The 139,818-nt window shown below is 44.4% G+C and overlaps 3 protein-coding genes across 10 annotated transcripts in view; all 3 read right to left on the minus strand.

Annotated features, from left to right (window-relative positions):
- LOC121579511 (zinc finger protein ubi-d4) overlaps positions 1-3,990 on the minus strand; it is a 10,877-nt gene extending 6,887 nt beyond the window's left edge. For 2 of the 3 annotated variants that reach the window (XM_041894139.1, XM_041894138.1), the window contains exons 1-2: positions 3,936-3,990; positions 2,104-2,264 (exon numbers count right to left, since the gene is read on the minus strand). In XM_041894139.1, the coding sequence (XP_041750073.1) occupies positions 2,104-2,264; positions 3,936-3,967 (193 nt within the window). In that variant the 5' untranslated portion in view covers positions 3,968-3,990. Of the gene's footprint in view, positions 1-2,103; positions 2,265-2,731; positions 3,533-3,935 lie in introns of those variants that run through there. The other variant, XM_041894140.2, reaches the window with a different exon arrangement.
- Positions 3,991-5,270: 1,280 nt separating this feature from the next.
- Positions 5,271-13,940, minus strand: LOC121579512 (cdc42 effector protein 2-like). Its single transcript, XM_041894141.2, has 2 exons — positions 13,619-13,940; positions 5,271-9,088 (listed from the first exon to the last, which is right to left on the minus strand). Exon 2 carries the CDS (start codon positions 8,743-8,745, stop codon positions 7,975-7,977), a length of 771 nt encoding a protein of 256 aa, XP_041750075.2. The 5' UTR covers positions 8,746-9,088; positions 13,619-13,940; the 3' UTR covers positions 5,271-7,974.
- A 7,868-nt stretch (positions 13,941-21,808) lies between these two features.
- On the minus strand, positions 21,809-118,975 carry LOC121579513 (spectrin beta chain, non-erythrocytic 1). Of its 6 annotated transcripts, XM_041894148.2 has the most exons (40): positions 118,591-118,975; positions 85,362-85,552; positions 80,968-80,984; positions 79,579-79,669; positions 51,628-51,779; positions 51,195-51,368; positions 47,904-47,995; positions 47,368-47,448; positions 40,722-40,837; positions 40,038-40,150; positions 39,759-39,946; positions 39,469-39,586; positions 39,019-39,177; positions 38,274-38,576; positions 37,316-37,469; positions 36,720-37,114; positions 36,348-36,611; positions 35,859-36,070; positions 35,383-35,520; positions 34,758-34,977; positions 34,039-34,575; positions 33,649-33,942; positions 33,351-33,497; positions 32,984-33,247; positions 32,603-32,833; positions 32,418-32,507; positions 32,016-32,306; positions 31,762-31,892; positions 31,407-31,611; positions 30,859-31,233; positions 30,297-30,541; positions 30,050-30,188; positions 29,043-29,127; positions 28,701-28,897; positions 28,441-28,553; positions 28,276-28,351; positions 26,496-26,671; positions 26,015-26,188; positions 25,843-25,885; positions 21,809-25,752 (listed from the first exon to the last, which is right to left on the minus strand). In XM_041894148.2, the coding sequence occupies exons 2-40, from the start codon at positions 85,516-85,518 to the stop codon at positions 25,537-25,539; spliced, it is 7,173 nt and encodes a 2,390-aa protein (XP_041750082.2). In that variant the 5' UTR covers positions 85,519-85,552; positions 118,591-118,975; the 3' UTR covers positions 21,809-25,536. The 6 variants fall into 6 exon arrangements, with proteins under 6 accessions (XP_041750082.2, XP_041750077.2, XP_041750076.2 ...); XM_041894143.2 differs by lacking the exons at positions 79,579-79,669; positions 80,968-80,984 and adding an exon at positions 27,761-27,850; XM_041894142.2 differs by lacking the exons at positions 79,579-79,669; positions 80,968-80,984 and adding an exon at positions 27,761-27,850 and having other exon boundaries at positions 26,015-26,209.
- Between the last annotated feature and the right edge of the window lie 20,843 nt (positions 118,976-139,818).

Below are 139,818 nucleotides of genomic sequence, written 5' to 3' on the forward strand. Positions count from 1 at the left end.
GGTAGTGCATACGGCCTAGTACATCACTGGGGCCAAGCTTCCTGCCATCCAGGACCTCTATACCAGGCGGTGTCAGAGGAAGGTCCTAAAAATTGTCAAAGACACCAGCCACCCAAGTCATAGACTGTTCTTTCTGCTACCGCAATGCAGGCATTACCGGAGCCCTAATTCTGGGACCAAAAGGATCCTGAACAGCTTCTACCCACAAGCTATAAGACTGCTTAATAGTTAAAGCTGCAATATGTAACTTTTTGGGCGACCAGACCAAATTCACATAGAAATGTGTGTTATAGATCTGTCATTCTCATTGAAAGCAAGTCTAAGACGCAGTAGATCTGTTCTATGTGCGCTATTACTATGCTTCCTGTTATTAAGTTTCATTTTTGCATCTTTTACTTTCGGTTTTGTACAGCAGCTTCAAACAGCTGAAAATACAATATTTTTAGTTATGGAAAATATATTTCACAGCGATTTAGATGGTACAATGATTCTCTACACTATACTTGCTTGTTTGGTCACATAAACTGAAATTATTAGAATTGTAGCAACCAGGATTTGGCGGAGCGATTTCTGCAAGAGCATTTTTAACCAAATAGCTACCCGGACTATCTGCATTGACCCTTTTTGCACTAACTCTTTTTGACTCTATGCACACACACTGGAGTCCACCCACACACTCACACATACAGCGCATTCGGAAAGTATTCAGACCCCTTGACTTTTTCCAAATTGTTACATTACAGCCTTATTCTAAAATGGATTAAATAATTTTTTCCCCTCATCAATCGACACACAATACCCCATAATGACAAAGTGAAAAAAGTTTTTTAGAAATGTTTGCAAATGTATTAAAAATAAAACAATGAAATACCTTATTTACATAAGTATTCAGAACCTTTGCTATGAGATTCGAAATTGAGCTCAGGTGCATCCTGTTTCCATTGATCATCCTTGAGATGTTTCTACAACTTGATTGGAGTCCACCTGTGGTAAATTCAATTGATTGGACATGATTTGGAAAGGCACACACGTGTCTAAATAAGGTCAAACAGTTGACAATGCATGTCAGAGCAAAAACCAAGCCATGAGGTCGAAGGAATTGTCCGTAGAGCTCCGAGACAGGATTGTGTCGAGGCACAGATCTGGGGAAGGGTACCAAAACATGTCTGTAGCATAGAAGGTCAAAAGAACATAGTGGACTCAATCATTCTTAAATGGAAGAAGTTTGGAACTACCAAGACTCTTCCTAGAGCTGGCCGCCCGGCCAAGCTGAGTAATCGGGGGAGAAGGGCCTTGGTCAGGGACGTGACCAAGAACCCGATGGTCAATGACAGAGCTCCCGAGTTCCACTGTGGAGATGGGAGAACCTTCCAGAAGGACAACCATCTCTGCAGCACTCCAACAATCAGGCCTTTATGGTAGAGTGGCCAGACAGAAGCCACAGAAGGACTCTCAGACCATGAAAAACAAGACTCTCTGGTCTGATTAAACCAAGATTGAACTCTTTGGCCTGAATGCCAAGCGTCACGTCTGGAGGAAACCTGGCACCATCCCTACGGTGAAGCATGGTGGTGGCAGCATCATGCTGTGGGGATGTTTTTCAGCGGCAGGGACTGGGAGACTAGTCAGGATCGAGGGAAAGATGAACGGAGCAAAGTACAGAGAGATCCTTGATGAAAACCTGCTCCTGAGCTCTATTTTTTCTCTATACTTTTTAAAAATTGTATACTGCATTGTTGGGAAGGGCTCGTAAGTAAGCATTTCACTGTTAGTCTATAGCTGTTGTTTACGAAGCATGTGACAATTAAAATTTGATTTGAAGTGCACTTATAACTAAATACGTTCTAGACTTTAATGTGGACCTATCAAAAGGCATTAACTGTCACTTTACATCTAAAATACTTTGTTTAATGTTTCAGCTTACATAGGTGAACCGAAGTTCTCCTGAGGGCTTGAACTACAGGGCTCTCTTTTGTTCTCATCTCCAGAACATGAGAAGGTGATGAATGACACAGCCTACTACTCGAAGCTGTGAACTCAGTAGTTCTGAAAGCAAAATCATATGTGACTTCAGTTTGTGTGTATGTGTACTGTATCTCTAACCTGGTCCCCTGTGTCTCTTCTCCATCCAAATGTAACAGTTGCTCTGCGCCACTCCAGTCTGAGAGTCCAGGAAGGGCATTCGAACACTCCTCTCGGCACATAGCCGGGCGTTGTAGTTATGGCATTGCTCCATGGCATCTCTGTAGTACTGCTCTCCCAGCCTGCACCCACACACAGAGAGGAGCAGCCAGGGACAAGTTAGCACTAGGAAACAGACTGCCTGTGTATACTGTGATAAGAATGATACATTCATACATTAGTTCAACAACTGACAGTACCTGGTGTGTATCTCTACCATAGGGGGTAGGTGTGGTATGTGGTCCTACCATCTATTTAAGCCAAATCATGCTGTCTGAATTCTAGGCTACCTCTCTACTATGCTGTAAAAGAGGCTTAAAATAATTCACTTCAAAGCCTTTATCACAGCCTCAGCTAAAAACCTTTTTGTCACTTTTATCCTGGCACCTCGGTGCAGTAGGCAAGCAAACTATGTAATTGTGTCCCTGGACTGTGTCAGCATGTGCTCTTTTGTTGGCTTGGCAACAGTGGTCTGCCTGGTATGGAGCACAGACTCTGCTGGTTCAGATTTTCAACACGAATCATGAGTGAAACCCGTTTTTTTACTTACCTAAATGCTCTGTGGAGTGTCCTGAAAGCTTCGTAGTACTATCATCTTAAATCTATTTTAGGCAAAGTGATACAAAGGCTTCAGGAAAAGATGCCTAATAACTGTTCTCGTGTTAGAAACTACATTTGTTCCATGATAATTTTTTGAAATTGGTAGAATTTTGTCTTGAAGAAAACCACATCTAATTAATATTACCGAACTCCTTCGGCAAAAGTTATTTTTAACACTGCCCCAAGGACATTACCTTTATAGTGACTAATGCATTGTGGTGACACATGGATTTCCTGTTGGAAAGCTCAACAAAACATGCATTCCACATAAAAGCATGCCAGGAACACATCTGCAGACGGTGTCAGCAGATAAATTCAGAACGCTGATTGTACAACAAGACCTGGACTAATTTCTAACTAGTAGGCCTAACGTTACATTCTAAAACAACAACAGCCTTTGTGCACTCCAACTAAGTAGCTAAACGTAACAACCAAGTTGCCAACTGGATATCCGCAAATCCCTATCCGCGTAATCCGACTAATTCCAAGGGGAGTTTGAAAACACATCCACGGTAAGAGTAAACTGGGATAGTGACACGCTAGCTATCTAGTTTACAATCATTTGGCTAGTTAGGTAGCAACATTAGCTAGCTACCACAATGACAGCAGTTCTTCATGTACATTTGTTAACTTGTGCCCGACGTTTGATTATATAATGGTGAGATTTGGTTCCTTTCAATGTGTTCATTAACAATTTAGTTTAAAAAAAAACTGTTGACATAGCTAATTGATGAGTGTTGACACACTGACTGACACAGCTTGCTAGCTAGCTGGGGTTTATTCATTACGGATAACGTTTACCATTTAAGAACCAAACGAGAGCAAATGAAACGGGGGAGGGACCTACCTGAATTTGTCCAATATAAACTCTCGTTTGCGTTTTCCGTTTGGAGTAAACGGTTACTGTTGCAACAGAGAAAACGTTTCGCAAGAGAATCGGCGTAATGATTACACTCCAGGCTAGCCATTTCCTACAGTCAGCAAAGCTCAACTACTCAGTTTGATAACTGAGTTACTCGGTTCCTTTACAGAACATCTTCGGCAATTTACCATAACATTTAAATGTACATGTTTGTGTTATCACCGACCTTTATTATATTTAAACGTAAAACACATCCGCGTACTTTAACTAGGTGGAAAATAACAGTACTTACAGTTTCACAACATTTTCAACAACAGCCGCCATCTTGGTTTGCTTTGCCGTGGATAGTTTGCACCTGCGCAAGAGCGGGGGGTGGTAGTACAAAAGCCAGCTATGTGTTTTAGGCGCTATACAAATTCAGGCAACATGATTAAATCATGTCTTCATTACTTCCTTGGAAAATATATTATATGAGAATGTAATTGAGACTTTAGTGTTGCTATTATAACTGATTAATGTTCTACTTCTAGTGATATACAATAATGTCCAGCAGATGGAGATGTAACCAAGTGGAAGGAAGGGATCATTCTGGGCATGGATTTCAGGTAGCTCTTCTGACATGTAAACTGTCAAACTCACTGAATGCTACCCACTTTCAGCCCTGTCAGTGCCACCATATTGCAACTTTCAGGTTAAAACCTTTCCCTTACTCATGACAACCTCATCCCGCTATACCACCCCAGTGGAGGTCCAAACTCAGGCCTGGGCAGGCCTTTCCATCCTCCCTATCCCCTCAATACATCTCTGTATACCATGCTTCTAGACCTAGACAGACAGCTGGTGTTCCCAGCCAATGAGGGAGACGGTGAAAAACAACACACTTGTTTGATTGTGAAACTTACCAGGGGTCTCCTTTGAATGTCACTGGTGTTTTTGTTTAGCAGTTACATAATTTACCCAGGCCAGTGAGGTGTTGAGTATGAATAATTTAGAGAGGAATAGATTCTTGAACCGCACAATCAACACAAGTACATTCTGGAGGTCACCTTGGAAATCTCCTGGCATGTCTTTGCTGGTGCACCAAGCGCTGTTTTTCGATTTATCTCTAGAGAAACAGAAGAGCTTGTGTAGAAGATCTGGATTGGTGCATATAGGGATATCCAGGCATTCCCAGAATGGCACTAAAGTGGCCTGTTTGCTCCACTCCATCAAACCCAACTCCTCTCAGGGTTTTTTTTTTTTTTTTTTACGATTACAGTATAACGAAGGTCAAATAACATGTGACCATGTGATCCCTGCACTAGCCTATCTTTCCATCTCTGAAGTTCCTTGATGACCAGCTCAAAGGGGCAGAAAAGACATCTCAAGATGAAAACACACTTGAAACAGTGTTGTTTTTAACTTGTCTGCTTAACTATTTGCTCTGATCAGAAATATACCACTTGAGAGAAAAGGTTACAAATAAATATCTTTGGTCTCTCCCTCTCCTCACCTTCCCCAGCTGTTTCAACCCCCCCCCCGTCTCCCTTCCCTCGGAGAGCCTCCCCCTTCAGAGCCCGTCTCAGTGGTGTTCCCAGGGCTATTAAAAAAACTGGATGGGCCATGGCAAAAAAACAACAACAGAAAAGACAAAACAAGGAATTCAATTTTATTCTAACCATAACATTGCATTTATTCCTTTACAGCTTGTAATCATTTTTGTGATGCCAGTAAATAATTTGTCCCAGCACGTAAAATACGCCAATTCGTAGCAGCACGATAAGTCATCATCAAACACATAAATATTGTGCAAAAATTGAAGATTAGCAAAGGTTATGATGTAATAGACGTCTACAAAACTTGGATAAGTTTGATGCCTATAGTTCCCTGCGTGTAGCCTCATATCTGGTGATTCCGATATTAGCAAAGCCAGTGCCATAACAACTATGATAAACGTAATGAAGAAGACAAATTCAGGAGTGTGTTTGGTTCTGTATGCTGCAACCCCTTTCTAAAACAACCAACAGCTACTTGGAGGTCAGGACAAGTAGATAGATACAATGTGAAACATGCCAAAATAACTTGAGTTCAATTACCGTAGGAGGCATACCATATATCACAGCTTAAAAAAGGAAGACCAAAGTATGTTCACATAAAGTCATTATGTACAGTATACGACTAACTAGATTGTAAAAATCATGATTAATAGCAGTTGGAGGAGCCAGGGAAGGTTATTAGTGTCAACATCAGTCCGTCAACAGTCCTCCACGATGCAGGAGAGGCTGGTGTACTGTACTGAGGGGCTGGCTGCATGTCTGTCAGCAGAGCTCCAGAGTAAACAGACACAGCCTTACGTAACACCATCCTGGCCTGGCCACGGTCAGCAGGACAGCTCCAGTGTCTGGACCAGGCTCGGGCTCAGGACAGACTCCGCTGCAGTAGATCCTCTCTCTCTGAGTTGAAGCATATGTCTATTAATACAGTCCTCTTCCCAACATGTCAGCTATGGAGTCCAAGTGCTTTTCCAGCTGATTTAGAAATCACATAAACCATGCACAGGGTGGATTTTATGGAGTAATAACATTATATGTTGATAGATATGTCCTGATGAGTTGATATCCAAAAGTAAACATATAAATGATAGAGCAGTTTAAAAGGTGTAATTCATGGAACTATGCTGTTACAATGCTTGCCAACAGATTTATTGTAAATGTTAACATTTTATTGTGCAGGAATGGGTTTATAGTGCTTTAGTGAGTTTGTCAATGTAAAGTATCAAGAAATGTAATCTAATATGAGACTATAATTATATTGTTAAGCTTTATGCATAAATGTAGTCTGTTTTCCTACAATATGGTATCTCTGCTTGGTATAATGTCTTAACGGGGAATCCAACGTTTTGTGCCATTGGTCCATCCTCAAGGTAAACCTGACCATCATTGGTCCACCGTTATCAAAGAACCAATGTATGTTCTAAATTATATTATCTATTGTTTCACATCCAAAATATTTTCTACAATGTTAAAGTGAATCCATGCACCTCTGGGTGCAAATAATCATGCATTTATTATTGGGTTTATGAAGAATCATAACCCATTATTATCCAGTTGATTGCTACATTCTAATTAATATAATATTGAAATTACAAAAATTGAAGCACATGGTGATCTGGCAACTCTACCTTGTATTGTATTAGTTTGTAATTTCCACTTAGAAATTTCAGACTTGAAAAATGTATCAACCCCTACAAGAATGTCCATGAATTATGATCCACATAATAATTCACATTTCCTGTTGCAGCAAATTGGCTCAAATTAAAATCCTATATCTGTATCTTTTAACAAGAATTCCAAATAACATTGGTAAAAGTCTGATTCTGAACTTCTCTGTGTTGTTACAGAGATAGTTTGAGCAACACAAGGAAACTTGGAGGGCTACAGCGGTGAGATAATCTCCTTATGAGCGGTCTCAGGTTGAGAATGAAAACGTAACACTACTCCAAACGTGTCCAACATCTCAATTACCAGAGCATGAAGGCCAGTAAAAGCAGCTCTCTGAGATCTGCTTGAAAGTCAACAGATATGGAACTGAACTCTCCAACACTCATTGTCTCTCCTGATACAAAGTTACAGCTTTCACATTCTTGCATTAAAAATAACAAAAGCTGGAAAATGAGACAGCTGACTCAGGGAGGTGACCTCCTCTACCACTCTGGCTCTTTGTCCTTGAAGATATGACACCCTCACTGTTGTATAGTTCATCTTTCCATAAATGTGTCTTTGATCATATGTCCCCAACCAAACCAAGTAGGGACTGAATAGAATGTCAGTTCCAGAATAGCTTTGTAAGCTGGATAAATCTGTGTGACACAGACACCAAACTGTGATCTCAGGAGCACGGACAGTAGTCTACAGCTCAGGTGCAGTAAAAAAAAAAGATCAAACAGCAACCTTCAGGTTTTACAATACCATATCACTCCCACTGAGAAATATGATCCCAGTCAGATACATGCTGACCTCAGTTCCTGTCCAGCAGTATATTCTTTCACCAGTTTCTTCATTTCCTCTTTGGAGGAAGGGTAGAGGAGATTTAACAGTGTCAGCTTTTGGCTCATGTCATGTCACTTAATTTCTTACTTACTATATTAAGTAATTCACATGGAAAAGTGTAGAAAGATATTCAATATCAATTAAACAGCAACTGAAGTTAAGTTCCAGAAAAAAGCACTTCATATGAGCGTACTACTGTACAAACCCAGCCTTGTAATCCAGCAAGGCTTGGTTGAGGTCAGAACCTCCTCTTATACACTAAGAAGGTCAGTAAAGGGACAGAGGGCCGAGGGCTTCCCATGGTCAGGTGTAGAGCTCCTGCCTCGCGCCCTGCAGACAGGTTCCGTTGAAGCCACTGAGGCGCTGGCTGTCCATAATCTGCAGCACGTCGTCCAGGATGGAGGGGCCCAGGTCCAGGTGTAGGGAGAGCAGGGAGCCTGCGTGGGACAGGTAGGGGCGCTCCTGGCCCCCATCATCCAGATAGGGGTCCTGGATACACACATCCTCGTCTGATGACAACCTGGGGGAGGGCGGGCAGAACTGGGACGTCCTGCTGGGAGACTGTGCCGAGGGAGAAGAGGAGTCCAGGCCTGGGTGATGGGACATCAGGATCTTGTCATCCAGGTGCAGTCGGGGAGGTTTGGGTGGAGGGGGCGCGTTCTGAGGCGGATGGGGGCGGGCGGAAGAGGGTGCAAAGGTGACTGGTAGGGTGATGGCCTGCACTCCTTCGATGACTGGCAGAGAGAGGGCGTTCTTCAGCAGGGGGGAGCTCTCTGAGGAGGCCGTGTATCCGCTGACGCTGGCAGTACGGCTGAACTGGAAGGGCTCTGCATACATGGAGGAGCGCTGGGACAGGCTGTGGCCCTGCTGCCCAGGGAGAAGGTGGAACTTCCCCTGCAGAAAGGACAGGTCCCCAAACAGGTCGTCCTCCCCCCCGCCGCTGCCGATGTGGATGGTGTGGCGGAAGTCCCCCAGCGGAGGACTGATCATGTCCGAGGAGAGGATGTCCCGCAGCTTCTCCTTCTTCCCCTTCCTGCTCCGCCTCTTCAGATAGATGGGCGCCTTGGTGGACATGTCGGGAGCCCTCCCTGGGCAGCAGAGACTCAGCTCCTGCAACAACGTGAGGGGAGGTGGTGGGGAGAAGAGGCTGGGCAGAGCTCCTCTCTGAATCAGACACAGGGAGAAGGAACCAGGCTGGCTGGCTGGGCTAAACTATTAATAGTCAAATCAGGTCTGGTGATCAGGGAGGACTGCTACTTCTACAGTCAGCTTTACTGATGAATAGTCCCAAACAAAGTCCACATCACTCTCTTGGAATAGCGCTTCAGTGAGCAGGATGTATGGTTGACACTTTGGCTGCTGAGGAGGTTTCTTAGTGAGGTCAAATGATTATGTCCACAGTGTTAATCACCTCCAACTGCAGAAAGAAGCAGAAGAAAGCCATTAGAATAGAAAACTATTACAAAACCTTTGTTATAAAAATGCATGCTGTATAAACATGGAGGAATAATCCTCTGCCATGATATAACATCACTTCTTATGTTCTGAAACATAATTTCTAGGGAAAATAAATACTCAAGCGTTGATACAGGAGGGGAAAACTCTAGCATAAAACAACTGATATGTAAAAACCCAGGGACCCCTTCGGTCTAATTTGATTAGCATCTCTGAAAAAGTTATTTACACTGACCAAACACATAGAGTTTAATAGGTTGAGATAAAATAAACCCATATTTCCATCGTATCATTTGAGGAAAGGACATAAAATAATTACTCAGTCTATTGTTGTTGGCAATGCAGCGTGGGAAAAACGCTTTTCTAGTTTTGATGAATCCCGGAATGAATTCATCCTGATCCACTGCTGAGGAGTGATAGAGAGATATGTGAGTGTGAGGGTATGAATAAGGGAGGACACTTTTAGTAGCATGCCTAGAGGATGAGAGAGAGAGTTAACCTGGTTTAAACCTATTTAGGGAGCTTTAGTGAGGCAGGTGTGTTTGTGTGTCAGGCTGGCAGACAGCAAGTCTGATAGAGGCAGATGAAAGTGCTGCTGCTCAGTGAGGGCCTTGGCCCTGAGGGCACAGGAGATAGACAGGGCTTGGCCAAGCAGAGCAGAGCAGGAGAACCTGGGTATGTATGAGAGAGAGGGCACGACTTTCATGCCGCTGACATGAACTAGCACCACTGCATGCACAGAAGGAGCCTGAGCATCAGTCACTCACAGAGGATTTACTTTAACATTTGCTGTCAGCTACTGTGCATAGATCACTCTACAACAAAAACAAAACAACGCCTCCCTTCTGCCAGTGTACGGAACACAATAACTGACCTCAACGTGCATACAAAGTAAACAATGGTAGAGTAATACTGAATTAAAGCCACAAAAGGAACCAGGGGGAACAATATAATGTCACATGATGTCAGGGTTGCAGAGCGAGAGGCGCTGGTCCAACCAACTTGATCGGGGCTCTACTGAGCATGAAAATAGTGCATTCTGGGTGGTGACAGATGCCTCTCACAATAGCGCAGACACACATTGTTAACTAACAGATAGAAAGAGAGAGAGAGGGAAAAAGAAAGGAGGGGAGAGGGAGAGAGAGAGAGAGAGGGTAGCAGTGCCAACTGAATCACTGGTCTGTGGAGATAATGACTGACATTGAGAAAGAGGGGGAGAGAGCACCGCCTCATCTATCTGCACTCTGCTTGGTTTGGCCATAGTGAGGGAGCCTCTCTCAGGGCTGCCATTGTGAACCCAGACTGTGTACGTGAATACTTTGCAACGGTCTAAAGCACACGGTCAATCTAGCTAATTCAAATTAGAAGGGTAAAAGAAGCATCTGGATGATTATATAATGTAATAATGTAGTAGGATACTATCTAATCACTGAAAAGGTTTGGACAAAATATTGTAATGAGATGGATACATTAGCCTGCCTGACTAATGAAATACCTTTGCCTCCATAAAATCAATTTGTCAGAGTTAACAGATCACCATTATCGCAGGTCAATAGTATTTAACCCTGGTAACAGCAGGTTATAATGACTTACACATACTGCGTTTAAACTTAATGTACATTTAACATGCTCAAACACACATTCGCTCTTTCCCTTTCATTTAGGCATATTCCCTCAAACACACGCGCACACATTCACAGAGAGAGAGCTCTTGTATATTGTAAGCAGTTTCCAAGGCCTGTCCTTCTCCAAACTGGAGTGTTAAGCACATTTTAATGAATGCTTTGCCTACATAACAAAGGGGCCAAGACCTTGGCAGACCCCTGGGTTTAAAGATACTGGTCACATGATATTAAATTAGGTTATTTTGTTCCGGTTCAGACAAAGTGAGACGACTGCTCAACTGCAACCGTCTAGAGGGCAGGCTGACCATTATAAACCCCAACTACAGATACAGCAACTGGCACAGCTAAGGTCTAAGCTAAGGGACAGCTTCCCTGAGCCGTTACTTCAGACACATTGGCCATCTGAGTTGTGTGGGACGCCACTTATCAAGTTGATAGGAGCCAAGGTTGTGGAGACAATCTTGTGATATGCCTTGGTTGTCTCTGAAAAACAGCCAGAATTTGAGCAACGAGGTGCCTCATGTCCAAATCATGGGCTGGGTCATTGTCAGAAGCTGGGTCATTGTACAACAGGGGTGTCAAACTTATTCCATGGAGGGCCTAGTGTCTCCTGGTTTTTCCTTTCAATTAAGACCTAGACAACCAGGTGAGGGTACCTTAATTCAATCAAGTACAAGAGAGGAGCAAAAACCCACAGACAGTTGGCGCACCGTGGAATGAGTTTGACAGGTGTTGTACAATATGTTGACATATGAATCTTTGTTTCCTGCCATTTTATCATGTATTGTATTTTCCAAGTTCAGTTCCAGTTGAGAAACGGAATAATCACGTTCACTTTCAAGCAGGTTCAAAAATACACAGGAAACATCAACATAGGAATCAGAAGGGTCTGTTTTGACATGCCCCTTTCATATTATCCAAAAATGTAGCTTCTTGAGTCTCAACTTGTTTCCTCAACACACAAGATGTGATCTTAATCCATTAAATGACCAGGCCTTATCAGACAGTTTTTAACTGCCGTAGCTGAGATAGCATAACACTTGGTGAAGCCCTTAAAGCTTGTTCATTTGTTAGATAATGCATGGAACATACTGTCACAACATTTTTGGCCCAGGCTGCCAATGAGAGCTCACACAAAGAGCACTGTCAGAGGTCTAAGGAGGACATTGTTCACCCAGCACATACTGTTGACCGCAACCAAGCACTTTTTGGAACAATGCTCAGTGTCACCATTCAAACTGTTCTGTCACAGGAGGCCAGTGAAAGACAACAGGCCTCAACGGCTGAAGGGATGATAACGTCATTCTGCGTTTGAAAGAATTTCACTGCCGCAGGGCTGGAGAATTGTGGTCTACTTGAAAGAAGTCAGGTGTTACATCTCGATCACACCGACAGCATCATTGCACAAAGTGGTATGCAGCATCATCTGGATGTGTGTGCAACAAAAGTTAAACATTCACCTTCTGCTACCATTTCTGTCAAACCGTCTACACATATAATTTGATGCAGACGTTCGATAAATCCAACGTATGCGCCACACAGAATGCACTGCAACTGCCTCTGCAACGCAGCGTCCCATTGGAAATGAATGTACTTCTGGTGTACTCAAACGCAACCACACTGCCGGTGTGATCGAGGCGTCAGATAAAACATCTCCTTTCATGAGACTCTCAAGGAAAGTGGAGCTGAAGGATTTTTGGATGGTATTTTAGATTCCTTTCTCATGATACAAACAGAACCCTGCCAAAAAGTATTTCAAAAATCCTCACCTATTATGGAGAAATGAGGGAATACTCCGCTAGGGCTGGACAGTAGTGTGAAAGTGTGAGGTTTGGTAAACAATATTGGAGCAGCAGAATTTGTATAAACATATACAACTAATTGATTTTGGAGGATTGTAGCACATTACCAAAAATCCACCTCTGTCCCAAGATCAGAGAGAGAAGAGAAAGGGAACAGGATCGAGATTCTCAATGTTTCATCCCCCAACACATTCATGACTTCCTATATTGTTAGAAATGTTCCCTAATCACACACTCCCAAACGGGATGACTAATAGGGCTAACTGAAAGGTGGAATCCTCATAATAAGATGAGTCCTCCCATTTGGTCAGATTAAACATTGTCAGTAAAACTGATAGGCCACTTAGTTGATGAGATATTGCCTGGAAACCCGACGTTAAATTGCATAGAAGTCTACATCGGGCAGAAATGTAAATGAGCGTTTGAATCCAGAAAGTTCCCTCTCATGACCTCTACAAGCCAGAGTGTTACATAAAATTATATTTTATGGTACTTTACCGGTTGTCAGTGCAGTTGGTCCTTTTGGCGGTAGGAATGTGAGACAATATATCCACAGGAAAGTATAATTACATACACTTTTAAAAGTGGTCTTAGTGCATTTAGAATTATATCACCTGAAGCAGAACCAAGTAAACATGTACACATGCATCTGCGCATGTATTTTTTATATTGTGCACTGTACTACCAGTGCTTTGAAAAGTTGATGTAGCCTAGTTATACTTTCCTGTGGATATATTGTCTCACATTCCTACCGCCAAATGGACAAACCGCATTGACAAAGGGTAAAGTACGTTGAAATATCATTTTATTCAACATTCTGACTTGTAGAGGTCGTGAGAGGAAACTTTCCTGATTCAAACGCTCATTTTTGCCCGACGTAGAATTCTATGCAATTCAACGTCTGGTTTCCAGGCAAGATGAGATAGACTGTCGAGCGACGGTTTTCCGCAGTACTCCTATTAACCTACTTCTAGGATACCTTAGGCTACATTTTATATAATAGGTGTATTATAGGCGCTGTGCGAAACATTCAAGAAGGTAGAATAGATCCAAAGACCCGCTTACCTCCCAGCTTCCCGATATCCGTTATGACAGCCCTGACTTTCACCAAAAATATCCCTCGTCATCTGCCCAGAGCAGGACTCGGTTATTCGAGGTTGCGTAAATAGCCTATTACCAGAAGTCCCAGTGCTTGGCGACGCGTAGGTGCCTGCATCACAAAACATAACCACTTCACTTGACAGCGTGTTCCATTGGCTGCTACTGCGACAATGTGCTGATATGGTAGAATCAGAGAGATACGCTACACCCCTTCTTGTTCTCGTTTTCTTACTTTGCTTTGAGTGCATTCAATTAGTCGTGAAGAGCTAGAAACTCCGGCACAAGATTTCGCGTATTACAATTTTGAGGGATAGCTAGCCCAAATGCCGGCAGATGGAGATATTGAGCTGGTATTGTTGGTTTTATCTTACCGTCCAAACACATTGTATACAGCAGGCAATACACTCCTAACCCCCGTGGACCGGTTCGTACTTAAAACATTCTCCATTCAGGCTGCAAGGCCTCGATTTCCTCCTTAACTAGATTTAATGGCGAGAAGGCAGAAAATAACTGTGAAATATGTGTACTTTCTTTATGAAACACAATTTTCCACCACCAGTAGTAGCTAATGCTACTTCCTGATGTTGTGCCCTGCATTAAACCAGGGGTAAACAAGATTGCTGCAACCTGATTAGCTGAAGGCCATACCCAACATCTGGGACTAGAATTCCTAGGCATTAGCCACTAGCATGGTGGTGGAAAATTGTGTTTCATTAAGAAAGTATGCATATTTTCACAGGTTTTTTCCTTCTCGCCATTAAATATAGTTACGGAGGAAATTGATGCCTTTGCAGCTGAATGGATAATGTTTTAGGTATGAACCGGTCCACGGGGTATAAGAGTGTATTGTCAGATGCATACAACGCGTTTGGACGGTAAAATGGACACGACTGAATATCGCCATCTGCTGGCCTTTGGGCTAAGGGATAGCCTATGCCCCAGGGGCCCGCCGTGCGCATATCACCTTATCAAATGGCCGATTATTTAAAAAGTTAAAGTTCTCAGAGAACAATCCTCGAAAGAGCTGTACTCCAGCCAGTGTTTATACGTCTCTGCTGGATTATATGGCGACTTTGTTGCTGCAAATTCCAACACATCAAATGCGATTCCGTCGCCGTTCACATGGGCGTGCACACTGACTCACCGTTACACCCTGTGATTATCAATGGAACCACACACCCCTTTCTGGCAGAGGGGAGTTGGCTTTGGAGAGCTATTAATGATCACATATGTGCCCAGGGCCGTCTCTAGCTTTTTTGGGGCCGGGCCCTAAGCGAGATTTGGTTGGGGGGCACCTTCACCTCGCAGGCAAAACATTTTAGTGGCACCCCTATTGGCTGTGGAGAGAAATGTGCAGCTTTAAAGTTAGTGATGCTACTGAGGTTTTGTATAATTTCAGCCAGTAGTTCTGGAAGTAGTGCTGAAGGGCCAAACAGGTCCCTGAAAATTGTTCACAATTGTGTAGGCCTACTATGTCATCCATTTTGTATGATATGTTATGAATTCCAATTTGTACAATATTTTACGAATTTGTAAGTGCTTAAGATCACAGACTGTATCTTTAATGTCCTGCAATTCTACATATTTGCAATGGGGCGTAGAGAAAATGTTGCAATTTTAAAGCAAGTTTTCTGCCATTCTACAAGAATTTAGCAGTTTTAAAGCTAATTTCCTGCTATCCTACACATTTTGCCAAGGGGTTGAGAGAAAAATGTGCAGTTTTAAAGCTAATTTCCTGCCGTTCTACACATTTTGCCAAGAGATGGAGAGAACATTTAAGTTTTAAAGCTAATTTCCCGCAATTGTACACATTTTGCCATGACTTATGCCATGTTCATATGATATCTGAGTGAGAGTGACTAACTAAATCAACCGGCACTCCCTAGAGGTCAAGGTCCCTGGGCACATGCCTTGTGTGCCATGATTACTACAATGTTTAGATTGCTAGGTAAGTTAGTCTAGCCAGCTATCTATAAAATGTTAGCTAACATGGGCTAATTGAGTGACTGTCAGTGACTGACATAACAAGAGGAAAACTGCTGATGGACAACCAAATTTCGAAATTGCACGATGTGTATTCTACTATCCACACTAACAGTAAGTTGAGACCCCGACTGACTTTTATTTTTTTGGGTTGGGGGCCCCCTAGCGGCTGCAGGGCCCTAAGCGGCTGCTTATTTAGCTTATGCCTAGAAATGGCACTGCCTGTGCCAATCATACATGGCACACATGAAACCATAAAAGACTGCCATGCAACCCCAACAATGGGCATCATTCTAAAACCTTATGTGGTCAGCAGCTAAGATGTTCCTAGAAAATCCTGGCCTCGAGCCATCCCGTTCTGAATCAATGACCAATCATTTTGACATTATAACAGTCTAATAAATAGCCTACATTTCATATGTGCTTTGCAAAAATAATAATTTGGTTGTGTTTATGAAGATCATGGGTAACATTAGAATACACTTATTTTTTTTCAACGAACACAATAGCATTTTCATTAGTTTATGTTACTGTAGGCTATCTGTAAATATATATATATATATATATAAATAATAATAAAAAACGATTTAAGTGTTAAATCCATCACAAATAAATCCATTATAATTTAGTTTTGGCAGGTTTTAAGAAACATTATGGACTAAGAAAATGTATTTCAAAAGAACAGAATAGCATATTTTAAGTTGTATTATGTTTCTTTGCTTAGTAGCCAGGGCTATATACTGCTGTGTGCTCATCACTTGTGGGGCGCATGGAACAGCAGTTATTCTTGGAAAAAGTTACATTTTGAAATCATCTCTTGAATTTTGAGAGTTAGGCCTGTTTGGCAAAAGGTAAGTGTTTTGGAAACCTCAGAATCTGCTCTTTCTGATACTATATAGAAATCAAAACGTCTTACCTGCATGTGACTCTGTAGGTAGATTTGAAGAAGTCACTTTTTGGTGATTCGTTTCCCCTTCGTCTGTGTCTGTTCCAAGCTGCGCTGGCCCATCTCTTCATATACGATTTCACAATTGACTATTGTCAATTTAATCTATTATTTAGACTAACTCTATTATTATATGTGTGACATTTGTTTCAATAGTTTAGGTATAGGCCTAGCTTCGATTTGATGGGCCATCATCAGAAGTGCTGTGAATGAGGGGCAGAGGGGGGAATGAGATGTCCTCTTCAAACTGCTTATAACTCGAATTCTAACAACATATCCCACTGGGCACAGACGAAATGACATGGAAACAATGTTGATTCAACCAGTGTGTGCCCAGCGAGATGTGTGTTAAATATACTTATTTAGGAAAAGTCAAGGACAGAGGGGGGCATTACTTTAATAATTGGCAGAGATAACTCAATTCTAATGCACTCAACATTTCTGCATCGGCGCTTCTATTGTTAACATAAGGTAATATTTAGTCAAACAGGCCTTAAATTATTAAATTTCTTTGATTATAAAGCAGCTCATCTGATTATGCCAACATCTAGGCTCCCACCTGAGTAAACGAGCAACCTGCTCCCTCTGAATCTCAACCCAATGTAGGCCTATGCAACCCAACGATTGCTTATGATAAGGTAAATACATCAATAGAGCCAATTTTAAACTTCTTTAAAACGTCTCTCTCAGGGGTATGTGCTACCTGCATGTGACAGGTAAACAATACATTGTCCATGATATAAGCAGTTGGTAGAGCATGGCGCTTCCAACGCCAGGGTTGTGCGTTCGTTTCCCACGGGGGGCCAGTATGAAAATGTATGCACTAACTGTAAGTCGCTCTGGATAAGAGCGTCTGCTAAATGACTAAAATGTAATGTAAATGTAATAAGAAAAGAAAAGTGATCAATACTCTGTACTCTTTTAGAAAGGACAGCAAACGTGATGAACATAAGAGAGGCGCTTAGTACAATGACGGTAGCATTTCAAAAAATGCAATAGCCCTTTTACACTCATGAATTTGAATGAGATCTGAACGTCTACCAAAGCATGTGCAGGTCATTTTTTAAAAGATTTCATAACCTGTAAAAACAAAGCTGTCCATACAATCTGAGTGTAGCCTACACATGGTTTGGTTAAAGCAGATTCTGAGAAGAGGCTTACTAACAAGGCTGTAGAGAGGGAACAGCTCTGTGCCGGATAAGGGCCGACTAACTATTGTATTTTCCCCTTCCTCCTTTACATATAGCGCTAAATACAGCCCAGATGTTAGGAATGTTCACCAATCTGTGTTCATGAGGTAGCCTGAGCTTTAGTCCTCTTAGGATATATCCTTTTAGTCCCTTTCTCACCATGTCCTTTGATTTGTTAAGCCGAAAAAAGACAAATGCACTTTCAGCTCCCCTGTGTTCAGACTGTGCTCAGGCCCCCAACCCAGTACTTGCTTTTCTGTCAAAATTGTCTTGCAACGCATGCCCACAGCTTTTTGCTTACTAGAGATAAAGTATGAGTGATTAAGGACCCAATTTAACCAAAGCCATTCACTAGGTTTCTGGTAAATCAAAACACATTTTTTATCACTGCAAGAATGCATAAATCCATTTATACTCAAGAAAACAATGTTTTCAGTGTGAGATGATACGAAAAACGAACTGCATAAATCACATATGCTTTCTCAAAGCACTCAAGGAACATTATGTATGATTCACCTTATGAACTTGGCTACCAGTTTAATTGAATAGGATCCTGAGTGTTCAAAACCAGGTCAGAGTGGACACGTTCATATCGTCATCAACATTTCATGAAGGTATGAAAAACAAGAGTTAGACAACCTACTGAACTTACTCCTTTTTTAGCTCCATTATACAACATGTCTCCCGTTTTCTTTTCTAATCAGGTTACAGTTTTTAAATGTTGATATTAGGCTGATCAGTAGGCTACCATGCCAAAGACAATTTGCTTGGGAGAGCTGAATGCTTCAACAGCACTGTGACCTCCTTGTCTTTTCTCTAGGAGCTTTAACGGTCGCTGGGTAACAGGCTATTGATAGGTTAATAAAGTGGGGAGCTAAAAGAAGGGGGGCTGTGCGCTTTTAAATTTCCCTCAATATAATGTAGCTAGTTGCCAAGGTTTCCAAGACACTTGATTATTCGAGGTCGTTATGGCCATTGCATCATCTTTAACGGAAAGAATGAAGATGGAAAAGTGACCGTTACTATTTAGATTAGTTTATATCATGCCTACAAGCTCTTACAACACCATGTAAATGCCACTAAGCCTCCTCTTTGCATTAGAGTTATGAAGCGGAGAATGAGGGGGCTTCATTTGCTTACTCAAAATAGAAATCGTCCAATTAACGAACGCTGATTAATGTACTCCATCTATTGGTAGAGTTAAATAAGATATCAACTGAGCAAGCTGAAATATTATATAGACCCCTAATACTACACTACTGGTCAAAAGTTTTAGAACACCTACTCATTCATTGGTTTTTCTTTATTTTTACTATTTTCTACATTGTAGAATAATAGTTAAGACATCAAAACTATGAAATAACACATATGGAATCATGTAGTAACCAAAAAAGTGTTAAACAAATCAAAATATATTTGATATTTGATATTCTTCAAATAGCCACCCTTTGCCTTGATGACAGCTTTGCACACTCTTGGCATTCTCTCAACCAGCTTCACCTGGAATGCTTTTCCAACAGCCTTGAAGGAGTTACCACGTATGCTGAACACTTGTTGGCTGCTTTTCCTTCACTCTGTGGTCCGACTCATCCCAAACCATCTCAATTTGGGTTGAGGTTGGGGGATTGTGGAAGCCAGGTCATCTGATGCAGCACTCCATCACTCTCCTTCTTGGTAAAATAGCCCTTACACAGCCTGGAGGTGTGTTGGGTCATTGTCCTGTTGAAAAACAAATGATAGTCCCACTAAGCCCAAACCAGATGGGATGGCGTATCACTGCAGAATGCTGTGGTAGCCATGCTGGTTAAGTGTACCTTGAATTCTAAATCAATCACAGATAGTGTCACCAGCAAAGCACCCCCACACCATAACACCTCTTCCTCCATGCTTTACGGTGGGAAATACACATGCAGAGATCATCCGTTCACCCACACCGCAACTCAAAAAGACATGGCGGTTGGAACCAAAAATCGCCAATTTGGACTCCAGACCAAAGGACACATGTCCACCGGTCTAATGTCCATTGCTCGTGTTTCTTGGCCCAAGCAAGTCTCTTCTTCTTATTGGTGTCCTTTAGTAGTGGTTTCTTTGCAGCAATTCGACCATGAAGGCCTGATTCACACAGTCTCCTCTGAACAGTTGATGTTGAGATGTGTCTGTTACTTGAACTCTGTGAAGCATTTATTTGGGCTGCAATTTCTGAGGCTGGTAACTCTAATGAACTTATCCTCTGCAGCAGAGGTAACTCTGGGTCTTCCATTCCTGTGGCGGTCCTCATGGGAGCCAGTTTCATCATAGCTCTTGATGGTTTTTGCGACTGCACTTGAAGAAACTTTCAAAATTCTTGACATTTTCCAGATTGACTGACCTTCATGCCTTAAAGTAATGATGGACTGTCGTTTCTCTTTGCTTATTTGAGCTGTTCTTGCCATAATATGGACTTGGTCTTTTACCAAATAGGGCTATCTTCTGTATACCCCCCCCTACCTTGTCACAACACAACTGATTGGCTCAAACGCATTAAGGAGGAAATCAATTCCACAAATTAACTTTTAAGAAGGCACACCTGTTAATTGAAATGCATTCCAGGTGACTACCTCATGAAGCTGGTTGAGAGAATGCCAAGAGTGTGCAAAGCTGTCATCAAGGCAAAGGGTGTCTATTTGAAGAAACTCAAATATAAAATATATTTTGATTTGTTTAACACTTTTTTGGGTACTACATGATTCCATATGTGTTATTTCATAGTTTTGATGTCTTCACTATTATTCTACAATGTAGAAAATAGTAAACATAAAGAAAAACCCTTGAATGAGTAGGGGTTCTAAAACGTTTGACCGGTAGTGTACTGTAATGGTGATCAAACAAAGTCTGTTCCTGCTCTTCCCCACAAACACCTGCAGACTGCAGTAGGATGTTGCTTCTGGAGGTTTTTGTGGAGAAGACCGCGAAGATCAATAGTTCAGTTGATAAATAATGAAAGACCTGTAACCTGGGCCTTTGATGTAGATTTTAAAATGATCTGAGAGTGCTTCAGACACCACTACAAGAGTACACAGATCAGGGCATGTGCAGCCAAGTTAAAGAAAATGAAGAATAAGTACTTTTTTCAGAGCTGTTTGTTCCAGTCCAGCCAACGTAAAACAGGATATATCCCAAATCCCTTTCCACCCTCTGCGTCATAAGCTTGAGACTGTATTTTTCCAGGTCTGCACCTTGAACGCACACGGACAACTTTGGTTTTACTAATGTCCAATCAGAAGAAATATATGGTATTGGGAGAGTGACCCATTATTTATTTTCTTTACAGTAGTTTTGGCTTTCTACTCCAGTACTTTGGATTTGAAATTATACAATGACTAGGAAGTTGAAGTGCAGACTGTCAGCTTTAATTTGAGGGTATTTTCATCCATATCGGGTGAACTGTTTAAAAATTACCACACTTTTTGCAGTTTGTTTTGGTTGCGTTTCAGATTATTTTTTGCCCAATAGAAATAAATGGTAAATAATGTATTGTCATTTTGTAGTGACTTTTATTGTAAATAATAATATAATGTTTCTAAACACTTCTACATTAATGTGGATGCTACCATGATTATGGATAATCCTGAATGAATCGTGAATAATGATGAGTGACAAAGTTAGACGCACAAATATCATGCCCCCACCAAAAATGCTAACCTCACGTTATTGTAATGATGAGAGGTTAGCATGTCTTGGGGGTATAATGTGCTGAAATACAGAGCCACAACAATAAAACAATGTTGTTGGTCACTGGCCCAATACGTTTGGAGCTGGTATATAGCACAGAATCCACACACAATCAAAAAGTACTGTTGTTTCAGTGATGGAAGTTGTCAGCCTCACCTGGGCACCATGCATCCCCCCGGACTAGAACTCCAGGAACACAATTGTGTAAAAAACCAAATGTATTCTATACATGGATAACTTTAGAGAAATCTACTACCATCAAAACACCGTAACGATCACCGACAACAACTGACAGCGTAATAAATAACACCACAGCTGTACTTCCAGTTATTTTCTTTTAAACCATGTTTTATTATTCCTAATATGAAGATACACAAGTCAACAAACATTATTTTCGATCTGTAATGAAAATGCTCCACAGCACACTGACATCTTGTGGAAGGGTCTGGTATTAGACATACCTGAAAATGGACAGCAGTTATAGTTGTAGTAATAAGTTCCAGCAGTAACAGTAGTAGTAGTAATAACAGTAGCAATAATAATAATAATAATTAATCATAGTAGTGGTATTAACAACTCAGAATTAGTTAAGTCACAGAAGGAACTTACATTCTTCAAAAAAAATTGAAATGAGAGTGGGTGGATAGGCTTATCAAATGATGCAAAACAGATCAGACCACTGCATGAGGAAATACAAGCCCCCGTGAGACAGCACATCTCCTGTGTAAATCTAGAAAAAGGAAGCTCCAATTTGCCATCAGTCCTCTCCTTAATGTATACTGTATTTATTTTCCTCTTCTAATAAGAGACCAAGAGACCATTTTAGGTGTTCCACTAACTTTTAAAACCAAAAACGTCAAAACCCTTTTAGGCTCTCTCATCATCATCATCATCATCAATAATACAATAATTTTCCGGTCAACGCTCACCAGTAGCACACAGACTGAACATCATCAACCCAAGTCTGGAACCAAATCACAACCAGCTCCACATATTTCTGCTTGGCTGGAAGACCAGAGTCATTCTACCTTAGTATATCGGAGTGTGTGTGTGTGTGAGCGAGAGAAAGAGATGGAGAGAAGGAGAGAAAGGTAGTGTGTGTGTGTGTAAAGAATGTGAAATAGTGGCTCCAAGTAACATGTCCTTTTGCATCACATGGCCAATTTGGCCAACTCACCTTAAGAGCCATTAACATTCATAAGAAGTCATACTAGAATGTACAGTGCTAGACTCATCTTCAGAGACTTCAATGGGCCTGGGGAACCTGCTCGTGTCTTGAACTGGGTCACTGTGGGAGCAGTTCAGCCAGTAGAGGGCTACACAAGCTACTTTTAGAAGGGCTGTGGCCGATCCAGAACTGACTGCCCTGGTAGTAGTTTGTCACAGTGAATACTGACAGAGCAACGCTCACTCCGTTCTACTCTGAGCATTGCTGACTTTGTTGCCTCATTGAACAGGTCAGCGGGCTTCGAACTGTGATTAAAGCGCCAGACGGTCAGCTCAGGATACAAACCAAGGCAGACAAAAGCAGTCAACTGCCTATTCTACAACCTCAAGTATTATGTGCCACCTCCTGCTTATTTACCCCAAATCACACCAACTGTATTGGACTGAAAGGCCAATAGTTCAATAGTCTTGCCTGTTGGAAAGCTGCACATTTCTGACACTTAGCCACTTGTTCTTTCCATCTCTGGTTTAGGGTGAGCCATTGGTCATATAATAACCTAACAGGGCTTTGATACGCCACACCCTCACCCCAGACAAGCCTACCACTGAGTAACAGATACCAGTGCCCACAAGAAATGAGGCTCCAAGATTCTGCCATGATTAGAGCCGTCTTATACAGAAACCTTCCACTCGTCTCAGACAAGAAAATACATCTCTCACTGTGCCAGGACTCGCTGTCTATATATCAATGTCATCTTCACTGTAATTTAATCTCATTTAACCATTTTTCTTTTTGCCCTATGTGAATTCTTTCCAAACTGCTAATGATACACCTGAGCATTCCTGTGTAATACTCCACCCTCCACAGCATGGGCTTCATGGTGTCATGCCATGCTATATATCGCTTACGCTGAAATCTCATGTACCTAGAACATCAAAGTAGATGAGAATTGGAGACAACAAGAAGGAGGAGACACATACAAGTACAATCCTACATGAAGTCATGCCACACATGGAGGAGCTCAAAGCTCTCCAGCAAAACAACTTAAGACTATTCTCTCTATCGTTTACCATCAAGTGAGGAAAGCGATCCATGGTTATGCCTCTTCCAATCCAACAGAGTTTTGCCTGCATTTCACGTCCTTCAATTGCTGCTGCGGCTGGGCCTGTCTGTATCTGCCCTATGGTACCTGGGTACAGAATCCATATACATACACTGTGTCAATGCCAAGGGGCACATTTGAAACATTCTTCTGAGATTTGTGACGCGAGCGAAAAAGCTTCCTTTGTGATTAAGCGCTATTCAAGGAATGACTAGACTAATAAAGGGTTAAAAAGTGGGTCTGCAGTAAGGCTCATTACTCCTCCTCTCCCTCATCCAGCACATCACATCCTGGTCCTCTAAACCCATCCTCCCCTTCAGCGCCCCGACCCTAACCCACCTGTAATGATCCCTCCACCCCCCTCTACCTACTAGACCACCCCCGACCCCATGCCACATGGATGTGCTTCTGCTTACAATCCTCTCTAATGTTGGGCACTGGCAGCGTTAAATAGTGTTAACTTGCCCCAGTCATCACATACCAAAACAACAGACAGAGCAGGAGGAAGTGAGTGAAGAGTGAAACGGAAGTCTGAAAATCATCTAGGAGAAACTTTTAATTTATTAATTAGCTATCCAATATTAAACCCCCCAAAAAACAAACAAGAATCCTTATAGAAAGCCATCCCAACAACTTCTTTGAGTGTGTGTATCTGTGTGTGTGCTAAGTCAAAAAGCAGCATCCAACTGGACACGTCTGATTTAGAACAGAAACCCACAGCACCACAACTCTCACCCTCACTAGAAAACTACATCTCTCTGATTCAAAAAGAAACAGTGAAACTCACAATCAAAGCAGAAATAATCCCGCAGAAGAACAAAATCAAATACAGGTAAAATTCCAAGTTAAAATAAAACCACTTTAAATATATATCATTTTGCACTGGTGAAAATCACTTAACTGCACACTGCTAAAATTTACTGAGCTTTCTTAAAAAAACACCTCAAACTGAAAATGATACAAACAGAAACAAGACCAACATGGTCCCGTTAATTAAACCAAATTGTTGTTTTGCAACATGACTCAATACATCTACTGACATACTCTTTAAATAATTTATTTTTTTCCCCCTCAAGCTTGCAACAGCAAAAAGATAAATAATAATTATAATAACAGCAATAATATTGGTAATGTTAACGCCAATAGCCAACAAATGATGTGGTCCTTCCCAAGGGGGAGGGGGGGAGAGAGAGAGAGGAGAGAGAGTCTGGGAGAGGGGACGTGGGGATAGCACCCTCTACCATGGTCCATGGTTTCACTTTTATTGGTAAAACAGCATTAGAGCAGATATCTCATCTAAAAACTGGTTGAGGCAGAACTCATTTTAAAACAGAATCCAATGTGGGTGAATGGAAGATAATTTACTCTTAGGGTGCCTCATAGCCTCTTGGCTCTGCTAATGCTAACCACCCCTGCCTCTCATCTCCCCAAAACATCTTGGTTCCCCCAGCGATGAGGTCAGAGTTCTTATTAGTGACTGATCAACAAACCCAGCTTATTGTCTGAAAATGCCATTAAAGCTATGGACAAGGGCTTACATTGGTAGGATGAAGCCAAATGTGAGAAATGGAAAGAGAGATATGAAAGGGAAAGAGAAGACAAACTGAAAAAGAGAGGGAAAGAGCAAGCTCTGTGTGAGCCACATAGTTGTTGACAAACTCCTTAGGACCAAGGCTGAGAGCGATGTGTTTATGCGACAAGAGTGCTTCCTTTCTGCCCGTTTCAGTTTGTTGGAATTTCGACGAATATCATTTTCCTTGATGTTGTTGTTCTCCAAATGTTTTATTTCTTCTTGCCAAAGAAGCTGAACCTCTTTTCGCGGTCCTTCTCTTTGCCCTCCTTGTTGCGCATGGTGACCCCTGCAGCCTCTGCTGAGCTGGGGGAGATGGGGGGCATGGTCATGGCTCGGCTCAGGGCCCTGGGGCCTCCAGGGGAGCGGTCTCCTGACCCTGCTGGGATGGAGCTATGAATGGAGCGGATCCACAAGGCCATCTCCGGCTGGGACAGACAACACAGGGTTAGTCCTCAGTAGGGGGAAAACACCAGAGGAGCATCAGAATCTGGTTTGGTTTCAAATGTGACACTCACCTCATCTTTAGCTTGGAACAGGAACTCCTTACCGTCCCCTAGCCTGCACACACAACATTGAAGAGAAAAGTTGGGTCAGTATAGATGCACATCACAATCCCTTGATATTTAGTTTAGTTTACAAGACTATTCTCTATTCAAACCGTCATGTTTCCTCTCCCTCTCCTCTCACCGTAGCTTGAAGACGTGTTTCCTCTTCTTGTAGTCGTGTGCCACCTCACATACAGCCTCTCCCAGGCTGATGGGGACCTCTCCGTGGTAGGGGATCCCGTTGGAGGCGCTCTTCTGGTCCTTGTAGAAGCCAAGGCTGCCCTTACGCAGAACGCAGTACACATTCTGCCAGGACCTATGGGAAGAGAGAGAGAAGCTGTTGGCGGAAGGCAAGCAGGCATGCGCCTGAAAAGGTTAGAGACATCAAAGAGTTCATGGCGACACACAAAATACTATTTTCTTAATCAATAGAATACACATTCCAAAAATCCTACATCTATTTAACTTCTTATGTTGATATTGCCTTTGCTTATATTAATCCTATCCTTCAACAGATGAGTCTATATAAACTAGGGCTCACCATTTACCCTTCAGGGTACTCCCACTCTCACTCCAAGATGCCCCTCCATGCCCCCTGCCCCACTGCCGTCCCGATGTCTCACCTGCTAGCTGCCTTCTTGGCATGTGACTCCATCTCCTGCTTGCGGTAGAGCATGCCCTCCATGGCGTCTGTGCCGGTGTCATCTCCCTTGCTGTGTAGCGTGGCAGACGGGTCCAGTCGTGAAGACGCCAGCCCGCTGTCTCTCCCCGGACCATTCACAGAGTCAGACTCAGAACCCTGTCATCCAAGACACACACAACGATTCTAAAGTTTTATTTTTTTTACCTTTATTTAACTAGGCAAGTCAGTTAAGCACAAATTCTTATTTACAATGACGGCCTACACCGGCAACACGGACGACACTGGGCCAATTGTGCGCCACCCTATGGGACTCCCAATCACAGCCGGTTGTGATACAACCTGGAATCGAACCAGGGGGTCTGTAGTGACGCCTCAAGCACTGAGATGCAGTGACTTAGACCGCTGCGGTCTAATACGGCGTAATACCAGTCATTGACTGTCTGTCTGAACTTTACAAAATGATCAACGCTTTAGAGACAACTGCTAAATGGCCATATCCATATGCATTATATGGTAGCTTTGAACAGGATGTAGAAAACACATACAGGACTACACAGAGACAATCTAACAGACGACAGACACATGGAGAACAGCTCCAACCCCACAGATGGAGGGTCAACCCACATCCTTACTGGAACATGACAAATGCAGCAGAAAGCGTTCTCATAATGTTGCTATGATACATGCTTGCTTTGTGCTCAAACGTTTATAGAGGGGGTGTGGCATTGTTTTCTTTGTTTCCTGGCAAAACAACAAATTCAATTTGAAAGGAAATCAACATTTCCTCTCGTCCAAAACCCTTTTCCTACTAACACCCAAAAACAAAAACAAAACAACCCCACCAAGCTAGGCACACCCCACCCAGGGACCTGCTATCTAGGGACAACAATCATCACATCATACTAACAAACGGCTTAGAACTGAAACTACTGGTCCTCTTACAAACACTCATGTCCTGGTCATTTTGAAGATGGGTACAAATGGAACAGCACCCAGAAAGGCTTGAAAGCCTATGATGCTTCTGTAGACACCAAATTATATCATGAATCTGTGTGAGACATGAATGCCTCAACAGCAATGGGACTGTGTGTGTTCTCAAAATCAAATAAAGCAATGGCACAGCAGTGCCAGAGGACGATGGCGCCCTCTAGTAGGTCATGCGGAGGTACTGCAGTAGCGCAGGAGCTGAGCGCAGGCAGTGATGGGGGGGTGGGATGAGGAAGCTAGGCTAGGATAGGTACTCACACGCAGCGGATGCTTTGGCTTAGACACAGGTTTAGAGACAGGTTCACGTTTCTCTTTCTTTTCCACTGACACTGATGATACTGATAATGACTGCAGGTAAAGACGCAACAAGTAATTGTTAAGAAGTCCTTGTGCTAGGAGATAGCATGCTACCCTATGCTAATGTTTTTGAAACAGACCCTGACACACACACGACAAAGGGACACACATATATATCATAAACGGGAAAACTGTGACTCACGTCTAACATTGGCTTCAGTTGTGTCAAATACATTACATTCTCACACATAGAACATTTAAAATCTTTCATTCAAATCTCCTCAAACATATATGGACAGGACAACATGAAGAGGAACATGACATAAAACATGAAAAAACATTTTATACTGAGGTGAAAATCTGGAAATATTTCAGTCAGTAGTTTAATTTGAGTGTATTAAACAGGAGGTAAGAACCTTTGATTAGATACAGTATGACTCAATATAGATAAGCTCTCTCTCAATGTTCCCTCTCACCTGTGAGGTGTCTTGGTCGCTGTGGACTCCATTCACTGATACTGACTGGTTCAGTGTGGTCTGGTCTAGGCTGGTCCTGGGTTACACAGAAGGGGGAATGAGCTTGAGAACGACATTGGGGGGGCATCAAATATCTCTGGTTACTAGGATTCCCTCCAGTCTTACCTGGCATCATGTGTTTCGGCCTCAGACGGGGCCACTTCTTCTGTCAGGGGTGGTGTGGGGGTTCGTCTCGTCCTCTCCTCCTCCCTCCTCCTCTGGATCTCCTGCTCCTCCAGCTGAAATGGAAGCCCAGGTTAGTGGCTGTTTGGAGGAGACATTACCCTACCTTCCTAACAATGCCAAGTCCATGCATTCTCCCAACTCCTGCCAAGGTCCAACCCACCACCTTCCCATCTGCCCCCCCCTGTCCCTGTCCCCCTCACCGTGGTGAGTTTCTCCAGCAGGGTGAAGCGTTCCTCCCAGCCGACGGCCAGCTTCTCCAAGGCCTCGTGGCGTTTGATCAGGCTCTCCACCTCGTCCACGTTTGAGCCCAGCTCTGCCCCCCGCACCAGGGGCTCCTGGCCTGCCAGCCATGTCTCTGCCACGTACGCATCCCGGCCAAACTGCAGCACCTCCAAAACTGAGACAGAGAACAGAATGAGTAACCATGAAAAACACAAAACACAGCTGAAACACATACCAAACACCCTAACTAACACTCACTTGCTAAAACATACTAACACAAACAAATGAACAAAAAACTACACACCCTGAAGTCCACATACCTATCTGGAGGTGGTCCATCTTGTCCTGCCACTTGTTGTTGATCTCGTCCCTCTTGCCCTGCAGCTGGTCCAGTTTCTCCCGGATCTATGGGATAGTCAACAGGCACGTCAATAACATCACATGAACAAGCTGCATAAGCCACAATACACACTCGGGGACAATGCCCACCGGCGACGATGAGACAGCCTACAGGGAGGTCGTCAGTGACCTGGCAGTGTGGGGCCGGAACAACAACCTCTCCCTCAATGTCAGTAAGACTAAGAACTTAAAATGGTCCACACACACGCCCATGAAGCAGGCGCGACAACATCAGGAGGTTGAACAGGTTTGGCATGGGCCCTCAAATCCTCAAAAAGATCTACAGCTGTACCATTGAGAGCATTTTGACTGGCTGCATTACTGCTTAGTATGGCAACAGCACCGCCCTGGATCGCATGGCGCTACAGAGGGTGGTGCAGACAGCCCAGTACATCACTGGGGCCGAGCTCCCTGCCATCCAGGACCTCTATATCAGACGGTGTGAAAAGGCCCAGAAAATCGTTAAAGACTCCAACCACCCAAGCCATAGACTGTGCTCTCTGCTAACTCTTTTTACTCACCACATATGCTGCTGCTACGGTTTATTATCTATCCTGTTTCCTAGTCACTTTATCCCTACCTATATGTACATATCTACCTCCATTACCTCGTACCCCTGCACATCGACTCGGTACTGGTACCCTGTGTATATAACCATGTTATCGTTACTCATTGTGTATTTATGTTATTATTTTTCTATATTTTTCTTTCTGCATTTTTGGGAAGGGTCCGTAAGTAAGCATTTCACCGTTAGTCTACACCTGTTGTTTACGTAGCATGTGACAAAATTGGATTTGCATAAACACACCTTTTACATAAACACACCTTTTACATGAGCTTTTGTCCTAATCCCTTGACTAAATCCAATTGTGTGTGATTGATTGGAGTGTGTGTACAGTATGTGATGTAACGGTGACATGGCCCATACCTCATCAGCTGCATAGTGGTTGTTGTTGATGAGAGAGTGTCCCATCTCATTGCAGGTGGTGAAGCTGTCTGCCCGGGTCTCGATCTCGGACTTGATGTCCTGATGGTTGGCTATGACCAGCCCTGCAGAGGACACGTCCCTGACAGAGAGAGAGAGGATGGGGAGGGTGGGGGGGAAGACAGGGTTAAACCTTAATAAAACCAACATTGGAGAACAATGGCATAACAGAGATATGGTCAGGTCTCACCTCGGGCTGTCGTGGGCGTCGATCTGCAGGTTGACCCCGTCCATCCACAGCATGAGGTCACGCACCATGTTGACGAAGCGGAACTTCTCCACGGTGTCCAGCAGGAGGTGTCGGCGAGCCTGGCTGGCCCCCAGCAAACCCTCCCAGGCCTCAGTGACAGAGTGCTCGCTCCGGTGGATCTCCTCAGCCTTCTCCCCAGCGTAGGCCTTCTGCAGCCGCGCTGCGTCATCCTGCACCTGGTTCACCTGGGGGTGGAGGGGGCAGACGGGTCAGAACGGATCCTGAAAACCATTAACTTGCCACCTTATGTGCTCTGACACATTTCTGATACCCCCAGTATGAGTCTGAAAAGCAGCCTTTACAATGCATTAATTCTAATATTCTACTTTGGGATGGTGTGCAAAAGTGCGTGTAATAACATTATTTCTCCCACTGGTGTTTCTGTAAGTATCCCTGTACTCTCGTGGTATGGTGCCAAGTTAATCCAATTTAATGCAATATCTTTATTGTCCCAAAGGGGAATTCATTGTGCAGCCAGGAGTTTAAAAGAGCAGCAGCCAACCTGTCCGCTGAGGGCCTGGATGTCGTGCTCATAAGCGGTGTGCTGTCGGTGGAGGTGCTGGACGGTGTTGAGGTCACGGCCCAGGTCAGATGGCAGCGCCTCCTTCTTCTCCCGGACCCTCCCCAGAGCCTCGCGGGCGTCCTGGTGGAAGCGGTGCAGCTCGTAGGAGGCGGCCAGCATCTGGGTGCGTGTGTCGATCAGCTCCAGCAGGTCGGCCCACGCCTCGTTCAGACCGTCCTTCCACTCCGCCACGCTGGCGTTCTCAGGGTGACCCGACTCGATGAGGTCATCGGCCAGACCGTTAACGCCGTCCACGCGCTCCTGGCCGATGTTGCTGGTGTCCCGAGCAAACTCACGGAACTTGTCCCGCAGCATCTGAGAGGAGAGAGGATTCATTTATTGATAACAATCACAGGTTATTATCATACTTCCTGAAGGTAGCTGACAGAAGAAAACAATTGTTGGTGAGCAATTAGTGCCTGTGTGTGTTGTTTTACTAAGTGTGTATGTGTTTGAATGTATGAGTAAGTAAAAGGAAGGCCACTCACGGTGACATGTTCGTAGTCCTGTCCCAGCTCATGGGATCCGGCCACCACCTCCCTCTCAGCGATCCACTGCTCCAGGTCGTCCACCTCTCTCTTCAGCTGGGTCAGCCTCAGCCTCTCCTGCAGACGCCCACGACGCTCCTCAGCCAGGTCCTTCAGCCCTGCATACAGCTTGTCCACCTGGGCTTGCCGTAGGTTGATACGCTCGCTAATAGTGGGGAATGAGAGAGCGAGTCAGGCCAGTTGTAATGACAGAGACATTGTGACTGTAGTTAAATAATATTGTGAAGTGGCATTAGTTTGATGTATTTAGCTATTAACTGCCCCCCACCCCCACGTTAACCCCTGTGCCCTTCACCTCTCTGGGTGTTCACTGGTCATCATGGTACGGCTGCTGTTGGCCAGCTGGTGGATGGTCTGGGCGTAGTCCTCCAGGGCCTGTTCTAGCGTCTGGTGCTTCTTCACCATCACCAGAGCACTCTGCTCATCCTGGGTCACACACGTTACAGAGATGGAGTTAGCACCATTAAGCCAGAATGTGTGCAGAATGGACATCTTTAGCATCATCATTAACACAGATAGCGCTCAACTTCCGCCTGTCTCTCCTCCCACCTTGGCCTTCTCCTCTGACATCATGTGTAGCTCCTGCTCTCCCATCCAGGCCTCGGCCTCGGCAGCGTCAGTGTAGAACTGCTGGGCGCGGTTAGCCTCCACCAGCCGGGCATGGCGCTCGTCTGTCTCAGCGATGAGCTGGGCCCAGGAGTCTCGGAGCTCCACCAGACGGCGCTCCAGAGCAGACTGCCTCTCCCCGTCCACCTCCTCCTGCCCTGGGGACATCCCCCGGCGGTGGGTCTGGATGTCATCAATACGGGGCTGGTGGCCCTGGATCTCCTTCTGCAAAGTCTGGGAGACAAAACAAAGCTTTAGCCAAATGCAACATCTCCTTTCCAGAGTTCCATTATTTTCCCTCCTACTGTCCAGACTCTTCCCTAAATTCCTCCCTCATCTGTGTACCTGGTTTTTCTTGATGAGCAGCTGCACACTGGGCAGGTCCTTCCCATGGTCTGTAGATGTGGCCAGGGGCATCCTCTCCTTCACCCATAGCTAATTGACAGACAGACCGGAGGAAAAAGTGCATTAAAAGACGATGACGATTCTGTACAACATCTCTGTATTTAGAGTCAGGTGGTCCCACTCACAATCTCATCCTCCAGGTCTCTGTTGAACTGGTGGGCCTCCTTGGAGGCCAGCAGTTGCTGCCTCCTCTGGTTGAGGGGGTCCTGGAGCTGGGAGAAGCTGTCAGTGACACGTCTCTGCTGGCTGTCCACCTCCACCACAGCCACACCAGCATCCTCCTGGGACAGCACCAGGGCCTGGGACTGCAGCGACTGCACCTCCTTCTCACGCACCTCCATCTGGTGCTCCAGCATCTACACGGGGACACAGGGAGGAGGAGGTAAGCATGTGCTCTTTTATTTCGATAGGGACACTTCTCCTTTCAAATGGTCACAAAGGAGTATGACAACTGAGAACTTGGTGATAAAAATTGTGCTTGGCTTAGACAGTGTAATGTCACTCACCTGGTGCTTCTTGAGCAGGATGTTGACGGAGGTCAGGTCCTTGCCGAAGTCGTCGCTCTGCAGCTGTCCTGACAGGTTCTTCAGCCACACGTCCAGGGCAGAGCAGCTCTGGGTGAAGAGCTCCGCCCTGTTGGCATCGAAGAGGCACTGAGCCTTGGTGCGTGTCGTGTTCTCTAGCTCTTCCCATTGGCTCTGCAGGCCCTCCAGAGTTTGCTGGACTACAGGCTGCAGCTCCGGCTTCTCTGTCACTAGGGCCAGGCCCTCCTAACAGGGGCATGGGGAAAGGGGTCAGAATACTGGCACCCACATCTTTCTGACTTCTTTTTCCACTCATTCTTTTCATAGAATAATAGTTTTATGATCATACCTTATCAATCTTATCCAGCCAGTCTTTGTTGGAGGCCAGCTCAGCCATGAAGGCCTGGTGTTTCTGCCACTTGCTGTGGAGGTTCCTGGCCTCGTCGTACGACATGTCCTGAGCTGTCAGCATCTTCTCATTGATCCACAGAGTCAGCTGCAGAGAGAGAGAGGAGAATGATTTTACTCAATGCATGTGCCTCAGGTGAATTCCTTTGAATACTGATTTTATTTTCTTCTTCTGACTACAAGACAAACAGTGAATCACACCACCATTATTATAGAACAAGTTAGTTGGCGATTCGTACCTCCTGTCCGTCCTGCAGGAAGTGCTGAAGTTCACGGTTGTCCTTCAGTTTAGACAGGAGTTCATTTGCATCTTCCCTATTCTTCTGATGTCTCTCCTGGATGGAGTCGGCCTTCTCCTGGATCTTGTCAGAGTTGGCATTAAGGTCTTTGACCAGGCGGCGTCCGGCCTCCACCACGCCTGTGATCTTCTCCTCGCTGGCCTCCATGGTGGTCAGGAAGTCCTCGTGCTTCTTGATGGCCTCCTCTGCCCCCTGCAGGCTGGAGGGCATCTCAGTGTGGGACAGCACATACTCCTACAGAGGGAGGGAGGGAGAGAGAACTATTAGTAACATCATCAAGATAGACAATAGATGTGTTTGATTCTTCTTCACTGGTGTCCTGGTCCTCACCTGGCTGTTGAGGAAGCCCTCAGCCTGCTTGACGTCCCTCAGGAAGGTCTGGAAGTCGAAGGCTTGGGCCAGTAGGCTGTGGCGGTTCTCCCACATCCGGCGCAGCTCGTGCCAGCCGGTGTCCAGCGCCTGCAGCCTCTGGGCCAGGAACATGTACTGGGCGTCCGTCTGGCCCTGGGTCACCTCATCGCCTACTGCCCGCATCTTCTCATAGTCCTCCTTATAGTTGTCCACCTCGTTCTTGATGCTCTCGTGCTGGGTGAGCAGGCACTCAGCCTCTGGCAGTGAGGTGGGGATGTCCTCGGAGGCCACGGCAGTCTGGGTGCGGGACAGCCAGGACTGGAAGTCATCCAGGTCCCTGAGGAAGCCCTGCAGCTTGCTGGCCTCGCCCAGAGACTCCTCACGCCGCTTCATGGTGGCGTTGAGCTCCTGCCACACCTCCTGGATCTCCCCCAGGTGGGCAAGGATCTCCTCTGCCTGGTCCGGGTGCTCCTCAGCCAGCTTCTCTGCCTCCTTCCTCAGGTCGTCCAACTTACCCTGAAAAGATATAGAAAATAAACAATGGTGTCAGCAACATCATATGGCATAAAATTATACAAAGTATTGATGTGAACCAATTAATGACTCAACTGATCATCCCTATAAAACATTATCTGATGCTGTGGTTTACCTTTGTCCACCTCCATAACCTTTGACCCGTCTCCCTGCCCCTGCCGTACCTGAATGGCCTCCAGGTCTCTCTCCATGCCGGTGAGTTTGCGCTGCAGGGCCATGACACCAGCCAGGTCGTTGCCCAGGCTCTCGGTGGACTCTATCACCTTGGTCTTCTCTCTCATCCAGGTCTGGATCTCGTTACACTCCAGGTGGTAGTTCTGGATGTTGAGGGCCGACTCCAGGGCCTGTTTCCTCTGGTCCGCCAGACGCTGGAACTCCTTCCACCTGAGGACCAGAGCAATGGGAAGTCTCAATTACCTGTTCCCAGTGCTCACTTCATACAGTGTATTGGCTATGTATCAGAGGGTTTTTCATGCGAGTGTATCAGACCTTGGTTCAAATATCTCAAAGTAAGTATTCAGATAGTAGTTGAACATTTTAATGTATTTGAAAATACTCAAATACACTGACTCAAACACACGCCAATGCATTTAACCCAGGTATTTGAAAATTCTCTAAAATACAATTTGGTAGACTATTTGGTTCTTACAAATAACCATTCAAATACTCAAATAAAAGTACTTGTTTTGGGCTGTGTATTTGAAAATACTCAAATTATTTTAAATATCAGATACTCAAATACACAGTGTACTTGCATGTCTGAGAGGCATGATGTTGAGTACTACTAACCTGTTATTGAGCTGGTCTTGCGTCTGGTGGATCTGCTCTTTGCTGCGGTTGTCTGATCCCAGCAGCTGCTGGGCCACCTGGTTGACATCAGCGATACGAGTCCCCAGGTTGTTCATCTCAGGCTCTAGGGTCTCGAACCTGCAGCCACACACAGATGTACATCAAACACTCTGTCTCATATTCCCACTCATATTTCCATTGCTTTGTCTCTACAATGGAGATTAGAAGGGAAATATTATCATAGGAAGAGCTTCTATCACTCAAACGCTGTTCTGACATTCCACAAAAAAACCGACCTGATTTTACATCTGTACTGCAAAAAGGAGAGAGAGATTCAGTTTGATATCCACTCCACTTAACGAAGCACAATGATCAGAGTACAAAGATCAATATGAATAATTAAAAGGCTATTTAAAACCAGAGCACCTCTTTCTTCCTATCCTACCATGCAAACACGCCTCCCATATTCAGCTCACCTCTGCTGCACCACCTCCAGGTCTTCCAGTTTGGTGGGGATCTGCATGCCGTCCAGCCACTGTTCCTTCTCCCCCACCCACAGCTGGCAGGCGCCCGCCTCGCTGTACATGCGGTAGAGGGCCAGCGCCCCCTCCAGGGCCTGTCGCCGTGACGCGGACAGAGACTCCAGCTCCTGGTAACGCTGCTGTATGGCAGGCAGACGACCCTCTACCTACACACAGCCACAACCACTCAGTTAGAAGACGCTCCTCCGAGCAGAGTCAATAACAAGGCAAGGAATACAAAACGGGAGCGATAAATAGAATATGTCTCACTTAAATGGGAGACATTGAGAGTCTGTATGTAATATGTATGGCCAGTGTTTGTTTGTGTGTGTGAGTGTGAGAGAGAGAGAGAGAGAGCGAGAGAGAGAGCAATAGAGGGAGAAACAGCATGGTGCACTAGCCTAGTGTACTGAGTGTTGTTATGCTGTTCCTGGGGTAACTGACCTGAGGGGAGTTTGCATGGACCAGGGGCAGGCCGAGGGCCTGCTCGTGCAGGGAGTCGATGAGGGTGCGGTGGCTCTGGATCTCCTCCTCCACCTCCCTCTGCTTGCGGGCCAAGGTCTGGGTGGAGAACTCGTCGTGGCCCACCTCCTGGCTGGATACCTGGCGCAGCGTCTCCAGGATCCAGGCCTCCATGTCATTGGCGTCCGTCTGGAACTGGTGCAAGGCCACCGCCTCCTTCAGCTGCTGCTCCCTCAGCTGGGACGTCTGGGGATGGAGGGGGAGAGAAGGAATCAGTATATAAACAGGAGGAACAACTTCTGAAATGGATCAATCCATTTCTTCTCTCCAGACTCCTTTCCCATTCCTGCTCACCTCCTCCAGGTGGGCCCACTGAGCGCGGACGTCCCTGATCCTCTCAGTGCACTCTGGGGCTCCAAAGTGTCCCTCCTCCACCAGGGTCTGTCCGGCGGCGATGCTGTTGCCCAGAGGGCCGTAGCGGGCTGCCATCTCGTCCCTGAAGGCCTCGTGCTTACTGAGGAGGTGCAGGGCGGAGGTGAGGTCGCGGCCACAGTCTCCTCCAGACAGGATCTGCTCCTGCTCTCTGATCCAGGCCGCCTCCTCTCCCAGCTCCCACAGGAACTGCCAGAGGCGCCGTGAATCCTCGAGGCGCACCCTCCGCTCCCCGGCCAGCTGGCCCAGCTCCTCATAGGCGCGGCCCAGCAGAGACACCTTCTCTCCCACCAGCGCCGGCTCACACGGTTTGTAGACTGAGAGAGATAAGGAGAATTAGCTAAATGGTTATCAGTGAAGAGGCATCCAAATAAATTAATACATTCCGTCCTACTCATAAGTTATGTGATGCATGAAAGCTGCATATAGTCGTTGAATGTAATCGTTACCATAATCATACTTACACAGTAACTAACTGTCAAGTGTATATTAGTGAGTGTGCGCAGGTCTGTTCTCACCCTGTTCGTCGGAGCTGAAGCGCTGAGCGGCTCCCTGTACCCCACGGACACCCTCTGCCTGGGCTGAGATGTCTGCCTCCACCAGGTTGTGAGTCTGCAGCAGGTCCTCCACATCGTGCAGGTGCTTCCCACTGTCCTGGGACTGCAGACGACCCTGAGAGAGCACAGAGCAGGAAGAGGTTAGAAACACATTCATTCACCATGTCTGGATTGCAAGTAGTTCATACATGCCGCTAATGAGATGCAAATGAGATGCTAATGGTAGGGAGCATTAGTAAAATACATAGTTGCAGCAGTCACTAAGAGAGATAGATTAAGTCAAGGCGTCAATATCGTAAATAAGGGGCCAGCTTTTGTGCTGACTGATAAGTGAGACTTTATCTATCTTTGGTATTGATGAGGTAAGGCACTCTGAATCACAATAACATCTCTCTGAAGCGCAATGACTGGAAGTCCATGGGTATCTGCTAGAATGCTAGTAGATACCCATAGACTTCCAGTCACTGCGCTAATGCTTGGCTAGTTAGCATTGGCTAGGGAAAATACCTCCAACTTCCTTCATACTGGACACAGAGACACACAAATGGTATCCATGGTATCCAAAGTTCATCTGACTCTGGGGAAGTAGATGAAGGGCCTCATTGCCAAAATTCCGAAGTATCCCCTTTAAGGTAGGCAGGGTAAAGGGAATCAGCTGAGGCCAAGAGCTAAGAACACACTGTCAGACTGTATTCTGCCAGACTCTCCCAGTCAGGACTACCTCAGTCAACCTCTGTAAACCCATTACACCCAGGAGTAGTAGCCATTTTGAAAGGAGTCAGTTGAGTTTGGACTGGCATGCAGGGTTGATAGTGTGAAATGTACAGGATTACAGACGGTTGACCATGACCAAGTGTACATATTCTACACTGGGAGAATATTGGGTTTGCAGAGTTGGCATGTGGATATGTTTCAGTACCTTCATGTCTCCCATCCAGTCCATGATGTATCTCATCTCCTGCAGCAGTCTCTGCAGGTCTCGGTGTGCGTTGAGTCTCTCCCTGCGAGCGGCTAACAGCTCCTTCAGGTACTCCCAAAGCCGCAGCACGTTGTCCCTCCTCGCCAGCACACGGCGCACGTCATGATAGTTCTCCGCCTCCAGCTCCCTGGCCACCGACTCCACGGCCGCCACACGCTCCCCGTACGCCCCGATGTCTGTCTCGATGGCCTCGTGTTTACGAGTCGCAGCGTCCACCGCTCCCAGGTCCACGCCAAAGTTGTCCTGAGGGACAAGAGGACAGTTTGAGGTCAAAAGAAAAAGGACAACAATGTGTGCATTGGTCATGAAATGATCTGTGATAGAAAGGGTCAGCGTGTTCAAATGCATACAATGGTAGCCTATTAAATAACATCATGACAGTAGCAATTATGACAGTAAGCTACTGAATAAATCATGGTTGTATCTGTGTTCATTTAGATAATCCCTCCCCCCTGCATTACTGAGATAATTATAATGGCTTGTCTGCAGGACAGCATGACACTAAGCCTGTCCACTCCATCAAAATAAAGTCATCACAACCATCACTTATGATTACTGTCATCTCTGGGCTGTGGACAACTGGGAGACAGACAATATAACTGCCATCCTTCCTCGCCTGTCTTCCCATTTTGAATATATTACCAGTTCAAGGGCAGGGGTGTGAATGTGTATGTGTTTGTGTTACCTGAGAGACGAGCCGCTGGTTCTCGCTCAGCCAGGTCTCCCTCATGGCGGCCTTGCGGTCGAAACGAGCGGCGAGCATCTCCAGCTTCTCCTGGCGAATCAGCTCGTTCCTCAGTGCCAGCTCCCGCTCATGCTCCGCCTTCTCCAGGCGTTCCCACGCCTGCAGAGCCAATCACAACACAGCAAGTCAGAGCGGTCCCTTAAACCAGGGGTGTTATTCATGATCCTATAGGCCTGTAGGGTCAACTGGTGTTTATTAAAGCTCTACTCTAGTCATGCATTTAAACAGGGAGTAACTGGAACATGTGATATAAGGCATCAGTGTCACCAGAGGGTGTGTTCACTATGAACCAAACAGAACCCCAAACGGAAGCAAATGGAATAAACGGGGAGGAACCTAACTGAATTTGTCCCGCCCCCCCGTGGGTGTACAATAGAGTGACAGTGATACCTTGTTGATGTCAGAGATGAGCTTGCCCTCCCTGGGCATGTACACCTTCTGGTTGTTGGCTCTCATCTTGCTCTGGATGGTGAACAGCAGCACCTCCAGGTTGCCTTTCTCTGTGAACCTGAGGAACACCAACACACACAGCCAGGTCAGACACCTACCTACCATGGAATATTTGCAGTTATGACTCCAACCTGCTGGAAAATGTATATCTGTTAACTTGAGATTTATGTTCTAATCTAGAACATCATTCCAGTTCTTAAATTCCCCCCAGCGGTGTATCCCTGACTTACTTAGGGGGCTTCTCCACGGTGCGGTAGGTGTTGAAGGCCTGCAGCTGGTTCTGCACGGCGCTCAGGGAGTTGGCCAGCTGCCGGTCGTTCAGGGTCAGAATGGTCTGCTCTATCCACTGCAGCAGCTCTGACGCCAGGCTCTCATAGTTCCCAACCAGCTGGTCAGCCTCAATGGCATAGTCCAGCACCTGGGAGGGAGAGAAGGGGTAAGATGGGCTCCAGGGACAGTAACAGGCACACGCGTACACACACAAATAGCCAACAGCCGTTGTACCCCACCTTGCCAACCCTCTTGCCCTCCACAGCCAGGGCCTTCATCTTGGAGAAGTAGTGGTAGTAGGTGGCAACGTAGGTGATGATGGACTTCTCATCTGGCTGGTCAACGTTGACATCTGGAAAGAGAGACCGGGACAACTTCAGCACTGAAGTTAATTTATACTTGATCATCATTTTCTCTCCACACCGGCACACACACACACACACACACACACACACACACACACACACACACACACACACACACAGAGACACAGACACACCCACAGATACACACACACTCAGTTGCCCACCATACACACCCATAGTCGCCCACATAAACTCCCATCTCAACCCAGTCAATTAAACTTAAAACACACGGTGCTCTTCTCTAAATCTGCCCTGATTGATGGCCCCGGAGCGGTGCTAACCCCTCACCATGTATGGACTTCCTCTGTGATGTCAGAGTGCATCATTAAGCCCTACCCCATGCCCAGCCAGACCACACGGCCCTTATTCTCGCTTAAACTTAAATTAATTCCAGTAATCCTCCCTCCCTCCCTCCCTCCCTCCCTCCACACACACCGCGTCCAGCTAGCCCAGTACAGGACAGGAGCACAGTCTTGGTGGCCACTAGCCATTTTGGGGAGGGCAGAGGGCACACACAACCCAACCCATTTCCTGTCTCAGAGCTCTGACCACACTCACCTTCTGGGTCCAGGAGTTTGGTGAGGCCCAGCTTATTCTCTGCTGTGTTGAAGGCATTCTGGAGATTGTAGTGGGCGTTGGACCGCTTCAGGCTGTCAAACTCAATCACGTCCGGTCTGGAGGGGGATGGGGACACAGGTGTTGAGTTTAATTAAAGGAATCATATATACACTTAACAAAAATAAAAACGAAACAAGTGTTGGTCCCATGTTTCATGAGCTGAAATAAAACATCTCAGAAATTTTCCATACGCACAAAAAGCTTATTTCTCTCAAATGTTGTGCACACATTTGTTTACATCCCTGTTAGTGAGCATTTCTCCTTTGCCAAGAAAATCCATCCACCTGACAGGTGTGGCATATCAAAAAACTGATTAAACAGTATGATCATTACACAGGTGCACCTTGTGCTGGGGACAATAAAAGGCCACTTTAAAATGTGCAGTTTTGTCACACAACACAATGCCACAGATGTCTCAAGTTGAGGGAGCATGCAATTGGCAAGCTGACTGCAGGAATGTCCACCAGAGCTGTTGCCAGACAATTGAATTTTCATTTCTCTTCCATTGGCTGAGGCACAGGTGCAACATCATTTTAGAGAATTTGGCAGTACGTCCAACCGGCCTCACAACCGCAGGCCACGTGTAACCACACCAGCCCTCACATTCGGCTTCTTCAACTGCGGGATCGTCTGGGGGGGGTTCCTGAGGAGTATCTCTGTCTGTAATAAAGCCATTTTGTGGGGAAAAACTCATTCTGATTGGCTGGTCCTGGCTCCCCAGTGGGTGGGCCTGGCTGCCCGCCAAGGCTGCACCACTGCCCAGTCATGTGAAATTCATAGATTTCCTTCTATGAACTGTAACTCAGTAAAATCTTAGAAATTTAGCATGTGGAGTTTATGTTTTTGTTCAGTGTGTATATATATATATACACATATATACACATACACACTACCGGTCAAAAGTTTTAGAACATCTACTCATTCAAGGGTTTTTCTTTATTTTTACTATTTTCTACATTGTACAATAATAGTGAAGACATCAACACTATTAAATAACACATATGGAATCATGTAGTAACCAAAAAAAAGTGTTAAACAAATCCAAATATATCACCTGGAATGCATTTCAATTAACAGGTGTGCCTTCTTAAAAGTTAATTTGTGGAATTTATTTCCTTCAAATCCTTCAGCCAATCAGTTGTGTTGTGACAAGGTAGGGGGGTATACAGAAGATGGCCCTATTTGGTAAAAGACAAAGTCCATATTATGGCAAGAACAGCTCAAATAAGCAAAGAGAAACGACAGTCCATCATTACTTTAAGACATGAAGGTCAGTCAATCCGGAAAATTTCAAGAACTTTGAAAGTTTCTTCAAGTGCAGTCGCAAAAACCATGAAGCGCTATGATGAAACTGGCTCTCATGAGGACCACCACAGAAATTGAAGACCCAGAGTTACCTCTGCTGCAGAGGATAAGTTCATTAGAGTTACCAGCCTCAGAAATTGCAGCCCAAATAAATGCTTCACAGACACATCTCAACATCAACTGTTCAGAGGAGATTGTGTGAATCAGGCCTTCATGGTCGAATTGATGCAAAGAAACGACTACTAAAGGACACCAATAATAAGAAGAGACTTGCTTGGGCCAAGAAACACGAGCAATGGACATTAGACCGGTGGACATTTGTCCTTTGGTCTGGAGTCCAAATTGGCAATCTTTGGTTCCAACCGCCGTGTCTTTTTGAGATGCTTTGTGGGTGAACGGATGATCTCCACATGTGTATTTCCCACCGTAAAGCATGGAGGAGGAGGTGTTATGGTGTGGGGGTGCTTTGCTGGTGACACTGTCTGTGATTGATTTAGAATTCAAGGCACACTTAACCAGCATGGCTACCACAGCATTCTGCAGTGATATGTCATCCCATCTGGTTTGGGCTTAGTGGGACTATCATTTGTTTTTCAACAGGACAATGACCCACCTCCAGGCTGTGTAAGGGCTATTTCACCAAGAAGGAGAGCGATGGAGTGCTGCATCAGATGACCTGGCCTCCACAATCCCCCGACCTCAACCAAATTGAGATGGTTGGGATGAGTCGGACCGCAGAGTGAAGGAAAAGCAGCCAGCAAGTGCTCAGCATATGTGGGAACTCCTTCAAGACTGTTGGAAAAGCATTCCAGGTGAAGCTGGTTGAGAAAATGCCAAGAGTGTGCAAAGCTGTCATGAAGGCTATTTTAATCATCTCAAACATAAAATATATTTTGATTTGTTTAACACTTTTTGGTTCCATATGTGTTATTTCATATTTTTGATGTCTTCACTATTATTCTACAATGTAGAAAATAGTAAAAATAAAGAAAAACCCTTGAATGAGTAGGTGTTCTAAAACTTTTGACCGGTACTGTGTGTGTGTATGTATACAGTTGAAGTCAGAAGTTTACATACACCTTAGCCAAATACATTTAAACTCAGTTTTTCACAATTCCTGACATTTAATCCTAGTAAAAATTCCCTGACTTAGGTCAGTTAGGATCACCACTTCATTTTAAGAATGTGAAATGTCATAATAATAGTAGAGATAATTATTTATTTCAGCTTTTATTTCTTTCATCACATCCCCAGTGGGTCAGAAGTTTACATACACTCAATTAGTATTTGGTAGGATTGCCTTTAAATTGTTTAACTTGGGTCAAACGTTTTGAGTAGCCTTCCACAAGCTTCCCACAATAAGTTGGGTGAATTTTGGCCCATTCCTCCTGACAGAGCTGGTGTAACTGAGTCAGGTTTGTAGGCCTCCTTGCTCGCACACGCTTTTTCAGTTCTGCCCACAAATGTTCTATAGGATTGAGGTCAGGGCTTTGTGATGGCCACTTCAATACCTTGACTTTGTTGTCCTTGAGCCATTTTGCCACAACTTTGGAAGTATGCTTGGGGTCATTGTCCATTTGGAAGACCCATTTGCGACAAAGCTTTAACTTCCTGACTGATGTCTTCAGATGTTGCTTCAAAATATCCACATAATTTTCCTTCCTCATGATGCCATCTATTTTGTGAAGTGCACCAGTCCCTCCTGCAGCAAAGCACTCCAACAGCATGATGCTGCCACCCCCGTGCTTCACGGTTGGGATGGTGTTCTTCGGCTTGCAAGCTCCCCCCTTTTTCCTCCAAACATAACGATGGTCATTATGGCCAAACAGTTCTATTTTCAGACCAGAAGACATTAGTCCAAAAGTATGATATTTGTCCCCATGTGCAGTTGCAAACTGTAGTCTGGCTTTTTTATGGCGGTTTTGGATCAGTGGCTTCTTCCTTGCTGAGCGGCCTTTCAGGTTATGTCGATATAGGACTCGTTTTACTGTGGATATAGATACTTTTGTACCTGTTTCCTCCAGCATTTTCACAAGGTCCTTTGCTGTTGTTCTGGGATTGATTTGCACTTTTTGCACCTAAGTCTCCTTCCTGAGCGGTATGACGGCTGCATGGTCCCATGGTGTTTATACTCGCATACTATTGTTTGTACAGATGAACGTGGCACCTTCAGGCGTTTGGAAATTACTCCCAAGGATGAACCAGACTTGTGGAGGTCTACCATTTTTTTTTCTGAGGTCTTGGCTGATTTATTTTGATTTTCCCATGATGTCAAGCAAAGAGGCACTGAGTATGAAGGTAGGCCTTGAAATACATCCACAGGTACACCTCCAATTGACTCAAATGATGTCAATTAGCCTATCAGAAGCTTCTAAAGCCATGACATCATTTTCTGGAATTTTCAAAGCTGTTTAAAGGCACAGTCAACTTAGTCTATGTAAACCTCTGACCCACTGGAATTGTGATACAGTGAATTATAAGTGAAATAATCTGTCTGTAAACAATTGTTGGAAAAAGTACTTGTGTCATGCACAAAGTAGATGTCCTAACTGACTTGCCAAAACTATAGTTTGTTAACAATACATTTGTGGAGTGGTTGAAAAACGAAGTGTATGTAAACTTCCGACTTCAACTGTATATACAGTGAGCTCCATAATTCATTGGACAGTGACAATTTTTTTGTTATTTTGGTTCTGTACTCTAGCACTTTGAGTTTGAAAGGATACAATGACAATGAGGGTGAAGTGCAGACTGTCAGCTTTAATTTGAGGGTATTTTCATATATATCGGATGAACTGTTTAGAAATGATAGCACCTTTTATACATGGTCCCCCCATTTTAAGGTACTACAAGTATTTGTTAAATTGGCTTCACAGATGTGTGTCGTTAGGCAGGTGTATTCATTTGTGTCGTTAGTGAATGAAGGAGAGCTGTTGATGAATAGTAATGATTCTAGACGTTGCTATTGCCTTTGGAGGTTGTTATTGGGGTGTGACAACATGAGGAAGACAGCAGTGTCGATGCAAATGAAGCTGGCCGTCATAAGGCTCAGAAATGAAAATCAATCAATCAGGAACATTGCAAAAACCCTGGCCATGCCCAAGTCAACAGTTTGGTTCATCATTAACAAGAAAAAAACAACCGGTGAACTCAATTATGTCAAAAGACCCGGTAGACCGAGGAAGACCACTGTAGTGGATGACCGGAGAATACTCTCTATGGTGAAGAAAACCCCCCTGACAACAGCCCAACAGATCAAAAACACTCTCCTGGATGCAGGTGTAGATGTGTCAAAGTCTACCATACGTAGAAGACTACACCAGCAGGACTACAGAGGGTACACTACAAGATGCAAACCACTGATAAGCCTGAAGAACAGAAAGGCGAGATTACAGTTTGCTAAAAAGCACCTAAAAGAGCCCCAAGAGTTCTGGAAAAAAGTATTGTGGACAGATGAGACAAAGATTAACATGTACCAGAGTGATGGAAAGAGGAAAGTGTGGAGAAAAAAAAGAAATGCCCATGATCCAAAGCATACCACCTCATCTGTGAAACATGGTGGAGGGGGTGTTATGGCTTGGGCCTGTATGGCTGCCAGTGGAACAGGCTCACTTGTCTTCATCGATGATGTGACTGCAGACAGAAGTAGAACAATGAATTCTGAAGTCTATAGAAATATTTTATCTGCTCAGATAAAACCAAATGCCTCCAAACTCATTGGACGGCACTTCATCATGCAACAAGACAATGACCCTAAACATACTGCTAGAGCAACAAAGGGGTTTTTGATGGCCAAAAAGTGGAAAATCCTTGACTGGCCGAGTCAATCACCGGATCTGAATCCAATTGAACATGCATTTTACATGCTGAAGAGGAAACTGAAGGCAATAAGTCCCCAAAATAAGCAGGAACTGAAGATGGCTGCAGTACAGGCCTGGCAGAGCATCACCAGGGAAGATACCCAGCGTCTGGTGATGTCAATGCATCGCAGACTTCAAGCAGTCATTGCATGCAAAGGATATGCGACCAAATATTAACAATGATTACTTTATTCTACATTATGTTAAACTGTCCAATGATTTTTGATGCCCGAAAATGGGGGGGACCATGTACAAAAGCTTCTATAATTCGTAAACGGTTCATCCGATATGAATGAAAATACCCTCAAATTAAAGCTGACAGTCTGCACTTCACCCTCATTGTCATTGTATCCTTTCAAACTCAAAGTGCTAGAGTACAGAACCAAAATAACAAAACAATGGTCACTGTCCAATGAATTATGGAGCTCACTGTATATGGTAAAGATAGCATTTCATCAGTAAGTGTGGGCCATGTCAACTTCAACATTGTTCCGTTTATTCAGAGCAATCCCATTCTAATCATCCCTTCCATTCCCTCAGCTCCACTTTGAATAGGATCAGATAAGGAAAACGGCAGTGACAGAATTTACATGATTGCCTTGTAGCTCATTCAGAGCACATTGCAATCTACTCGTACTTTGAGCCTCAGGTGAGAAATATAGAGTAGATGATGAGAATAATCCATTTGTTATAGAGTTGTTGTCATGTCAAGACCCATGGGGCGGTAGGGGAGGGAATGGCCGGCAGGGGATGTAGCTCAGTTTGTAGAGCATGGCGTTTGCAACGCCAGGGTTGTGGGTTCGCTTCCCACGGGGGGTATGAAAAAAAAAAAATATATATATATATATATATATATATATATATATATATATATAAAATAAAATAAAATAAAATAAAGTACAAATAATAATGTAATGTATGCACTAACTGTAAGTCGCTCTGGATAAGAGCGTCTGCTAAATGACTAAAAATGTAAAAAATGTTAAATGTTAAAATCAGATGCAATTGAGGCCCTTCTCTCACTGTAATGCAGTATGAGCCACCAGCAGAGGGCAGCGGTGAGTCACCAGGCATGGCCTTGCATGCTAAACAAGTGGGTTTTATTTCTGTTATCTAGGTCAACTTACTCCAATTTATTTGTATCCACTTATCCAAACTGTAGAGGGTTTGGAAAAAGGGTCAAGCCCAAATAGAGAACGGGGATACAGTCACCCCAGGGAGGTTGTGTGTCATAACAGGTAGCCTATTTCGCAAACGCACTGCAAGTACAACAGGCCACGGTATTGGACAGACTGAATATATCACGTCACACAGAAAGCGTGTCAGGTGATGGACAAAGTCAGCGCCTACTGTTGAAATGAGTGACTGCAGCATTTCATACAGTGTGACAGACAACATGGACAGAGGGGAAGGTCGTTGACCTGTGTTTGTGCACGATGGCGTTGAACGCCAGGCCATCTCTCCAGCTGGTGGTGAAGTTGTGAACATTGACGTTGGGGTACCTGCAAAGACAAGGTCACAGCTCATTAATCATTACCTCAACACAGTACCCAGGTTATTTTGGATGTTGACAAACCGAGAGCTTGGGACTGTAACATTCTATCTGCTAAAATATTATTCTGTGATAATTGGCTTTAAATCTCCAAACCCTAATTGGTTTGAATGGTGTCAGCAATTGTTATCTCCTATTCTTTTGAACTTAACATGAATTGGGATAGTTAGAGTACAATATAAGTGGACAACATTGAACAAAACAAGCCTGTGTCAATATCTACATTCTGAAATAAATGCAGATAGAACCTTATAGTCCCAAGCTCTCGAAACACTGGAAGCTCTTAAAATAAAATCTCTAATCATTTCACATATAATTTATATCATACATCCACATTGCTTGCACATCCTTGAACATGTCTCTCTCCCCCCACTCACTCTCCCCAGTTTCTCTCCCCTTTCTCACCCAGCGGTCTTCATCTGGCACCAGAGAAGCAGGGCCTCTTTGGCAGACTTCTTCTCCTTGTTATCCTCAGTCTCCACACTAATGTCCTGGATCTGTTAGCAGAACAGAGTACCCTCTTAGTCAGACCCACTGCCTACTTAAAACTTCACCCAGCTCTCTCTCTCTCTGGGTAATTAAGACTTCACTGAAATCGGTCTTACATGCAGCTTTTTATTAGGTTTGATGATAAATCCCAATCTATTCAGTCTAACAAGAGAGCAGAGATTAGCGCTGATTCGTTTTGAGTTTTTTGTTGTTGCAATTATGTCATTAAAAAAGGAGGAAATTATTGAACACTGAAATATCATTACAATATTTACATTCTCTGAAACCACAATCGTCCCAGAATACCATAGAACAGTGGTTTAGTTCCGTTTCTTAGGATCCCCATTAGCTCCACATAAAACATACAAATACATGAAAGTCCTGAACAGTAATAGACAAGAACATAAGATTACATTCAATAAAAAATAGTTATATAAAGGAAAGACACCAAGAGACAAAAATACAATTTACACATTCATATTCTTATTTACAGTACAGTTAAATTAAATCTTTACAAAGAGGAGAGGCGCTGTGTTCATCCATTTTTTAAAGTTAAACTTGCTTTTTGCCTGAGTAACCTTTGGTCGCAGAGCATTCCACAATGACATGGCTCTATACATAACTGAGCAACGCATTAAATCTGTTTTTGGTTTGGGTACCGTGAAGAAACCCATAGTGGTGTGTCTGGTGGGGTATGTACAGTATGTCTGGTGGGGTATGTATGTCTGTTTGAAGTGTATGCAAATAAACTCAGCAAAAAAAGAAATGTCCCTTTTTCAGGACCCTGTCTTTCAAAGATAATTTGTAAAAAGCCAAATAACTTCTGATTTAAACGCTGATTCCTATGCTTGTTCAATGAACCATAAACAATTAATGAACATGCACCTGTGGAATGGTCGTTAAGACACTAACAGCTTACAGACGGTAGGCAATTAAGGTCACAGTTATGAAAACTTAGGACACTAAAGAGGCCTTTCTACTGATTCTGAAAAACACCAAAAGAAAGATGCCCAGGTTCCCTGCTCATCTGCGTGAACGTGCCTTAGGCATGTTGCAAGGAGGCATGAGGACTGCAGATGTGGCCAGGGCAATAAATTGCAATGTCCGTACTGTGAGACGGCTAAGACAGCGCTACAGGGAGACGGGATGGACAGCTGATTTTCCTCGCAGTGGCAGACCACGTGTAACAACACCTGCACAGGATCGGTACATCCACACATCACACCTGTGGGACAGGTACAGGATGGCAACAACAACTGCCTGAGTTACACCAGGAATGCACAATCCCTCCATCAGTGCTCAGACTGTCTGCAATAGGCTGAGAGAGGCTGGACTGATGGCTTGTAGGCCAGTTGTAAGGCAAGTCCTCACCAGACATCACCGGCAACAACGTCGCCTATGGGCACATACCCACCCTATGCTGGACCAGACAGGATTGGCAAAAAGTGCTCTTCACTGACGAGTCGCGGTTTTGTCTCACCAGGGGTGATGGTCGGATTCGTGTTTATCGTCGAATGAATGAGCGTTACACCGAGGCCTTTACTCTGGAGCGGGATCGATTTGGAGGTGGAGGGTCCGTCATGGTCTGGGGCGGTGTGTCACAGCATCATCGGACTGAGCTTGTTGTCATTGCAGGCAATCTCAACGCTGTGCGTTACAGGGAAGACATCCTCCTCCCTCATGTGGTACCCTTCCTGCAGGCTCATCCTGACATGACCCTCCAGCATGACAATGCCACCAGCCATACTGCTTGTTCTGTGTGTGATTTCCTGCAAGACAGGAATGTCAGTGTTCTGCCATGGCCAGCGAAGAGCCCGGATCGCAATCGAGTACGTCTGGGACCTGATGGATCGGAGGGTGAGGGCTAGGGCCATTCCGCCCAGAAATGTCCGGGAACTTGCAGGTGCCTTGGTGGAAGAGTGGGGTAACATCTCACAGCAAGAACTGGCAAATCTGGTGCAGTCCATGAGGAGGAGATGCACTGCAGTACTTAATGCAGCTGGTGGCCACACCAGATACTGACTGTTACCCCCCCCCCTTTGTTCAGGGACACATTATTCAATTTCTGTTAGTCACATGTCTGTGGAACTTGTTCAGTTTATGTCTCAGTTGTTGAATCTTGTTATGTTCATACAAATATGTTAAGTTTGCTGAAAATAAACGCAGTTGACAGTGAGAGGATGTTTCTTTTTTTGCTGAGTTTAGATTATACAAGTGGTTAGGCATTTTCAACACACAAATGTTTCTTAAAAAGACTAGAAAATAAGTAGTCAATTTCTTCTCAACCATGAAAGACTATCATGCATGTTGTTGATGTTAGTTCTGTGTGTGCAGTTAAGGGCAAGGCGTGCTGCTTTGTTTTGAGCCAGCTGAAGCTTTGCTAGGTCTTTCTTTGCTGCACCTGACCATATTACCAGACAGTAATCAAGCTTGGACAAGACCTGAACAACTAGTACAATTGTTGTGTAAAAAACACAGAACATAACAGACATACCTCTCCCCATCTTCACAACAACTTTGTCAATATGACTTGACCATGATAACTGACCATCCAATGTTCCTCCTAGGAGTTCAGCTTCTTCAACTGGTTCAATGGTCACACCCTTTATGCACAACTCCAGTTGAGGTTTAGGTCTAAGAGAATGCTTTGGTTTTAGATGCATTTAAGACCAGTTTATTCTTAATTACCCATTCTAACATTGACTGTAACTCCTTGCTAAGAGTCTCAGTAAGTTCACTGGCTGTAGGTGCTGATGTGTAGAGTGTGCAATCATCAGCATACATAGTTATTTTAGCTTCTTGTAAGACAAGTGGCAAATCATTAGTAAAAATAGAGAAGAGTAAGAGTGGTAATTGCTTCTATTCCCATTAGTTTTGCCTAGGGGCAGGAACATGCTGAGACCTGATGTCCCAGAGCCAGGCTGAGTGATGAGATAACAGAGTAGGAGTAGGGGGTGAGGAATAGGACAGGACTGGGCATGGTTGGGTGACCCAGATGGGGTTGAGGAATGGGACAGGACTGGGCTTGGAGTGGGTGGGGTGACCCAGGTGGGGTTGAGGAATGGCACAGGACTGGGTAGGGTGGAGTGACCCAGGTGGAAGTGAGGAATGGGACAGGACTGGGCAGGGTAATATTCACGAGCACCCTCTACTAGGAAGGCATACAGAAAGGCATTGTACAGAACATTACAAGGAGTCACACGCTACCTGGAAGCGGAGGATGATGGTCCAGATGAGACCCAGGGTGAGGCGGTGGTTTCCATCCACGATGTCATGAGAGCCCATGTTCTCCAGGTGGACCTTCTGCTCCTTGAGGAACTGCAGGGCCTTGTCCACGTTCTCCAGGCAGTGGATACGCATACGCCCCTTGGTGGGCTTCGGCTGGAGAGAGAAGGGGGAAGTCAGGTTGGTGTGAGAGAGTGATGGAAAGAGACATGGATAACAGAGGGAGATGAAGGGGGTATAGGAATGAAGACCGATGTCATGTTAAGCAGGGTGGAGGACATGAATGCAGGAATGAGAGAGGGGTTTGTTCAGGACCGACAAGGTGAGTCATGAGTGATGGGTCAGGGTTGTCAGGGTTAAGGTCAGGGTTAGAGTCAGGAGTCAGAGTTAGGAGGACAGAGTGTGAGTTACTGACCAGCTGTTCTCCTGACAGCACCTCCAGCAAGCGGATGAGCATGCGTCCATCTCTCAGGTCAGTGTACAGGTCCCCGATGCGGCACGTCACACGGCCCAGGTGAGAGTTCACCCACTTAGTGAAGGTCTTCTTCTGTACTGCTTCACGCTCATCTGGAGTGGAGAGCAGAGGGGAAGGTGGGTTACAGCGAGGGTAAACCAATCATAAGCCAGCTCATTGTGACTTGCTGGCAAGTGTGAAGTCATTCATTGCAGAAAATATAATTACAGTCTAGTAGCTATGGGACCACACACATAATAAACAAGGCAACAGTAAACATGTCATCCCTACAAATGATGCAGCGCCCCCCCCCTTGGGCCAACAGATATTGCTAGTGACTAACACATTTCAGTTAATTACTATAGCTCCCGCCTTGGGCCAATCAGTGCAATTTTGTAAATGCCAGATCTCTATGGAAAGATGCATCATTCACCCAAGTTTCGTCAAAATTGGGCCAGAACCACTATTTAGTACCTGTATTGTGATATACGCTACACTCCTCATGCTAATGGGCTATGTTCCTTGTGACCTAGGCTCAGGTTGTCTGGCAGAAAATCTCTCCTCAAGGCAAAGTTGCGTCACAGAGTGACTAGGGCTAAATGACTAGGAAACTCCATCTGTCTCATGCCTCACCCACCCCTGGAGCAGGAGGTCTATTAGGCTGAGCCGTGCCCCACCTGGGTCCAGGCTCACAGCTCCTACACTGGGTCCAGGGACAGAGATAGAGATAGGCAGCACCACACCACATCACCTGGCCAGTGGCCTGCTGGTGCCCTGCCCGATGACAGGCACAGCGACTGGGCCGGGGAGCAGCTGGCTGCATGGCAGAACGTTGGTAATCCTGAGCTGATTTATGGCAGTCCTTGAAGGATTAGGTGGCCACTTTACAAGGTTTAAGGAAGCACCCCTCTTCCTGCTGAGGATCCTTTCAATCAAACGCTAATGGGTTTTTTCAGGAGAGGAGGGTGGCTGGGGGAGGGAGGGACAGTGACGGGCAGGCAGAGAGGGCCAGCAGCAGGTCACTCCGAGATGACAGCCTGCAGACTTCACAGCTCTCTTTGGGTGACACTAAGATGGAGTGAGACGTGGGGGAATAGTATTGGTGTCGATCCCTTGCTTTGACATGGGTGTGCCCTATCAGGGAGGGAGGTGGGTTTTCAACTTGAAAACGCTCTACATGTATTTATCAAATACCAACTCAGAGACTGCTGTGGCAGCTGTTTTATTTACGTAGGGTCTAGGAGGAGGTCGTCATAATGAGTTAGGCCTGGCTAGCTCTACAAACATGTTTTTTTTGCAGGGCTTCTGCTGCTAGACCAGAAGAAAGGCTACACACTTACAAACTAACTTCAAAAATGCCAAAACGTAACTTCTAAACCATGTCATAGCAGATAGCTAATTAATACATGCCCAGAGGGTCTACCATGGTGGAGTATAATGCTCCTCGCCAGTCTAAGCAGCAGCCTATTGTTGGATGAAATTGTTGGGTTCTACAGTAAGCGGGATTACTTCTAATGAGATGGACTGAGGTTTGCTCTTATCAGACCAGATACAGGAAAGCCCAGGCGATAATGTAGGACCATTAAATCTAACTGAACCCCTATTTAATGAGCACGTCCCATGATGACATGCTAAACGTCTTATCTGAGTGGCGGAGATCAGTAAGAAACCAGTTCAGCGAGTTGACACCCTGAAGTGATGCATGACAACACACGACTAAAACGTCAGCTGTCCCACGTTAACGTGAACCCAGACACCAAATACAAATGGACCCATTCTGGAATATCACTCAATTTTTCTTTCACTACAAAGTAATAACCCAAATTCACCAGTGTGAACCATTCGGTTGTTGACGAGGAAATCTGCTCCAGCTCACCCCAATTCAATTCCCCTAAACCCCTCTGAGCTTGACCTGTGACCCGTGAAGCAGCTCTGACCTCTCCTGTACCCCTCTACTACATCTGACAAGGAGGACTGAAATGTTATTTCTCCCTCTAGAAACACTGCTAGGGGGTAAAGGGGATGCACTGCAGTATGTCACTGCTTGACGGGCTGTAATTATAATGGGATGTTTGACGGCTATAAATTGTTAAACATTAGATAAAGAGAGCAATTACCAAATAAATGGAATTCCATGGCTGTGAATCTGGCTGCTCATGACTGGGTTTAGCAACAAAACACTTGCCAGGTTCTCTGGGACTCGGGAAAAAGGTCTTCGGGAGGCTCGAGTGTGTGTGACCATAACCAGTGGTTGTTATCTAGCACAAAAAGGGGAGGATAACCTCCCCCTCCTGGACTGAGTCTGTGCTTGGATCTGGCAACCTTGACAGCTTCAGGGTCCCGGCCAAGCCTGGCTGGAGTGGAGCAGACAGACAGTGGCCTGAACTTCACCTCAGTACATGATGATCAGCTGTTCTAAGTGCCATTCCTATAAATCCCCATGATACGTGTTGATAGAACAAACAATCCACAGCTCAGAAGCTGAAAACTTGAAAGGTGGAAATGAATGTACTCTACAGAGAGATCTAAACAAGGTCACTGTGAAATACAACGGTCAGGTGGGCGCAGAAAGCACAGAGTCGGAGCACAGAGAGAGAGAGGAGGGCCAAGTGTGCAATGCAGTGCCAGTGGTGACCTGTTTCATCAGGATAGAGCTGCTTTGCAATGCAAATGGTGTGTAGCTTTCAGCAGCTAGAAACTGGGCACAGTACTATACACACACACTCAGAGGGACCAATCAGTTAAAATAAATGGTCCTCATAAGCCAATCACCTCCAAACAAAGTGAGGATGAGCCCTTTTTTAAATTTCAATCTTGTCTCATCACTGCAATTCCCCAACGGGCTCGGGAGAGGCGAAGGTCGAGTCATGCGTCCTCTGAAACATGACCCGCCAAACCGCGCTTCTTAACACCCGCCTGGTTAACCCGGAAGCCAGCCGCACCAATGTGTCGGAGGAAACACTGTTCAACTGAGGACCGAAGGCAGCCTGCAGGTGATGAGCCAAGTAAAACACCCCCCCCCCGGGCCAAACCCTCCCCTAACCTGTACGACGCTGTGCCAATTGTGTGCCGCCCTACGGGACTCCCGGGTCTGTAGTGACGCCTCAAGCACTGCGATGCACAGCAAACATACCTAGAGACACACCTGTATACAAACCGCTACATCTAAGCCATGACCTTACATAGAGATATTATTCTTGACGATAAATCTCAATATTATTTTTGACAATACCGCAACATATTTTTTGCGCTAGTCAGCTTTACCTGCACCAAAACTCCAGTATTTTTCCTTCATAGCTTGTTGTTAATCTTCTTTTTAAATAGTGAGCCAATTTGTTTTCAGCACCTAGCTGACAAGGGAAAAGCTTGTTGACGTATGGCTTGACTAAACCATATTATGCGGTAAATGTGCAGTGATTGAAATTGCGAGCCCTCTTTTTGGACTGTGGTGATGGGTCCGTTTTATGCGATAATATTGCGATAATTTGACTCTTATGCGGTTACAGTGCAGTGAATTGTTGATTTTGCACACACAAATGCGATCGCAGAATCCTGGAAGGACTGAGTAGGTTCTTGTCAAGGCTCTATACTGAATGAAGCGAGACCGTTGCTGTTGTGAAAGGAAATCGCACCTTTTCTTGCGTTGCAGACTTTGCAATAAACAAGCTGAAGGGACAATGACAGAAATCATGAGTCATCATCACCATCTTCCAACAAACACTGGAGGAGCTCATGACTTTCCAGATTCTCTCTTTATGTGCTCTTCAGGATTTCAATCCTATGTGTCTGTGTGATAGGATACACAACACACTCAAAACAAGCAGCAAGAGCACACAGGTAAGTGACACTGTGTGGCTTCAGTGGCAATCACACCCTTAAGCTAGATTTCAGAGACAGATAGCCAGTAACACATTATAGTGTCTTGTGAGCACATCCCCCCCCAAAAAATTATTTGGTGGTAAAAGAAGCTCTATACTTGAATTGACTATTCTATAGTACCCAGCCAGAATAACAATGACAAGGCCGAGTAACAGGAGTGTGATACATTTGGGATTGAGTCTGGATAAAAAGCATTATAAATGCTAAACAGTCATCACGTCCACTGCCTCCTTACCTCCCCGGGCACCAGAAGCAAAGACAGAGGAACGACAGACAGGCAGGCAGACTATGAGACATGTCCACAGCTACACATCAGTCTATAATCATTCCGTCTGCTTTACCTCACTCTAATTCAGGTGTGAATGATTACATTTCGAGGTGACATTTTAATTTTCTTTCCTCTCCTTTTCCTAACCCTTGAGAAGCCCCTGGCCCTGGGTGCATGAGTGTTGGGTTTCATAGGCTTGTGTAACAATGGTGGTATAACTTACTCGCCTGCTCCGTCTCCCTCTCCCCGGCCTTTTGTGTGTCTGAAGGCTTGACAAAGATTGAGAGGAGTAGGACAGATCGGCTTGGCTGTGTGTGACAGTCAGACAGTCAGCAGCAGCCCATCTGCGGCTTAAGGACGGTTAAGACCCGACTTGACACACGAACACATGGACCAGCATTTGTGCGTGCACTTACACACTTATGCATCTACGCACAAATGCAGAACTTGAATGGAATATAAAAACAGTCACAGACCCACCCTTGTTCTTAACCAAACCACACTGTTCTCTGAATAGAGACAGCCAGGCGCAAACATAGTGCAGCGACAAAGTCAAAGAAACACCTCTGAACTCAGTGGTGATAAGTCATCCAACGATTTAATCAAATCAACCTATCACACAGACACATAGGATTGAAATCCTGAAGAGCACATAAAGAGAGAATCTGGAAAGTCACATATTAGCATTAGGAACAGAAAAACTTATCTCCCGACACTATTCTGACTCAAGGAAACAGATAAGGTTGAGCAGATACTAGCTGTCCTGGGAGACTTGGGGAGTCAGGTATAGAGAGGTCTTCCTCAAGGCCCAGCCACAAGGTTCTTAAACCTCCCAGTTGTCATGGACACACACACTTCCTAATGACTCTCAAGGTAAACACTGTGATAGGATGGGAAAATATGGCATTACACCACAATAACGGCTCTATGGCTTCCACAGGCCAGAGAAGATGTTGGGAAATATAATTTTCTCCTCATAGGACGCCACAGCCTCACTGACAGTCCTTGTTTGTCCTGGGTCTTTGTGAGAACATCTGCCATGTCACCCCCCTCTGGGCATCATACCTGCCCTGGCACTCCCAAAAACAAACAGGTAATAATAGCCTCTTCACTCTCGCTCCTTTATCTCTCGCACACAACAAGTGCCAGACAATAGCGTGTGGGTTTCCTTCAGAGCTGAGCGTGCGGTTACCTTTCCAGAGGTAAGCTGGGGAGCTGCAGAGGGAGCCTGGTCAATGAACCACCTGAGGTGGATTACAATGCTGGGGAGGGAGGGTGGAGGGGGGTAGGGGGTGCACATTCCTCCTGATGCCGGTCGTGTTGTGACAGCACCCAGCCCTAAGGAGGAGGAGGTGGTGGTAACAGGGTGCTAACAGAAACCAGGCTCAACCCTTCCCTGCCCCACTTCTAATAGCAGGCCCGGTCAGAAGGATACACAAAATTGTGTTCGTTGTCCGTAGCTTATGCCTGCCCATACCATAACCCCAATGCCACCATGGGGCACTCTGTTCACAACGTTGACATCAGCAAACCACGCACCCACACGACGCCATACACGCTGTCTGCAATCTACCCAGGACAGTTGAAACCAGGATTCATCCGTGAAGAGCACACTTCTCCAGCGTGCCAGTGGCCATCGAAGGTGAGCATTTGCCCACTGAAGTGGAACTGCGGTCAGGTCAAGACCCTGGTGAGGATGACAAGAATGCAGAGGAGTTTCCCTGAGACAGTTTGTGCAGAAATTCTTCAGTTATACAAACCCACTCAGCTTCATCAGCTGTCCAGGTGGCTGGTCTCAGACCAAACCCACTCAGCTTCATCAGCTGTCCAGGTGGCTGGTCTCAGGCCAAACCCACTCAGCTTCATCAGCTGTCCAGGTGGCTGGTCTCAGGCCAAACCCACTCAGCTTCATCAGCTGTCCAGGTGGCTGGTCTCAGGCCAAACCCACTCAGCTTCATCAGCTGTCCAGGTGGCTGGTCTCAGGCCAAACCCACTCAGCTTCATCAGCTGTCCAGGTGGCTGGTCTCAGGCCAAACCCCCCGGTTCATCAGCTGTCCAGGTGGCTGGTCTCAGGCCAAACCCACTCAGCTTCATCAGCTGTCCAGGTGGCTGGTCTCAGGCCAAACCCACAGTTTCATCAGCTGTCCAGGTGGCTGGTCTCAGGCCAAACCCACAGTTTCATCAGCTGTCCAGGTGGCTGGTCTCAGGCCAAACCCACAGTTTCATCAGCTGTCCAGGTGGCTGGTCTCAGGCCAAACCCACAGTTTCATCAGCTGTCCAGGTGGCTGGTCTCAGGCCAAACCCACAGTTTCATCAGCTGTCCAGGTGGCTGGTCTCAGGCCAAACCCACTCAGCTTCATCAGCTGTCCAGGTGGCTGGTCTCAGGCCAAACCCCGCAGGTGAAGAAGCCGGATGTGGAGGTCCTGGGCTGGTGTGGTTACACGTGGTTGTGAGGCCGGTTGGACATACTGCCAAATTCTCTAAAACGATGTTGGAGGCGGCTTAAGGTAGAGGAATTAACAAATTCTCTGACAACAGCTCTGGTCGCTGCAGTCAGCATGCCAATTGCACGCTCTCTCAAAACTTGAGACATCTGTGGCATTGTGTTGTGTGACAAAACTGCATTGTACCCAGCATCTGTATAATGATCATGCTGTTTAATCAGCTTCTTGATATGCCACACCTGTCAGGTGTATGGATTACCTTGGCAAAGGAGAAATGTTGACTAACAGGGATGTAAACACATTTTTGCACAAAATGAGAGAAATAAGCTTTTTGTGTGTATGGAACATTTCTGTGATCTTTTATTTCAGCTCATGAAACATGGGACCAACACTTTACATGTGTATGACAGGAAGGTGCTCCTAATGTTTGGTATACTCAGTGTGCTGCAAAGTTGTCTAGGAGCTAGAAACAGGGCGACCTTGTCTGTCGGCACCATCTTGTCATACAAAAACAAAATGCTTGAGTCCAACCTGCTACCCTCCAATTTAACCCCAACAACACCCGATGACATCTGTGCTGAAACACTGATAAAAACAGTGATCTGAAGGTAATCCAGCCAGAAATGCAGCCATTGCTAATCCTGTGTCTGTGAGGCCCATGCAGGCTGAGCACTATCTCTCAGATGGGCAGATAGTGAACCTTCCTGGCAGGTAGCTACAGTAGACTGCATTGTAACATGTGGCCTACATAACATACAGTTTAGCCATCTACTGTCAGAACAATGGTGGAAGCGGGAAATAATGACAAGCCGTGACAAGAAAAGTGGACGGTTATAGATGAGGGCATCAGGTCCTATGATGGCTTGTTGAGGAAGTGGGTCCACTTGAAAACCTCATGATCCTTGACTGCACTGATACGGTATATCATTTCAGAGAAAAGTTCCATGCCCTTCACACCATATTGACAGCAAACTTGAGGCACTGTATACACAACACGCTCTCTGTGGCCCAACACAATAATGTCAGAACAGTCCTTTAGCCCTGTGCCAGTACTGATGATTACATCATGTCTACCAGAGACAGAGAGAGATGATTGACGTGTTTATTTCCCTTGTGCCTCGAATTGAACATGTCCACCTTTGTCCCTTCCTACTGTATCCTCCTGTATTCTACAGTCTGATCCATATCATGGCTTATCAGTTCTAGTCTCTCCAGTCTGTCTGTCATGCAGTGGCAGGTGCAGTAGAACATATAGTGGTACAGTCCTGTGCCAGGTAGCTCTGCTGACTGATGTGTTGCTCCAAGCCTGGCACCTCTCACCACTCCATGGCTCCCACAGGGCTGACTTGAGGACAGGACACAGAATGGGCTTTGGCCTGAGGGAGACGTAGGATTACTAAGGTAGTGCAATAGATCTCTAGACACAATAGATATTAGGAGCATTATCAGAACTGAACACATCCTGTGTGTGTGTGTTTCCTGGGTACACCCATTTCCTCCTACCACTATCTGGCCAGGCTGCCTGGTATTGGCCGTCTGCTAATCATTACTCTCGAGTCCTCTTCTCCTCCTTTCATCTCCTGCTCCTGTCATCTCTTCCCCTCTCTAGTGTTTCAGTCATATAGCTGTGGCAATGCTCCACGGCAAATTCATTGCTGCCATGCAAAAAAAATATTTCTAACGAGGCGCACTTTTAAAATGGTGGAACAGTCCACATTTACTTTTCCTCTGCAAACGAAACGAATTATGAATAGGAAAAAATTTCAGAGAACCCCATAGTATAATAGTTTTATCTATTTGCCTTAGGGCTGTCCCTGACTATTAAAAAAATATTGGTCGACCGAATCATCCTGTTCTTTCGACAAATTGATTGTTTGAAATGTTTAAACTTATTTTTCCATATGTAGACAGACACCTTATGTGTTTGAATAAAATCAACTACATATGCACTGAGCTTGTCTGATGCTTTAAGCATACTGTTTGATTAAATAATTAAGACACAAAAATGACTCAAGAAAGAGCCCGACGGTCACACTGTGTTTAAATAAATGACAGTGAGTGCCTGTGTGACTGGTGCACGTTGTCTCGCTCTCCTCCCTACTGCAGAGAAAAGGCACCACAGCACAGCAAGTGTTTATTGTGCTGTCCGTGCTGAAGCTGCAACATCATTTCAGCCATTTAGTTTCTTACTTGTTTCTGACTAAAAAGTTCTGTTACCGAAATCCCTAATTTGTTTAGGAAAAACTTTCCCTATTCCCTCAACCCTTGCTCTCTTTACGTGAAACATGTAAGCATCGCAAATGTTTACTGGTTGCTCAGGAGGGAAAGGGGAAGTCAGATCTGTGGAAGACATTTGACTTAGTTGTGGAAACTACTGGAGATCAAGAAAAAGTAGGGTATAGGAGCAAGCGTTGCGTGAGTATTATGTGTGCCAAACAGCTGCTGTTAGATTACAATATTATTATTTTTTCTGAACATTTGGAACAGTGTAAAATAAGTAAGAGAGTCTGTTCAAAAAACAAAGAAAGATATAAAGCCTTTATTACAGCTGACTAAAAACAGTTGCATGCATTCGTGAATTGCGGTTTATTTATTGTTTAGGCTAATTATTCAAAGCTCCCTTTGTCATTTAATTTAAAAACTAAAACGTTTGATTGCATTTCAAAGCATGAATGTCTCGTATGCTGTGTGAAGGCATGAACGAAATAATGATTGATACAGTAGCCTATATATTGAAATATAGGCCTAAGTAAGTTACGGTATTAAGACTAAACAGGACGCGCTCCTAGGCCTACAGCTCGATGGTAGTTATACAAGGCTACTATACTAAGCCTACTAATGATAACGACATTACTTATTATTATAATGATGATCATAATAATAATTGTAATAATAACAAGAAGGAGATCAAGAAAAAGGAAATTTAAAAAACAGGTGCTGTTAGATTATCTGTTTGGAAAAGTGTAAACAACACTAAATATATTATAAGTAATACCAGTCTGTTCTAACGAAAAAAAAGTAAAGCCTTTATTACAGCATAGCAAAGATTAAAAACAGCCAAATCTGTGAAATTGCTTTATCAGGCATTTGCCGTTGCATGAGGCTTCGTGCTCACGGAATCAGTAGGCTATTAAACAAACACTCAAACAGGCAACAGAAGCAAGATCTGTCATATTTCTGTAGATATATATGAATGATTTATAAAGCCAGGCACATTTAACAGTTAGGCTATCGATTAGACCTAATTAAATTGGGGTTCCTCTCTCCGCAATTCTCTTAGATAATTAGGCTAAGGCAAGGGCTGTTTCCTCATCTCTGCTGCTGCTGCCTCCGCCGCATTGTTCTCAATCCCAATATGCTGGTTTACGTTCCTATTATGCACATAGCAACATAAGGAAAGGCGGCAATTCTACGGCATACTGAAGATTATGTTTCAGAACCGTGGACATCGACCGTATCCAATGCGAGAGAAAGCGCAATTTTTTATAAAATAATATTAGATTTATTAGTGTTGCATCATTATTTTTACATAATATAACCATTTACAATTTCAGTATCACGTCTTAGAGTGATGGACTGTGCCATCCCCGTGGACTCCGCAATGGATTAGTCCACTGAGACAGGCGAATCAGGCAGGTGTCTTTGTGCACCATTAATTAATTATTTATAAATACGACTGCTCAACTAAAGAAATCTCGGTCGACCAACAGCCTATCGACCAAACAAATCGACCAGTCGACTAAATGTGGTCAGCCCTAATTTACCTAGTCGTCTTGTTCTGTTTTTTTTTTCTTTCTTTTTTTATATAATATTTTTATTCACAATGAATGAAAGATAACATTTAAAGACATTGTACATTTTTTCCCCTTTTTGGTCGCCCTTTGACCTCCCCCCCCAGAATGCCTCCAAACACATTTAAAAAGAAAGGAAAAGTAATTGAGTTACATGTCAGGAAACAAAACAAAAGTATACAACAACGTTACTTCAATACAAGCAAAAATGTAATAGCCTAACAATTTCAGGTGATTAGGTGATTTTATAGGCCTATAGTGGTAATCTCAAGGGGTGGGGCCAAGAGTACTAATCTGGAGGAAGTGTTTGGAGCTGTTCAAAATAGGATATCATCAGGTCCCAGGTGGAATATAATGAGTTGGTTGACCCTCGAATGGTATACTTAATTTTTTCTAATTTTAGGAACAGCATCAGATCTTTGAGCCAAAGAGAGGCTAAGGGAGGATTGATAGATTTCCAATCCAATAAAATAATTCTGCGGGCTAACAGGGAGACAAAGGCAATGGCATCCAGCTGTCCATTGGTCAGAGAAGGATTGTTGTTTGGTACTCCAAAAATAGCAATTTCTGCACTAGGCTGCAACTTTATATCAAATGCTTCAGAAAGGGTTTTAAATAGTGGACCAATAATCTGCCAGACAGGGACCAGAACATGTGGGTCAAGTCCCCCAAGGAGCCTTTACACCTGTCACATGTACCATCAATATTTGGGTAGAAGTTGGACAATCTGGCCTTACTGAAATGGATACGGTGAAGTACCTTAAACTTGATAAGGCTGAGCCGGGCACAAGAGGAGCTTAATTTACCCTAAGTAAGGTGCCATTCCAGACTTCATCAGAGATCTCTCCACCAAGTTCCCGTTCCCACTCAGATCTGATTTTATTGAGTGACGGGTTATCAAGGGACATGATTATCTCAGAAATACAGGATATGAGTCCCTTATGTTGAAATGGTGTTTTCAAAAGGGCATCCAGACCCGATATGGGTGATAGAATTGGAATGGTTGAGCTTTGAGTGCAAATAAACTGGCAGATTTGGAAATACCTAAATAAACTTGAATGGGGTACATTAAATTTGATAGCGAGGTCTTCGAAATTGGCAAAGGTGCCATCAATATCAAGGTCATTAAACTTAGTAAGGCCATTCCTCTGCCACAGCCTGAAAGCTGAATCCAGTTTTCCTGGAAGGAAGAGGTGATTATTACATATACAGTGGGGAGAACAAGTATTTGATACACTGCCGATTTTGCAGGTTTTCCTACTTACAAAGCATGTAGAGGTCTGTAATTTATATCATAGGTACACTTCAACTGTGAGAGACGGAATCTACAACAAAAATCCAGAAAATCACATTGTATGATTTTTAAGAAATTAATTTGCATTTTATTGCATGACATAAGTATTTGATCACCTACCAACCAGTAAGAATTTCGGTTCTCACAGACCTGTTAGTTTTTCTTTAAGAAGCCCTCCTGTTCTCCACTCATGACCTGTATTAACTGCACCTGTTTGAACTCGTTACCTGTATAAAAGACACCTGTCCACACACTCAATCAAACAGACTCCAACCTCTCCACAATGGCCAAGACCAGAGAGCTGTGTAAGGACATCAGGGATAAAATTGTAGACCTGCACAAGGCTGGGATGGGCTACAGGACAATAGGCAAGCAGCTTGGTGAGAAGGCAACAACTGTTGGCGCAATTATTAGAAAATGTAAGAAGTTCAAGATGACGGTCAATCACCCTCGGTCTGGGGCTCCATGCAAGATCTCACCTCGTGGGGCATCAATGATCATGAGGAAGGTGAGGGATCGGCCCAGAACTACACGGCAGGACCTGGTCAATGACCTGAAGAGAGCTGGGACCACAGTCTCAAAGAAAACCATTAGTAACACACTACACCGTCATGGATTAAAATCCTGCAGCGCACGCAAGGTCCCCCTGCTCAAGCCAGCGCATGTCCAGGCCTGTCTGAAGTTTGCCAATTACCATCTGGATGATCCAGAGGAGGAATGGGAGAAGGTCATGTGGTCTGATGAGACAAAAATAGAGCTTTTTGGTCTAAACTCCACTCGCCGTGTTTGGAGGAAGAAGAAGGATGAGTACAACCCCAAGAACACCATCCCAACCGTGAAGCATGGAGGTGGAAACATTATTCTTTGGGGATGCTTTTCTGCAAAGGGGACAGGACGACTGCACCGTATTGAGGGGAGGATGGATGGGGCCATGTATCGCGAGATCTTGGCCAACAACCTCCTTCCCTCAGTAAGAGCATTGAAGATGGGTCGTGGCTGGGTCTTCCAGCATGACAACGACCCGAAACACACAGCCAGGGCAACTAAGGAGTGGCTCCGTAAGAAGCATCTCAAGGTCCTGGAGTGGCCTAGCCAGTCTCCAGACCTGAATGCAATAGAAAATCTTTGGAGGGAGCTGAAAGTCCGTATTGCCCAGCGACAGCCCCGAAACCTGAAGGATCTGGAGAAGGTCTGTATGGAGGAGTGGGCCAAAATCCCTGCTGCAGTGTGTGCAAACCTGGTCAAGACCTACAGGAAACGTATGATCTCTGTAATTGCAAACAAAGGTTTCTGTACAAAATATTAAGTTCTGCTTTTCTGATGTATCAAATACTTATGTCATGCAATAAAATGCAAATTAATTACTTAAAAATCATACAATGTGATTTTTTGATGCTAGTGGTTGTATTCATTTGGGATCTATCGCATCCCACAACTGTCCCAGACTATGTTTGGAATATTTATTTCCTCGCACAGAATAGGTCGACTTTTGTCCTATGGGGGATAGTAGATTGACATAGGCTAGTGCTTTTGCTGTTCGTTAGGCCTACTCATCTTGTTGGCTGACGATAAGTAAATGTAGACAGTTCTTCCAATATCTTCAATATGCACCTCGGAATTGGATAAGGATGCGCACAGTTGCGTCCCCGATGTGTCTGTCTTCACTTGTAGCCTGGAGAAAGACCGGATCACGTGATGGAGAGCCATGTGAGTGAGAGGTGCTTCGGAGTGTGCAGCACTCAGGGAGAAGGGCACAACGCAGCACTCCGGGCCAAGGGCACAACGGCCACTGGCCACACAAAGGGGATGCCGTCGTGAAATTCAAGGCATTATCAAGTGCTTCTCAAATTGTGAATGATTGAGAGACTGATGAAGTGTGTACAGCCTGTACAAAAAACTAAGCAGAGCTTTTTCAAAATCATCATTGGAGTCGCATCATGCAGCCTTACAATGTATTAAAAATCTAAATATATAGCCCAACGTTTGTAGAACAACTAAAGTTACATTAATAAAATAAAATGTATGCACTCACTAACTGTAAGTCGCTCTGGATAAGAGCGTCTGCTAAATGACTAAAATGTAAATGTAATTCTAAATTAAGCATATAGGAATACCTATTTCTTTGTTAACCGCTCAATACAGAATAGCCGCATGTTCGCACGCCCTCAAATCGTTTCTTTGTTCAATTGTAATTCTTCATACTATAAAATAATGCCACGGAATTCTAAGCAAATCTTGTCTGCTAAATGAACTAGTGTAGCCCACAGCCATTTGGCATAGCCAGATCAGGACAACTCTGAAATAGACTACATTTTCTTCATATCATGCTTCTTTAGACCGGTCTAAAATAAATAAAGGATTTATTGTGAAGGTGTAGGCTATATTACATGGATTTATTTGACTTTTTTTTTATGTAAATGTTCCAAAGGTCTGCATCAGTGGCTTGTAGGCTATGTGTGGAAGCCAGGAGATGCTAAATGTGTTTATGTTAATTAACGGTCAATTACCGTGAGACCGACAGTTATTTGCTTGACAATCACTGGCTGACGAAATTTCGTGACCACCACAGCCCTACCCCTGACCCCGTAAAGTCTGCCCTCCCTCGTATCACCACCACTGGGCTGCCTGCTTGTGTAACCAGCACCAGCACCTCCAGTCACCTCGTCCTGAGAAAGAATTAGGAAACTATCAGCATCAAATCAGTCAGTCTGCCTTTACAGCCTTTTGTAACACACTCCCCACTGATACAGGATTATTATGGGAATCCTCCCCAAGGGCACTACAAAGGCCCTCACCACCTGACAGCCCTCTCTGAGCCTGACTTATAAATGTAGCTCTAGTACCTAGAGAGAAAGAATCTGTCTATTATTTATGTAGACAGATAAGACCACAACATAATGTTACACTGAAGACATCGGTTTGCTAGAGGCTTTATTCTGGTGCCATTTATTTGAATTGTAGTGAGTGCTTTTCAATTCTGTTTATTGTAATGCTGTTTGGTGTAGCGACATTTACTTTTTGATGCGTTTGCTTGTTATTCTGTTTTCATGCGGATGTTCAACTCAGAATGAAAATGTACCTTGACTTGTAATCTGCTCTGGATAACAGTGTAATGTAGGCGGAGCATAAACGTGATGAATACCTACTGTTGGATGAGTTTTTATTGGGCCAGGAGGTCTACACCTGTTGTATTCGGCACATGTGACAAATACAATTTGATTTGATTTGTTGGTTTGTTTATAAGTGTGTATGCCTGCGCTGCATGTGAGTATGTGTGGGTGAATAATCCCCTCATCAGAAGGCCATTATTAGTGCAGTCAGACGCTGCGCCTTCAGCTCTGTAATTGAACGCTGAACTGGGCTTAAGGATCAATTTCTCAGCCAGCTCCCTCAAGCAGCTACAATACAGCCTGTGATTAGAGGCTACAGCCAGGGTACTCATTAGCACCCACCCACCCTCCCACATGCACACGCAGGAAGCAAACGCCAGAAGATATGGTCAAACATAAAACAGACATATACAGTCAGGTCCAAAATTATTGACAACCTTGATAAAGATTAGCAAAAAATTATAAAATAAGTAAGGGATAATCAACAAGAGGCTACGCGTTCTATGGAAAATAATGAATGATGTGGAAGGTGTGTTCCAAGACGAGCTAGCAGAGTGGAACTGACCTTCCACAGAGTTGCATTATTTTCCAGAGAACGCATAGCCACAAGTTGACTATCCCTTTTATACCATGGCTATAACTTAAACACATTGCCACTAGAAATGTGTTCATTTGCCGCTAGAAATTTGCTCAACGTCCACTGAAGTAGCTAGCAAGTTTATACTAGATAGTGACAGTAGTTGCCTTGGTAACCAAACAACTAAACCATCAATCCTAACTTGCTATTATGAAAATCGAATTCAACAATGCCAATAATGTTTTCAATTCGACTTTTGCTTTCAAAAGCAGCGCAAACATAGAACATGTAAGAATGAACTATAGCCATTGAATTCTACCATGCAAATATACTGTGTGTTATACGGAAATAATGCATGCTCTAGAATGCCCTTCAAGCCAATCAGAAACGAGTATTCAACAATGCTATGGTATAAGTAAGGGATACACGCAGACGTTTTGTAGATTACCTTGGTAATAATGGATGCCGAAGGCAAGGTAATGTACAGAACGGAGGCGTTTACCCCGCTTATACCACAGTTGCCAAAGAAAACAATACTAAAGCACACATTTACTGGTAGAAATAAAAAGTTTTTGATATTTTCATTTTTATGAGAGAATTCACACTTTCTCATCTTTTGATTCCTAGAGACTATATGTACGTTCTATATGTTCCGTTGCCATGCTCGCTGGCAACGTTCTTGTCACTTCCTTGCTAGCTAGCCAACTAGCTACGGCAAACAGCCATAATAACAGCAAAGTAGCTGCATTTGCATTTGTTCAGGCTGTTTTCTATTGACATTCATTTGGATACATCCATAACAATGAGCTGATGATGCCCAATTTTGCCTGGCATAGATAGAAAAGTTTTACCTCGTCAGGACACTCGATACTGTTCATTACAAGGAGATCACATTGCATTTCAAACGCTAGGCTAGAACCTAGCTAAATAGTTTGTTGCTAGCATACCTGCCAGTATGGCAAATTAATTCAAAAATACCAGTTGCTTAAAACAGCTGGTCAAACTAGAAATATGTGGGAGGATTTGACAGCATTGCACCACTTGCGTCATTACTGCAACACAGGGCCCGGAGAAATTAATGTCCATCCCTCACAATATTAGGTTATCAGATGCTCCCAAAAAATATGTCTGCAAAAACAAATCAATGCCAGCTAGCTACGTTTTTCCTCATTGGACCAGTGTTTACAATGTAACCAATTTCAGTTTGTGTGGTTGTTGGTTTAGCTTTCAGTAACTTTGTAGCAGGCGCATATTACATCATGATTACAAGGTGTCCCAATATCTTTTCCAACTGTCCCGTTATCTGGTTTTATTGTCCTTTCTAGAATGCCCTTCTAGCCAATCAGAAACGAGTATTCAACAATGCTGTGGTATGAAAGGAAATGATGCACGCGCTAGAATGCCCTTCAAGCCAATCAGAAACAAGTATTCAACAATGCAATGGTATAAATTATTTTATACTAATACAACTGCTGAGATAATGATTTTGTTTAACAAGTCATCTTTTTTTCTCTCAAAAAGATACGGGTCAAAATTATTGCCACCCCTGTTTTCAATACCGCACCTGCGAGGATAAAGGCACTGAGCCCTTTTCTAAAATATTTTATGGAGACTGGAGAACACAGGGGTTAAAGCAACAACAACAAAAATCCCATGACTGAAACTTGTCTAATGTAAGAAAGTCATGACCATAATGCTTTTAGGAAAAGAGAATCATTTTGTACATGTATTAAACTACGAATTTGACAAACTCCAGTCCCCTTGCTTAGGGGGTCCGGGGTCCTCCCTGGGAAAAAGTTTATGTAAAGGGATGAGAATCTCAGTTCTGGTGACTTTTTAAAAGGACATTCTACTCCCAAATTAATTTAAATAAAATGATGTTGACACCATCGAAAATATAATTTCCAGCTCCAGAAATGGGCCCAATAACATATTGGTCAAAATGATGTACAATAATTTTAACATATTGGACCATGCATATAGCCTATGCATGGTCTATATTATCAGATGTGCTATTAGCAATAACCATTATCACCTGTAGCCCAACTGATGAAGCAAAGTGTCCATTTAAATGTACAGTGGGGAGAACAAGTATTTGATGGTTGGAGTCTGTTTGAGTGTGTGGACAGGTGTCTTTTATACAGGTAATGAGTTCAAACAGGTGCAGTTAATACAGGTAATGAGTGGAGAAGAGGAGGGCTTCTTAAAGAAAAACTAACAGGTCTGTGAGAGCAGGAATTCTTACTGGTTGGTAGGTGATCAAATACTTATGCCATGCAATAAAATGCAAATTAATTACTTAAAAATCATACAATGTGATGTTCTGGATTTTTGTTTTAGATTCCGTCTCTCACAGTTGAAGTGTACCTATGATAAAAAATTAGACCTCTACATGCTTTGTAAGTAGGAAAACCAGCAAAATCGGCAGTGTATCAAATACTTGTTCTCCCGACTGTACATAGCCTGAAGCATGTTTTTTTTTATCTGGCATAGAACACACAACAACAAGCCGACTGGGTAAATAGGTAACACCTGCAATTTCCATGTCAGACCGACCAGGTGAACGCTACAGTATGATCCCTTATTGATGTCACTTGTTAAATCCACTTCAAATCAGTGTAGATGAAGGGGAGGAGATGGGTTCAATAAGGATTTTTAAGCCTTGAGACAATTGAGACATGGATTGTGTATGTTTGCCATTCAGAGGGTGAATGGGAAAGACAAAAAATGTAAGTGCCTTTGAACAGGGTATGGTAGTAGGTGCCAGGCGCACCGGTTTGTGTCAAGAACTGAAACGCTGCTGGGTTTTTCACACTCAACAGTTCCCTGTGTGTATCAAGAATGGTCCACCACCCAAAGGACATCCAGCCAACTTGACACAACTGTGGGAAGCATTGGAGTCAACATGGGCCAGCATCCCTGTGGAATGCTTTCGACACCTTGTAGAGTCCATGCCTGACGAATTCAGGCTGTTCCGAGGGCAAAATATATATTTTTATTGTCACAGTTAGGTGCAGTGAAATGTGTTATTTTACAGGGTGAGCCGTAGTAGGAAATTAGGGTTAAGCGCCTTGCTCAAGGGCACATCGACAGAGCCTTGTCGACTCAGGTATTCGAACCTGCAACCTTTGTTACTGACCCAATGCTCTAACTGCTAGGCTACTTGCCGCCCTATTAGGAAGGTGTTCTTAATGTTTTGTACACTCTGTATTTCATAGAACAGACATGCTTCTGTCTGTATCTCCAAACCAGCCCGCCCCCTCTACTGATCTCAACAACGACCTCTCCAGAATTAATATGACAGAAATCCGAGGTCTTTAACCCCTGAGAATACATTTGGAGGGATCTTGAGTTAGACTATTCTTCCAAACAGAAGGATCCTTGATATCCTTAATCTGCGCATATTAGGGGTGTGCCTACCTGGCCCTACTTATATTCTATCCTAAGTAGGCTAGATGTTGGCAAAATACTGCACGTTCATAGACCAAAAAAGCTGCAGATTAGGAGCAGCGCGCAAAGTGTGTGTGTGTGTGTGTGTGAGAGAGACCGTGTCATCAACTTGCAGCTGGCAGACAAGTTTGCTGTCACTGAGTCAGAATGCGCATCAGCAATTCATATTATTTACCCTACACTCGGCCCGCGTGTTAAATGCTATGCACATTGATACCTCGTAGCAAACGTCCTCAGCATTTTATTTATCATAGTAGCAGGCTAACTGGAGCCAGCAGCAATCTAAATGATCCGACCGAAAACATGCAAGGATAAGTGATCGGGTGAATGAAGCAAAGCGAGTGGACGGAGAAATACAGCTTTGCTCTATCCAATCAGATCAGCAGGGTCAACGTACAGCCCACCCTTCTCTATACACACAGGCAAACTAGCCAGTTGAGTTACTTTGAACACGTAGCACCTCGCACTTGATTGAAAGATGCGCGCTGTCACCTGATTATTATTAAATTTTTTATCACGATAAACAAAAAACGACTGATCAAAACGATACTCGTTTTGTCCGACTACTCGGCACAGCCCTAGCGCATATACAGTAGGCTGCACACTTCAATTCAAACCACAGGTTTTCAAATGGGGTTCAAGTCCGGAGACAGAGATGGCCATTGAAAAATGTTGATTTTGTGGTCAATTAACCATTTCTTTGTGGATTTTGATTTGTGATTGGGGTTATTGTCTTGCTGGAAGATCCACTTGTGGCCAAGTTCCAGCCTCCTGGCAGAGGCAACCTGGTTTTCGCCTAAAATGTCCTGGTACTAGGTAAAGTTCATGATGCCATTGACCAAAATTGCCTCATAACATCAAAGATCCTACCTACCTACAGTAGGTATGGGGTTATTTTCTGCTTATGCATCCTTATGTCGACGCCAAAGAGCGTTATTTAAATGTTTTGCTCATCTTTGTCAAGGGTGACAATCATTTTTGACCTGAATGTATATAGAAATTCGTCATGCATGATGACACCAACACACAGGTGTCTAGTATCTCTCACTTCCTTATCTAACAGATGTAACCATCATTATAATATTTTGTCATTGGAAAGTATTTTAATTCTACACCTATAAAAACATGGAATGTTACACAAAAAAAGAAAGGCTGTGAAGTGGAAACGTTTGAAAATGCAAAGTTAGGTTGAGCAACGGTTTGGTTCGCATAACCAGTTTAGGATAAAATTGGGATTGAGAGTTACCCTTTAAAAAACAGTACAATGTTCTCTCTGCCCCATGGCAAATTGTGTAAAATTGCAGAAAATTAGCTTTAAAACTGCAAAATGCTGTCTGCTGCCAAGAGGGCCGCTAAAACCGGCCACTACCCATTTGAAAATGATGTTTTATTAGCTGCTTCATCACAGCAGTTGCATGTTCAATAATAGGCTATAGCAGTTTGACTGTAAGAAGATAGGCTTGCTATTGTTGAATGTTTTCATTAAGCTTTTAATGAAAAATGTCAGTTCATTATATGCATGCATGCATAGTATTTTCTGTTGTTCAAGTCATTTTACTGTTTGTTGACCGGTTAATGTGATTTGGTTAGTGGGCAGCAAAATTGACTGAAATTTGCATCCCACAAAGACGTCAGAGCAAATGCAGGTTAGACCACACACACCACTACCCACAGCCACCACTACCCACAGCTTCAGAGGGAAACACACAGCTTCCACACAGGCGACACCAAAACATAGAGTCTCTGAGCAAGACCGATGTGGCCATGGCATTGGTTGTAACAAATCCAAAAGCCAGTGAATTGGTACAGGGGATCAATTCAACAGATGGCATGTTTCTTCAGCAACCATTTATAGTAGCCCGTCAGTACAGTGCTACATCTTTGTTAGCCACAGCTCACCTGTCCTCTGTGGGTTAGCCAAGGACAGCACAGCAAGATGGCTGCTGTCATATTTATCCTACTAGGGCAAGGACTGCTCCTGACATGACAGCAGACTAAAAGATGTCTGCAGAAGGATAGCGAGCTGAAGGACAAACATGCACACTTCCTTTCCTCTACAATAACACCACCGCCCAAACAGCTGAAGACTTCAGAGAGTAGGGCTGAGATGTGACCCAGCCCTCAGTGCTGCTCCACCACAGACTAGCCACGTGTGACGCCGGTTATTTTGTATACTTTACAGCTTGTGGACACAGGCATAAAAACAAATGGAGTGTGTCGCCTGATCTGGTGCCAGCTCTATCCATGTAAACACCAATAAATACACTGAAAGAGAGAAACAGAAAGGGCCATTTAGAGTAAAAGAGAAAACTTTTGACTTCTATCAGTGGGTAACCCGGTAACATATGGATGGGTCTCTAAGCCTGCCTCTCGCTGACTGTGGAAGGTGGAGGTATGGACCCTGCCCAGGTCAAGGCCTCTCTCGCTCTCTGCCATGTGCAGCTGCTCCGGGGAAAAGAGGGGATGGAGGCTGAGTAGACACGCCTCAGTCATAACATCTGGACACAGAATGGGCATCAACAGGCAGGCAGCAGCTAATATCCCTCAAGACCCCAAAACTGTACTCTTCTGCTACTTTCCCAAGTAGGAACTGTAAATAAAAATACAAATTGTCAACAAAAGCGTCCTTGTTAAGGTATCATATGTGTGTGTAGGGTAAATCCCAACCTTGGAAATGTGAGTCTAAGCTGGAAGCCTCTAGGACTAGAAGGTTTAGTAATCGAGAGTTAGGCCTACTATAGAGCCTGCTACTACACCGGTAATGTGACCGAAAAATGGGAAATGGATCTCCTCACGTGTCTATTCACTTCTTAAATAAAGTAAAGGAACAAAATGCTGAGGAAATGGATCCCAAGCGTGTCAATGACCTGAGGAAGGAAGACTGGACCAAGTCTTACACCTACTCCACAGGGCTCCAACACTCCAAATGGGCACAATCACTATTGGGTGACAACAACTTGATCTGTATCAAAATTTGAATTACACTACTACAGTGCAACAGGTTGCCTGTGAACAAAGTAAGCCACAATGGCTACTCTCTGCCCTACCAACTAGGGATGTGACAAATCAACAATTTTGTAAAACATTTAAAATACCATATTTTTTCGTTTTTCCGTTAAAACAATAAGAACATTTAGAAAATTCTACGTGATTCCGTGAATTAATTCCTCGATTCTTGCGTTTCAACTCCCACTTCTGTTTCAAGATTAGATTCCGCTAAGATTCAGTATTTTTGCTACGGAGGAGACTGATTAGTTGCCGTACTTCTGAGAACAAACACACTAGCAACGGTTTGGGATGTTCTTAACGTTAAGGATCCCAATTAAACCCCTACTACCAACTCCAATTATGCTAAGGAAGCCAATCCGAATTGAAAAAGATTTTAAAAAAACCTGCCCCTGTGCTGTGACCCTTGGTTTGACTGCTCTTTTTACTTAGTCAAATCTGCATACTGGACCATGCTATTAGTTTAACCCCCTAGAGTTGATTTCCGTGGCCCTGTGGACATTAATTAGCATAATAAAACAATCTGTCAGTTTAAGCTAGAGATATCCGCTTTTTTGCATTGGATGAGTCTCAATCCACTACATCCGCCGATTTCGCACTTCCGCATCTCCGGTGAAAGGAGGCAGCACTAGAGCGGTGTTTGTTAGACCATGAGACACCCCAAAAATCGGTCTTCTCGCAAAAACGTATGTAGCATCCGAACGGTTTGGCCTACAAACTATTATGACTCCTCTATGGAAAGATGACTCTCACAAACACGTACATTATTGGTTGTTTTGCTCTAGGATGCCCACAAGCCTCACAAGACTTGTCTGAAGGTGCCCCGGTACCAGTTTTAAAAAATGAATGGAGATCGATCAGGAAAGTAAACTTTCTTATATCTCTCAGATATAGGCCAGATACTTATTCAGAATTGTTTTTAGATAATTTTTTGGGGGGGCTGTTGATCCATGTAGTGAATCAGTTTTTCAATACGTTTGTATGGGCTACTAGCAGTATAGCTAAATTCAATGTTTCATCAAATTATTTTTTAAATATATTTTTTTATACTTCAAGGGGTCTTAAAATTCCAAATCAAATAGCTAAATGATCCTTGGTATGACCTTAAACCCCCCCCCAGATTTAGACAGGGCTTAGACTCTAGGGGGTTAACCATTACATTCTACCCTACAGGAACTAGCATACCGCTATTATCTTATATTGCACTCAAAGACCATTGGAATGGCCCTTATCACCCGTCTAAGAAACTGACACTCTGATTTCACGTATCTGGTCAACAGCTGAGCAGATGAGGTTAAGCCTAATCAATGGTTTTCAAGGATGGTATACACGTCCAATGAAATGCATATTTACTGGTTCCTTCTCGACAAAGAAACAATAAGAAATAATAAAAGATAAGAATATGAACATAAAATGGCTCAGTAGAATAGAAGAAACATTTTTGCATAAGTATAATACAGGAAGGCACAAATTATAGTCCAATATTTACACATGTTTTGAGGAAGGGGGATTGAGGGGCAAGTTTTTAAATTGTACAGTATTTAGCAATAATAATAAGAGTCTGGTAGCAGCAGTTGTGATGTGTGTGTAGAATGAATGAATGAGTGTGTGTGTGGTGAATCAGAGCAGGTGGTCAGTCCAGTTCAAGTGTTCAGCAGTCTGATGGCTTATAGATAGAAACAGTCTCTGAGCCTGTTGGTATCAGACCTCATGCTCCGATACCGTCTGCCTGACGTGTGGCTCATTTGTGTTTAAAATCAGGTAGGCTAGCTCCAGCCTATATTAGCGTGTGCTGTTGTTGATCTCATTCTGAAAACTCTGTCTGGTACCAAATCTGTCACATATATTTTGATAAGCCCCCGAAAACAAAAGATGTGTCTTGGTGTCTAAAATGGTTGAGTGTTCATGTTATTTTTCTTCAGCTTGAATAGTCACTCTATTAATGGCTATTGAGCTGTCCCTCCTAAAGCACACATCACATCAGTGTTACTCAGACAGAAGTGCAGGCAGAGGTGACTGGCACAAGGGACAGTGACCCTTTGGACCCGAACACACTACCTAACCAAATTCACCATGCCTATCACCATGGCAACATGTGATAGACAGTGATGATTGATTGTATCATCAAGCCTGTGTGTTTGTGTTGAACCATTAGATCACCAGACTGGCATCTCCAGTTGAACAGAGCTAATGGCTGACTTTATTTTATTCATTTTATTTTTATTTCACCTTGATTTAACCAGGTAAGCCAGTTGAGAACAAGTTCTCATTTACCACTGCGACCTGGCCAAGATAAAGCAAAGCAGTGCGATAAAAACAACACCACCACAGAGTTACATATGGAATAAACAAAACGTACAGTCAATAACAATAGAAAATCTATATACAGTGTGTGCAAATGTAGTAAGTTATGGAGGTAAGGCAATAAATAGGCCATAGTGCAAAATAATTACAATTTAGTATTAACACTGGAGTGATAGATGTGCAGAAGATGATGTGCAAATAGAGATACTGAGGTGCAAATGAGCAAAATAAATAACAATACGGGGATGAGGTAGTTGGGTAGGCTGTGTACAGGTGCAGTGATCGGTAAGCTGCTCTGACAACTGACTTACTGCTGGTTACAGTACGGCTTTGAAGTGGATGATTTTGTTTGCCAAGTAAAGAAGTGTTTGCCATGTAAATTATTATTTTGAACAAACAGTTAACCTGATTTGTACTGTACTGTGGTGAGTGGGACAGCATTCCCCCAAGAAACAACAACAAATAGGGCCCTATAAAAATCAGGTACATTTTTTACCTGATTCCGTTTTCTCCTTTTGTATAGAAGAAAACAACAACATTTGAGGTTCTAAGTCCACAACAATGCTTAAACCACATCAGCAGACCACTTTTGAGATCTGGGAAAAATCGAAGAAGTCTAGAAGTGTAGTTACACTTTAATGCAAATTCGCACCAACAAGAGACTGTTGTTTGGTTAGCGATGTTTCTGTAGTGCTCATGTGACTGCAGAGTTTGCAAGAACAAATAGCCACTGGATTGATGCAAATAATCATGACATCATTCTGCCAGGTAAGCATAGGCTACTTTGTTGTTAACATTTCATTAAGAAGGTTTTTACCAGAAGAAGGTTATCATTAGCATCATCGCTAACAGTTACACAGTGTACAGATACACATGCATCGCACACACACACACACACACACAAACCTAACGTAGCAGGTGTAAAATAAATGCCTGAAACTACATCCTCTACATACTGGTCTTGACGAGAAAGAAAAAAAACTGTAGAGCGAGGTTCCTCTCTGCACTGTTCAATAAATCCAGTAAATGTGGAGAAGGCGTTAAGATGTTCCCCTGAAAACCAGAACATCTGGTTGTTGGGGACCCAGCAGAGGCTACACACACACAGATAGGGGCATTCCTGTGCCGTTTCAGAAAGCTGCAGGAAAATACGAATCACAGATGCATTTTGTTCATGTCTTATGAGTAACTTGGGCAAATTAATGAATTTTCTAATAAGTTCAATACATTTAGTTGATTTCCTACATTTTTGAATATTTTCGAATTCCGTTTTAATGTCAGGATTCCGTGATTCCTTCTGCAAAGCTGATTTCATAGGGCCCTAAACAATCACACAGCAACAGTACCTTCAACCTGCCACCGTTACACATTCACCCAGTGGTGGTGGTTTATTCTTTACCATGTTGAGTATGTTATGCCAATGGGAAAAAAGGTCAAGACATGTAACTGATCTCCAAACAGCAGTTGGAGGCTCCGTTAGCAATTTGAGATAAAGAAACGTGTGTGTTTATATGTACCCTGCTACATTGGCTAACGGCGAGGGTGCCACAAAGAAGTCTCAAATGAATGGCTAATCAGGAGAAGGCTATCACTGGTTAGAACATTCCTGTCCTGTGTGACCTATGGCCTACTGATTACCATGTTCAAACCCAAACACACAGCCTGAGGGACGGTGACACCGCAAGAATGAGGAAACGTCCCATTTATTTATCATACTAACCCCTCACTTCAGTGACGCCTTACTCATACGATACCTGTATGTTTAGAGGTGTCACTATAATATATCAGTATGGTCTTATCACACTGCTGCGGTCCCAGCAGACAGGCCAGTTTCCTGTCCTCAGTCAGAGAAGAACAGAGGCAGGGAGAAGAAGAATAGGCCTCGAGTGCAGTCAGACCGGAATGACTAGTGTGGTGGCTAAGTGTGTCTCTACAGGGGGTGGGTGGTGGCGATGACAGGAACACACACACACAGACAGGGCTGCTGAGGTGGGATAGGGAGGCAGAGTGGGAAGGATCGGGACAAGGCAGAAAACCCATTCATTCAACTTGTCAGAAAGACAGGGGGGCTGATCAGCCTTGCTATAGGCCTATACTGTAGGCTACTCTGTTAAGAGAATAAATGTTTGTCAACACTTGACTTAAACGCTGTCATCTCATATCTTTGGATATGTGAGTGAAGTGAATGTGAGCAGTATGTGAGTGATGTGTACATCTCGTCTGGCATCAGTAGATGGAGCTTCTGTTTTGAGATTAGATGATTGATAAGGTCAGACTAAGGCAAATTTGAGACTTTACACAAGCCATCTGAAAAAGAGTACCTGCTAAGTGCAGAGCTACCACTCCTTAACTCTGAACTTCACACTGATTGGTGGGATTTAGGCTCTCTCTTTTCAAGTGGAGGGACATGTAAGATAGTATAACCCCACCATGAACTACATAGCTATTTTATCTCCAAGTCATTGTGTAGCCCCTGTATCTACAGCTTAGCTTGGGTACGTCAGCCCCTACCAGCAGATGTAATGAGTGTGTCACAGACATACACACCAACAAATAAAATACTTTCTTTGAACACATGGGAAGCTAACAGATAGGATCTCAAGTGAGGGGTTTATCATGGACAAAAGATCCTACTGACTGGTAAAAGGGAGGGGGTGAGCTCAGACAGACACACAGGACTGAACTGTGGAGGGAGGAGGTCAAGGAGGTTATGACACCCTGGGGGATTTAAAGGAGTAAAATAAACTGAAACCCTGCCCGTCTGCCTTTGTGACACTGGACAGATTGCCCAATTCAGGAGGTGAAATATCATTAGAACGCACAAAGAATTTCAAACATGTAGGGTGTGTGGACTTGCCCCACAAGTCAACTCTTTGAAAATGCTCTATTCCAGACAACGTTTCTTAAATCTTTAAGACAGCGAGGAGGCAGAGAAAACTGATGAAGCATAGTGCTCTTTAGTGATAACTTCATTGACTGACTGCATAACACTTCTGCTAATCTTACCCTGGCTAATGGCCGATGCTAGGGAGGTGTGCAGCTAAAAGAAGCAAGGCACACCTGGTCACACACACAACCCAGATAGACAAAATCAACAAAGAAAATACACAGTAATGCATACCTACACTGCTCCTTACCGCTAGTCTTCTACAGTACCGCAACCCTATTATGGCCCTATTGAAAAAGGGGAATAACAGATCTACTTAAGGGGATGCCCCATGGAATGAATCATTTCTGGGTAAAGATGTAAAACCTTTACCATGAAAAATTAAAACCAGCTATTGGGTTGTATTCGTCTGACTATCTTCCTTACTATGGCAACAGTGACTTCCGTGCCCAGGACCTCGCATGGCTTAGGCCACTGACGAAGGCCTGTAATTGGATATGGAGGGCCAGGTGGCCTGGTGATCAGTTGGAGCTGATCTGTCGGTCAGCCAGTCAGTGTCTCTAACTCCCCTGAACAGGCCAGACCTGGGACAGGAGCCTGGAGCTACACAGACCCCTGTGCTACACTCTGAAACACAGCCCACACAAACGGAGACACTGTGTGGGGCCAGAGGTGACCACGCACACCAGGAATAAATCAAAAAAAGCTTTTCGGGGACTAATTTCTTCCTTCTCAGTATCTCTGAACTGGGGAATATTGGATGGACTTTCTGCAACAGCCCAACATAACATATATTACATCAGGAGCCAAAAAGCTCTAAAGATATTTTCAATTCTTATTCCATTGTTAATCCAGCCTCCCCGCCAGGGCAGCACAGCGCCAGACTATTAGTTAGCTCTTACCTTGCAGCTGTTTGAACCTCCCCTCCAGGATGTTGGAGTACTGCACCTGGTTAACAAACGCCGCCGGGGAGAGACAGGGCTCCCTGTCTCGCTGGTGGTCCAACTCCATGTTGGAGCGCTCGCTCTCTCTCTCAGCCTAAATCACCTCAGGTATGGAGCGCTGCAGTGTGCCTGGGCCAGTGGACACTCCAGCATAGCACAGGGCCAGCAGGGCTGTCCCCAGGACAGGAGCTACCTATAGATTCTACTAAAGAAGCTACAGGTTTTAGTTGAAGAAAATTCTGTAAGATCCAAAATGTGCTTTTTATGGATAGTTTTCCCTCGTAAAATCCCAGTCCTTCTCCTCTAGCAGAATTTATGAGCGGAGCTCGCCATGCTATCCTCCACTTAAAAAAAAATTCCTCCTGTGTTTTCTCTCCCCCTTTCACTTATGCAGGGGTGAATAAGTTTTTCAAACAAAACTAAGAACAAAATGTTATATTTTCTTTTCTTTCACCTCTTCTGGAATCTGTGCCACACGCCTTGTCTCTGAGCAACGTAGAAACCTTTAGAGCAGTAGAAGTTGTCTTCACATTCACACTCGCACCCACCCTCAAATGAACACTGGCTCTTCCCTACAAACTTTGAGCGTGCATTCAGCCTCACACACACACTACACACACCTTGTTTGAGCACAGCAGGAGAACTGGCTGTGGTCGATTGGCTGTGTAAACAGAGCCTGCTGCTCTCTGAAAGCTGGGGCATTTGCCTAAGGTGTGTTTTAGGGAGGAGCCTGAGAGAAGAGTGGGTGGAGGGCTGGATCAGTGGAGGGTGAGGGGGGGAGGTGGACTTAACCATTCTGCAACGTACAGTAGGGAGAGGCAGAAGATGGATCATTCCAATCCTTTAAAATGCCATGGTGGTAGTGTAGGAGGTGTGGTCAGCCAGTGAGGTGTCACACAAGCCAGCTAATACTGTTCTTGTTCTCCCATCCTCTGTCTCCATCTCACATCTGATCTCTCTATTCTCTATCGGCTCCACCGCCTAGAACTAAAATAAGGTATTAAGACCGGAAGGAAGTAGTTGAGAAACTGTCAGCAGCAGCAACACGCTCTTTCCTGCCCGAGCAGGGGAGAGTGATGAGTGACAGTGTGTGTGTGTGTGTGTGTGCGCATGTTTCACTGAGCAATCAGTGAAGTAAACCGTTCTCTGTTTCACACCAGTCAGGTCAGAGCCAGATGCTGTGCTAATCATACAGGAGCCCCTAGAATACACGTTTCAAGTTGTATTAGTCATATGTACGGGGTTCTGTCGCCGTCGCCAGGGGTGATGAGAGGAGCGCAGAAGTCCCCACAAGAATAGTAAACTAACAAAAATTTGAAAAACTGGGGACATTTTGTTGGTCCCCACAAGGTCAAATGCTATTTCTAGGGGGTTTAGGGTTAAGGTTAGAATTAGTGTTAGGGTTAAAATTAGGTTTAGGGTTAGGAGCTAAGGTTAGTTTTCGGGTTAGGGTTAGGAGCTAGGGTTAAGGTAAGGTTTTCTGGTTAGGGTTTGGGGAAATAGGATTTTGAATGGGACTGAATTGTGTATCCCCACAAGGTTAGTTGTAACAAACTGTGTGTGTCTGTGTGTGCTCACGCCTTGGGATAAAGAAGCTTCCTTCCTCTATAAACAGCTTGTCCACTTGCTGTACAGATGGCTGGATCAACTTCAATTTTCTGCAACTTGTGAAAACAAAGGAGGGGAAAAGTATACAAGGAAGCATTTGGCAGGAGCTCCTGTATGAAGCATGCTGCAATTACAGATAATGGCCCGGTCTACAGACATGAGCAAGACAGTGGAGCAGAGAGCAGAGGAGAGGGGGAGTGAACCATGTGAGAGGGGAAGAGAGGAGCGATCCACTGACAGGGCTGAGAGTAAACACATCTCCACATCCTGCAACTCCTCCGCAAAGACCCAGGCAGGGAGAGAGGCCCAGGGACATTCTCCACACGCAGCTCAGCACACTCCTGCCCCTGCAAAGGCACAGAGCTCATACTAAAACCCCAGAAGGGAGGATAGAGGAGGATGTAGAGTATCACTCAGACAGGCCTGTCCACTGTGATGCTGTTAGAGGGTCTACTCTGTTAGTCTTCTGCACATTCCTCTCTGCTCAAGAACACAGAACAGACTGAACATTCCGGGCTTCCAGTCAGTGAGGAGATATGGGGGGAGGGAGGGCAAGAGATACAGAAAGAACAACCGCACTCTGCAGGCCAGAGAGAGGCATCATGTTAGAGTTGAGGCTGTCATGGTGCTTTTCCAATGACACTTAACCCCACACCAGTGTTTTATGTTAATGTGGCTCTAGTGTTATTGTGTTTACATCAGGAGTGTGACACTAAAGACTTGAGGCGAGCAGAATCAACAACATCTGCATCATTCAAGACTTGCTTTGTGAGAAAGTGATCTAGTTCAGTCAGCCATTGTTATGTAAATGCCAGCTGAAAAGTACCCAGGGCCTTGCCTTGGTTCCAAGTTAGAGCAGGTCCGCCGGAGCCATGGCCCAGTGAGACACGGGTGCCGGCCAGCATAGATGGAAACAGAAAAGTCTTAGCCTTTTGGGTAAATCGTCAGTGGAAATGCGGCATCAGTGTTCAGGCTCACTGAGGGCCTCATTACATGCACTTTCACACCCTCCGTGTTCCCTTCTCCCCGTCCCTCTGTCAGTGTGTTGTGTTGTACCTTGGTTCCTACCTGCCATGTTACCTTCCAGGCATTTCACACTCCAGTCAGGTGTGTGAAGACGTCGCGGGACGTCAGATCTTACTAGGCCACACACACAGTTGGATGAGTCACACCAACACACACAAACACAAGAAGGAAGTATTTAAATGAACAGCTGAGGGAAGGAGGCACTCCTAGGCCATGGCAGGAAACAGACAGGTAACCAGAGTGCTGCTGATGGAAGTCACAGTGCTGTTGTGCTCTGGTAGTTCCTGGATACAGGCTATACATGATATATAGGACTCTAATCCTCCTCAGACTACGGAGGCCTAGACATGACAATTAGAAACCCATGCAAATGAGCCTGAGCACAGGGGATGATACCACCTCCTTCACTGTGGAGGGGAAGCAGAGGATGATACCACCTCCTTCACTGTGGAGGGGAAGCAGAGGATGATACCACCTCCTTCACTGTGGAGGGGAAGCAGAGGATGATACCACCTCCTTCACTGTGGAGGGGAAGCAGAGGATGATACCACCGCCTTCACTGTGGAGGGGAAGCAGGGGATGATACCACCTCCTTCACTGTGGAGGGGAAGCAGGGGATGAAAAGCGAGATGAGTCACTGATTCTGAGACCCAATAGATAGGAACACAGAAGGGAATCCTATGAATGAAGAGTGAGAGAAGGAAAGAACAGAAGTGTAGAAGAAATGCAGGGTGCTGACAGAGTGGGGAGGAGCTGGGAGAGCGAGAGAGAGATAGACTGGGGGATAACTGTTGCAACATGTCAAAGAATGTGCACATCAAGCTCCTACTTGCCAAAAGGAGATGGTATCAGTGGCATTCCCAGGAGATGAGTAAAGAGCACACCCACACCTCCCCTAACCAACCACACACACACCTCCCCTAACCAACCACACACACACTTCCCCTAACCAACCACACACACACTTCCCCTAACCAACCACACACTCACACCTCCCCTAACCAACCACACACTCACACCTCCCCTAACCAACCACACTCATACCTCCCCTAACCAACCACACATACACATCCCCTAACCAACCAACCACACACTTCCCCTAACCAACCAACCACACACTTCCCCTAACCAACCAACCACACACACACTTCCCCTAACCAACCAACCACACACACACTTCCCCTAACCAACCAACCACACACACACTTCCCCTAACCAACCAACCACACACACACTTCCCCTAACCAACCAACCACACACACACTTCCCCTAACCAACCAACCACACACACACTTCCCCTAACCAACCAACCACACTCACACTTTCCCTAACCAACCACACTCACACCTCCCCTAACCAACCACACACACCTCCCCTAACCAACCACACATACACACACTTCCCCTAACCAACCACACATACACACACTTCCCCTAACCAACCACACATACCTCCCCTAACCAACCACACATACCTCCCCTAACCAACCACACATACCTCCCCTAACCAACCACACACACCTCCCCCAACCAACCACACATACCTCCCCTAACCAACCACACTCACACCTCCCCTAACCAACCACACTCACACCTCCCCTAACCAACCACACTCACACCTCCCCTAACCAACCACACTCACACCTCCCCTAACCAACCACACTCACACCTCCCCTAACCAACCACACACAAACACCTATCCTAACCAACCACACACATCTCCCCTAACTAACCAACCAACCACACACACACACACACACCTCCCCTAACCAAACAACCACACACACACACCTCCCCCAACCAACCACACACACCTCCCCTAACCAACCACACACACCTCCCCTAACCAACCACACACACCTCCCCCAACTAACCAACCACACCTCCCCCAACCAACCACACACACCTCCCCCAACCAACCACACACACCTCCCCTAACCAACCATACACACTTCCCCTAACCAACCACACATACCTCCCCTAACCAACCACACACACACACACACACACACACACACACACCCCTCCCACAACCAACCACACACACACACTTCCCCTAACCAACCACACACACACACTTCCCCTAACCAACCACACACACACACTTCCCCTAACCAACCACACACACACACACCTCCCCTAACCAACCACACACACACACTCCCCTAACCAACCACACCTCCCCTAACCAACCACACACACCTCCCTTAACCAACCACACACACACCTCCCCTAACCAACCACACATACACACACTTCCCCTAACCAACCACACACACACTTCCCCTAACCAACCACACACACACTTCCCCTAACCAACCACACACACTTCCCCTAACCAACCACACACACTTCCCCTAACCAACCACACACACCTCCCCCAACCAAACACACACACCTCCCCTAACCAACCACACACACCTCCCCCCAACCAACACACACACCTCCCCCAACCAACCACACACACCTCCCCTAACCAACCACACACACACCTCCCCTAACCAACCACACACACACCTTCCCTAACCAACCACACATACATACACCTCCCTTAACCAACCACACACACACCTCCACTACCAAGGTCACACTAGTTTGTTAGTTCAGTGTAATCTACTGCAGAGGTGTGAAGTCATGCAGAGTAGATGACAAACAGCCAACACAGTCTGAATGGGTCTGTTACCAAAAGGACAATGGCTGCTTTTCAATGTGTGATATGGCTAAACTTTTAACAGCGCTTTCGCTTCAGTACTATACTATCACATACCACAGTTTGAAGTTGTGGTATCAGTTTCTCTCCCTCCAGTGTTGAGTGGTGGGGTAAGGGTGTGCGTGACCACAGAGAGGTTGTGTAGTGTATGTTTAAATGGTAGAGTGAGAATGGAGGTGCCTGATGCTGCTGCCTCTAGCTGCAGGGCTGCCTGATGCTTCCCTCTGCTGGGCCTCCACATTACTGCAACCTGCATGGCTGGTCATGTTCCACAACAGGAGGGTGTACTGGGAACACACACACTAGTCATATACCCCGACATTCACACACCACGTACGCACACGGGCACAATACATACACATGCAGATGCCCACGCTAACACATGGGGCCTGTCCTACCTGCCAGAGCTTTGATGCGCGAGCGCTCAAAGAGGCGTGCCGAGCTGTTCTCATTGTCCCAGTCTGTCTCTGCTGCCAGGTCCCAGCGGTTGTTGATGTCATTGTACTGCTGCTGGATCTCCAGGCTGTCGAAATCGGTGGGAGAGATGGTGCTCATGGTGACCAGGGTAGGGGAAAAACCATCCAACCTGCTGGGGAACAGAGAGAGACGCCAGGGGGGAGAAGGTCAGTTGACTGCCTTGAAACCGCGTGGAGTTACTTTCAAACCCTAACAAGTGATTTTTAGATCTGTCCGTCCCTCGTAGTCCAAAGTTGACTTTGGAGAACCCTTAATTCTACCTCGAACACCTCCGTCAGTAAGCTGCAGTCTGATAGTCTCACACTTTAATTTGGCACATTTTCTAGCATGATATGACAAGACCGATGCAAATATCAGCTGGAACAGATAGTGAAAATGAAGCCAAGCGGAGACTGGCCGTTTACTTAGGCAAATATTTCAATGTTATTGCTCTCATATATCAGAAAAACTAATTGTATTACCTAGACTTGGCAAGAGGAGTAGCTTCATGAGAAAGTCCTATGGTTTCATATGTGCACAAAACTTACACACCCACACACGTACGCAAATGGATATCGTGAGCAGCAGATACTTGTATAACCATGATGTCTCTCACAGTGAAATCTGTTTGAAGGACGCTGGCAAAACTGCTTCATTAAAAAGGACACACACGCCTCACAAACACACGCACACACACACATCAATTTCTGATGCCACTCTGGCCTGGTGCCAAGGGTCAATGTCACCTAGAGCTGGGACAGTAAACCGGAAATTACCGGCTCCGCCTTCCTCTTACCAAAGCATTTTGCGTACGTAGGTAATTTTCGGTAATTCTGCTACACAACGTTCCTGTAGATTGTTCTAAAACCATTATTTGGTCAACAGTAACAGCCGATGCATTATGTTGATTCCTGCCTTTCCCCTTTTTGCTGTCGCCTGCCGTGTGAGCGAGCCACTCCCACTCCCTCTCCCCACTGTGCACACGGAGGAGGGGGAGATGCATTCTGAGAAGCACAAGCATATGACCATTGCTCAAAATGCAATTGCGTGAAAAATACAGTTTTCAAAGCAACTACTGTGGTTCTAGTTAAAGAGGGGAGAGTCATGGCTTTCTGTGAGTATATCATTTATTTCTCACCTCTTAATATTGAGTTCATGGCACCACTTTACAACCGGAGTAGGCCGTAGTATGGTTTTGATGCGCGACATTTGCAGTGAATAGACCTACAAAAAGCCTAGGCCTAGCGCTGGAAGGTTTTTGTAGGACATAAGCCTACATTTACTGATTGATTAATCAATTAGCCTACATGGCTATATAACATATTTACAGTTAGCAATCTAGCTACGTGTTTTGAGTTACCATTTCCTCAGGTGGTGAATAACAGTCTATAGGCCAACGTGTACAAAGATGTCGTCAAATTCTCTGATGAGCCAAAAATAAAATCGGATCATTCTGGATCCTATTTTGACAGGTAGCACATCAAAATATCAATCATGCATTAATAATAATAATAATAATAATAATAATAATAATAATAATAATGGATTTTTATTCATTCTCTGGATGTTTGATGAAATAGCTTACTTTTTTTATATTTTAATCATAGGCTACCATCTCAGTTGTCTTACTTGACACAGGAGGAAAACTATTCTAGAGCCCTACCACTAATTTAAAGTAACTGCCCATAAAACATTTTTTTTTAAATGATTGTATTTATTGTTCGAGCAAAATAGTTACATTTATCACAATATAACTTTGTCCATATCGCCCAGCTCTAGCACCTACCCCAAAAATATTTTTTTGTAATTTATTGCTGATTTATCGTTATAGGAAGAATAAGGTCAATTTATCATAATATGGATTTTTGTCTATATCGCCCAGCTCTAATGTCACCTGACCTGACTCCAATATGTCTCTGCAGAACATCTCTGGCCATCACCATCAGCTTTAGAATCCATGTGTGAAGAACTGCTCATCTGAAATCCAGACGTGTTTGATACAGCGGGATGGGGTATGCTGGTCTATTGCAGTGCCTTACACCAAATCTATCTTCGTAACGCTGAGTGTCAAGCAGAGACACATCAGGTCCCAGTTTTACAGTCTTTGGTACGACTCGGACGAGGATCTAACTCCCAACCTTTCAATCTCAGGGCGGACACTAATCACAAGGCAGCTGAGTTGGTGGGTGGGTGCACCAGACTGACTCGTCCATGTACTGGCCCGAAGCAGATCTCAGGGGAATGACTGAACTCAGGAGCCAGGAGAGGACAGCGACGTGCCACGGTCATGCACTGATCCTTCCCAGAACCTCTCCTTCCTTCCCCTGTGTTCCGACTGAGCTGTGGCATAGTAAGAGTTAAGGCCCCACCATGGAGATAGGAAGGGGGGGTGGGGGTGTCAGAGAGCTTGCCAGTTTCTCCCTGGCTAAAGTGACCCCCCCTCTCCTCTATCTGCTCTGACAGCTATATGGCCTGGTCCATGTCACCTCCCCTCCCCGTGGGGATCTATTCAGGGGGGATCTATTCAGATTGAAACCCACAGACAGATAACTAAAAGGCCCATTAGCTGACACGGCCTGTTTGTTTATGAGGACAGATAACAGATCGGATCTATTGTCTTTTTGTCAAGGCCTGTTTGTTTGTTCTGTTGTGTCTGGCTTTGTGTCTGTCATAAGGCTCTTAGTGGGATCTAGGGGTGGGGGTAGAGTAGTAGGGCTGCTGTGCTTCAGTAGTAGGGCATCCATAGGCTTCAGTTGGGCTGGCTTTGCTTGAAAAACAAGAAAAAAGCTGCAATGGTACTGTTTGTCAATCTTGAGACGCCATAGATAACGCAAGAAGTCGGTCATACATTTGTATGTTTTTGCAGAGGAGATCTTAGTTACGTAATTTTACATCTAACTACGATGTTTGGTGCAAGTGAAAAATGTGCATGAAAATGAGCCGTCTATCGTTGAATGACAAACACTTAATTGAAGAATCCCTACTGTTGACCAATCACCGACAAACAGGCGTAGACTAAGCTGAAAAAAAACCTTGCTGAAGGCCAAAATGAACAAAAACGTCACAAAATGTAGTCATAATATATGCACAAACTGTTCCGAACTGTTTCAGACGGGAAGCATGCGGACACCTTAAGGCTGGGGCTCTTTACGGCGGAGCGACAGTGAGGCTGCTCCCCCTGTCCTCAATCAGGCCCCCTGCTCCAGGCTCCCCCTGCCTTTTTTATATAATTTTTTTATTTAACCTTTATTTAACCAGGTAAGCCAGTTGAGAACAAGTTCTCATTTACAACTGCGATCTGGCCAAGATAAAGCAAAGCAGTGCGATAAAAACAACAACAACACAGAGTTACATATGGAATAAACAAAACGTACAGTCAAAAATACAATAGAAAATCTATATACAGTATGTGCAAATGTAGTAAGTTATGGAGGTAAGGCAATAAATAGGCCATAGTGCAAAATAATTACAATTATAATTTAGTATTAACACTGGAGTGATAGATGTGCAGAAGATGATGTGCAAATATAGATACTGGGGTGCAAATGAGCAAAATAAATAACAATATGGGGATGAGGTAGTTGGGTGGGCTAATTACAGATGGGCTGTGTACAGGTGCAGTGATCGGTAAGCTGCTCTGACAACTGATGCTTAAAGATAGTGAGGGAGATAAGTGTCTCCAGCTTCAGAGATTTTTGCAGTTCATTCCAGTCATTTGCAGCAGAGAACTGGAAGGAATGGCGACCAAAGGAGGTGTTGGCTTTGGGGATGACCAGTGAGATATACCTGCTGGAACGCATACTACGGGTGGGTGTTGCTATGGTGACCAATGAGCTAAAATAAGGCAGGGATTTGCCTAGAAGTGACAGGAGGCTGTCTTAATCCAGAGAGCTGGGGCAGAGTATGTTGCCTCCCTCCCTCCACCAGGATAGACAGCTCCTGCTGCTCCGCTGAGCTAGTGTCAGCACTACTCTACCACATGTACTGGGAAACAGGGAAGAGTAGACTTGCCAGAGGAGAGTTGACCTGCTATGAGAGCTATTTTCAAATAGTGGTAAATATGGATGCAGGCAAGTACGCACACACACTGACTCACCCCCTAATTTAAACATATCAATTAGGCCTAGCTAAATCCATACTCCAAGAATGAGCCCTTTAATACACAGACACACAGATGCACAGGCGGATCCGTGTCTGAGCGACAGGATAAAACTGAGAGAAAAAAACAAAAACATATATTCAGCAGATCCAGCAGAATGTGATGTCTTGCAGTATTGAGCATTCACAGTCTCTTCTCCAGAGTCGGTCTTCCCTCAGCTATATAAAAGGTTCCCTCTAATAAGCAGGAAGCATCATGGTAAGAAATGTGGACATATTCCAATGCAAGAACATATGTCATTCCCAGTCCCTCCTCCAAATGAACTGACAATAGACAGAGGCCAGGAATGATGGAGAGAATGGAAAGAGTTCATATAAGGGGACAACTTGTGGAGGATGGAAGGAGGATGGGGTGTTAAAACAAGAGATCGTACATGTGAGATAGGGCGGGGGGTTACTTTGGCTAGCTAGTGAAGGACACTGCACTAATTCAGCAGCTAACACAGGCAGCTGTTTCATGGAAACGAATCCATTGTTGCACTGTAAATCGAAACTTCTCTACTTTTTCGATACAGAAAAAAAATAACCTGTTTAGGCTAATCAAATCAAATCAAATGTTATTGGTCACATGCGCCGAATACAACAGGTGCAGACATTACAGTGAAATGCTTACTTACAGCCCTTAACCAACAGTGCATTTATTTTAAACAAAAAAAGTAAGAATAAAACAACAACAAAAAAGTGTTGAGAAAAAAAAGAGCAGAAGTAAAATAAAGTGACAGTAGGGAGGCTATATATACAGTAAAATAAAGTGACAGTAGGGAGGCTATATATACAGGGGGGTACCGTTGCATAGTCAATGTGCGGGGGCACCCGGCTAGTTGAGGTAGTTGAGGTAATATGTACATGTGGGTAGAGTTAAAGTGACTATGCATAAATACTTAACAGAGTAGCAGCAGCGTAAAAAAGGATGGGGTGGGGGGGCAGTGCAAATATTCCGGGTAGCCATGATTAGCTGTTCAGGAGTCTTATGGCTTGGGGGTAGAAGCTGTTGAGAAGTCTTTTGGACCTAGACTTGGCACTCCGGTACCGCTTGCCGTGCGGTAGCAGAGAGAACAGTCTATGACTAGGGTGGCTGGAGTCTTTGACAATTTTGAGGGCCTTCCTCTGACACCGCCTGGTATAGAGGTCCTGGATGGCAGGGAGCTTTGCCCCAGTGATGTACTGGGCCGTACGCACTACCCTCTGTAGTGCCTTGCGGTCAGAGGCCAAGCAGTTGCCATACCAGGCGGTGATGCAACCAGTCAGGATGCTCTCGATGGTGCAGCTGTAGAATTTTTTGAGGATCTGAGGACCCATGCCAAATCTTTTTAGTCTCCTGAGGGGGAATAGGCTTTGTCGTGCCCTCTTCACGACTGTCTTGGTGTGTTTGGACCATGATAGTTCGTTGGTGATGTGGACACCAAGGAACTTGAAGCTCTCAACCTGTTCCACTACAGCCCCGTCGATGAGAATGGGGCGTGCTCAGTCCTCTTTTTTTTCCTGTAGTCCACAATCATCTCCTTTGTCTTGGTCACGTTGAGGGAGAGGTTGTTGTCCTGGCACCACACGGCCAGATCTCTGACCTCCTCCCTATAGGCTGTCTCATCGTTGTCGGTGATCAGGCCTACCACTGTTGTGTCGTCGGCAAACTTAATGATGGTGTTGGAGTCGTGCCTGGCCATGCAGTCATGGGTGAACAGAGAGTACAGGAGGGGACTGAGCACGCACCCCTGAGGGGCCCCCGTGTTGAGGATCAGTGTGGCAGATGTGTTGTTACCTACCCTTACCACCTGGGGGCGGCCCGTCAGGAAGTCCAGGATCCAGTTGCAGAGGGAGGTGTTTAGTCCCAGGATCCTTAGCTTAGTGATGAGCTTAGAGGGTACTATGGTGTTGAATGCTGAGCTGTAGTCAATGAATAGCATTCTCACGTAGGTGTTCCTCTTGTCCAGGTGGGAAAGGGCAGTGTGGAGTGCGATAGAGATTGCATCATCTGTGGATCTGTTGGGGCGGTATGCAAATTGGAGTGGGTCTAGGGTTTCTGGGATTATGCTGTTGATGTGAGCCATGACCAGTCTTTCAAAGCACTTCATGGCTACAGACGTCAGTGCTACGGGTCGGTAGTCATTTAGGCAGGTTATCTTAGAGTTCTTGGGCACGGGGACTATGGTGGTCTGCTTGAAACATGTTGGTATTACAGACTCAGTCAGGGACATGTTGAAAATGTCAGTGAAGACACTTGCCAGTTGGTCAGCACATGCTCGGAGTACACGTCCTGGTAATCCGTCTGGCCCTGCGGCCTTGTGAATGTTGACCTGCTTAAAAGTCTTACTCACATCGGCTACGGAGAGCGTGATCACATAGTCGTCCGGAGCAGCTGGTGCTCTCATGCATGCTTCAGTGTTGCTTGCCTCGAAGCGAGCATAGAAGTGGTTTAGCTCGTCTGGTAGGCTTGTGTCACTGGGCAGCTCGCGGCTGTGCTTCCCTTTGTAGTCTGTAATAGTTTTCAAGCCCTGCCACATCCGACCGAGCGTCAGAGCCAGTGTAGTATGATTCAATCTTAGACCTGTATTGACTCTTTGCCTGTTTGATGGTTCGTCGGAGGTCATAGCGGGATTTCTTATAAGCGTCCGGGTTAGAGTCCCGTTCCTTGAAAGCGGCAGCTCTACCCTTTAGCTCAGTGCGGATGTTTCCTGTAATCCATGGCTTCTGGTTGGGGTATGTACGTACGGTCACTGTGGGGACGACATCATCGATGCACTTATTGATGAAGCCAGTGACTGATGTGGTGTACTCCTCAATGCTGTCTGAAGAATCCCGGAACATGTTCCAGTCTGTGCTAGCAAAACAGTCCTGTAGCTTAGCATCTGCGTCATCTGACCACTTTTTTTATTAACCGAATCACTGGTGCTTCCTGCTTCAGTTTTTGCTTATAAGCAGGAATCAGGAGGATAGAGTTATGGTCAGATTTGCCAAATGGAGGGCGAGGGAGAGCTTTGTATGCGTCTCTGTGTGTGGAGTAAAGGTGGTCTAGAGTTTTTTCCCCTCTGGTTGCACATTTAACATGCTGGTAGAAATTAGGTAGAACGGATTTAAGTTTCCCTGCATTAAAGTCCCCGGCTACTAGGAGCGCTGCATCTGGATGAGCGTTTTCCTGTTGATTAATGGCCTTGTACAACTCATTCAGTGCAATCTTAATGCCAGCATTGGTTTGTGGTGGTAAATAGACAGCTATGAAAAATATAGATGAAAACTCTCTTGGTAAATAGTGTGGTCTACAGCTTATCATAAGATACTCTACCTCAGGCGAGCAAAACCTAGAGACTTCCTTAGTATTTGATAATAGTTGACTTCCTTAGTTGACTTCCTTAGTATAAATAATACCGCCTATTTATACAATCTTCTTAAAATCTGATTTTAAACCCAACCCTAGCCACACTGCTAACATTATGCCTAACCCCAACCTTACATTAAAACCCAAAAAGTTTGTTTTCATCAAATGTTACGATATAGCCAATTTTGACTTTGTTGCTGTGGTAACTAGCGATAACCAAACTATCAGCGCAGCCCCTTTATAGTGCAGCAAAATATGCTGATTTCAAAGCTGATTGTCACCAAAAACGTTATTGATTCACTTAGTCTCCCTCGCCACCAAAAACGAATTCACTTCTTAGTCTTCCTTTGCCTTCCATCTGGTTTCCACTATATTCTATAGCAACAAATTCAGATTCCACAGCCACATTCTGCCTCGCAAATGACGTCATTAATTTCTTAGAGACAGTGCACACTTTTATAAAAGAAGAGATTGCTTCTATGTAAATGTTGGTAATCAGTAAAATAAAATGTTCTCTTAGCAGTTGCCAATAAACTAAATCCTAAATGGAAGGGATTGTTTGTCATCTGTAGCCCCATACAATCAGCTAAAACAAGCTCAATGCATGCACACAATCCTATTGAATAATATGCATAAGCTGTATTTACATTTATATTTTAGTCATTTAGCAGACGCTCTTATCCAGAGCGACTTACAGGAGCAATTAGGGTTAAGTGCCTTGCTCAAGGGCACATCGACTGATTTTTCACCTAGTCGGCTCGGGGATTAGAACCAGCGACCTTTCGTTTACTGGCACAACGCTCTTAACCACTAAGCTACCTGCCGCCCCCTATTGTGAATAGACCTTGATTTACCCAGTTTATCAATAGATTGACCATTCAAATAAATGATTACCATTGTTGTTTTGTAGTTAGATTGTTTTTACCCAAGTCAAATTGATTGTATGGTTGTATAATTGATTCAATTAATGCATACATGGCTGTAAAAATAAATTTACATAAATATTCAAATGTAATAATATTTAACTCAAAAGATGCCCAACGATTGAACAGAGCAGTAGCTGACTTCATGTCTAGATCAAGTGCTATTCTGTGACTTTGGCTAATCCATTGTGATTTAATTATAATGTCAATACTAGCTATAGTGGTTAGCTAGCTTGGAGGAAGTATTTAGTGTTGTGTGGATTGCGTCTGTGCACTTAGCTAGCTACCATCCCATGACCTACATTGCATATGAAGTGTGATTGGCAGTGACTGGAAGTCTATGGGTATCTGCTAGCATGATAGTAGATACCCATAGACTTCCAGTCATTGTGCTAATGTGAAACTACCCCCATCTTCCTTCATACTGGACAGAGACATAAAAATGGTATCCACAAGTTTCTGACTCTGGGGAAGTATACTGAACAAAAATATAAATGCAACAATTTCAAAGATTTTACTGAGTTACAGTTCATATAAGGAAATCAGTCAATTGAAATAAATTCATTAGGCTCTAATCTATGGACTTCACATGACTGGGCAGGGGTGCAGCCATGGGTGGTCCTGGGAAAGCATAGGCCCACCCACTGGGGAGTCAGGCCCAGCCAATCAGTATTAGTTTTTCCCCACAAAAGGGCTTTATTACAGACAGAAATACTCCTCAGCACCCCCCCTTCTCCGACGATCCCGCAGGTGAAGAAGCCGGATGTGGAGGTCCTGGGCTGGCGTGATTACACATGGTCTGCAGTTGTGAGGCCCGTTGGATGTACTGCCAAATTCTCTAAAACTACGTTGGAGGCAGCTTATTATAGAGAACTGAACATTAAATTATCTGGCAACAGCTCTGATGGACATTCCTGTAGTCAGAATGCCAACTGCACGCTCCCTGAAAACTTGAGACATCTGTGGCATTGTGTTGTGTGACATAACTGCACATTTTAAAAGTGGCTTTTTATTGTCCCCAGCACAAGGTGCACCTGTGTAATGATCATGCTGTTTAATCAGCTTCTTGATATGCCACACCTGTCAGGTGGATGGATTACCTTAGCAAAGGAGAAATGGTCACTAACAGGGATGTAAACAAATGTGCGCATAAAATTTGAGAGAAATAAGCTTTTGTACATATGGAACATTTCTGGGATATTTTATTTCAGCTCATGAAACCATGGACCAACACTTTCCATGTTGCGTTTATATTTTTGTTCAGTATAGATAAAGGGTCTCATTGCCAAAATCCTGAAGTATCCCTTTAATCGTTGGTGTACAGAGAAAATGCCCTCTTTTTTCCTTTTTGTTGTCACTCCTGTTGGCTCCCCAACGTGGAGATCTGTGCTCTCTGATTGGCTCAATGTCAAGTTGTTGGCCACTGACGAGCATTGCGATTCTACAAGTAGAAACGGCAGGTTCATCGCTACCGGGTCGGCACGCACGGGTACCGCTTTTGTTCTAGCATTAGAAGGAACGGCCTCCCACTGTGATAATACCTACCGGCAGTCTATCTGCAGTGTGATTCTCTGTGTTTCATGCTTTAGTGTCACACTCCTAATGGAAACACAATACCACTAGAGTTTATATTAACTTAAAACACTGGCAACACACTGATGTGGGGGTAAGTCTCCATGGAAATGCGGCACTAGTGAGGTGGAGGAGGAAGAAATTGTGTCGTAGAGGGCCAGCCAATACAGTCCATCCAGTAAGGTTATGCATTCATGGGACTCTAGTTAGCTACCTGGTGATGTAATATGTTCGATAAACATGGAGCAGGGCTGTGAGTCTTTGTGACAGAGATTGATGAGACTGAATAAAGCGATCTGTAATAACATCTCACAGGATCATCTATTCCACTGCCTAAATGTGCCTAATCAGGGGCCTTATGGTGAAATCACATTTCTAAATCAAATCAGGAAATCAATGTGTCAGCCTACAAGGGGATGGAACACACACAGACACCTTGCTACAACACATAACACAAGCGTGCGCGTCATTCCGCTCCTCACACATGTAAATATCAAAACAAAGAGAAGAAGCAGGGTAAATCCCATTAGTCAGATTAGGAAGTGGCTCAAAATAGAAACCTAGTCATTATCCTTGGATTAAAGCAAGAAATGAGGAACAGTCGGCAACGCCTCCCTCCCTCCCTCCAGTCCACTCTGCCCCAGCGACCTGCCGTTACCTCCCCACAGACAGACAGCCAGCCATGATGGGCCCTCTGGGGATGACTGACTCACCAGGCCCCTGGTAGAGCTTTGGTCCTTGGTGCCTGGATCAAACGCAACAAGAGGAGGACACAGCGTTCCCCGGACAAACGGGTGACCATGGCGACCACCACTTCCTGTACTTGGAGCAGGGGTATGACGGGAATGGTGATGTGGGGGGAGAGGCCAATGGGGGGGAAGTAGATGGTACTAGGGGACTGGGGGAGTAAGGGTTTAATCCCTGTTATGGCTAGGAGGAGCTGGGGCTCAGTGTCTGGACAAGTCACTCCTGATTGGATCAGACACACAATCCCCTGACCCACAATGACACAGACCCTCACACTCCCACAGCCTCCAATACAGGACACAGGCTACGATACACCCAGCCTACAACAAAGGCTATGACGTAGCCTACGACACACAGCCTCCGTCTGACACAGCTTCGAACCTAGCCAATAGACACAGCATAGAACCTAGCCAGCCTCCCACTCTGAGCCAACCTCTGAACACAGCCTACGACACAGTCTCCTCCGAAACAGCATCCCACTATTTTGTTCTACAAAGTTAATGAGGCAAAAATAAGACCTTTATGTCTGCCATTTTTCATCATGATACCTGGCTGTCACCACCACCACTATCCCCCAAAACACATCCTGCGTCATCCCATTAGTCATATCAACAGTGTGCCTTAGAAAAGCACAATTCTTAATGTAAAAAACTACAGTTTAAATGGCCTTACTTCTCTGATATCTAATGACTAGTTAATTACAATATTCCCCTGGTCACTGATAAGGTGATGAATTGGAAGGGAAATAAATCAACAGCTAATGGGGATCCAAATAAACCAATACCCATGGTAGCAATTAAAAGGGAACAGTTTGGAGATTATGGGAAAATTAAACTAAAGGTGAGGACAAACATTACAATGTTGATTTTATGAGCATTTTACATTTACTGTACTTTTCGCCGCATTTGTTGTTAACGAAATCTGAAAATACTCTGGATACATTCAGTAACATAAGAACATTCTTGGAAAATTTGGGGTAGGTGTAACATAAGACAAAAACAATGACAAGGGTTTGAGTGAGAGGTGTAACTGGTGTTTCCAAGTGGCTACACACCTCTCCAAAGTGTGCACAGTTCCTAAGTAATTTCAAAGCACTTTTATGACTCAAAGAAGAGTCTTAATAATAATAATAATGAACTACAAGGAGCTTTTTGAACTCTCCTAGCTGTGCCGTTGAGGAACTAGTGCAAGCACACTTGTAGTTGTTTTCTTTGGAACAGCCCTGAATTCCCGCCTTTACACAATTACTGTTGTTGTTTACGCAATCCAAAAATGTTCTATTATAAATCGCAATCTGGAGGAGGTGGGAATAATGTGAAAGCTTGTTCTATTGCCAACATGACTAGCTAAATTATACAATACGTTCTTTCACTAGGTAATTCAGAAAAGCAGATCGTAATTTTGGTGCACATAGAATGGAGTCATGAGTGCCTTCAGATGTATGGTCAGCTGCACATTTTCTTCACAAGACATCAAATGGGCTCGTTCAGGACAACCCAGGGTATAACACCATGTCATCTTGACACTGTATATTACATTAGTTTTATGATATGTAAATGTGAAGTGCAACATTGGACTCACAGGTGTTTGACTTGCTTGTATGACGTCAAAGCAGTATTTATTAGAGTCCTTGTAATGAATAGCATTTCCCTCACTCAGACAACAAAACATTTGCTAAATTAGTGGGAGGGATGGGGGCAACTTCTCGTCGCACGGTGCTCAACTTCAGAACGGGTGTCAGTCAAAACCCATACAGAGTTGGGAAGCGGAGACGCTGAGCTCTGACGTCATGTATAGCACATTACTGTACAGCCACTGCGTTCCAATTTAGGCGCTTATCAGTGTCCAACTCTGCCATTTTCAACCCGTAAATGGGTGTAAAGGGCTACGACCTCCCTTATCACCCTTAATATAGGTTGTACAGCTCTAATGTATAGAGGATTTGGGTGAATCCCCTCCCTGCAGTGCAGCCGACCCTGTCGTAATCAGTTCAGCTTTATTGCCCCCCTCCCCTGGCCCCCCTCTCCTCTCCCCGTCATTGACAGCCATTATGTTGCCAGAGCATGTTTACGTCTGCTGAGCTGCTGCAGTGGACTTAAGGGACAAACCTATGACCCTCAACCCCAAAAAGCCACAATGGATGATTTACTAAATGTGTCACGGTTGTCCTGGATAATCGCCTTGTGACTCTTTAACAGAGACAAAGGGAAAACAAAACAGAAAGTGTGGTGGTCATAATCAAACCAACAAGATGTCACAGCTAGAATGGGGTGCTAAAATGGTGGAGTGCCTAGATACTGAGCGCTGTAGAGCTCTCTTCCTATACACGCCATTCATCACCATGAAAAACTGTCAACCAGGCTTTTGTCTCAAGGGTGTGTGAGTGAAAGAGAGAGTGAGTGAGGGATCACAAAGGATCAGTGTGTCTCCAGGTCACTACAGATTAACATGACGTCTTGGTTACTTTAGGGAGACCTCATTTACATTTACATCATTTAGCAGACGCTCTTATCCAGAGCGACTTACAAATTGGTGCATTCAACTTATGATAGAGACATTAGCGTTCTATTCTAAAATCCTTTTGTAATGTGACCCCAAATGCAGGGGTCGCGTTGGCTTTAAGAAATCAGCATTTTCAAAACGCAGACCATCAAAATCTGCGTTTTAAACCATTTCACCTGCGTTTTATATTGAAAGTCAGTGGGTTTTTTTTTGCTTCAAGAGATAAGGGGCGTGCAACTATAGTTTTCTTCACACAAAATACATTAGTGCAACACATTCGACAGAAAATCATTTTCATCAGACAGAAGGGCAACACTATTTGGCTAGCAGCCACACAAGTAAATTAGCTTAAAATAAAATCATATTTAGAATATTTATCATTTTAAAAAATGTAGCCAGCTACATTTCCTAATGTTTTGCTTGAAGTTAACTTTCTACTGGAGAACAACTACACCAGAGGAAATTCCCTGAGAAAAGTAGCCTACACATCAGGTCAGAGCGCTGTCTGGTGATCCTATGACTAGAGCAAATATATTTCATCTGAGTGGAGAAGTGCAACTGAAGCACGAAATTAGGGAGGAACGCTTCCCAAACCTCTCATCCTGCTCTGCTGCCAGCAAGGTCATCCCCAAATTAAAAACCCTGCTTTAACAGTTAGAAGGAAAGGATACTATTTTGGAATGCTATGATGATGCAAAGAGGAAGTGACAGAACAACAACTGTTCTCTTACATTAGCTACTAGCTAGATCTAGGACAGGCTATTCGTTCTAGAATTGGAGGAAGGTAGAGCTGGGACGATAAACCGAAGATTATCGACACCGACCATACTGATCACTTGTCGCAGGCATTTTGCTGATATCGCTCATTACGATAAGTAGCCTATACTAGAGAAATGTGATGTTTGAAATGAAATAAGTTTGCTAATATGGGTGATTGTTAATGGGACAATTGATGGTTACAATCATCAAATTAATAGTAGTAAAAATACTTGTGCACATTAATGTTATAAACGTATGGTTGTATTTATCATTATCGCATCAATTCAGGCAATTTGTCGCGATATGGAAGACTAGTGTTGGTGGATATTCTGCACAGGGCACCAAAACTGTCCAGCCAGACACGAGGACGAGCCGCGGAGAGGGCATCACTTTCAGGAGAACGATGGGAGCTCGGAAGAATGAGGGAAAGCAGGACAGAGCAAGCAGCATCACAGGAAGCATCACCACCACCCCTCTTTCTCACTCTCCATTCTCCCCTCCTCCCCTGCCTGACCTGCTTTCCTCTTCTCTAGCTGGTCTGTTTTTCACTGTACCAGTTAATAAGGGAGAGGGAGAAATGGAGCCCAGCACACTCGCCAGGAGGGAATTACCCCAGCGCACAACATGCCAGACGAGCACACGCGCCACCCTAAGCCAGGGGGATGGGGCCACACTTCACTCCCTCACCCAGACAGACAGACCGGGGCTATAAGCCTGGCCATGCATCAGATCCCACAACACCACCCACCACAACAATACTTAAGCTCGCTTTGTCAGACAGAGAATATAGTCTTATAGGACCCACACACACTGCTGATCAAATCATTTTGTTCTGCCAGTCCCAGAGTTGAACTGTGGAAAATAAGGATGGAGGCTGCATGACCGCCCAGACAAACCCCCCACAGCACTGGATGATTTATTTCTCTATGACTATATGCCAGGGGTATTCAATTCTTACCCTATGAGGTCCGGAGCCTGCTGGTTTTCTGTTCTACCTGATAATTAATTGCACTCCCCTGGTGTCCCAGGTCTAAATCAGTCCCTGATTAGAGGGGCACAATGAAAAAATGCAGTGAAACTGTCTTCGAGATCCAGAGTTGAGTTGTAGGGCTATATGCTAACAATCAGGAATGCTAATCACTCTAACCACTTCACACCAGCTGACATCCTCTCCTGGGGGGGTAACACCTCTCTGGCGCCATGTCCTACTGTCTGTCAAGCTCAGATGGGGCAGGACAGGAGTAGGGGTGAGATCCCTAAAAAGCCCAGCACAAAGCCCGTCCCGCCAGTGGCCCGACACAATGGAGGAGTCAGCAGAGCAAGGGGCCAACAGCTTGCGCCTTTCCTGTTTGCAGAAATTAGGTGGCCAGAGACACACATGTATCAGAGGGTCACTCACAGAGGCGCTGATCCAGCCCTGAATGCCCTGGTGAATAGAACAGCGGCGGCCCTTTGTCAGCCTGTAGCGTCGTATTCATCAAACACTCCAGCGCCCAGGGCTGGCTCGCCCCCCCAAACCCCTCGCCCCCCCCCCCAAACCCGGCATGCTCCCAACACCAACACGGGGTCCTCCAGAGAGATAGCCCTCTACATGACATACTCTAATATTTCTCTACATCACTTCAACACCTCTACCACCCACACATCTCTCCATCAAACATCTGTTTCGTTTTCCCCATCAGTGGCCATTCAAACCCACTCTCATTAGCCAGATTGATTCACTCATACAACAACACTCATCATGCCGTTGCTGCTCTCACCCACGTCATGTATTCACCCGCGGAACACGCTACCAGGCGCTCAAGGCCTTTATCCATATAAAAACACCCACACAAACCTCTACAGGAACAATCTACTACATGCTTAATCTAGTGGAACACTCACAGACAGACATAGTTTCACACACACAGACTCACTAAAGACAGATTCTTATAGGCATACATGTAATGTGAGACACCAGAGACTCGTCAGTTTAGGCCTATTCTCGCATTCGTGGCTAGCTCAAAGTAATTTTGTTTAGAATGGAACACCTTTTAGCAAAAATGTGACAGACCAGCATGTATTCGGTCTTATGTAGCAACATTTCAAATTGTGTTTTTTTTTACATTGGATGAAAGTAGAGACTCGGAGCTAGAAACTGGTATATCATACACTACAGTTGAGGCACAATCGGAAAGTAATTCTGCTTTGAAAGTTGATAAACTTGTAACCTCACTTTTGAGAAAATGGCCCCTGTTTTGGTACCTACTGGAGAGCTCTTCTTTGTCTACACCCATTCAGCATCGTTCACACCCTCTTAAGCTTTAGCCCCACCCATCTCTTTAAGGATTCACATGTGAGGCTATGTACTAAACAACCAAATATTTCAAGACTAAAGGCTGGTTTATACTACGGGTGTGACCAATTTAATCTGGAGTGCCAGAGTGTGCTCTGGGCATTCGTAAACTCAGAGTGTTGTCAGATTGTCCGTTCGTAAATTCAGAGCATTTCGCTCTCGAAGCGCTCAGAGCGCACACTGGACGCTCTGGCCGAGGAGTAGGATTGATGCGAGCGTTCTGACCTAACAGCAGTAGTCAAGCACCCAAGCTAACTGGCTAACATTGGCTAGCTTGCTAGCTATTTCCAGACACAAATGAGAGAACAGCTCACTCTGACCATTTTACTCGCCCTAGCAGAGCTGGTTAGGCTGTTTTTATGTTATCCAGAGCGTTGGTGACTGCAACTGTGCTGCTGGCAACAATTTAATTACGCTTTTTTGCCAACGTTTACTGACACCAGCCATATTCAATGGGTGTTGAGCGTTCGTAAATTTGTCAGTTATTCTGCGCTCTGGCACACTTAGACGAGAGTGCTCTGAAATCGGAGTAGATAGCCAGAGCGAATTTACCAGCTATGTCTATCAACAGTTATAATAATAATAATAATAATAATAATAATAATAATAATATGCCATTTAGCAGACGCTTTTATCCAAAGCGACTTACAGTCATGCGTGCATAAATTTTTTTGTGTATGGGTGGTCCCGGGGATCGAACCCACTACCTTGGCGTTACAAGCGCCGTGCTCTACCAGCTGAGCTACAGAGGACCACCAGTTGTCACAGTGACATCATAAACATTCTATTGAAATAGTTACTTGCATAGTGGAGTCTTTTGTTCAGACATGTAGCTAGCTAAACAATGAACCATAATCCCAACTCATAACGTTACTACCCTGCATGAATCTGCAGATAGCTAACCAACCAGGTTCAATGTTAGCTAGCTAACATTAGGCTATAACTAGCAATGCAAATGGCTCTGAGATACGAAGAATATTACTACACAGATCATACACGTAACGTTAGCTAGCTAGCCAGCCAGCTAACGTTAGCTAGCTAGCTAACAGTACACTAATTTGAAATGAAAACGACTGACAAAATTAGAAACGTGTAATATCTGAAAATGTAGCTAGCTAGACTATCTTACCCGTATACATGGATGGACGCTTCTCCCTCTCTGTCACGGATGCCATGGTTGCCCTTAGTTTGAAGATGTAATCCAGAGACAGGTGTTTAATACAACAGCCTTCTGTGTGTTCTCTTTTCGACTCCGTCTGCATATTTGCAATCAAACGCCAGAATTTCCTCCATCTCCTTAGCTATCATCCTCTAATTCCATTGAATTCAAAACTCGGTCCTCCAGAAAGTGGAGAGCAACACTTATGCAGTTCTCCTACGTGATATCTTTCAAAAAAGCTACGTTAGAAAGGATTACCTATACATACTGACCAGCTCATGTTATAGACAGAACCGCACTACATGGCAGACCAATCCAAACTCATATCTCGGCATGTCCAGCCTACTCATTATCTCAGCCAATCATGGCTAGCGGGAAGGCTGCCGTTTTTTTCCGTGGCTAAACCAACTAGGCTCGTAATTTAACCATTTTATTCGTATTTACAGATGGCATACAAGTTTGTTATTAAGGCACATGAAAGTTCACATGTTCCAGAAGGCATTTCTGCCAAAAAACGCATTCAGATTTTAAAAAGTTTACGTTCAAATGGCGCACCTGTGAAGTAGTGATCTGCGACTTACGCCTAGTTTCCTGAAACGAGTCACAAATGTGAAAGACCATGACGGCTACAGCCACAGAACATCAACTGCAATTTTTTAAATGCCCAGAGACCGGAGCAAATCAATATTGTACAGGACGGGCCTGGCTATACATAGATAATCCCTCAAGCCATTTCTCCACAATGGACAATCAATAAGAACACTACACTAAAGCTAGGTTTCATTACTCTACAGTCGTGGTCAAAAGTTTGAGAATGACAAGTATTGGTCTTCACAAAGTTCGCTGCTTCAGTGTTATGAGATATTTTTGTCAGATGTTACTATGGTATACTGAAGTATAATTACAAGCATTCCATAAGTGTAAAAGGCTTTTATTGACAATTACATTAAGTTTATGCAAAGATTTTTGCAGTGTTGACCCTTCTTTTTCAAGACCTCTGCAATCCGCCCTGGCATGCTGTCAATTAACTTCTGGGCCACATCCTGACTGATGGCAGCCCATTCTTGTATAATCAATGCTTGGAGTTTGTCAGAAGTGGTGGGTTTTTGTTTGTCCACCCGCCTCTTGAGGATCGACCACAAGTTCTCAACGGGATTAAGGTCTGGGGAGTTTCCTGGCCATGGACCCAAAATGTCGATGTTTTGTTCCCGAGCCACTTAGTTATCACTTTTGCCTTATGGCAAGGTGCTCCATCATGCTGGAAAAGGCATTGGTCGTCACCAAACTGTTATTGGACAATTGGGAGAAGTTGCTCTCGGAGGATGTGTTGGTACCATTCTTTATTCATGGCTGTGTTCTTAGGCAAAATTGTGAGTGAGCCCACTCCCTTGGCTGAGAAGCAACCCCACACATGAATGGTCTCAGGATGCTTTACTGTTGGCATGACACAGGACTGATGGTAGCGCTCACCTTGTCTTCTCCGGACAAGGTGTTTTCAGGATGCCCCAAACAATCGGAAAGGGGATTCATCAGAGAAAATGACTTTACCTCAGTCCTCAGCAGTCCAATCCCTGTACCTTTTGCAGAATATCAGTCTGTCCCTGATGTTTTTCCTGGAGAGAAGTGGCTTCTTTGCTGCCCTTTTTGACACCAGGCCATCCTCCAAAAGTATTCGCCTCACTGTGCGTGCAGACGCACTCACACCTGCCTGCTGCCATTCCTGAGCAAGCTCTGCACTGGTGGTGCCCCGATCCCGCAGCTGAATCAACTTTAGGAGACGGTCCTGGCACTTGCTGGACTTTCTTGGGCGCCCTGAAGCCTTCTTCCCAACAATTGAACCTCTCTCCTTGAAGTTCTTGATGATCCGATAAATGGTTGATTTAGGTGCAATCTTACTAGCAGCAATATCCTTGCCTGTGAAGCTCTTTTTGTGCAAAGCAATGATGACGGCACGTGTTTCCTTGCAGGTAACCATGGTTAACAGAGGAAGAACAATGATTTCATGCACCACCCTCCTTTTAAACCTTCCAGCCTGTTATTCTAACTCAATCAGCATGACAGAGTGATCTCCAGCCTTATCCTCGTCAACACTCTCACCTGTGTTAACGAGAGAATCACTGACATGATGGCAGCTGGTCCTTTTGTGGCAGGCCTGAAATGTTTTTTTGGGGATGAAGTTCATTTTCATGGCAAAGAAGGACTTCGCAATTCATCTGATCATTCTTCATGACATTCTGGAGTATATGCAAATTGCCATCATCAAAACTGGAGGCAGCAGACTTTGTGAAAATTAGTATTTGTGTCATTCTCAAAACTTTAGACCACGACTGGGTAACAGAAATGGCATGACTGTGCAATAGGTTAATTATGGCTTTACTGGCTAGGAATAAGGGAAACTTCTGTGTGTTATCTCCATCTAGGCTACATTCCAATACAAGAGTCAAGTTTAGTGTGAAGCTAAGAGCTCAGTTACTTTCATCCTCTCCATTCTCCTCCTTTTATTGTGCTCGGTTTGAATGTGTAATTTAGCCAAATTGGCAGAAGTGAGACATCCAATGTGCTCCATTGCACTCTTGTGACCTGCAGCCCAAATGCGACCCACGGGGCCTGGATCATGAGGCGTAGGAGGAAGGTCAGGGTCGGCTCTCCCTTTGGGCAACAGACCTTCAGCCTAATCAAGGTCACTGAGAACATCACAGATCCCAATATGGGTTCATTCAGCAGATTTCCCTACAGTCAATCATTCCCAGCCTAAGCTCTGGATACAACATGTACCACCTCTGAACCTCAGGCCCTTCTCCATTTAAGGCAATGGATGGACAGCCGATCAGTTGGACAGATTGTTGCTTCTTTACTTGAGATGACTCAAAAGGAGCTCTGGCGGACTTGTGTGAAGGCCATTCTCTAAGCAGCAGTAAACCTGGGGGGGATTTAGGAAGAATTCCACAAGCCCAGCATCAACTCCACAGGGAAAAATAAGGAACACTTGTTCAAACGTGGGACACAATGCCAGAGGAGGCGTGAGGGCAAACGGATGTGTCCACAACTTGCAAAAAACTAAACCCCGATCCCCCACCCCCTCTATCCTGGGTGGAAAAACTCCTGGCTGCCTTGGATACCTGGACGGATGATGTGGGGGACACAAACTTACCACCTTCTCAAAAACAAAGCAAACTGCATTTCCCACTACAGCCAAGCTAAACACTGAGTTGCTATAATAACAGCCCATCCCTGCTACCTCCCCTACAGGAGCAGCCTTCAAGAGAAGTTGTGTTTCAGCACTACTAATTAAAGAAAGGAGGATCTCACTCACAGCCTATAATGAGACCAAACATAGGCTTCTCTATGATAGACCATGGAACAGCCAAGTGGCTACAGTAGGTACCAAGGGTCTTGGTCAATGAGCATCATGTCGCATAGACAAGTAGTATAGGGTCATTTCCATGTAAAAGGTCCCATAAGCACCTACATGTGAAGTTCATAGGATCATGTCAAGTTGGGTGTCACATTTTTTAAATAACATTTTCCATCTTAAAAATTAGGAATAAGCAAAGGCTTTGATTTATTGTCAAACAGATGGAAAAGGGGTTTTAGAAAACATCTACATGAAAAACTCTTAAGGTAGGCTATTAGAAATACAAAACACTATAATGTTGAAGTAAAGACCCATGCCAACTAATACGTTTGAGTTTAGGATAATTTTTTCTGCCTCCTGTAAGTTTAAGAAACATTGCCTTGTGCCTTTAAATTCGGTTACCAAAAACCGACATATCTTTAAGATATATCCTAATTTCTCACCCTCTTGAGACAAGATAATGAAAGTTGGAAAAAGTAACAAGTAAAAGGTAACCTATCAATTAGTGTTTTTCCTGATATCAATTTTGTTTATTAATTATTAAGGGCCCGATTCAGACTTAGGAAAGGTGTACATTTCCTATGTTAGCCTTTCCTATGCACATCTCAGTAGTTGATATTCAGACTTACCTTATGCAGGTGCATAACGGGCTTTGCAGGCGTGGTTCCATTGCGCGTGCTGAATACATTTAATTCAACCGCTGAAAACCCTCCCACTTGCTGACTAACAGATTTTCTCTTGGAGTTTTCATTCAATATGGTTTTCAGTACATTTATCTGAGGCCATCCCTTTCAATTTGGTTAGAATTTGAGAGACACTAGAATATATAGAGAGATGGTTCAGAATATTAGGGATCAGTGAAAGAAAGCTATGTAAATACATGCATATTCGTCTCCTTTTCAGCACCAATTGGTAGTTTTTGAAATAATCTGATCTTGTATATTATTTTGGGTTAGAAAAGTATTTATGAATAATAATAAAAAACAGGTTTGGAGCGCCTTTACGCACAAAATATATTGGTAAATCAAAAATACAGTGGTTTGATTCATCCTGGAAGTTGCCATATTCAATTCTTCAATCCATGAAATATTGGAAGATGAGAAAAGTGTACAATAGGGGTTGAACAGTAGTCCTATAAATCTTCCCTAATAATCCTTACTAATCATGGAACTGTGATGACAACGGTCCAGTCGTCGTGAACGTGCACCAGGCTCGAGGTTTAAACTGCTACGTATGGTCTGCGTTCCATAATGATTCAAATAGGCTACATGTCCCAATACGTTAGACTAACATGATCCACTATTGCTAACGATCCTCAGGAACAACCACACGAACGTGACAAAGGACAGAAACGTAAACTAACGATGTAATGGAATGATACAAAATGTAATGAAACTAACACTAAAGTCAGTGACAGTGATACAGTACCAGTCAAAAGTTTGGAATCTCAAATACAGTTGAAGTCGGAAGTTTACATACACTGAGGTTGGAGTCATTAAAACTCGTTTTTCAACCACAACAAATTTCTTGTTAACAAACTATAGTTTTGGCAAGTCGGTTAGGACATCTACTTTGTGCATGACACAAGTAATTTTTCCAACAATTGATTACAGATAGATTATTTCACTTATAATTCACTGTATCACAATTCCAGTGGGTCAGAAGTTTACATACACTAAGTTGACTGTGCCTTTAAACAGCTTGGAAAATTCCAGAAAATGATGTCATGGCTTTAGAAGCTTCTGATAGGCTAATTGACATAATTTGAGTCAATTGGAGGTGTACCTGTGGATGTATTTCAAGGCCTACCTTCAAACTCCGTGCCTCTTTTCTTGACATCATGTAAAAATAAAAAATAAAATCAGCCAAGACCTCCACAAGTCTGGTTCATCCTTGGGAGCAATTTCCAAACGCCTGAAGGTACCACGTTCATCTGTACAAACAATAGTACGCAAGTATAAACACCATGGGACCACGCAGCCGTCATACCGCTCAGGAAGGATACGCGTTCTGTCTCCTAGAGATGAACGTACTTTTGTGCGAAAAGTGCAAATCAATCCCAGAACAACAGCAAAGACCTTGTGAAGATGCTGGAGGAAACAGATACAACAGTATCTATATCCACAGTAAAACAAGTCCTATATCGACATTACCTGAAAGGCCGCTCAGCAAGGAAGAAGCCACTGCTCCAAAACCGCCATAAAAAAGACAGACTACGGTTTGCAACTGCACATGGGGACAAAGATCGTACTTTTTGGAGAAATGTCCTCTGGTCTGGTGAAACAAAAATAGAACTGTTTGGCCATAATGACCATAGTTATGTTTGGAGGAAAGAGGGGGAAATTGCAAGCCAAAGAACACAATCCCAACTGTGAAGCACGGGGGTGGCAGCATCATGCTGTGGGGGTGTTTGCTGCAGGATGGACTGGTGCACTTCACAAAATAGATGGCAATGTGGTAAATGTGTACAAAACATTAAGAAAACCTTCCTAATATTGAGTTGCACACCCCCTTTTGCCCTCAGAACAGCTTCAATTCGTCAGGGCATGGACTCTACAAGGTGTCGAAATTGTTCCACAGGGATGCTGGCCCATGTTGACTCCAATGCTTCCCACAGTTGTGTCAAGTTGACTGGATGTCCTTTGGGTACTGGACCATTCTTGATAAACACAGGAAACTGTTGAGCATGAAAAACCCAGCAGCGTTGCAGTTCTTGACACAAACCGGTGCGCCTGGCACCTACTACCATACCCATACATTAAGTTGTTTTAACAAGTGACATCAATAAGGGATTATAGCTTTCACCTGGTCAGTCTATGTCATGGAAAGAGCACTCAGTGTACACTCAGTGTATGTAGGTATCCAGTAACTGACGGTGGCTACCGAGTGGCTAATATTTGACACCATACAAATTGTAAAAAAATATAGTGAAGACTCCAGGTATATAATTAAAACCTAGCTCTTATCGATTTGTAAATTACAGCGCATGGAGAATGGTGTTATTTCTATCGGAAAAAATAAAGATGTTTCACTTGGAGCCGACAGGCTGTGTCACAACCGGCCGTGACCGGGAGTCCCATAGGGCGGCGCACAATTGATCCAGCGTTGTCCGGGTTAGGGGAGGGTTTGGCCGGGGGGCTTTAGCGCTCTAGCGACTCCTTGTGGCGGGCCGGGCGCCTGCAGGCTGACTTCGGTCGCCAGTTGAACGGTGTTCCCTCCGTCACATTGGTGCAGCTGGCTTCCGGGTTAAGTGGGTGGGTGTTAAGGAGCGCGGTTTGGCGGGTCATGTTTCGGAGGACGCATGACTCGATCTTCGCCTCTCCCGAGCCCGTTGGGGAGTTGCAGCGATGAGACAAGATCGTAATTGAAATTGGGAGGAAAAAGTGGGTAAAAAAACAACATCCAAATAGAGATAGGAATCAAATAAATGAATGCATGTATAAAGCCACACCCAGCAGACTGTCGACCAATCGCGTTCACGTCGTCATGCTGCGTCACACAATCCTTTCTCAAAGTCAGTGTATATGTCGAGGAAAGTGCGTAATGTCACGATTCCAAAGATATAAGATACTATAGATAATGAATGAACTTGCTATCTCACATCTTAGAAAATATTTGTAAATGTTGTACTACTTGTTGACGAAATTCGTGCTAATATTGGGTTTTGAGCTAGCGCCCAATAGACTTCCATTCACTCCTTGAAGGAGAGCGCTCCTTGTCCCAGAATTGCCCAGAATGCACCGCACGGCCCATTGACATGGCACGGGCAACGTTTCCTATCTCCTCAAAAGTATATCTGCGAATGACTCCACTCTGAGGCAAATCGATCTGCAGATTGAAGATGGGGAGATTTTAGACTCCTAAATTGATAGTGCAGTTTGTTTAGGTGAGTTTACTGCTAACTAGCTACGTTACATGCTGATATTGTCTTTGGTATTATTGTGTGTAGCTACGTTTGCTAGCTAGCCAGCCAGCCCGCCCATAGAGAGAGCATTGCATTGTGAATTTTGTAGTCGACTTGAGCTGCAACAGATTCTCCCAAAAATATTGTTCTCACATAGTGTTATTTAACACTGTATATTAAAAGGAATTAGTGGTTTACGTTCAATTTACACTTGCTTAACTTGGGTCGGAATTCCCTAAGTGATTAAAACTCGAAATTCTGTTATCAAATCTAACAGAATTTCAGAAAAATCGGTAACAGAATTTCTGCAATAGAATTGGCTGTAGTTCAATCAGCCGGTTACAGACTCATTTTTAGCCGGCTAATTTTTCCACTTAATATTAACTATGTTACTTTTAACTTAAAAGTTTCAATTCTCTAGTCCGTCGAGCCCCCTTCCGCTAGAATGAACAATATGCATCTTCTAGAGATCTATTGATAGCATAGGCACCTGTCTGTCACAAAGCGAGTGATGACAGGGTAAGGCAGTCTGCCGTCTGTCCCGCCTCCCGGTAAAATTTGTGCGCTGTGGTTGGTTGCAGTCAAATTTCTTTACACAGAGGAGGGAGAGAGAGCATGTAATGTATGTCCATGGTTTCGCATGTCGGGGTTTGCCTGACAGTGACGCTAAAGTGAGTGACTCGTCAGTCAGTGTAGACTACCGAATCGTTGAGAGAGACGTTCATTTGGCTACCTAATTTGCATATGTCACTGGTAGGCTTAGGCTTTTGGCGATTATCTGCAGATAACTTAGGAAAACATTCTATGAAGATTGTGGAGAGCCTCATTCTGGTCCAAATATGATCATTAGGGCCTTCACGAAATCCAGGCATTAAAACGGAATTCAACAATATTCAAAAATGTATTGACCTTAGGGAATCAACTAAACGTATTATTATTTTTTACATTAATGTAATTATTTTGCTCAAGTTTATCATAAGACATGAACAGAATGAATCAGTGATTCGTAGTTCCTGCAACTTTCCGAAGAAGCAATGAGAATGCCCCCTTCTGTGTGTATGGTGGGCACGTCTACCACTTTGTGTAGCCATTAGTGAGGATGCTAATGAAAACAGTCTTCTGGTAGATGGATAGTCTTTCCCAAAAACCTTCTCAATTAAATACTAACTACAAAAGTAGCCTATGCTTACCTGGCAGAATGATATGATTATTTTCATTAATCCAGTGGGTATTTGTTTTGCAAACTCTACCATCACACGTGCGCTACAAATAAACAGCTTAACAACAGCCTCTTGCTAGGTGCACACTTGAATTAAATGGTAATTACACCCCAAAAGGAACATTTCTCAGATTTTTCCCAGACCTCATGTGGTCTCCTGACGTGGTTTAAGAATGGTTGTGGACTTAAAACATCCTATTTTGTTTCTTTACTATTTAAAATAAAGTGATTGAGAGTGAAAACTTTTTTTTTTTTAATGAATTTGGGAAAGAACAAAACTGAATCAGGCAAAACAAAAATACGGATTTTACAGGGCCTACCTAACAATACTTAATTAATTTGGGCTATGTAAAATCAGAAAGAAAATACTTAAGACTTATTTTCCATGATAATGTGGGCTATTTACTTCATGTTTCTGTTTTAATAAAATAAAAATTTTGAACAACAAACAGTGGCAATTCATATCGTGCAGTAAAACTGTAAATAAGACTTTAATCTCAAGAGAAGAGAGGTTAAATGTAAAAGGTTCCTTAGAAAATAGTCCTGGGCCCATTTCCAAAGTGTTTCAGAGTAGAAGTGCTGATCTAGGATCAGTTAAATTTTTTGATCATAATGAATACGCTTATATGGACAGATGTGGACCTGATCCTAGTCCAGCACTCCTAAACTGAGATGCTTTATGGATCGGGCCCAGATAATATAGGCCTAGACGATATCCAAAATAACTAACAATACACTGAATTCCTAAATGTTCAGTCATTTAAATTGTAAAGTCATGTCTTTCTAGATAATACCACAACAATTTCGCTGTGTATTTCAGATGGAATCAAGGCATTAGAATGTATCAGAATCCACCAAAATAGAGTGCATTCGCCTGGCTTGCTACCTTTTCTGTTTGGCTGGCTATTCTACGTACTTGTGGAAAACACTGCAAAATAGATTTTTTCCAAATTTAAGGTGTCATGTCATAGCGGACACCCCATTATTTCAGCCAAATCGGTGAATCTTAATTCGGAGCAGATAGAGTTTTTGGAAAACGTGGTCACATAAACTGAGGAAGATTTTACCGAAATTCAGTTATCAAGGTTTGCATCGGTATATTTCAAATCAAATACATTTTTATTTGCCACATGCGCCGAATACAACAGGTGTAGACATTACCGTGAAATGCTTACTTACAGCCCTTAACCAACAATGCATTTATTTCTTAATAAAAAAGTAAAATAAAACAAACAAAAAAAGTGTTGAGAAAAAAAGAGCAGAAGTAAAATAAAGTAACAGTAGGGAGGCTACATACAGGAGGGGTTCCGGTGCAGAGTCAATGCGCAGGGGCACCGGCTAGTTGAGGTAGTTGAGGTAATATGTACACGTGGGTAGAGTTAAAGTGACTATGCATAAATAATTAACAGAGTAGCAGCAGCGTAAAAAGATGGGGTGGGGGTGCAAATAGTCCGGGTAGCCATGATTAGCTGTTCAGGAGTCTTATGGCTTGGGGGTAGAAGCTGTTGAGAAGCCTTTTGGACCTAGACTTGGCGCTCCGGTACCGCTTGCCGTGCGGTAGCAGAGAGAAGTCTATGACTAGGGTGGCTGGAGTCTTTGACAATTTTGAGGGCCTTCCTCTGACACCGCCTGGTATAGAGGTCCTGGATGGCAGGAAGCTTGGCCCCAGTGATGTACTGGGCCGTACGCACTACCCTCTGTAGTGCCTTGCGGTCAGAGGCCGAGCAGTTGCCATACCAGGCGGTGATGCAACCAGTCAGGATGCTCTCGATGGTCCAGCTGTATAACATTTTGAGGATCTGAGGACCCATGCCAAATCTTTTCAGTCTCCTGAGGGGGAATAGGCTTTGTCGTGCCCTCTTCACGACTGTCTTGGTGTGTTTGGACCATGATAGTTCGTTGGTGATGTGGACACCAAGGAACTTGAAGATCTCAACCTGTTCCACTACAGTGTAAATTGTTACAGGGCTCTACGCTTACCTTTTTTTACAAGGAGCACGTGTGCTTAATTTGAAAAATGTAGGCCTACACAAAATAACAAAGACAATATTTGAGGTATTAAAGCTAGAATCCTTACTTTTCCTAGGCATACTGGTGCTTCTAAATTAAAAATCCAGGTCGAACAGCAACATATTTAGGCGCTATTGCGAGTTAAATGTTGCCACTGTAGAGCCCTGAGTTAAAAGTAGTCCTTGTGTATAGTTGTATGGTTTGTTACACTTTGAAATCAATGGTTTTTGATTGGCATACATTTTAAGTGAAAAACCTGAGTCCGTTAACGTGGAATTGCCCATAGGACAATTTATTGAAGCACTATAAAAACAGCCCAGCAATTCAAACACTCCATACAAAACCCAAACAAGGAGGAAATCACTGTCCTCAAGTAGCCTAAGCCGGCAGGTAGATCATGGCATTAATTTTGGTCCATCTCATCAATGTGTTTCAATTAGCTGTGTGGACTAACGACAACACATTGGCACTTTCATATTCAACCTTAAACAAAAAAAAACAAGTGTGAATATTGAGATGTCATAACATGAATCTTCATTGGGCAGATCAAATGAATCCTGCTGAAGAGGCTGAGAGCAATACTGAAATATGAAGAGGTGCTCGAGTTGATACAACCACACAAAAAAGAATAGGCAGAAACAGAAAGGTAAAAACCTGAAGGCTATATGCCTTTTATCTCAACAGCAGACTAAAGTCTGTACTTTAGGTTTAAAAGAGGAATGTTGCATCAAGACCTGCACATCTGATAAGAACAATAATACTGGTAGTTATATTGGCATGGCTTAGCTTAACTGACATGGTTGATTGCAGCACAATGATCCTGTGAGTGACAGGAGTTGAAACAAGCTTGTATGGAAGGGATTTTGAGCATCAGCGCTATGGGGGGCCCACGATCGCATTCCCCAGCCTCCATCCGTTCCTCATCCACCTAGGGTAGACAACAACTGAGGACACTCGCTAATCCGTCCAATAGTCTATCCATAGATCTGAAGTAGTCAATACTTCTCTCAACAGCATTTACATGTAAAGGATAAACAGGTTCCCAACAGCATGACTAATAGCCTACGTCCAAGATGGTAATACATTCAAACATGCAAATAAAATAAACATTGGCAATTAGGCTGATGCACCATGTAAACATTTAATTTCACAAATCATGTTCATTAACAAGCCAATACACCAATGGCTGTACTACATCCATCTAGATCTCACAATACTGTACTCATAAAAATGTTACAGTGGAAAATAAATGAGTCTGTCTAGGCTGGGGGAGCCCAAGAGTAAGGTTTTGAAGATAAATTATAGAATTTCAAAGAAAGACATAAGACAGCTTTGCGATAGGGTCGTTTTTGTGTTTGGCCCATAAAGGTTCTCGGTAACTGGTCATTCGGTCATAATCAGTGGCGATTTTAGCATGTAAATCTTGGTGGGGAAAACGTAACATTTTTTTAGCTGCATGCCAGCAAAGCCACTACACTACACAACACTAAACAAGAAATTAATTTAACAATAACGGTGGCAAACGGTGCCCACAAACTGTTAGGGCCAACATAAAGCTGTCCCGACAGCGGAGCTTTTTTTTCAGCACCATGGAGTGAATCCTTACCACTGCTACACCTGGCTATCAGTGGAGCCTCATCTGGCAGTGAAACAATTAATTCAGCCTCATTTCTGTCTTTTTAAAAACCATAGCTGATATGGCTGACTTGCTTAAATAAATATGGCTTCTACTGACTCCTTGTGGATTTGTGTAACTCGATAAAAACCGCATCCTTCAATAATAATGACTGCCGACATGAGTTGACTTTTGAACATTTTACATTTGTACATTTTAGTCATTTAGCAGAAGCTCTTATCCAGAGCGATTTACAGTTAGTGAGTGCATACATTTGTTTGAACCATACACAAACATTATTACATTTATGTTCAGTAGATTCATAATGTTTGTTCTTATATCATTAACACGGAGCTCTAAGTATAAGCTAGTGCAAGCAAACGAGCTGCGACGAGGTAAGCCTTAATTCAGAATGGACTTCACTTTCAAAATGGACACTGACAGAAATTCAGATAGACGTTAGTTCAGATAACACCTCAACATCTTGCTGAATTTAACTTTACTCTTCTTGAAGTCACCACACAAACACACGCAGTTAGCCTACCATTTGACGTATTTTATTAATCTGATGTGGTCTAAAAAGGAAGGAAAATAAAATCACGGGGATCCACTTTTCTAGACAATAGACCTTTACCGATACACAGACCGCGCAGTGCGCAAACAAAACAACCCTCGCAATATCAACTGGAATTACATGGGTGGCAAACATGGTTACAGACCCAACAACATTCTAAACTCAGAAAAAAAAAGAAACGTCCCTTTTTCAGGACCCTGTCTTTCAAAGATAATGAGTAAAAAGCCAAATAACTTCACAGATCTTCATTGTAAAGGGTTTAAACACTGATTCCCATGCTTGTTCAATGAACCATAAACAATTAATGAACATGCACCTGTGGAACGGTCGTTAAGACACTAACAGCTTACAGACGGTAGGCAATTAAGGTCACAGTTATGAAAACTTAGGACACTAAAGAGGCCTTTCTACTGACTCTGAAAAACACCAAAAGAAAGATGAGCAGGGACCCTGTGTGTGTGTATATATATATATACACACACATACATACATATATACATACACACACATACATACATATATACATACACACACACACTACCAGTCAAAAGTTTGGACACACCTACTCATTCAAGGGTTTTTCTTTATTTTTAAATTGTAGAATAATAGTGAAGATATAAACTATCAAATAATACATATGGAATCATGTAGTAATCAAAAAAGTGTTAAACAAATCAACATATATTTTATATTTGAGATTCTTCAAAATGGCCACTCTTTACCTTGATAACAGCTTTGCACACTCTTGGCATTCTCTTAACCAGCTTCATGAGATAGTCACCTGGAATGCATTTCAATTAACAGGTGTGCCTTTTTAAAAGTTAATTTGTGGAATTTCTTTCCATCTTAATGCGTTTGAACCAATCAGTTGTGTTGTGACAAGGAAGGGATGGTATGCAGAAGATAGCCCTATTTGGTAAAAGACAAAGTCCATATTATGGCAAGAACAGCTCAAATAAGAAAAGAGAACCGACAGTCCATCATTACTTTAAGACATGAAGGTCAGTCAATCCGGAAAGTTTCAAGAACTTTGAACGTTTATTCAAGTGCAGTCGCAAAAACCATCAAGCGCAATGTTGAAACTGGCTCTCATGAGGACCGCCACAGGAAAGGAAGACCCAGAGTTACCTCTGCTGCAGAGGATAAGTTCATTAGAGTTACCAGCCTCAGAAATTGCAGCCCAAATAAATGCTTCACAGTTCAAGTAACAGACACATCTCAACATCAACTGTTCAGAGGAGACTGCGTGAATCAGGCCTTCATGGTCGAATTGCTGCAATGAAACCACTACTAAAGGACACCAATAAGAAGAAGAGACTTGCTTGGGCCAAGAAACACGAGCAATGGACATTAGACCGGTGGAAATATGTCCTTTGGTCTGATGAGTCCAAATTTGAGATTTTTGATTCCAACCACTGTGTCTTTGTCAGACGCAGTGTAGAATTCAAGGCACACTTAACCAGCATGGCTACCACAGCATTCTGCAGAGATACGCCATCCCATCTGGTTTGCGCTTAGTGGGACTATCATTTGTTTTTCAACAGGACAATGACCCAACACACCTCCAGGCTGTGTAAGCGCTATTTGACCAAGAAGGAGAGTGATGGAGTGCTGCATCAGATGACCTGACCTCCACAATCACCCGACCTCAACCCAATTGAGATTATTTGGGATGACCGCAGAGTGAAGGAAAAGCAGCCAACAAGTGCTCAGCATATGTGGGAACTCCTTCAAGACTGTTGGAAAAGCATTCTAGGTGAAGCTGGTTGAGAGAATGCCAAGAGTGTGCAAAGCTGTCATCAAGGCAAAGGGTTACTACTTTGAACAATCTCAAATATAAAATAAAATGTGATTTGTTTAACACTTTTTTGGTTACTACATGATTCCATATGTGTTATTTCATAGTTTTGATGTCTTCACTATTATTCTATAATGTAGAAAATAGTAAAAATAAAGAAAAACCCTTCAATGAGTAGGTGTGTCCAAACTTTTGACTGGTACTGTATATACACACACATTTATTTTTAGAAAAACAGGTAGGGCTCTGCCCCACCTGCCCTGAATGACGGTCGCCACTGGTCATAATCATACCTCAAATGATGACTAAACCTTAGCTGACAAAACACAGGTTTAGTTTCCTACTAAATCATATAAAATGTGGTGTTTGCATGCTTCTATCTAAACTGATGCTCCTCATACAGGCCACACATGCTCTGTCCAGGAAGAAAAAAAACACTTGAAGGAGATGGACATCAATAAACCACTTCGCTAGCTATGCATTACAGGTATGATCTTAACAAGCAGGCCAGCTATCTTGAAAATGATGACGTTGTTTATAGTTTATATCCACAGGCAAACAACGCTGTAATGGTGAGCGAGCAGCAGATGATGATGGCTACCTGCGTGCCCCCAGAGAATAATTATTTTGTTGTTTCCTTAGTCTCATCATGAGACAGCGCAACAGCCAGGTTTACCCATAGCTAAAATGACATATCAAAACTCCAATGAAGCTCGCCCAGCACAGCAGAATATTTACAAAGGTGTTCAAACAAACATTTGATGAAGATGCTTAATATAAGCATCGTGTATGAATTTGAAAGTCAGGTATGCATACACAATCTATTGCGAGCGAGATACCTTGCCCAACGCTAATGTCATGTTCAGCGGGACGTCAGATATAGTGACACAGCGCCTGGTTGGACAATATGGTCAGGTTGGATGGCTGGCAGACAGAGAAGATGAGGGGCGCTATCAAGCTAGCTAACTGGCGAACATCGACTCAAACAAAGGCAACACAGCATGGCGAGGTAGCCAATAGAATATACCTTACTAGCCAAGTTGAGAGCCAATGTTTTATTACTGTATGGATCATATATTTTTAAATAATGGCCGATTTTAAAAAAGGACAATAAAGGGTACCCCAATAACGCCTTTACCTGAATATTAGGATTAACCCACGTTTGCTAACTAGCTGGCTCTGGTTGGCGGAGGTGATGCTGTGTTGGAGGGGAAAAAAGCACGCTTACCAGTTCTCGTGGTTTATCTTCGTTGGTGGGTGGCTCTCGATATTTTTACCGCGTCACAGATAAAATATAAAACTAGCATAAATAGAGTCTCTGGTTACTGGCATTTGTGACTTAATTCAATGCAATGTTTAAAATCCCAGTTGGCAGCGAATTTCTGTTAAATCCGCATCCTTGAATCAGATCTTTTCACGCTGCTTGTGCAGCACGGCGTGATACGAAACATAAGCAGTCCTCTACATTTGACAGAATAAAGGTAAAGCAATGGTGGTAGGCTACTCGCAAAGGATATACAAAATCGTTTATAAGTTAGCATCAGAGAAATGTCCGCAGTTTCCTAGTCCTCCTAGTTAACATCCGACGGTCGTCCCCTAATTCCGTTCGTTCAACAGGGAGAAAGAAAGAATGAATGATACGGGGGCGGGGGGGAGCTCAGTCAATCACATTCATACCGCGGAGACACGCAAAGCCCCCAGAGTGGTGCTGTCCCTCGTTCATAATTCCAGCCTGATTCCAACCCAACAATTTCCATTTATTAGTCGAAATATTGGCCTCCTTTGTGGGCCTCATGCATACACGGTATCCTTTCTGCAAATGTGAACTGAGAAACGTTGTTTTTTTACAGGGGCGATGAATATTGTGTGTAGTGAGTGAGGTAGGCCTATACCAGTGACTAAATTGATCAAATGACTTATGTGAATCACATGTTGGAACTATCCCAAAACGTGTCATTCTGACGCGTCTACATCGATATGATCCTCCTGGCAAATCGATATACATATTTTTTAATCGGACCATAGGCTATTTATCTATCCTTCCATCCTCCATAGAAATAGCAACTGATCAATATAGTCCTATTATAGCTGCACACACCCCAATAGCGTGTGAATGTACAGTAGCCTAAACATCAACCTGTTGCCCTCCGAGGCCTATGCATTTCAATAAAACTGAATGAGGAAATCATATTTTTTCAGATGAGTTTATTTGCACAGGGAAACAATCACATAAAAAATTAAAAATCACACAGGGGCCTGTGTGCAGGATGAGGGAGGATAGTCACTGTATTTAGCTAAGAACATGAGCATCCTTTATGGTATAGTCTTAAAATGACTGCAGACAGAGAGGGCCAGAACTTGCTCCATTTATACAGTGAAAAGTATAAGAAATGTTACAACTATGTTTTTGACAAATAGGCTAGGAACACATTCTAGTGCGAGCATACCTACTGGCTCTAGTAGGAGGCAGAGCACACCTACATTACAGATGTATGTGTGTGTGTCAGTGTAGCCAAAATGGTATAAACAAAACAATAATCAAACTCCTCTCTATTGTCCTTGTGTGTTGCTATGTTGGTCACTGTGCCCCTGTGCACTCTGTATGTCTGTGTGTCTGTCCCACCTTTCTCCATTCTATGAGCCTTGTAGTGCAGTGATTAGGAGATGAGAGGTGGCTCAAACGGTTGTCTGTTGGTGTGTGTTTCGTGCTGGACAGGGGGCTGAGATCTGACAGGGGGTGGTGGAGAGTAAAATCTACCAGTCTGTCCAGGCTTTAGAGGACGGGGTGGCAGGAGGGGAAGGCCTCAGGGCTAGACATTTACCATCTGGACTCCCTTCACATTAACAGTTCTGACACTGAGGCAGAGAGAGTGACCCAGTCCACTCATCTATCTGAAGCGGGAATAGGGGAGTGTATTTGTGTGTGTGTGTGGCAAATTATGTTTAACAAACTGTCTGTATCTCTGCCTTGGGAACTTGGGAATGGCCCACCAACCCACCTTGGACACCCATACTGTTCTACCTCCAAGCTTTTTTTGTCTCCCTCTTCGTCTCGCTGTCACTCTCTGTGTTTCTCTCTCTCTCTACGTGCTATAGACTGAAACAAATCAGAGCATTTTACCAGTGTTCAATAGAGCGTCCCATCCCCCCAGAGCCCCTCCATTCCATTCCTGCTCCTGTTCCGCCCCTACCTGGTCCCCCCTTTTTACCAGAGGGCCCATCCACAATCCACCGTGACAAAGGGAAAGAGCTGAGTGCAGGATATCAGGGTGCTACTGGCAGCCAGACTCTGGCCAGCACAGTGCTTACACAGGGGTGCTTTCTGCAGATTGCAGCAGTTTGAACTAAACCCCCCTCTGTCCACTCACTATGGACAGGACCTAGAGGGGGAGTGGGAGGAGGGCATCACAAGTGTGAGGGATTGGGTGGGGTCGGGGTAGTCAAAATCAGTCCTATTTGTTTGTTACTTGGACGGTTTGCTTTTACACACCATTTTCATGTTGCTGTCCATGATCACAGCGCATGGTTTGCTCTCATAATGAGTGTGTTTCTGTCTTTGTGTGTATGTGTGTGTGCAGTTGATAATCCCATCCTCAGCCAGGGCATGTGATGTATGTGACTCCATTACGAAGCCCACCACCCAGCTCTCATAGCTGTGGGCCTTAACTGCTGCAGCTGACCCCAGGGGAGAGGGGACGAGTTGGATGTATATAGAGAGAGTGATACACAGGAGGTATAGAGAGAACGAAACACAGGAGAAGAGAGTTAGGGAGGGAGGGAGTATACCCCAGAGAGGATGGAGATCAAACAGACAAGGCCTCTGCAGCCTGTGGCAGAAAGCACACGCCCCTCTACCACAATTTCCAACATCAGTCCCATCTCATCTTCCTTAGTGCTGGCCTTTTCTCTCAGCGCTTACCTCAGATGTGTGATTCACTACAGAAGAATGAGCTTCCTCAACTGAGGGCTCTCACAGAATGGGATTCCGTGGTTGAAATGCTATGGTTGATTGGCAAGGCCGGAACCACAGAATGCAAATATATTATTATTGTTATACATGAATTCATGTAGAAATTATGAAATTATATCATTAAGCAATAAGGCCAGAGGGTGTGTGGTATATGGCCAATATACCATGGCTAAGGGCTTTTCTTACGCACGACGCAACGCGGAGTGCCTGGATACAGGTCTTAGCCATGGTATATTTTACTGCAATCCAGCACTGCTGGTATAGATAGAGCTAAGTGACTCACTGGTATCTATCACCCCCACCTCCCCATGCCTCTGAAACTTTCAAAGTCGCAGTCTCCAGAAAACCGGCACCAGTATAGCGGGTTACTCTCTGGTCGATATGACCTACTAAAATATATTTATATTCCTCCCACTGCTTTTTGGAGTCATCTCCCTGGGACAGCCAGCCTATTTCTGGTGTCTTGCTCACCCCCCTCTCCACATCTTCCTGCCTCCCCAAACTAGTTCCTGAAGGTCACCCTGCTGTTCTAGTTTGAACTTTGAGAATAATTAGACAGAATGAAACCAGGACAGTGAGGAGGAGAGCTGGTGCCACGAGGGCCGCAAGTCTGTTACGTATCGACATCCCTAAGGAAGGAAGTCATACTGTAGCTAAGTGGGCGACGACACTTATACACACCACACATCTGTTTCATGATTGGCAAATCTTCAGTCAGTCGCTGTCACATCCTCACCATCCTACCCTAGTCGCTAGCGAGGCAGAAGAGGGAGGGTTTGTGTGGGGTCCGAGAAGTGGATAGATGGAGGCGGTTGCTAAAAATACAAGACAAACAGCATAGAGACATACATGGACTGTATATGGGAAGATTTTCCCTTATGACCCCTCCCTGCATAGACTGCAGCTATTTCACCTCCAATGGGGCTTGGGCAGTGTGGGCAGGATTCAGCTGCTTGTTTACCATCTTTAATGATCTCCTGTGGATATGTCGCAGATACTTACTGAAAACAGTACACTCAGAATTGTAACAAACACTATTTTGTCCTCATTCACCTAATTCCCTAATTGCCAACATGGCTCGATAGGCAACCTAATCCTGGGAGTGCATGATGGGTATTTGGGTGCAATCATGTGATCAGTCAGGTGTGTGTGTATAGCTGACAAGTGAACAGGACAGAACAGAACAGACCTTTACTCTCAGTTTACCTTTTGAGGCCAGCGTCACTCTCATCCTGATTTATGACAGAACTAGCTACAGGGCCAACATTAGCCTGAATCCTAGTTTCCTGTGCCATGAAACAATTACACCTGAGCAAGAACTAAAATCACTAAGGAAGCTTCCCAACAAACAATCCATGCTCTCATTCAAGTCCATTACTTGTAGCCATCACATGGTTAACCTGACTGCTCTCGTTTTGGGCTCAGCAGTGAAAAGCAGAGCCGGAGAGAGATTCGGTTTCAGAGTGGGGATGTAGCAGAGATCTCGCCTGGATATGACCTGATTTGAGAGCATTGTTACACTTGTGGTTGGAGGGAGGGAATGATTAAATCAGGTCACAGGAGAATCAGCCCATCGTAGAATAGAACCCGATAAACTAAAACCATTTGTCTCCATGCTCCCTCCGCAAGCTCTAGTTTCCAGGACAACTCCCACAATGAACATCTGATGCGTTGTTATGGCAAGATGTGTTTTTGAGTTATAATAGAGAATAACAGGTTGTCATTGCAGCACAGCCTTCCAATTTCATCTTCCACTCTGAAGTTCACCGTCCCAACCATTCATCACTATTCACTGTGAAGTTTCCTTAGAACCTTAGTATGTTCCTCTGTAATAATAATGCTTAAATGTTTGACATCGTCTTCCCAATGAAAGCCAGGAACCGGGACTTCTGTCACATAGTATTATTGCGTTTATGAATGGGTGTGTCAGCTTGTTTTGTTTATGTAAGTGGTCTTGCTGAGGGTTTTGGTACTGGCTTTAGGACGTGCACTGAGCTTGTAATGTTAGAGAGTGGGTTAGGATACTAAACAGTTTACTGTATAGAGAAGATGTGTGTGAACAGCAGTAGGTGTGCTAGTAAGTGTAGGTGTTCTCTTGTGTAACAGACAGTGTATTTGTGTAGGAGTGGTGGGTGTAGGTGAGTATTGATGTACTGTAAGTGTGCCCCCGTGTAAAGAGTTTATGTGTTAATACTGTGAAATACTTCAATATTGAAAGAAATAAGTCTATGTGGCTTATTTCTTTATCTGGTCTGTGAGATGAACATTGGGCAGGAAAACAGGAAGTGAGACAGTATGGCGGAAAACCCACCACCTCTGGCCTGGTTATCATGCTGATACGAACAGTCTTTCGCACTCATTATGATCCAACATTATTTTCATCCCTACAGTTTGACTGAGAGAACCAGTCAAACATGGATCCTGTTGCTATGCAACTACAGTATCATTCTCTTTTTTATCAGATTGCCAGTAAAACATGGAGCTCATAGCAAATCTGCTATGAGCAAACCTTATCTGACCTCCAGGGCCAGGCGATAAGAGATCATCTCAGGTTCGCAGACCTTTAGACTGAGCTGGAGGGAGATTTGAGAGTGGCTAGGCGATCCTGGAACCAGAATAGTACTGAATCAATGGTGGCTGTGGCTGTCTAGTAACAGGTACAAATAACTCTGTAATGATAACAGTTATTTTTTTATACCTAAATGGCCCAACTTTTTTATGCCCCCCCCCCTCACCACTACCACCTTCACTTCTCTCACAAAACACATTGAAAAAATGTGATACTCCTTCATGTTACAGTTGCTAACAGCATACCATACCTATAAATAACATCTCTCACTTAATTATAAATGTACAGATATGAATACCTGATTAAGTATTCCCTGTTAAGATACTGAATGAAGCGCATTGGCATTTTCAAGCAAGGGTTCCCCCTAGTGGATATACAATCAATAAAACATCTCAAAACTGCAGCAGCTACAAAACGACATGAAAACATTCCTAAAATTGGGGGATCTTATGTGATTCAGTTGAAAGCACTAGTCGTAAACAAACTGAATCTATATGTTGCCCTAATCAAGTGTTTATATAACATCTAAAACAGAGGAAGAAATACAGCAGCTGTTGTTGAAGTGAAGAATCAACAGCAAACATTTCTCATCCCATCCCTCAACATAACTCACCACAAACAAACAAAACCTGAAATGTTGCTGTAAAGATATGTGCGTAGTAAATGTATACAAAAAAATGTGTGTGTTTCTCTGACAGGATAGACAGTGTGATGGAGAGTATATGACTGGCTGGAATGCAAAGCAGATAGGAGGGTAAGAAGTAGGTACAGCACCATGAGTGCCACTCACTGTGAGACAATCCTATGGTCCAGGAGTATCAAAGTCCTACCACTCATCCTATCTCAGGTAAATATGGCATCCCTATCTTACAGAGAAATAGTTTGTTTATGGTGTTGTTTTTGATAGCATGACCATCTGTAGAGCATTTACAGATGGACTCTCCAGACTATCCAAAGAAAGTGTGGTCTCAATGATGAATAATACAATCAGCACACCTCTGTCTTCTTACAGGAATTGTTCACAGCACTATGTCACCATTGCCAGGCAATGCTATCAGGTATAAAAAATCATATGCTTTACAGTATCTTTGGTTTCTATATTTTATTGCCTCTTGTTTATTCCATGTCAGTAACTACTTTGTTTAAAAGGGAAATTACAGTTATAAAAGAGAATAATTACACCATTACATTTCTCATTGGTTTGTGTTTAGGGTGAATCGAAATGCACATGATCCCTATGTTGACATCAGGGGCACTACACACCCCACTACTGGTCCTGGAGATCCTGAATCTACAGGATCATCTGAAATATTAGCTACCACCACATCCATGGACTAGCTCAGCTGGTAGAGCACGGCGCTTGTAACGCCAAGGTAGTGGGTTCGATCCCCGGGACCACCCATACACAAAAATGTATGCACGCATGACTGTAAGTCGCTTTGGATAAAAGCGTCTGCTAAATGGCATATTATTATATTATTATACACCACTGAAACAGCCTTTACAAAATCACAACAGGGAGAGTCAAACCCCCCTTCATCAACATTAGGAGCTCCCTCACCTGCGGATGACATCATAACGGAAACTTCACATGTCCTGACAACCACTTTTACACAAGCACCTTCCACAAAAAAAAACCTGCAAGCACGTCTCAAATAGCCCTTGCAACGAAAATGCCTGCCCAATTTGAAACAGCAGATCTAAAGTCTATAGAAACTACAAACATATTGGAAGAAACTTCATATGAGACAAAAACAACAGAGAGAACAGCCGTAAATTCATTCACAACATCAGCAACAGGCATCTTGAAATCATCATCTGAAAATTCAGAGGTAAAAACATCTGAAATGTCTACAAGTACATTTGAACCAGTCCTTGTTGACGCTCCTGAAAGATCCTCAATTTCAAAAGACATGATAACTACACCCACAACCTCTTCTTTGATAACAACACCTCAAATTAAATCTGCAATCTAATCAGAAATAGCACCAGCATCTGTATATGCTACAAACTCACCTGGAATGGTAAAAACAACTACATTACAAACCATACCAACAACTTGGACATTAGGTGAAAAAGCGTTTGAGAAGCTGTTAGCCACCTCCGCTGAAAAACCATCTGAAACAACAATAGTGACGTCAACTATAATGCCAATGTCGACATCTGCTTCTTCAGCGCCAGGCAGCGTTTCTGAGACATTGCCTACAATTACATCAGAAAGGTTCACTTTTGCCACAGTTACAGTGGGGAAAAAAAGTATTTAGTCAGCCACCAATTGTGCAAGTTCTCCCACTTAAAAAGATGAGAGAGGCCTGTAATTTTCATCATAGGTACACGTCAACTATGACAGGCAAAATGAGAAAAAATAATCCAGAAAATCACATTGTAGCATTTTTAATGAATTTATTTGCAAATGATGGTGGAAAATAAGTATTTGGTCAATAACAAAAGTTTCTCAATACTTTGTTATATACCCTTTGTTGGCAATGACACAGGTCAAACGTTTTCTGTAAATCTTCACAAGGTTTTCACACACTGTTTCTGGTATTTTGGCCCATTCCTCCATGCAGATCTCCTCTAGAGCAGTGATGTTTTGAGGCTGTTGCTGGGCAACACAGACTTTCAACTCCCTCCAAAGATTTTCTATGGGGTTGAGATCTGGAGACTGGCTAGGCCACTCCAGGACCTTGAAATGCTTCTTACGAAGCCACTCCTTCGTTGCCCGGCGGTGTGTTTGGGATCATTGTCATGCTGAAAGACTCAGCCACATTTCATCTTCAATGCCCTTGCTGATGGAAGGAGGTTTTCACTCAAAATCTCACGATACATGGCCCCATTCATTCTTTCCTTTACACGGATCAGTCGTCCTGGTCCCTTTGCAGAAAAACAGCCCCAAAGCATGATGTTTCCACCCCCATGCTTCACAGTAGGTATGGTGTTCTTTGGATGCAACTCAGCATTCTTTGTCCTCCAAACATGACGAGTTGAGTTTTTACCAAAAAGTTATATTTTGGTTTCATCTGACCATATGACATTCTCCCAATCCTCTTCTGGATCATCCAAATGCACTTCAGACGGGCCTGGACATGTACTGGCTTAAGCAGGGGGACACGTCTTGCACTGCAGGATTTGAGTCCCTGGCGGCGTAGTGTGTTACTGATGGTAGGCTTTGTTACTTTGGTCCCAGCTCTCTGCAGGTCATTCACTAGGTCCCCCCGTGTGGTTCTGGGATTTTTGCTCACCGTTCTTGTGATCATTTTGACCCCAAGGGGTGAGATCTTGCGTGGAGCCCCAGATCGAGGGAGATTATCAGTGGTCTTGTATGTCTTCCATTTCCTAATAATTGCTCCCACAGTTGATTTCTTCAAACCAAGCTGCTTACCTATTGCAGATTCAGTCTTCCCAGCCTGGTGCAGGTCTACAATTTTGTTTCTGGTGTCCTTTGACAGCTCTTTGGTCTTGGCCATAGTGGAGTTTGGAGTGTGACTGTTTGAGGTTGTGGACAGGTGTCTTTTATACTGATAACAAGTTCAAACAGGTGCCATTAATACAGGTAACGAGTGGAGGACAGAGGAGCCTCTTAAAGAAGAAGTTACAGGTCTGTGAGAGCCAGAAATCTTGCTTGTTTGTAGGTGACCAAATACTTATTTTCCACCATAATTTGCAAATAAATTCATTAAAAATCCTACGATGTGATTTTCTGGATTTTTTTCCCTCAATTTGTCTGTCATAGTTGACGTGTACCTATGATGAAAATTACAGGCATCTCTCATCTTTTTAAGTGGGAGAACTTGCACAATTGGTGGCTGACTAAATACTTTTTTTCCCCACTGTATATTCCTACCTATTGTATCAGTTCCTACACCTGATAGCCCATTGGAAACTAAAGCTTCAGCTACAACAGAACGTACAGATGAAAACAATCCTAAAACTACAGCTGCAACTTCATATGAAACAACTGATATAAACACACCTGAAACATCATCCACAACCACAGATACAACAACCCCATCAACTAAAGCTGAAACATCATCCACTTATACAACATTCCCATCAACTGCACCTGAAACATCTGTGAAAGTTACTTCTGAACCCTTTACAACAGATGCAACCATGGCCACTAGCTCATTAGAAAAACTGTCAACAGTCTACTTTCAAACATCTGAAACCACAACTACAACTGGTACATCAACTATAACTTCTACAACAAGTGACTCTACAACTATTACTGTATCTGCAACACTGTTGACAGTTCCATCAGAAAGGATAACTACATTCCCCCCATCAACCAAACCTAAAACAGCATCCACAGCCACATACACAACAATCCCACACACCGAAACTGAAACATTATCCATAACTACAACATCCATATCAACCAAACCTGAAACATTATCCACAGCCACACACACATCATCCCCATCAACCAAACCTGTGTCACGTTCGTTTAAGGATGGGTCAGACCAAGCCGCAGCGTGATATGCGTACATGTTTATTACCACGATAAACACACAAACAAAACATGAAGTCCTCAGGCTGAAACACAATACAAGCCTCTACACGGAACAAGATCCCACAACTAATGATACAAACAGGCTGCCTAAGTATGATCCCCAATCAGAGACAACGAGCGACAGCTGTCTCTGATTGGGAATCACACCCGGCCAAACATAGAAATACAACACCTAGAATGAGAACATAGAAATAACAACATAGAACTCCACACCCTGACTCAACATACTAGAGTCCCATAAGTCAGGGCGTGACAACCTGAAACATCATTCACAGCCACATACACACCATCCCTATCAACCGAACCTGTAATATCATACACAACTACAACATTCCCATCGACCGAAACTGAAACATCATCCACAACTACATCATCCCTATCAACCGTACCTGAAACATCATCCACAACTACAACATTCCCATCAACTAAAACATCCTCCACAACTACAACATCCATAACAACCAAACCTGAAACATCATCCACAACTACAACATTCCCATCAATCAAAACTGAAACATCATCCACAACAACAACATCCATATCAACCAAACCTGAAACATCATCTACAGCCACCTACACAACATTCCCATCAACCGAACCTGAAACATCATCCACAACTACAACATCCCTATCAACCGAACCTGAAACATCATCCACAACTACAACATTCCCATCAACTGAAACTGAAACATCATCCAAAACTACAACATCCATATCAACCAAACCTGAAACCTCATCCACAGCCACATACACAACATACCCATTACCGAACCTGAAACATCATCCACAACTACAACATTCTCATCAACCGAAACTGAAACATCATCCACAATTACAACATCCATGTCAACCAAACCTGAAACATCATCGACAGCCACAACATTCCCATTGACCGAAACTGAAACATCATCCACACCTACAACATTCCCATCAACCGTAACTGCAACATCCACATCAACCAATTCTGAAACATCATCCAGAGCCAGAAGCACATCATATCCACCAACTGAACCAGAAACATCATCCACAACTACAACATTCCCATCAACCAAACCAGAAATAACATACGCAGCCACACACATTACTTACCCATCAACCGAAACTGAAACATCATCCACATCCACAACAACCCCATCAACCGAAACTGAAACATCATCCACATCCACAACAACCCCATCAACCGAACCTGAAATATCATACACAACCACATACATGACATCCCTATCAACCGAAACTGAAACATCATACACATCCACAACAACCTTATCAACTGAAGCTGAAACATCATCCACAACAACAACATCCCTATCAACCGAACCTGAAACATCATCCACAACTACATAATTCCCATCAACCGAACCTGAAATATCATCCACAATTACAACATTCCCATCGACCAAAACAGAAACACCATCCACAACTACAACATCCATATCAACCAAACCTGAAACATCATCCACAGATACAATATCCACATCAACCGAACCTGAAACATCATTCACAGCCAGAAACACATCATCTCCACCAACCGAACCAGAAATATCATACACAGCCACATACATTACCTACCCATCAACCGAAACTGAAACATCATCCACATCAACCCCATCAACTGAAACTGAAACATCATCCACATCCACAACAACCCCATCAACTGAACCTGAAATATTATACACAACCATATACATGACATCCCTATCAACCGAAACTGAAACATCATACACATCCACAACAACATATCAACTGAACCTGAAACATCATCCACAACAACAACATCCCTATCAACCGAACCTGAAATATCATCCACAACTACAACATTCCCATCAATCAAAACTGAAACATCATCCACAACAACAACATCCATATCAACCAAACCTGAAACATCATCTACAGCAGGGTTCTTCAATTCCGGTCCTGGAGGGCCGAAACACCTCTGTTTTTCATCCTCTCCTTCTAATCAGGGGCTAATTCAGACCTGGGACACCAGGTGAGTGCAATTAACTACCAGGTAGAAATAAAAAACAGAAGTGTTTCGGCCCTCCAGGACCGGAATTGAAGAACCCTGATCTACAGCCACCTACACAACATTCCCATCAACCGAACCTGAAACATCATCCACAACTACAACATCCCTATCAACCGAACCTGAAACATCATCCACAACTACAACATTCCCATCAACTGAAACTGAAACATCATCCAAAACTACAACATCCATATCAACCAAACCTGAAACCTCATCCACAGCCACATACACAACATACCCATCAACCGAACCTGAAACATCATCCACAACTACAACATTCTCATCAACCGAAACTGAAACATCATCCACAATTATAACATCCATGTCAACCAAACCTGAAACATCATCGACAGCCACAACATTCCCATTGACCGAAACTGAAACATCATCCACACCTACAACATTCCCATAAACCGTAACTGCAACATCCACATCAACCAATTCTGAAACATCATCCAGAGCCAGAAGCACATCATATCCACCAACTGAACCAGAAACACCATCCACAACTACAACATCCATATCAACCAAACCTGAAACATCATCCACAGATACAATATCCACATCAACCGAACCTGAAACATCATTCACAGCCAGAAACACATCATCTCCACCAACCGAACCAGAAATATCATACACAGCCACATACATTACCTACCCATCAACCGAAACTGAAACATCATCCACATCCACAACAACCCCATCAACTGAAACTGAAACATCATCCACATCCACAACAACCCCATCAACTGAACCTGAAATATTATACACAACCATATACATGACATCCCTATCAACCGAAACTGAAACATCATACACATCCACAACAACCTTATCAACTGAACCTGAAACATCATCCACAACAACAACATCCCTATCAACCAAACCTGAAATATCATCCACAACTACAACATTCCCATCGACCGAAACAGAAACACCATCCACAACTACAACATCCATATCAACCAAACCTGAGACATCATCCACAGATACAATATCCACATCAACCAAACCTGAAACATCATCCACAACTACAACATCCCCATTAACCGAACCTGAAACATCATTCACAGCCAGAAACACATCATCTCCACCAACCGAACCAGAAACATCATACACAGCCACATACATGACATCCCCATCAACCGAAACTGATACATCATCCACATCCACAACAACCCTATCAACTGAAACTGAAACATTATCCACAACTACAACATCCCTATCAACTGAAACATCATCCACAACTACAACATCTGCAATAACAAAACATGAAACATCAGTGAACTTCATATCTGAAACATTTACACCAGTTGGAACCACAACCACTATCTCAGTAGAAGAACTGTCAAAAGCCTCCCTTCAAACATTTAAAACCACAACTGAGACATCTATAACTACACTTGAAACTCCAGTTTCTACACCAAGTGACTCTTCAGCTATTACTGTACTTGCAAGACTGTCTACAGTTACATCAGGAAAGATAACTACAGCCCCACCAACAGAATCACCATTAGAAACATCCAAAGCTACATTTGAGACATCAATATCAACCATTCCAGTAACTACAGAGATAATCCCCACCGGAATATCAACTGCAACAGAAAGTCAAACAGCGACAACCTCACCTGGAAATGCATTGACAACTACAATCACATCCTCAATATCTGCTTCAACTACTGAGGGAAAAACAGCAAACCAATCTTCCATCACTCCAGAACCTCCAGCTACAAACACACGTGTTACACCAACATTTACAGCCTCTTCAGAGAAGATGAGTATATCAACATCGAATACCCTCCCAGAAATCACAACTCAGAATTTGACATCTACTTTAACATCTACCTTTTCTGTAACAAATACTTCAAACCACAACATAACTTGGATGACAACAAAAATACAAATTACAAAAGCCACTGCAGGTTCAGTCATAACTAAACCTGGCAGTGTGACGGACAAAGTTGATTCAACCAAACCTTTATCTACAACGACCACAGCTGTGCCAATCCCACCTCCACCAACATCAACTAATGACATCTTTGTGAGCGTTACTTTGATTATCCTATTATTGATGTTGGTTGCTATAACTTTAACTATTTTTTTTGTCTTTGCTCAAAATCCTAGCAAAGGAACTATAATTTATAACATCTTGGACACAAAATGTATTTTTGACTTAAAGGACCTTGTCACGGTTTCGGCCGAGGCTGCCTCTCTCCCTTGTTCGGGCAGGCTTCGGCGTTCGTCGTCTCCGGAATTCTAGCTGCCACCGATTGATGTTTCATGTTCGTTTGCTTTTGTCTGTTTGTTTCTACACCTGTTTCTGTTTTGTAGTAATTAGTGTCCTATAAGTTTCTCGTTGTGTTTGTCTTGTGTTGTGTGTGATTGTTACCGTCAGTCTGTGTATTGCTCGGTTGAGCGTTATTTTCTCCACTGTTTGCTGGAGCGTTCGTTTGCACTTGTGTGTGCACTTATTTCATCCTGACGCACCTGTTTGTGCGCATTGTCTTTTCGCCTTCGTGCGTATTTTGCTGTCAGGCTTATTTCGTCCTGTTGCCTGTGTTTAGGCAGGAATACAGCTTTTTGGAATTCAGTCTGCTTCCCTGCGTTTGATTCCTACACCACACCTACAACACGACCTGACAGAATCACACACCACACAGTATGGAATCAGCAGGAGCCGAAGCAGCACATTCAAGACTGGAAACCCAGGTTCGGGAACAGCAAGAGCAGCTCCTGCAGATGGGGGCCGCCCTGCAGGAGGTGATGACCACCCTCCGAGGCTGGGGTCCGCCTCCACCGCCAGCCGCCCTGCCAGCACCATCGGCCAGCCCACCCAGTCCAGCGCCGGAACCTCGCGAGTCCGACTATCTCTCCCGAGGTCCCTACGACGGGACCGCAGCTGGGTGTCAGGGATTCCTGCTCCAGGTAGAGCTGTACCTGGCCACAGTACATCCGGCACCTTCAGGGCATGAGAGCGTGTCCGCCCTGATCTCCTGCCTGGCCGGTAAAGCGTTGGAGTGGGCCAACGCGGAGTGGAGGAAGATCGACGCCACGACTATTACATACACCGAGTTCTCCCGCCGCTTTAGGGCGGTGTTCGACTCATCCCCGGAGGGGAAAGCGGCGGGGAGCGTCTGGTCTTCCTCAGGCAGGGGAGGAGGAGTGCCCAGGAATTCGCACTCGAATTCCGTACTCTAGCGGCAGATGCAGGGTGGAATGAGCGGGCCCTCATCGATCTATACCGATGTAGCCTCAGAGAGGACGTCCGTCGGGAGCTGGCCTGTAGGGACACCAGTCTCACTTTCGACCAGCTGGTCGACATGTCAATCAGGTTAGATAACCTATTGGCTACCCGCGGGACGTCCTGAGGGGGTCCGTCCATTCCATCCTCCAGCGCATCCGAGCCGTGTCCTATGGAGCTCGGGGGCGCTGGCGCTAGAGATAGGAGGAGTCGGCAGACTAGGGGGTCCATCCACTGCACCAACAGTGGTCGGGGAGGACACACCGCGGCTAGGTGCTGGGGATGGCCTCCTAGGGGAGATGACGACAGGTCCCGCACTGGGGATTCCTTCCAGGTGAGTAGGCGCCCCACTCACCCAGAGCTCTCTGTTGCCCATTTCTGTATGCCTGTATGTTTTCCACAGGTAGCACCTCATGCCCAGCATAAGGCGCTGGTAGATTCAGGCGCAGCTGGGAATTTTATTGATAAAAAGTTTTGTTTAGCGTTAGGGATTCCCCTCATTCCTGTTGATGTTCCTTTTCCCGTTCACGCCCTAGATAGTCGTCCGTTGGAGTACGGGCTTGATCAGGGAGGTCACGGCGCCACTTAGGATGTGTGCGCAGGGGGATCATCAGGAGATGATTCAGCTGTTCCTGATTGACTCTCCTGCGTATCCGGTGGTGCTGGGCATGCCCTGGTTGAGTACCCATAACCCAGTGATTTCGTGGCAGGAGAGGGCTCTGATGGAGTGGTCTGCTCAGTGTGTGGGTAGATGTTTGGGCGTTTCCGTAGGGGCTACCTCGGTGGAGAGTCCAAACCAGGTGCCCGCATTGCACATTCCACCTGAGTATGGGGATTTGGCTATCGCGTTTAGTAAGGCGAGGGCGACGCGGTTGCCACCCCATAGGCAGGGGGATTGTGCGATAAACCTTCAGGCAGGAGCTGCGCTCCCACGGAGTCATGTGTATCCTCTGTCTCAGGAGGAGAAGAAAGCTATGGAGATTTACATAGACGAATCGCTGAGACAAGGATACATACGGCCGTCCACTTCCCCCGCGTCCTCGAGTTTCTTTTTCGTGAAGAAGAAGGATGGTGGTTTGCGTCCGTGCATCGATTACCGTGGTCTCAATCAGATTACGGTGAAGTACAGTTATCCACTCCCGCTGATTGCGACCATGACTGAGTCGTTGCATGGGGCGCGTTTCTTCACGAAATTAGATCTCAGGAGCGCGTACAACTTGGTGCGCATCAAGAAGGATGATGAATGGAAAACAGCCTTTAGTACCACCTCGGGCCATTACGAGTATCTAGTCATGCCATACGGGTTGATGAATGCTCCGTCGGTTTTCCAATCATTTGTGGATGAGATCTTCAGGGACATGCAGGGACAGGGAGTCGTTGTGTACATAGATGACATTCTCGTGTACTCACCTACCCGTGTCGAGCATGTGGCCCTGGTGCGCAGAGTGTTGCGGAGGCTGGTGGAGCACGACCTGTATGTGAAGGCAGAGAAGTGTCTGTTTTTCCAGGAGTCTATCTCCTTTTTGGGGTATCAGTTGTCAGCGTCAGGGGTGAAGATGGAGGTAGACCGAGCGTCGGCCGTGCGTAATTGGCAAACACCAACCACTGTGAAAGAGGTGCAGCAGTTTTTGGGGTTTGCGAATTACTACCGGAGGTTTATCCGGGGTTTTGGGCAAGTGGCAGCTCCCATCACGTCTCTCTTGAAGGGGGGTCCGGTGCGTCTGCAGTGGTCAGTCGAGGCGGACAGGGCGTTTGGGAGGCTGAAGGACCTGTTTACCTCGGCTCCGGTGCTGGCGCATCCGGATCCCTCTTTACCATTTCAGGTAGAGGTGGACGCGTCTGAGGCCGGTATTGGCGCCGTGCTTTCTACAACGGTCAGGCGCGCCACCTAAACTCCGCCCCCTGTGCCTTCTATTCCAAGAAGCTCAGCCCGGCGGAGCGAAATTATGACATAGGGGACAGGGAGCTGTTAGCTGTGGTACAGGCCCTTAAGGTGTGGAGGCACTGGCTTGAGGGGGCTCAACACCCTTTCCTCATTTTGACGGACCACCGTAACCTGAGTACATCCGGGCAGCGAGGAGGCTGAACCCTCGGCAGGCTAGATGGAGTATGTTTTTGACCCGTTTCTCTTTTAAGATCACCTACATCCCTGGGTCACAAAACGGGAAGGCAGATGCGCTGTCTCGGCTGTATGACGGGGAGGAGAGGTTCGTGGAGCCCACTCCCATACTGCCGGAGTCGTGTCTAGTGGCACCGGTGGTGTGGGAGCTCGATTCTGAGCTCGAGCGGGCATTACGCACCGACCCTAGTCCACCACAATGCCCGGAGGGTCGGAAGTATGTTCCGCTCGAGTGTCGGGATCGATTGATCTATTGGGCTCACACGTCACCCTCCTCTGGACACCCGGGTATCGGCCGGACAGTGCACTGTCTTAGTGCCAAATATTGGTGGCCCACGTTGGCCAGGGATGTGAGGGTTTATGTTTCCTCCTGCTCGGTGTGCGCCCAGTGTAAGGCGCCTAGACATCTGCCTAGGGGTAAGTTACTGCCCCTGCCCGTTCCCACAACGACCATGGTCCCACCTCTCGGTGGATTTTATAACTGACCTTCCCCTCTCTCAAGGGAATACTACCATCCTGGTCGTTGTGGACCGGTTCTCTAAGGCCTGTCGTTTGCTCCCCATGCCGGGTCTTCCTACTGCCCTGCAGACCGCCGAAGCTATATTCACCCATGTGTTCCGGCACTACGGGGTGCCCGAGGACATTGTGGCTGACCGAGGTCCCCAATTCACCTCCAGAGTCTGGAGAGCTTTTATGGAGCGGTTGGGGGGTCTCGGTGAGCCTCACCTCGGGTTACCACCCGAGAGTAATGGGCAGGTGGAACGCGTTAACCAGGATGTGGGTAGGTTTCTCAGGAACGTACTGCCGGGATCGGCCGGAGGAGTGGGCGAGATATGTGCCCTGGGCCGAGATGGCACAGAACTCTCTCCGCCACTCCTCCACCCAACTAACCCCTTTTCAGTGTGTTTTGGGGTACCAGCCGGTTCTGGCACCATGGCATGAGAGCCAGATCGAGGCCCCGCTGTGGATGAGTGGGTGCGGCGCTCGGAGGAGACGTGGGACGCTGCACACGTCCATCTGCAGCGTGCCATACGTCGACAGAAGACGAGCGCCGACCTACACCGCAGTGAGGGGCCAGTGTACGCACCTGGAGATCGAGTCTGGCTCTCTGCCAGAAACCTGCCCCTCCGCCTGCCCTGTCGGAAGCTGGGTCGGCGGTTTGTAGGGCCATTTAAAGTCCTGAGAAGGTTGAACGAGGTATGTTATAGATTACAGTTACCAGTTGAGTATAAGTGTATTAACCCCTCGTTCCATGTGTCCCTTCTCAGGCCGGTGGTAGCAGGCCCACTCCAAGAACATGAGATCTTGGAGACCCCCCGGCCCCGTTGGACATCGAGGGGGTACCGGCGTACACCGTGAGATCCATCTTGGATTCTAGACGTCGGAGAGGGGGTCTTCAGTATCTAGTGGAGTGGGAGGGGTACGGTCCGGAGGAGCGGTGCTGGGTGCCGAGGAGAGACATCTTGGACCCGTCGCTCCTGGACGGAATTCCATCGGGGGTATCCGACGCGCCCTGCGCCGCGGCCTCCGGGTCGTCCCCAAGGCCGGAGTCGGCGCGCGTCTGGAGCCGCGCGTCAAGGGGGGGGTACTGTCACGGTTTCGGCCGAGGCTGCCTCTCTCCCTTGTTCGGGCAGGCTTCGGCGTTCGTCGTCTCCGGAATTCTAGCTGCCACCGATTGATGTTTCATGTTCGTTTGCTTTTGTCTGTTTGTTTCTACACCTGTTTCTGTTTTGTAGTAATTAGTGTCCTATAAGTTTCTCGTTGTGTTTGTCTTGTGTTGTGTGTGATTGTTACCGTCAGTCTGTGTATTGCTCGGTTGAGCGTTATTTTCTCCACTGTTTGCTGGAGCGTTCGTTGCACTTGTGTGTGCACTTATTTCATCCTGACGCACCTGTTTGTGCGCATTGTCTTTCGCCTTCGTGCGTATTTTGCTGTCAGGCTTATTTCGTCCTGTTGCCTGTGTTTAGGCAGGAATACAGCTTTTTGGAATTCAGTCTGCTTCCTGCGTTTGATTCCTACACCACACCTACAACACGACCTGACAGACCTCATGTAGTAGACCATTAAAACCTCAAGAGAGGAAGAGTAAGAGATATATTTTCCCTATCCCATGTTGATGTCACCTGAAAAGATTTAGTGCCTTTGAACAGGGTATGGTAGTAGGTGCCAGGCGCATCGGTTTGAGTGTGTCAAGAACTGCAATGCTGCTGGGTTTTTCACACTCAACAGTTTCCCGTGTGTATCAAGAATGGTCCACCACCCAAAGGACATCCAGCCAACTTGACAACTGTGGGAAGCATTGGGCCAGCAGCATCCCTGTGGAATGCTTTCGACACCTTGTAGTCCATGCCCGATGAATTGAGGCTATTCTGAGGGCAAAAGGGAGTGCAACTCAATATTAGGAAGGTGTTCCTAATGTTTTGTACACGGAGTATACACTCTTAGAAAAAAGGGTTCCAAAAGGGTTCTTCGGCTGTCCCCATAGGAAAAACATTTTGAGTTTCAGGTAGAACCCTTTTGGGTTCCATGTAGAACCCTCTGTGGAAAGGGTTCTACCTGGAACCAAAAGGGTTCTACCTGGAACCAAAAAGGGTTCTTCAATGGGTTCTCCTATAGGGACAGTCGAATAACCCTTTTAGGTTCTAGATAGCTTCCAACATACCTAACTTCATTGTTAAAGTATAAAAAAAACATGAGATACCAAACCCGCTCACAGGGTTGGTTAACTCTTGAGGTTCCTCGGATCTCCACCGAATTAGGTAAATACGCTTTTAGTTTTAATGCACCTCATTACTGGAACCAACTGCAAAATACACTGTGATTGGATGCTCTGATGCCACTTGGGCAATTCAAAATATTGATTGGGGAACAATTTGTTGAGGAATGTGGCTGTTTTTTTTTATTGTTTGTTGTCCTGTATTTTAGTTTGTTTTTGTACTATGAATTGTATATGCAGCGCTCCCTTGCGAAAGAGACCCTGGTCTAAATAGTGACTCCCTGTTTAAATAAAGGTAAAATAAAATAAGAGTGTTGTTTTTGGGCATGGTGTCACTACGAATAACCAAGACAACCTTGCTTTTATTATTGTATCATGTAATGATTGTAAATAGACTGACACACTTTATTTGGATAGTCCGGATAATGCATCTGTAGATGCTCTACAGATGGTCATACTACTAACAAGTTATCTGTTGATAAGCAACTGCTTGCTTAGGTTATGGTTAGGTTTAGAGTGTAAGGGTTAAGGTTAGGGTTAGGGTTAGGGTTAGAGTTAGGGTTAGGGTTAGTAGATAGTTAGTTGAAATGTTGCTGATAGTCTCAAATCAAATCTTACTGGTGCGTACACAGATTTGTAGATGTTATCGCAGGTGCAGCGAAATGCTTGTGTTTCTAGCTCCAACAGTGCAGTAATACCTAGCAATGAAAAAACACAATACACACATATGTGCCATTCAGAGGGTGAATGGGCAACACAATATATTTAAGTGCCTTTGAACAGGGTATGGGCTGATGTCCTTGATGATCTTCTTGGCCTTCCTGTGACATTGGGTGCTGTAGATGCCCTGGAGGGCAGGCAGTGTGCCCCCTGTGATGCGTTGGACTGACCGCACCACCCTCTGGAGAGCCCTGCAATTGCAGACGGCGCAATTGCCGTACCAGGCGGTGATACAGCCCGACAGAATGCTCTCAATGGTGCATCTGTAGAAGTTTGTGAGGGTGTTAGGGGCCAAGCCAAATTTCTTCACCACACTGTCTGTGTGAAGGGACCACTTCAGGTTGTCAGTGATGTGCACGCTGAGGAACTTGAAGCTTTTGACTCTCTCCACTGCAGCTCTGTCGATGTGGATGGGGGCGTGCTCTCTCTGCTGTCTCCTGCAGTCCATGATCAGTTCCTTCATTGTGTTGACGTTGAGGGAGAGGTTATTTTCCTGGCACTACTCCACCAGGGGTCTCATCTCCTCCCTGTAGGCTGTTTCATCGTTGTTGGTAATTATGCCTACCACTTTTTGGTCATCAG

This window comes from Coregonus clupeaformis, chromosome 13, assembly GCF_020615455.1.
Source record: "Coregonus clupeaformis isolate EN_2021a chromosome 13, ASM2061545v1, whole genome shotgun sequence".
Lineage (NCBI taxonomy): Eukaryota > Metazoa > Chordata > Actinopteri > Salmoniformes > Salmonidae > Coregonus > Coregonus clupeaformis.

Bases quoted from the DNA above. Each gene is read 5' to 3' on its own strand.
- LOC121579513 (XM_041894142.2), bottom strand. From the start codon at position 85,518: ATGAGCACCATCTCTCCCACCGATTTCGACAGCCTGGAGATCCAGCAG. The intron at 51,369-51,627 runs GTCAGTAACTCA...TTCTCTCTCCAG, and splicing joins TGCTGTCAGGAGAACAGCTG to CCGAAGCCCACCAAGGGGCG. The intron at 31,612-31,761 runs GTGAAGGGCACA...CCCCACTATTAG, and splicing joins ACCAGTGAACACCCAGAGAG to CGAGCGTATCAACCTACGGC.
- LOC121579512 (XM_041894141.2), bottom strand. From the start codon at position 8,745: ATGTCCACCAAGGCGCCCATCTATCTGAAGAGGCGGAGCAGGAAGGGG.